The sequence below is a fragment of the Manis pentadactyla genome, chromosome 1 (assembly GCF_030020395.1).
Source record: "Manis pentadactyla isolate mManPen7 chromosome 1, mManPen7.hap1, whole genome shotgun sequence".
NCBI lineage: Eukaryota > Metazoa > Chordata > Mammalia > Pholidota > Manidae > Manis > Manis pentadactyla.
The window spans coordinates 63967924-64112102 of NC_080019.1; the positions used below are offsets into that span (position 1 = coordinate 63967924).

The 144179-nt window shown below is 43.5% G+C and overlaps 4 protein-coding genes and 1 long non-coding RNA gene across 7 annotated transcripts; 2 read left to right on the forward strand and 3 right to left on the reverse strand.

Moving 5' to 3' along the window:
• The first annotated feature begins 5360 nt into the window (after positions 1-5360).
• Positions 5361-36889, forward strand: LTF (lactotransferrin). The gene is made up of 17 exons (XM_036883321.2): positions 5361-5542; positions 10093-10256; positions 12416-12524; positions 12856-13038; positions 13388-13535; positions 14460-14515; positions 23887-24065; positions 24527-24701; positions 25577-25731; positions 26816-26906; positions 27715-27762; positions 28751-28906; positions 30608-30749; positions 32664-32731; positions 34531-34715; positions 35865-36054; positions 36667-36889. The coding sequence occupies exons 1-17, from the start codon at positions 5500-5502 to the stop codon at positions 36699-36701; spliced, it is 2127 nt and encodes a 708-aa protein (XP_036739216.2). The 5' UTR covers positions 5361-5499; the 3' UTR covers positions 36702-36889.
• Positions 36890-47875: 10986 nt separating this feature from the next.
• On the reverse strand, positions 47876-49832 carry CCRL2 (C-C motif chemokine receptor like 2). Of its 3 annotated transcripts, XM_036883312.2 has the most exons (3): positions 49540-49816; positions 48808-48982; positions 47876-48162 (listed from the first exon to the last, which is right to left on the reverse strand). In XM_036883312.2, exons 2-3 carry the CDS (start codon positions 48968-48970, stop codon positions 47924-47926), a joined length of 402 nt encoding a protein of 133 aa, XP_036739207.2. In that variant the 5' UTR covers positions 48971-48982; positions 49540-49816; the 3' UTR covers positions 47876-47923. The 3 variants fall into 3 exon arrangements, with proteins under 3 accessions (XP_036739207.2, XP_036739205.2, XP_036739206.2); XM_036883310.2 differs by having other exon boundaries at positions 47876-48982; positions 49540-49832; XM_036883311.2 differs by lacking the exon at positions 49540-49816 and adding an exon at positions 49407-49515 and having other exon boundaries at positions 47876-48982.
• A 97-nt stretch (positions 49833-49929) lies between these two features.
• Positions 49930-70496, forward strand: LOC130682843 (uncharacterized). The gene is made up of 4 exons (XR_008996216.1): positions 49930-50005; positions 61614-61894; positions 63807-63864; positions 69907-70496. It is a non-coding gene; the product is annotated as an uncharacterized LOC130682843 (long non-coding RNA).
• A 4988-nt stretch (positions 70497-75484) lies between these two features.
• CCR5 (C-C motif chemokine receptor 5) lies at positions 75485-82353 on the reverse strand. Its single transcript, XM_036883309.2, has 2 exons — positions 80099-82353; positions 75485-78514 (listed from the first exon to the last, which is right to left on the reverse strand). The coding sequence occupies exon 2, from the start codon at positions 78501-78503 to the stop codon at positions 77448-77450; it is 1056 nt and encodes a 351-aa protein (XP_036739204.1). The 5' UTR covers positions 78504-78514; positions 80099-82353; the 3' UTR covers positions 75485-77447.
• Positions 82354-85918: 3565 nt separating this feature from the next.
• On the reverse strand, positions 85919-94384 carry CCR2 (C-C motif chemokine receptor 2). The gene is made up of 2 exons (XM_036883307.2): positions 94072-94384; positions 85919-90086 (listed from the first exon to the last, which is right to left on the reverse strand). The coding sequence occupies exon 2, from the start codon at positions 90073-90075 to the stop codon at positions 88972-88974; it is 1104 nt and encodes a 367-aa protein (XP_036739202.2). The 5' UTR covers positions 90076-90086; positions 94072-94384; the 3' UTR covers positions 85919-88971.
• Between the last annotated feature and the right edge of the window lie 49795 nt (positions 94385-144179).

The following is a 144179-nucleotide window of genomic DNA, read 5'->3' on the forward strand; positions in this document are numbered from 1 at the left end:
TCAACCAGGCAGCCCCAGAGTTCCTGCTTCCCCTTATGTCCCTGTACCTGGCTGAGCCTGACTGGAGGAGACGCATGAGTACCTGCAAATCTGGACAATAGCTTGCCTGTACTGAGCACTGTGAAAGCACCTCAAACATCAGGTTTCAACTCCACCCACTTCACGAGGTGAGTATTATCTGTGTCCCTTTTGTACACATGCAGAAACTGAGGCTTAGGCAGGTTGACAGACTGTCTCAGGTCCACACGCTGTGTAGGGTGGAGCAGGTTCAGACCCAGGTATCCAATCCCACCTCGTGTGCTTCTAACCACATCTCCTCCATGCCCTCCACCCTGCTAGGCTGTCTGGTGAAGAAATGCATGGGGGTGGGTGGGTGAGTCAGGGAAGTCTGCCTGGAGGAGCAGCCAGGGGGCCGGGCACTCCTGGCCTGGGCGAGCTGTGGAGGAGGGCACCAGCTTTGTCCAGGGAAACAGGAAGGAGGAGGCTCCTCACTCCTCCAAATGCCATCTCCAACCCCTTCTCAGTGAAGGCCTTCCTGACTTTCCCTGCAGGGTGCAGGCAGCAGACCTGGAGGCCTCCGGCCAGCTGGGCTGCAGATGCTGAAGGCTATGGAGCAGATTCTCTCCCCATCAAAATGCAGCCCTGGGGAAGCCCTAGGGGCCCCAGGCTCAGGTGCTTCCTGCCAAGGGGTTTCTCTGGCAGGTGCCTCATTCCTTCTGGGAAGAAATTTGCATGGCTGGGCCTGGGCCTGCTGCCACCACCCTCCAGGCTGCCTTTGGCCAGCATCTTCCAGGAAGACTTCCTGGGCCTGGCCTGCTGTCCGGATGTGGCACTTAGGTGCTCACGGAGTTGGGATGTTTGCCAGGGACAGGGAGTGCTCTCCTGGCCAGGAGAATTGGAATCTCACCACTGAGGAAACCTGGGATGTTTACACTGTCCCTTGGACTACCAGGCAGAGTGGTGCCCTGGCCAGCAGCCGGTCTGCAGGGCACCCAGCCCTGGGAGGCAGTCTGGCCCTGGGAGGGGAGGGTCCAGAGGGAAGAGGTCCTGGTTGTCAGGAGGGGTAGGTGAGGAGGAGGTGGAGGAGGAAGAGGGCTGTTCAAGGAGATAGAAGCTCTTTGTCTCTGTGGGTTCTTTGTGAATTGGGCAACATTTGGCAATAAGACATATTAGTTAATAAGGCCACAGTTTTCCTGCCTGCCACCCTTCAGGTAGCTTCCTCCTGATGGCAGCCCCTACCACCCAGGGACATGCCCCCAAATGCTCAGGATCTTTGGTTCTGTACGGGGGGGTGGGCAGCTCAGGGCCAAACATTAAGGCCTTGATCCAGAGACCATGGCCATCACCCTGGCCGAGAGGCAGGGACCTCTCTGTGCATCTCTTCCTCATTATCATCTTCTGCTCTAGAACTCTGTCACTGACCAGCTAGCTGGGCGACTGGGTGAGTTTCTTTGCTCGAGTCTCCTCTGAAAAGCAGGTCTCATGAGGTACTTCATGGCGCTCCTGTGAGGACAAAAAGCCAGGGCTGTTGTGTGGAAGGGGCTGCACAGTGCCTGGCCCACAGAAGGGGTTCGATACTTGGGGTTTTCCTGCCTTCTGAGGCTAAGAGCAGTGAAAATCTGGGGCCTCACCTCTGATTCTGGGCCCTGTGAAAGAGAGCCCCACTTGTGGGGCTCCTGGGAGAATCAGGACCTGCAGTTCTGTCTCTATCTTACTCACTGTGTGACCACAGGCAGCACTCAGTTTATCTGTTTTTAAAGTGGGAACAGTGACTTTCTTAACTCACAGAACTGTCAGAGTCACATGAGATAAGGTCATGGCAGCTCTATTTGGAGTTAAAAGTGTCCTCCAAGTGCTATGGATTATTATCTTCTCTCTCTCTCCTAAGATGGCACACCCCCTCCCTGTACGCCCCATGGGAACCTGGGCGCTGTGTGCCTCCAGACATAGGCAGTGGTGTGCTGTGAACTGGCTCTCTGGGAGGGAAAAATGCCTTGACATGTAGCCTTTGCTAATTTCCATGGTGTGAGTACTCTCACCAGCCTGATTTCCAGCTATACCAGCCCTAAATATTTAACAAGTGGCTCTCTACCAAGCCAGTAACTTCATTCCATTGGCAGGGGCTTGAAACAAGGCCCAGGTCCCTGGCCAGGCAGCCGACAGCCCCAGTGTGAGTGGATGCCGTGGGACCTCCTTTCCTCCTTTATTCCATCCAAGCTGGCTCTGCCCAGACCTCGTACTTCTTCCCCAATGCTCCTCTTGGGTTCTGAAACTAGAGGGTTCCATAGAGGACAGGGTATGGGGCTGTCTACCCATCTGTAGGGAAGGTTAGCTGAGGCCGGTCCTTGAGGTGGCCAAGTGTCACTGCGTGAATTTCTGGGGTGGAGAGGGAGTAGGTTGTGGGGGAAGAGTTGGCCCCCCTCTCCTGCCTGTTAAACACCAGCTCCTGCCATACATGACAGTTTGTATCCCCGCTACCTCCTTAGGACTGATATTCATGTCATGCCATGGTCCCAGCATTTGGAAACCAGCATCCTACTTCCCTGCAGGCTCCTCAAGATCTGGCCCAGCTTCTGGTGTGTTGGAGATGCCATAGAGAACAATGTTGAATTAATAGGGACATTACCGACCCCATGCACACAGCCTGTGCGGTGGCCTGGCACAGCCTGCCCTGGCCCTCAGTGTCTTCCAGACATGACACAAAATCCTGCGCCCACCTCCTGCCCCTCCTCTTCACTCATTCATTCAACCAACATTGATCAGAGCCCATCACATGTAGTGGGCTAGTTAGCCAAGGGATTTGGGGGTGCCTCGGAAGCTCCTTGCTTGGTGGGTTTGGTGGATAGTGGTGGGAAATATGAGAGAAGATGCGAGGCTGGATGGAGTGGCAGAGTCCCATTTTAGAGGTGTTGAATCTAGGTGCCTACCCAACCTGTAACAGGAGCTGTCTGGGCAGATACACCCCTGCGTGGAGCTCTGGATAGAGGAAGTGACTCTGCTGATCCTTCTTCCAATAAGAGTTCCAGTCCAGGAAGCTCAGGTGAACTTTTGTTGTCCCCATGCTCAGGTAATTGATCACTGAGTCCATGTGCTCCCAAGCCTTTCCTGGGCTGTCTCCTCTACCTGAATACCCTGCCTGTGGAAACCCACCTTTCCTTCAGGTACTCAGGTCAAATGCTCTTCCTCGAAGCGTTCTGGAAACTTCATCCCTGGTGCTGGTCAGCCATTCCTTCTCTGGCCCCCAGCTCTCCCTTTGTCTATGCTTTCTTGCTTTTTCCCTCTCAGGTGGCCTGTGCGATAGAAGCGCATGCCCGTGTCTGTTTCTGCCTCTTCCCACAACGTGCCATGGGCTCCTGAGGGCAAGGACAGATCCCTCTTCTCTGTGTCCATCAGGGCATTTACCAGTTCTGGCATGAATGGATGGATGAATCAATGAAAGAATGGTGATAATAAATCAGTTGAACTTCATTTGTCTTCTGGGTATCACCCCCCCCCCCCCCCACTCACCCACCCACCTTATATCAGCTTCCTCTGCAGAGGGCTTTGGAGGGCTGCTCTGCGTGTGTCTAGCTGAGCACATCCCTGGCCTGGGGCTAGAACATTCCCAGCAGACAGCACAAGTGTGCCCTGTTACCTACCCAAGTCCTGCCTCCAGGGCATCCCTTAAGTTCAGCCTCTTGGTTGTGGCCGCTGTGTCTCTGTGTTCCTGCCGTCCTGTGACAGGTATAAGAGGGTCTAGAGGTCTCTGGCCTCTCAAGCTATTGTTTTGCTAATCTGCACTCAGAAATAGAGACGTGTTTTGACATTTCTTAATTCCTTTATAAACATAGAAAGGTAAAGCTGGGTTGCTAATTTAGGTACAAAGATGCTTCAGCGCTCCTGAATTAGTCAATTTTGTATTTCTTCACAATTTTTGAAATAGCTTATTGCAGTTGTTGATGGAAGCAACTTTTAACATTGCAACACTGTTACCAAACAATGAGAGACCCTGGATCTGTCACTCCAAAACACAGCTGGTGATTCTGGCTCTGAACCCCAGGCCCCACTCTTGTTCCCAGCAAGCTGAATCCCTGATCAGATCCCACTCTTGTGTCTTGGCAGGATCCATGCCCAGGGTACAGGGGTCCCACAGTCTCCTTGAGGGCTTCAAAGACGGGGCTGGGTTTGTTTCTCTCCAGCTGAGTGTCTTCTGCACGCCCACCCTCAACTGTGCCACCTCCCTAGGTGTTGCTCAACTGCTCCAGAAAATGCTTTTTGTACCAAGCAGTCTAAGGAAAGAGTCAGACCCAGCCTCTCAGGACAAGTAGATTTCAGGATAACATATTGGCCCCACTGACCAATTGAGAGGGGGTGCGTTCAGGTGGCCTGTGGTGTACCTTCTTCACTTAGTATGTCTGGAAGCTGAGTCCACACCAGCACATACAGAGTGGCCTGTGCTTTCAGAGGTCTCCTGTGTGTCCCATTGCATGCATGGGCCACACTCTATGTGACCCCCGGAGATGGATGTTTAGTGTGCTTCCAATCAGTCAATGACATGTGGCACTGCCCTGGAGATCCCTGTGTGTGAGCCACTGTGCGTGATGCGAATGCATTTACAGGAGGTATTCTCCCAAGCAGAAGTCTAGCTTTAGAATTTAAAAACAGCTTCCTGAAAAAAGTTAGCATATGTAATGAGGAGAAAGTAAGACAGTTATGAAAATGAGTTTCCCATCACCCACCTCATACTGCCACAAAACAAAACAAGTGATGGGACATCCTTCTTACTGGCAAATGGGGGGACAGGGAGACAGCCACTGGGCGCACTATATCTGAGATCTCTGCATCTGTTTCCTGGGAGCTGTGCTGTGGTCTCAGCAGGGCTGGGTGGGACCCCACTGGAGCCTGGCTCAGACTCTGGGCAGCCTCTGTTAACCCTGCCAGCTGTCCCAGGCTGCTGCCGCAGGTGAAGGCGGGTGGGTCCTCCTCAGAAAGCTGGCTGGCTGCTGCGCAGAGGTGGGGGGACCCACCTGCCCTAACTGGCTCCCAGGCACTTCAGACACTATCTGCTAAAGGAAAGGTCAGTCTTACAGTCAAGGTGATCACGAATATTCACTTAGGACCTCTGCTCTGTCCCACCCTCTGGGAGGCACTGAGAACAGGAGGACAGAACTCAGAGGCCACGACTCCCCAGAGGCCCTCAGACTAGTAGAGAGAAGGAACATCCCAAGAACCACGTAGCTCCAGGGCAGACCTGAGAGGTAGAGTTTCTCTGTCACGCGGCCAGGCCCTGCCCAGGCTCCGTGCCTTCTCCCCGCCCTGCCCCTGTCCCCTCCCCCCAGGGTTCTTCGGCCTCAAGGAACTGGTGGGGGGTGGGGGTGCAGGGTAAGGAGGAGGAAGGGCAGGGAGCCCCTGTTGGGCCACAGGAAGGGGTAAATCCTGTGAGGTCACGGTGCCCTGGATAAAAGGGTGCAGAGGAGAGTGGCAGAGCATTCGTTCACCAGTCTCCTGAGGACTCCAGACATGAAGCTCCTCTTTTCCGCCCTGCTGTCTCTCGGGACTCTTGGTGAGTGCCGGTGCTTGGGGGCGCGCCCCCTCTGGTGGGCGTCCGGGTCTCTGCGCCCTGCCTGTGGGCGCCCGATGCCCGCGCAGGCTGCCCGCACCAGCTCCTACTTCCCCCTCCAGCCGGGAAGTCTGGCCGCGGGGGGCAGCCCACACACCCGCCTGGGGAAGGGCGGGAGCGGGGCTCCCCTGAGCCGGCTGGGGCGAGCCTAAAGCCGCCCAGAGCAGAGCTTCCCAAAGGGCTTTCCGGGACCCTGCCCCGTTTTGTCCTACCAGAACCTTGGGTATTCATAGTACTGTCAAACGCTATTTGAGGGGAGGAAACTCTGTGACTCAGAGAGGGTGAGTGACTTGCTCAGGAAACACAGGAGACTGGAGTTCAGAACCCAGCTCCTGCAAGGACTCTAGCTTGGGCAAGGCAGAGCCTTTCTGAGCCTTAGTTTCCTCATTTAAAAAGTGGTCGAACCATCTTCCCACACAGGTGGAGGAGGAGGCAGGGTGCCACCTGCTCAGTGGTAGGCAACGAGCGCACACACGTCCACTGCAGAGAGGCAGGTCTAGTGGCACAGATCCTCCTGACGCGACCCCTCTGTCAGACGGTGTGAGAGGGAAATGAATGATCTCTGGCTTTAAATGCGCCCAAACTACAAGGAGCTAAGTAGAGGGGACTAAACAATTGTTTATCTGGAGCCAAGCAGCTGAAATAATTTCTGGCGTGTTCAGAGGGCTCATGCCAGTGATGGACATTAGTGATGTGAACGCCCGAGGGCAGTTCTGGCTGCAATGAAGGGAGGCTCGGAGGCCGCAGCAGAAAGGGCTGATAGCACCAACCCTAGGCTCTGTGAGGGGGTCAGAGGGAAAGGCTAGAAGCATGTGCACCCCCCACGCCCCGCCTGCCGCCTCCTCCTGTCTTAGGGCTGGTCCTCCGGGCTCGTCAGTCCCTGGGTGCAGGGCTGCAGTGAGCGCATGCCCTCAGACCCAGGGGGAGCAATACCACCCCTGCCTTCTGGTTCCTTCTCCAAATTCCTTCCCTTGGGTGCTGGTCATCCCTCTCTTCTCTAATGCAGGATTGTGCCTGGCCAGGACCAACTGCTCAGGACCAGCTTCCCTTCTGCTCCCTGATAGTTGACCTGCTGGGTTCACAATACAGGGTTGGGGTCACCTAGGTTGGGGTGCAGATATGTAGCAAGCCTTGCTTTGCTGGAAGTGCTCACGGGCTGCGGTCCAGGATTCTGGATGATTTGCACCAGTGGGTTCCGTTTTCATGAGACTCTTTGGCTGTCTTGGTCCCCACAGAAGTCAGCAGTTTAAACCCTGCAGGCAATGGGATGGGGGCAAGTATTCTCAAGTGTCACTCAGACCCCACTCTACTGTGAGGAAGGAGTGGCAGCTGTCCTTAGGGGATTCCTGCCCAGCTCCCCATAGGCATCCAGGCAGGCAGAGGTGGGGCGGTGGGGTGGGGAGGAGAGTGTGCGTGTGTGTGTGTGTGTGTGTGTGTGTGTGTGTGTGAAGACAGCTCCACCCAGCCCCTGTGCTTGAAACCAGGGCACTGCATGCCTGCACAGAAGGAATCTGAGGACAGGTACTTTCAGGAAGAGTCCATACAGACCCAGGGGGGCAGCATCTGAGTGACTGCCATTGTTAAAGTGCTGGCTGGGGGTGTAGGCAGGGCCAAACCCAGTGCTTCAGGGAGCACTTGATCCTGAGGGGCTGGTGAGGGCTGTGGAAGGGCATGGAGGACTGGTGTGTTCTGCGCCTGGCCTCTGGTGCTTGGGGGCTGGCACTGTGGATCTCAGAAAGCCCCTCAGGGGCTCCTGGGCTCCACCCTTCCAAGGGGAGGAAATGAGCTCTGCCCGGTTCCCCATTCCTGTCACTGTTCATGCTCTCCCCTCACGTGAAGTACACTCTCCTGTTCTATTTTGCTCTCTCCCTTCACCTGCAGGTCCCTTCCACTACCAAGATAATTACTGTCACCAGCTCCCTGTTGCTGCCCCTTCTTAGTTTTCTGTGCTTTTCTCCTCGGTTCCAAGGTTTCAGTCCATGCTGTTCCCTACCCAAGGCAGGGCTCTGATCCCTGCTGTCACCCATGAGTCACTGCTTCACTCTGTCTGGAATAAAAGCTTCTTGGATGAGCACCAGGGGCTTTCATGATCTAACCCCAGACCCTTCACCAGCCCCATCTCCACGGCAGCCCTTCTCTAACCTAGCCAGCCTAAAGCTAGCCTTGTGGTAAGAGTGGGGGTTTTGTGTCTGATTGCCTAGGTCCCTATCCTAGGCACAATATTTATTAGCTGTGGGACCTTAGGCAAGCCATATAACTAGTAGAAATCACACTTCCCTCAACTAGAAAATGAGGATATTGGCAGAACTCACAATAAAAAGGGGCTGAGGGTCAATGGAGAGAGAGCATGTGAAGTGCCCTGGCATAGAATGTGCCTGCAACGTTAGCCATGCACAGCGTCTGTTCTTTCCCCCTCCTGGAATGTCACCTCCCCTAATTACTGACCGAGATCATGGGGACCTCACTCCTGGTTTGATATTTGCTCTCTTCTAGAGGATTCATCATGCTTAGCTTCCTTTTCTTTGTTTTTCTGCCTCTCCAGATGAGAGGTGACATCTGGTTCTTCTGCTGACATGTTCCTCTGCATGACCCACAATGCTGTGTATACAGAGGGCATCTTGTAAATGCCACTGTGTCACAGATGGCTGAATCTGATTGGTTTAATTCCACTGCAGGACAGTTTTATGAGAGCTTCTGAGGATAGATTACATTTACTAGGATTTCTCTGGAATGATGGCTGGTGGAGGAATGTGTGGCAGCGTGCCCCTGTAAACCCCTGCTGACTCAGCCTGGGAGCCCATACCCTCCCAGTGCACCCTAAATACCTTGGTGGGTCTGACTGCGCAGAGGATGGTTCATGAATAGGAGGTGGCAGAGGGCTGAGTATTCTACCCCAAAGCACATCCAAAGGTGAAGGGGGCTTTTGCAACCAAGTGCTTTTTGTTTTTTATAACAGCTTTACTGAAGTATATTTCACATATTATACATTTCACCAATTTCAAGTGTACAATTCAATTATTTTTAGTAATTTTACCAATTGGTGCATTGTCAATTTTAGTACATTTTCACCCTCTCAATAAGATTTATTTATATAATTTTAGAATCTGCCTGTCAATTTCTGCAAAAGAAAAAAAAAAGGCCTGCTGGAATTTTGATAGGAATTGCGTTGATTCTCTATATCAATTTAAAGAGAATTACTATCTTAATAATATTGAGTCTTATAAAACATGAACATAAATTTACATTTATTTAGATCTTCTTTAATTTCACTTAGTAAAATTTTGTAATTTTCAGTGTACAAATCTTGCAGTTTTTGTTAAATATTGCTAAGTATTTAAATATTTTTGATGTTATTGTAAATAGAATTATATTCTTAATTTCATTTTTCAGATCACCCAATGCTTGTATCTGAAAATATAATTGCTTTTTATATATTGATCTTGTATCCTGTGACTTCATTATTAGAACTAATGTTCTAATAGTTCTTACATTTGCCTTATAGTTCTAATAGCATCTTGTGGACTCCTTAGGATTTTCTACATCAAGGATCAGGTCATCTGCAAATAAAGATAGTTTTATTTCTTCCCTTTCAGTCTGGATGGCTTTTATTTTTCTTGCCTTATTGCTGTGGCTAGGACTTCCAGTACTATGTTGAATAGAAGAAGTGAGAGTGGATACCCTTGAATTATTCCTGATCTTAGGGTGAAAGCATTAAGTTTTTCACTATTTTAATATGATGTTCATTGTAAGTTTTTCATAGATGCCCTTTATCAGGCAACCATGTGGTTTTTAAGAGCTATGAGCAACTGTGGTACAGTCGTCTTCCTAATTGCATAGATTCCAACAACAAAGGCAAGCTTGTCAGGAAAACCAGTTTTTCCAATGCAGAAGTGAATGGAGGTAACTCAGGAACACTGACCCACTTGGTGTACAACTTACCACAGCTACTGATAAGGAGTCAGCTTACTTCCTTAATTCCTTTGGCATCTTCTGGGGAGATGCTTTTAGACACAAGAGTCTAGAGGGACCTGGGTTTTAGGCTGGGCTTTGTCACTCCTGAGCAGCCAGTCACTCAGCCTCCTTAAGAGTCAGTTTTCACATCAGTAAAACAGTAAAACAGGAGCAATAATCCCCTTCCTGCCTGCCTCCCAGGTTCAGGTGGGACAAAGCAGGTGGAAGAACTCCATAAACTGATACAAGGGATCATCTTCAGTTTTTCTGGGGTAGAAAATATTTCATTCATAGAAAGGAAAAGAATCTAGGGGTTCTGATTTCTCCTCTAATTTATTGAGAATCACAGGTCTCTGGCAAGCACAAAGTGCTCCTTAGGCCAGCAGGACACCTCCACTTGAGGACAGTGGCCTGACTTATTTACAGAATGGAGGGGGGAGGGGAGGCATGGAGAGATGGAGGAATTGGAAAACTGACAGAGGATAAGGTTGTCTCTCCCATGGGCAGTGCTTGAGCCTTACTCTTTGACCTCTTTCTCCCAGGACTATGTCTAGCTGCCCCTAGGAGAAGCGTTCGTTGGTGTACCATATCACAACCAGAGGCATCAAAATGCTCCAAATTCCAACAGAGTATGAAAAAAGTGCATGGCCCCTCTGTCTCTTGTGTTAAGAAAACCTCCTACATTGAATGTATCCAGGCTATTGCGGTAAGTCAGCACCATATGTTGGGTGAGATCAGATTAAATGGAAGGGAAAAGAATGGAGTAAAATACACAATGTGCTTTCCCCTAATACCTCTGCTTTTCTTTCTGGGCAGAGGAAAGTTGGCTCCTGTACAGCGGGAGCTGACCTCTCTCAAGGGACACAACACTATTTTGAAAGCAGAAATTAACATTCTAAAGTGGGGAGAGCATGTGAAAAAAACTGGGATCCCAACCTAAATTGACAATATTTGGCAAAAATGACACAGATGAAGTCATACTGGATAAATACGTAACACTGGAAAAAGTCAAGGTTGCTCTGAAAGGCAAACCTCTAAACCCTGAGAGAAATAAGCTTAGCTGGGCAGAGTCACCATGTCACATTGGTAGGGGAGGGCCTGCCCAGACACTGAGCATTGGACAGACATTTGTCCAGGACGTTTTCAGAGAAAGAAAGAAAGGGAATCATGAAATGTGGGGGACTTCAGATTCTTTTTTCTTTTCTTTTGAGATATAAGATCTACTGAAATAATTTTTACTCACGCAGTAAATATGTTCTGTGCTCCTGCTGTGTGCCACAGTTGTGTGTCCTAGCATGGCGTGGGGGGTTTATGTTTCCAACAATATCTTTGGTTCTTGGAATAGCACTTCAGGAAAAGAAACTAGTTTGAGCATATTTTAAGCTATTATGTTACAACAGTGGCCTGTGGACAAATGATGTCAACATTCTTTGCTGGTTTTAAGTGAAGATTCCTAGACCCTATTTTGACCTATTCAACCAGAACACCTGTGATGAGGTCACAAAAATCTGCCTTTTTAGTAAGAGCCCCATGTGAAATCAATTCTACATGCCATACAGCAAAATAAAGTCAAGATAGATTAAATGGTTAAAAATAAAACATGTATTATTGAAAAATGAGGTGACAGCTTAATAAGGAGAATTGTAGAGGAAAGAGAAATATCATAGCTTTCAAGCAATTAATTAAATTGTGAAGTAAACTGATTTTAAAATACAAAAAATTTACTTCAAATTAAAGAAATAATTTATAAAGTATCAGCATGAATCTTCACCAGGTGTGACAAGTGATTACTATTTATACTCTATAAATAATTAATTCAAATTAGTAAGAAATGTAGGATCATATGAGAAAAATGATATGAACAGGGTGTTAGTAAGAGGAAATTCACAACTAATAAAAACACTAAAGAAACATTTCCCTTAATAGAGAAATACAAATCTAAGCAATTTGTTAGCACTTGCATTTTTAAAATAGTAGCACTTAATAAAGTGCTATCTTTAGCAACAAAAGCCTGTCTTGCTGGTGATTGTATAGCATAACTTATCTTCACAGTCCATTCTACATGACATTATGAATCTTCTGGAAAGCAGAATGGCAACAGCAGCCAGGACCATCATGAAGCCAGAACACGCTCATTGTCTGGGTGATTTGACCCTCAAAGGTCTATCCTAAGGCAATAGGTAGGTCATCAGAAGGAAAAAAGCTATGAGGACAAAGCTGTCCCTGAAAACACAGTAAAAAAGAAAAATGTGGAACATTTGGGGGAATTATTTAATAAATTATGGAACAACATTATAATAAAATATTATGAAGTCAATAAAATCAATAAAGGCCCTACAGAAGTAAGAGAATGCATGCAGTTTTAGATGAACAAAACAGTCCACAAAATATTATCTACCAAATTTAAAATAAAAGAAATATGTAGGCGTATGAGAAGTAACATGCTGAAGAGGATGACCATGGTTTATTATGATAATTTTAAGATACTGTAGTAGTTATGTTTGCTATTTAATAAAAAAGAAATTTAAAGAAATATGGAGCAAAAACAGGAGAGAAACATTTAGAACAAGCAACTTCAAATAGAAATAACAGTGAAGCACAGGGTCAGTGGAGCGATATAGGCAGGTAGGCAAAAAAAGAGGCAATGAGCCAACCTCAGGAGTTAGAGCAGTTGGGCTGGTGCCCATTGCCCCAAAAAAGGGACCCTCGGCTCATGCAACCTCTCGCAGGACATGAGTGGACATGATTGAAAGCAGACTCTTTGGAAGATCCTGCCAGTCATGGAGCCTTCTGGCATCCAGAAATCCACTTGCCTGGATTAGGGCTGGTTTTCTCCTGAAGCCAATCTGGCCTCTTCGCTTTCAGGCAAACAAGGCAGATGCTGTGACCCTTGATGGTGGTTGGGTGTTTGAAGCAGGCCTGGCCCCCTACAACCTTCGACCTGTGGTGGCAGAGGTCTACGGGACTGAAGCAGGTGAGTTCTCCCTGGAGACCCAGACGCTGGGGTGGTCCTGCCCTTGGCCGTGGGCTCTGTGGAGGGAGAATGGATGAGAAGCAGAGGTGGGGGCTCAGACAGCACCACACTTGCAGGGAATGGAGTCCTTGGGCTCTTTGGGTCAGATACTGACGTGCTGGGGAGGACACGTGTGTGCTCTCTGGGGAAAGAGAACAGGCTCTGGGCCGTTCTGCCCTGGATGACTCTGCAGGATACAGCTCCCCTTCCCACCAGGAGCTTGGGCAGGCTGGGCTGTTTTTCTCCCTCTTGTTCAGGCTAAGAACTTTAAATTCTCTCTGCTCCTTTACAGAGCCACAAAGCCACTATTATGCCGTGGCCATAGCGAAGAAAAGCACCAAGTTTCAGCTGAACCAACTGCAAGGCGTGAAGTCCTGCCACACTGGCCTCGGCAGGTCCGCCGGGTGGAACGTCCCTATTGGGATACTTCGTCCATTCTTGAACTGGACAGGGCCACCTGAGCCCCTTGAGAATGGTAAGATGGCTGGGGGATGGTGGGTGACCTCTGGCAGGAGTCTCTACTCCAGTTTCATACACAGCCCACCTGGGGATCCCCTAGGTGAATGTGCGTGATGAATCCAAGGTGGGGGTGAGGTTAACTGGCTGGAAACATGCCCTGGGGCTGCTGCATCAGCAGCCCTTGGGAGGCACAGCTGGGTCTGCTCCCAGCCAAGGTGTGCCTCTCTAAGCTCCTGACCTGCACAAAGGCTGCCTTGCCGGGGTGGAGGACATGGCTCTCTGCTCATGGCGAGTGTGCACTGGGAGGTGTAGCTGGACATGGCTGGGTGGGCTCACACTGTGCTTCGTTTCTCTGTGTTCAACAGCTGTGGCCAAATTCTTCTCTGCCAGCTGTGTTCCCTGCGCTGATGGAAACCAGTTCCCCAGCCTGTGTGAGCTGTGTAAGGGCACAGGAGCAAGTAAATGTGCCTGCTCCTCCCAGGAACCTTACTTTGGCTATTCAGGTGCCTTCAAGTGAGTGAGACTGTCTTCATCTCCCCAGTAGCCTGAGTGTCACTGTCCTCAGACCAGGAGGCCTTTTCTCTGGCCCCCCAGTAGAACTCAGTCTGCTAGTAGGGACCATAGAGGAGGTTCTGTTCTCTTGCTGCTGTGCAGACAGAGGAACTGAGTCCAAGAGTTGCCTGGCATGATCCCTCCAAGGCCCGGGGCCCCACACGTGTCCCTATACCTCTGTACCAGCCTGATGAGCAGTCACCTTAACAGTGGCCTATTCTGTCTCCCAGAGAACCCAGAATTTGGTTTTGTCCCTGTGTTGTCCTCTTGTTGACTTCCGCCCTCCTCCTGACCACAGAGGGTCTGAAGGAGGCTTGTCATGAGATGGCCATTCCCAGGCTCTAGGCTGGCAGGGCAGCCAGAGTGTCCAGGCTGGTGGTCTGCCCACTGGGCCTCTCCATGTGCAGGGATACAGTGAGAGCTTCCTGACCTGCCTCTGCACTTGACGCCCCCAAGCTGAGGCTGGCACCACTCCTCTGCCGCCATCTGGGCCCAGGCATTCTGCAGAGGTGGGCTCACCACCTGTCTACCAGCCAGGGCACTTTGCCTACTGAGTCCTGAGAGAGAAAAACCCACATGGCCAAGGATATTAAGCCTTTATGCTCTGGTGTAGAGGCTTCAAAACTCTCTTTTACAAAGAAAAACATAGTTTTGCCCTTTCAGCTCTTAAAGCGGAAGGCTGGGGGTGTCTGGCCAGCCCCGGAGCCCTTGCTCTTCGGCATCTACCTGGAGGAGGCCCTGCCACCTTCCGAGTGGAGGTGCCACAAAGCCTCAGAGCCCTGTGCAGACAGCCGCCCACAGGAGACACACCACGGGGCCCTGTTCCACCGGACACCAGGAGGAAGCCGGGAGGGCCGTTCTGTCCTGACCTTTCCTATTGCACAGGTGCCTGGAAGAGGGCGCTGGAGACGTGGCTTTTGTCAGGAACAGCACAGTGTTTGGTAAGAGGGGGGAGAAGAGCCATGGACTCTGCTTCCTTTTATTTTATCATAATTCCGAGTATTGAGCTTATTGGGTTCCTCACTTCTTGGTACAATATTACGAGCTTGTCTAAAAGGCACAGCTCTTATTTTAGATTATTTCATAGTTTAAATGGTCAGTTTTCTTTAAACCTCCCATGACCACTGCCTTTCTCTTCTCCTTAATAGGTGCCCATGCCAAGGCACTTGACGCTTGTCCTCCCAGATGTATGAGGTCTTGCAAAATGTATAGTGTGCTGGTTTGTGCTTCTGGGTTCCTTGTCATTGGAAACTGCTGTTGACAAGGTTTTCCACTCAGCACCTGTTTTTTAGACATTTCTCTGTGGTGGTGTATTTCTAGTTCACTGGTTCTATCTAACTAGTTCACTAGTTCTAGCTGAGGGATGCCCCACAGAATGTGCCCACCAGATTTGATTTATCTGTCACCCTAGTGATGGACTAGGTCACCCTGTTCTTCCCTCTACCCACACGGCCCTTATGTGTGTCCTCTTGCTGTCCCTGAGGGACCACACATTGGAACACAGCGTATGCTTGGCTGAGCACATTCTACCCGGGGTCACTAGAGTCGCCACATGCAAGGCCACTAGAGACAGGGCCACTAACTGCATTCCACTCAGGATGACCAGAGATGGGCCTACCACACTCGCCCAGAACTATCAGGTTGTTCTTGGGAATTACACTCCCAGCACTCTGCAGTGTTCTCATTTCCCCACAACTTCAATCGGGGGTATTTTTGACTTTGATATTTTTTGTTCAAATAATGGCTGTAAAACAATAGATATCTCACTGCTGGTTTAATTTGCATTTTTCTGACATCTAGTGAGTTTGATCCTCTCAATATATTTGCTAGTAATTTGGGCTTTCCTTTCTTATTTTATAATCTATGACTATTTCTTAACTGAATTTCATGCCTCTTTCTTCATGACTTTGATCCAAAGATAAGAGTTTCTTCTATCTTAATGTCAAGGCATGGTTAGCTCTAAACTTTAGGAAGATCTTCTCTCAGTTAAAAAATCTGTCAATAGCATCCTTTGTTGAATAGAAGCCCAAACAAGATATTGATAGCGTCAGATTCATCAGTTTTGCCCTATTGGTTTGTGTTGTTGGAGTCTTTTACTTTTTATTTATTTGTTTTTAAATTGTTTTATTAAATTATTGATATACTCTTATGAAAGTTTCACATGAAAAAACAATGTGGTTACTATATTTGCCCATATTATCAAGTCCCCACCCATACTCCAATGCAGTCACTGTCCATCAGTGTAGCAAGATGCCACACATCCAGTTTGCCTTCTCTGTGCTACACTGTCTTCCCCGTGACCCCCCACACCATGTGTACTAAACATAATACCCCTCAATCTGCTTCTCTCTCCCTCCCGACCCGCCCTCCCACACCCCTCCTCTTTGGTAACCACTAGTCCCTTCTTGGAGTCTGTAAGTCTGCTGATATTTTGTTCCTTCAGTTTTGCTTCATTGTTACACTCCACAAATGAGGGAAATCATTTGGCACTTGTCTTTCTCCGCCTGGCTTATTACATTGAGCATAATATCCTCCAGCTCCATCCATGTTGTTGCAAATGGTAGGATTTGTTTCTTTCTTATGGCTGAATAGTATTCATTGTGTACATGTATCACATCTCCTTTATTCATTCATCTCCTGATGGACACTTAGGTTCCTTCCATATCTTGGCTATTGTAAATAGTGCTGTGATAAACATAGGGGTGCATATGTCTTTTTGATTCTGAGAACTTGTATTCTTTGGGTAAATTCCAAGGAGTGGGTTTCCCAGGTCAAATGGTATTTCTATTTTTAGTTTTTTGAGGAACCTCCATACTGCTTTCCACAATGGTTGAACTAGCTTACATTCCCACCAGCAGTGTAGGAGGGTTCCCCTTTCTCTGCATCCTCGTCAGCATTTGTTGTTCTTAGTCTTTTCAATGCTGGCCATCCTTACTGGTGTGATGTGATATCTCATTGTGGTTTTGATTTGCATTTCCCTGATGATTAGTGATGTGAAGCATCTTTTCATGTGTCTGTTGGCCATCTGAATTTCTTCTTTGGAGAAGTGTTTGTTCATATACTCCACCCATTTTTTAATCGGGTTATTTGCTTTTTGGATGTTGAGGCATGTGAGTTCTTTATATGTTTTGGATATGTTAACCCCTTGTCAGATATGTCATTTACAAATATATTCTCCCATACTGTAGCATGCCTTTTTGTTCTGTTGATGGTGTCCTTTGCCATACAGAAACTGTTTAGTTTGATGTAGTCCCATGAGTTCATTTTTGCTTTTGTTTCCCTTGCTCCAGGAAATGTGTTCAGGAAGAAGTTGTTCATGCTTACTTACATTCAGGAGAATTTTGCCTATGTTGTCTTCTAAGAGTTTTACGGTTTCATGACTTACATTCAGGTCTTTGGTCCATTTTGAGTTTACTTTTGTGTATGGGGTTAGACAATAATCCAGTTTCATTCTCTTGCATGTAGCTGTCCAGTTTTGCCAACATCAGCTGTTGAAGAGGCTGTCACTTCCCCATTGTATGTCTATGGCTCCTTTATCATATATTAATTGGCCATATATGCTTGGGTTTATATCTGGACTCTTTTCTGTTCCATTGGTCTATGGGTCTGTTCTTGTGCCAGAACCAAACTGTCTTGATTACTGTGGCTTTGTAGTAGAGCTTGAAGTTGGGGAGTATACTACCCCCAGCTTTATTCTTCATTCTCATGATTGCTTTGGCTATTCGGGGTCTTTTGTGGTTCCATATGAATTTTACAACTCTTCTCTCTAGTTCATTGAAGAATGCTGTTGGTATTTTGATAGGAATTGCATTGAATCTGTAAATTGCTTTAGGCAGAATGGCCATTTTGACAATATTAATTATTCCTGTCCATGAGCACGGGATGTGTTTCCATGTATTGGTATCATCTTTGATTTCTCTCATTAGTGTCTTGTAGTTTTCAGAGCATAGGTCTTTTACTTCCTTGACTAGGTTTATTCCTAGGTATTTTATTCTTTTTGATGATTCTGTGAATGGAATTTTTTCCTGATTTATCTTTCTTCTAGTTCCTTGTTAGTATATAGGAATGCCACAGATTTCTGCATATTAATTTTGTATCCTGCAACTTTGCTGAATTCAGATATTAGATCTAGTAGTTTTGGAGTGGATTCTTTAGAGTTTTTATGTACAATATCATGTCATCTGCAAACAGGGACAGTTTGACTTCTTCCTTGCCAATCTGGATGCCTTTTATTTCTTTGTGTTTTCTGATTGCTGTGGCTCGGACCTCCAGTACTATGTTGAATAGAAGTGGGGAGAGTGGGCATCCTTGTCTTGTTCTTGATCTTAAAGGAAAAGTTTTAAGCTTCTTGCTGTTAAGTATGATGTTGGCTGTGGGCCTTTATTATGTTGAGGTACTTGCCCTCTATACTCATATTGCTGAGAGTTTTTATCATGAATGTATGTTGAATTTTGTCAAATGGTTTTACAGCATCTGTGGAGATGATCATGTGGTTTTTATCCTTCTTTTTGTTGATGTGGTGGATGACGTTGATGTATTTTCGAATGTTGTACCATCCTTGCATCCCTGGAATAAATCCTACTTGATCATGATGGATGATCTTTTTGATGTATTTTTGAATTCGGTTTGCTAATATTTTGTTGAGTATTTTTACATCTATGCTCATCAGGGATATTGGTCTGTAATTTTCTTTTTTTGTGTTGTCTTTGCCTGGTTTTGGTATTACAGTGATGCTGGCCTCGTAGAATGAGTTTGGAAGGATTCCCTCTTCTTCTAATTTTTGGAAAACTTGAAGGAGGATGGGTATTAGGTCTTTACTAAATGATAAAATTAAGCGATGAAGCCATCTGGTCCAGGGGTTTTGTTCTTAGGTAGTTTTTTGGTTACCAGTTCAATTTCTGTGCTGGTAATTGGTCTGTTCAGATTTTCTATTTCTTTCTGGGTAAGCCTTGGAAAGTTATATTTTTCTAGAAAGTTGTCCATTTCTTCTAGGTTATTCAGTTTGTTAGCATATAATTTTTCATAGTATTCTCTAATAATTCTTTGTATTTCTGTGGTGTCCATAGTGATTTTTCCTTTCTCATTTCTGATTCTGTTTATGTGTGTACACTCTCTTTTTTTCTTGATAAGTCTGGCTAGGGGTTTATTTATTTGGTTTATTTTCTCGAAGAACCCACTCTTGCTTTCATTGATTATTTCTATTATTTTATTCTTCTTGATTTTTTAAATTTCTGCTCTAAGGTTTATTAAGTCCCCCCTTCTACTGACTTTGGGACTCATTTGTTCTTCCTTTTCTAGTTTTGTTAATTGTGAGTTTAGACTGTTCATATGGGATTGTTCTTCTTTCCTGAGGTAGGCCTGTATTGCAATATACTTTCCTCTTAGCACGGCCTTCACTACATCCCACAGATTTTGTGGTGTTGAATTATTGTTGTCATTTGTCTCCATATATTACTTGGTCTCTGTTTTTATTTGGTCATTGATCCATTGGTTATTTAGGAGCATGTTGTGAAGTCTCCATGTGCTTGTGGGATTTTTCATTTTCTTTGTGTAATGTATTTCCAGGTTCATACCTTTGTGGTCTGAGAAACTGATTGGTACAATTTCAATCTTTTTGAATTTACTGAGGCTCTTTTTTGGCCTAGTATATGATCTATTCTTGAAAATGTTCCATGTGCACTTGAGAAAAATGTATATTCTGCTGCTTTCAGGTATAGAGTTCTGTAGATGTCTGTTTGATCCTTCTGTTCTAATGTGTTCTTCAGTGCCTCTGTCTCCTTACTATTTTCTGTCTGGTTGATCTGTCATTTGGAGTGAGTGGAGTTTTGAAGTCTCCTAGAATGAATGTATTGCATTCTATTTCCCCTTTTAATTCTGTTAGTATTTATTTCACATATGTAGGTGCACCTGTGTTGGGCGCATTGATATTTTTAATGGTTATATCTTCTTGTTGGTTTGATCCCTTTATCATTATGCAATGTCCTTCTTTGTTTCTTGTGACTTTCTTTGTTTTGAAGTCTATTTTGTCTGTTACAAGTACTGCAACTCCTGCTTTTTTCTCCCTATTAGTTGCATGAAATATCTTTTTCCATCCCTTCACTTTTAGTCTCTGTATGTTTTTGCATTTAAAGAGAGTCTCTTGTAGGCAGCATATAGATGGGTCTTCTTTTTTTATCCATTCAGTGACTCTATGTCTTTTGATTGGTGCATTCAGCTCATTTACATTTAGGGTGATTATCGATAGGTATGTACTTATAGCCATGGCAGACTTTAGATTTGTGGTTACCAAAGGTTCAAGGTTAACTTCCTTACTATCTAGAGTCTAATTTAACTCACTTAATATGCTATTACAAACACAATCTAAAGGTTCTTTTTTTCTCCTCCTTTTTCTTCTTCCTCCATTCTTTATATATTAGGTATCATATTCTGTACTTTTTCTATCCCTTGACTGACTTTGGGGGTAGTTGATTTAATTTTGCATTTGCTTAGTAATTAACTGTTCTACTTTCTTGACTGTGCTTTTTTTTTAACCTCTGGTGACAGCTATTCAACCTTAGGAACACTTCCATCTATAGCAGTCCCTCCAAAATACACTGTATAGACATTTTGTGGGAGGTAAATTCTCTCAGGTTTTGCTTATCTGGAAATTGTTTAATCCCTCCTTCAAATTTAAATGATAATCTTGCCAGATAAAATATTCTTGGTTCAAGGCCCTTCTGCTTCATGGCATTAAATACATCATGCCACTCCCTTCTGGCCTGTAAGGTTTCTGCTGAGAAGTCTGATGATAGCCTGATGGGCTTTCCTTTGTATGTGATCTTATTTCTCTCTCTGGCTGCTTTAACAGTCTGTTCTTATCCTTGATCTTTGCCATTTTAATTATTATATGTCTTGGTGTTGTCTTCCTTGGATCCCTCATGTTGGTAGATCTGTGCACCTCCATGGCCTGAGAGACTATCTCCTTCCCCGGATTGGGAAAGTTTTCAGCAATTACCTCCTCAAAGAAATTTTTTATCCCTTTCTCTCTCTTCTTCTTCTGGTACCCCCATAATGTGAATATTGCTCCGTTTGGATTGGTCACACAGTTTTCTCAACATTCTTTCATTCTCAGAGATCCTTTTTTCTCTCTGTGCCTCAGCTCCTTTGTATTCCTCTTCTCTAATTTCTATTTCATTTATTGTCTCCTCCACCATATCTAATCTGCTTTTAATACCCTCCATTGTGCTCTTCAATGATTGGATCTCCAACTGGAATTCATTCCTGAGGTCTTGAATATTTTTGTGTACCTCCATGAGCATGTTAATGATTTTCATTTTGAAATCTCTTTCAGGAAGACTCATGAGGTCAATTTCATTTGAATCTTTGTCCGGTGTCGTATTCATAATTTTACTTTGGACCAGGTTCCTTTGGTGTTTCATATTTGTATATGGCGCCCTCTAATGCCTAGAAGCTCTAGTCACTGGAGCAATGTCAGGGTTCACAGGGGAGTGGGATTGGTGCCTGGGGGGAGGAAAGAGCTGTTTCCTGCTCCCCAGCTGCTATGCCTGTCTCCACTGCCAGAACCAGTGGGCCGAGCACACAGGTGTAAGCCTCTATGCTTTGCGTTTGTAGTTGCTGTAGATGGGGCTTCCCTCTGGCTGGCCTAATGCCAGGGTATGTTTTGCCGGTTTGCGAGCCAGGTGGGGCTGGCTGGGAGAAAGGCACAGTAGGCTGCATATCATGGAGGGGGTCTTTGGAGCTGTGTAGCCCACCAGGGAGCTGTAGTGCCTGAAGATTGAGAAAGTTCCCAACCTGCTGGGCAGAGTGTACCTGGACAATTTTGTCTACCTGTCCTTTCTCTTGAGCAGCAAGCTCTGTGCAATCCTTGCCCCTTTAGCAGCCCTCTTGCTGTTAGGAAGTCTCTCAGACTGCCCATCTTTCTTTTGTCCCAGTGCAGCTGGATGTGGATCGCTGCTTTCCATAAGCAGCTGGCATCTCAGTCTCTACAGGGATTCTGCCTGTCTTAGCTTTCCAACCCCCCTAATCATGAGAGTACCATGAACGCACCATGAGGTGTAGGTTTGTGCTCCCAGAGCAGATCTCCAGAGTTAGGTATTCAGCAGTTCCAGGCCTCCACTCCCACCCCGCTCTGTTTCTCTTCCTCCAGCCAGTGAGCTGGGGTGGGGGAAGGACTTGGTTCCCTCCGGGCCATGGCTTTGGTAAGTTACCCTGTTCCATGAGGTTTATTCTTTTCTCCAGGTGCATGCAGTTTGGCGCAGCCCTCTTTCCTGTTGCTCTTTCAGGATTCATTGTATTAATTATATTTTCATATTATACGTGGTTTTAGGAGGAAGCCTCTGTCTCACCTCTCATGATGCCATCTTTAATCCTCTCTTGAATCCTTATCTGGAGTCTTTTAAAGATGCTCTCTTCACCCCCAAATCATAAAGATTTCCTACAATAAGATTTAAAGACCACCCTCCCCAACACACATTTGTTTCCATGTATGCCACCTAGACAATTAGATACGGATTTGGTTCCCCACTTTCCCCCTTTACAGCGAGGCCATTTTCCTCACAATAGCAACTACATACAATTTTATCTTTTCCTGCTGATATGTGGAGTCACTGTTACATTAACTTTGTATAGATCCACGGATCAGTTTCTGAGCTATTTTGTTTCATTGGAGTATTTGTGTTTTTCTGCTTTTATTATCTAGCTTTTAGTGGAACTTACTATCTGGGAGGGAGAGGGGGAGAGAGAAAGAGAGTCTTCTCACAATATACTTAGCTGGTCGTTTTCAAAAATTTTTAACTGAAAGTTTAGAGTTATTTTTTGAATTTATAAAAACATCATTCTTTTATTTTAATTAGAATTGTTTGAATTTAAATTGACCCATGAAAAGACATATTCTTAATGTTAACTTGTCTAGTTACTGATCTTGATAAATCCCTCCCATTTGATCACACCTTTTTATATCCTTTAATAGGACTTAAATTTTTCTCTTTGTTGGTTTTCTGCCTTTCTTTGTGAGGTTAATTATTAGCTATTTAATGGTTAGTTGCTGTTATAGTATTTTGCATTCTATATTTTTTTCTGTTTGGTGACTGATAATGGGGATAACACTGAATTTTTTGTGGTGTTACCCTGCTGAACTCTGCTGTTAGTTTTATTCTTCCTTGGTTTTGTTGGCTTTTCTATGTAGATGATTACATCATCCTTAAATATTCAAGTTTGTCTTTTTCCTTCCAGTGTTTACATCTCTTTTATTTCTTTTGTAAGTTGTGTAATCCAGGCCGGGTGGTATTGTGTTGGCAGTGAGATAGCTGGTATTCTTGTCTTGTTCCTGACTTTGAAGTGAATGTTTATATTTTCTTATTTTAGTATGATTTTGCTGTAGCTATTTTGGTAAACGGTATTTACCAAGTTCAATAATTACCAAGTTCTTTATATTTCTGAAATTAAAAATAAATCACAAATAGATGTTGAACATACACTTTTCTGCACCTATTAAGGTTTGGATGACCTCATGGTTTTTCTCCTTTAATCTATTAATGTCATGGGTTACTTAAACTTTTTTGATGATCAGCCATCATTTTTTAGTGGAATAAATTGGACAGCCTTAATCCTGATCCATTATTTAAAAAAATACTCAGGTTGAGTTAGCATATTACTTAAGATTTTTGTACTTATGTTCATAGGTAAAATAGGCCTGTAATTCATCCTTCCTGTACTTCTTTCTCTGATTTTAAGATCAAGGTTGTACCAATCTCATGAAATGACTTGGGCAAATTACTGTCACTTTATATATTCTGAAGCAACTTCATGTTGCATAGATTAGCAGTTCCAAATTGGGCTGAACTCACTCATAAAAAGTCTTTTCCCTTCTTTTGATATACCCAGTGTTGGGAAGTGGCTCAATTGTATTTCCTACCTTAAAATTATTGTCATTTTAATTCTTTCTAGAGATGTGGGTAAGGCAGCACCCCTGGCTGGCCCCCCTGGGATTGTCTCTACTATGTTACCCTTTTCTGGTCCTGTGGTCATGGAAACAGATGGGGTCTGGTGCAGCCTCGTTGGCTTGCCAGGCAGCAGCTGTAGCAATCCCAAGGCAGCCTGTATGATCCAGTCAGGGGAACACTGGGCTGGCCCCCTGCACTTTGTGGGCACCGACTTTACCTTGCAGGTGTTCTGGAGCAATCCACTGCCTTTTGACTCCTAATTTTGTCAACCACTCCAGCTCAAATTCCATGGGGGAAGGGGAACTACAGCTCATGCTACTGCTTGGAGTAGGCTCACCTGGCCTCCCCTCCCCCTCTCGTCTTCCCCCCAGAGAACCTGCCAAACAAAGCTGACAGGGACCAGTATGAGCTGCTCTGCTTAGACAATACTCGGAAGCCAGTGGATGAATACGACACGTGCAACCTGGCCCGGGTTCCCTCTCATGCTGTTGTGGCCCGAAGTGTGAATGGCAAGGAGGACTTGATCTGGGGGCTTCTCCGCAAGGCACAGGTATCCCACCCACAGTCCCCTCCTGCTCGGATTTGGTAGTGGGGAGGGTCCTTCCTTCCCTAACTTCCTGCTACTCAACAAGTCCTCGATCCTGTCACTGCACAGGAGTTTACAAGTTCAGTGGGCTGCTTGCTGAGGTTGTACTCTGGGCAGTGGAAACATCAAAGCCCTCCCTAGCCCTACCCACTGAGTGTTTCAGGGGCTGGGGCAGAAGTGGGTTGGGGGACGAGGCAGTCTTCTCAGGACTCTAAGCGCTTGGACCCCAGCAACTTTCCGACGAAGCCACTGCTGTGCTGCAGTCACAGGGACGGCCAGCCCTTCTGCAGGAGGGCGCCAGCAAAGGCTTCCGCTCAGAGGCATCCCTGCGCTCCAGAGGCTCTTTCCATCATGGTTTTGATCGCTCGTTTGTTTCTTTCTTCCCTATATACCAGTGGCATCGTAATTCTATTTTCCGTAATTAGGAAAAATTCGGAAAAAACACGTCACCAGGGTTCCAGCTCTTCGGCTCCCCTTCCGGGCAAAAGGACCTGCTGTTCAAAGACTCTGCCCTTGGGTTTCTGAGGATCCCCTCGAAGATAGATTCTGGACTGTACCTGGGCTTCAACTACCTCACCGCCACCGCGGGCCTGAGGGAAAGTGAGTGAGGCCAGGCGGCCCCGAGGGCGGGCTGCGGCGGCGGTGGGCTGGAGGCGAGGCCGCCCTTCTGGGCGGGGCGCCCTGCCCGTCCTGGTCGCCGCCCGTGCCCTGGCTGCCGAGGTCCCCACTGTGGTAGGTTTGACGCAGTGCCCGTGACTTCTGCCAACCAAGTCAGGGCATGGTAACCTGTAGGAGCGTCTCCGAACAGTGTCAGCCCCTGATTCCTGCTGCCGTATGTCCCAGGCTGCCCAACCCTGACAGAAAAAGCAGTTTGTCTCCTATGAAGCAAGAAATATAAACCGGAACCAAGAGAGCCAGGGTTCCTCCCAGGACGAATCCAGAGGCCTGGCACGACACGCCCCGTGCCTGGACTTGGCTGGGGACACCGCAGTAGGCCCCTCTGCCGCGGCTCTGATTCCCCTGGGGGGCTTGGGATGGAGTCTGGGTGAACCGGCAGCCGCAGTGCAGCCAACGGGGCGGGGGGGAGGGGGCTCAGCGTCCCGAAGCCATTTCCCGGGGCTGCTGCCTCTGCGTCCTGGAGCTTTTATCCCGCGGGACGGAGACATTTGGCAGGCCGTTACCCTAAGGGTGGACAGGCAGAATGTGAGCCAGGGAAGTCTCCAGAGGATGGAAATGAGAGCCGGGCGTGGGGGTGGGGGGTCAGCCCGCCTGAAGGAGAGGTCGGGGGCTGGGGGAGGGGCAGATGCCCGCCTCTTACGCTGGGGAAGCGGCTCCGTGTGCGTCCCGGGGTAGCGGGGTCGGAGCCGCGAGGGCGCTCGGCGTGGAGCCCGGGCTCCGGGGCCTGGGGGAGGAAGCGGGACAGCCGGCCCGCCGAGCTCCGGGCCGCTGCCGACCCGCCGTGGTCCTCTGGGCAGCGGCGGAGGAGGTGGCGGCGCGGCGCGCTCGGGTCGTGTGGTGCGCGGTGGGCCCCGAGGAGCGGCGCAAGTGCGATCAGTGGAGCAGCGCGAGCAACGGGAAAGTGACCTGCGCCTCGGCCGCCACCGCGGACGACTGCATCGCCCTGGCGCTGGTAGGCGGCGCGGGGGGCGGGCGCGGGGGTGGGGCTGCTGGGCGGCGTCCCGGAGCTCGGGGGGCTGACCGGCCCCGCACCGCCGCGCGCGCTGCGAGAGGGCGCCCTAGTGTGGGCTTGCTGCTCCTCGGAATGTAGGAGCAACTCACGATTATTGCGGATCATTTGGGAGTTACAGAAAGGTAGCGTGTGAAAAATGAATAAATATTCGATTGTGATCTCACCCAGAGATACACCAGGATTAAAATTTTGATAATTTCTCACTCCAAAGTTTCTCCCTACATCTGTGTTTATGTCCCTAACAACTCTAGATCGTACTAGTATATAGGTTTTGAGTCCTTTTCACTGAGCAGTAATTCATGGCCATTTTCCCACGTGCATACATATTCTTTGAAAATACTTAAAACGATTTTAGGGTAGTGAACGTGGCTCAGTTTGCCATGACCCTATTCTGCTTTGTCCCCTTATTTCGTTGTTATCAATAACCCTGTGATGCACAGCGTTGAATAGAAATCTTCATCCAAATCTCCAGCTATTTTTAATATAGTTGCAAAAAAAATTTTTACTGGGCCAGAGAGGGAAATTTCCAATCTTGATGGACCAGTGTTCCAAGGATGGAATGTGGGCCCATTCATTCTGATGGTGAGCCAATTCTGTTATTTCCGTTCATTTGTTGAACAACTTTTGTGTGGCACTGAGTGTAGGGCTAATGAGCTGAGACCAGGTGAGGCCAGCTCACCTGTCTCTTAAGTGAGGGAGACTGGTGCTGGGGGGGGGGGATGCGGGGAAGGCATCCCCAGAGTGCTTGCCGTAGAGAAGGGATTTTGTTCAAAGTACAGAGGGTTAGTGCAGCCTGCGCCTGGTCTCTCCAAAAGAAACGACAGCATGGAAAGCAGGGGGAGCTGGTAGGGAATTAATAGCGCTCTTGCTGTGTCCTTCGGGTGCTCAGTTCAAACAACCCCTGTCTCCTGCTGCTGCTTCACTGGGACACCAGACATAAAGCCATTCTCTCAGGCATCTGTACAGGCGGGTGGGACAGGAAACAGCCTCACTGTGGTGCTAGCTACTTGCTTTGCTTTTGCAGAAAGGAGAAGCTGATGCCATGAGCTTGGACGGAGGATTAATCTATGTTGCGGGCAAATGTGGTTTGTTGCCTGTCCTGGCAGAGAACCAAAGTAAGTGTGGTTTATTTCCTCTGGCCCATGAAGGAGGGCATAAGGAGGAGTAACCCCACTCGGTAGGTCCAGGTGGAGACTTTAAGATGGACAGATGCATTCAAACAGCACAAACAAACACACATCAGGACAACCAGGGGAAAGAATAAATGAAAGGGCTGTTAGCCACACTACCGGTTGTGTTGAGAATTGACAGTGCACAGATTGGTTTCCTCTTCTTAATTTTAAAAGAGTTCAGTAATGTATAATATACACACAGAAAAGTACAACTAACTATACAGCTCAGTCACACATCACGAACTGGTACATCTCTGTGCATGAGTCTCCAGATCAAGACACAGCAAGTTTCACATCCCCTGTGTCCTCCTGTCAGTGGGGCAGTGACTCCTGGCTTCAGATGGCCCAGAGCAGTGCTGCCTGTTTTTTAACTTAATATAAAAGGAGTTGCACAGCATGTGCTTTTTCATGTTTCTTGTTCGGCTTAAATTTGTGCTTGTCATCCATATAAATGAGCGGTTGTAGGATGGTCAATCTGTATAGTGTTCCATTGTATGGCTCTACCACAACCATTTATCCATTCTACTGTGGATGGGCATTTGGGTAATTTCCAGTTGGTGACTATTGTGAATAGAGTTGCTTATGAACATCTATGTCCATGCCTTTTGGTGGACCTGTGTATGTATTTCTGCTTCACGGGACTGCTGGGACATCTCTTTGGATTTGATTCTGCATTGTTGAGATATAAAAGTTGATGATTTGTCAGTAAATCTGAGTGTTTAATAACATTTGCTTGTCTCTATTCCTTCAGAATCTCAGAAAGGTGACGATTCAGCTTGTGTGGATAGACCAATGGAAGGTGAGTTGGAATCTGTCACTTTCAGGGTCAAGGGTAAGTTCTTGTTACTGGAGGAGGGGGAGGTGTGGGAACTTTAAAAAAAAATTCACAGAAAGAAAATGCAGCCATAGAAGCCATAAGTTCTTTTGAAGATGCAAATAATTCATAGATGTGTAATTATAATTAATGTTTATATACTCACACCTGGCAGAGAGCTTTCAGAGTTCCTCATCATGTTCTGGGCCATGTGGAAGGAGGGGTGTTAAATTGCTATTTCATATGGGTGAAGAGACAGTGGCCCAGAGAGTCTCGTGAAGTGCCCTGGATCGCACTCCCATCCGTGGATTATACTGTGGCAGGTCCTGGTCTCTAACGCTAGATCCCATGCTCTGTGCACCATCTCCACCTTGTCTGCCAGAGCTGATGCTTCCTCAGCTTCAGAAGAGCTCTGCACTTGCTCACCCCAGAAGTCTGTCTGGTATACTCTATCAGGAAGAGGATGGCCACCACACTGACCCCCTCACAGTGAAGGGCTGGTTTGAACTCAGCACAGGGGTTCTCGGAGACACACCCCTACGTCCGCACAGCACTTAGTCTGGTGGCTGTCACTGCTCTGGCCTGATGCATATTGCATATCACACTTGATGATTTGTGTCCTGTTGGGCTCATGCTTGTTGTTCAGCGTTCACTGCTGTAGTACCCCATTTCTGAAAGTGAGTGGCTGGTATATAACTCAGGGACAGTGTGTGGCTGGTCAAGGACGGTGTCCAGAAATATCTTAAAGGATCAGCTCTTCTTACTATTTCACTTCATAGGCCAGACACAATCTTGCCTTTAACACAGAGCAGCAGCTTATGCTTTTTGGGTCTGCCTGACAATGTCCGGTTGTCTGAGGGGATCACTGCCTGATGATGCTTCCTGACTGGTGATGGCCTGGGTTGCAGAGGACTGCCTTACAGTCGGTATGCCAGGCCCCTGGAGGTTCAGACTTGCTTTTCTGTCATCCAAGGCTATCTTGCTGTGGCAGTTGTCAGGAAGTCAGATGCCGACATCACCTGGAATTCTCTGAGAGGCAGGAAGTCCTGCCACACTGCCCTGGGCAGGACTGCAGGCTGGAACATCCCCATGGGTCTGCTCTTCAACCAGACAGGCTCCTGCAAATTTGGTAAGGTATCTGGAGGGAGTCCGGGGGTGGGCCGTCCTGCAGGCACATGTGGCTGTGGGGCCTTAGGGAAGGGAGGGCGGGGATTTGTAGGCTGACTGGCCCACAGGCCTCTCTTGGTATTGGCACGCTGTTCCTGTGGCCACCCCTGCAGTCATGGATGCTCTGAGGGGTTCTCTGCACACCTCCCCTGCCCCATCCGCCCACGCCACGGCAAGACCCCGGAGTGGCAGCCTGTTTCTGTGAGCCCTAATAATGGATACAGGTTCTGAAAAGGACAAATGTTACTTTTAAAAATTTCTTGGAGCTCTGGCTCTCCATTCCTCACAGGCTCTGGCTTCCTAATTTGGGAAAAGGCGCCTGCCTGCCTCATAAAAGGTGACTTCTGGCACTAAACAGAACTGACTTCTTACTCCACACTGCAAAGGAAGCCAAATAAGACCTCAGGGGTTCTAGTTCAGTCTGCTGCTGGGGCCGTCTGTCCCTGCCACACCCCACGCTCACATTCCATGCATAAGCCATGCCCTCTCTGCTGTGGGCCTGGTGACATGGCAGTGTGTGGCATGTTCTCACCCTGGCTCACCTCTGGGGCAGGTGGCCCCTCGGGCGGGTCCTGCAGTATTTTGAATGCGTTTGCATCCTGGCTCCGGCAGGCTGTTGTGTGGCTCTGCTCCTTACCAGCAGTGGGCGCTGGCGTCCCTCTTTCCAGCCCCACAGCGGCCTCTGCGGCGCGGGGAAGCTGCTCCCCAGCACTTCTCAAGGTTGGCAGATGGTGTGGCAGGGCTGCATGAGTCTGATAACAGGCGCTACTTGCTCCTTGAGGCAGGACTTTCTTTGTTTACTCTCTCCTTAACCCATAATAATCCACTTTAACTCCTTAAGGTGCATTAAGTCACGTGGTAGGTTAATTCAGATTAGGTTCAACTGCAAGAAAAGAAAACCCCAAATAGTAGAAGCTTAAACAGGCAGAAGTTTATTTTTCTTTCATGTGAGTGAAATCCAAGGTTGATTGTCTAGTATGATGAGCACATGGTGTCAGAAACTCGAGCTTCAAACATCTGGCCACTCTGATATATTGTGTCCATTTTCAAGGTCACTTAATGGCCCCTGTCACAACTGGAGGCCCAGTCCCTGCCCTGCATTCCATATGCAGAATGAAGGAAGGGAGGGAGAGGGAGGGGCAAAAGGCATGTGCCCACTCTCTTCTAAGGATATTTCTAAGATGCTGGCCCCCTAAACTCTTGCTCATATTTCACTGGTGAGCCCCTGGCCACATGGCTGTATTAGCCACAGGGCATCAAAGAAGGCTAGTCTTTATTCTAAGGGGCCAGGTGCCCAGGTAAAAAGCAGAGTCTGTTACCAAGGAGCAGGGGAAATCAGACCCTGGGGTAGGCAACCAGCAGGTTGTGTGGCACACGACCACCACGTTAATCAGGTGAGCCCCAGCTTGAGGCCGTGGTGGTGGGCCCCATTGTCCGGCCAGACCCTCATCTCCAGCCCCACTTATATTTCCCATCAATGCCCACAGTCTGACGTGTTTCTGATTTTGGTGGGTTCTGCGTTGGTGCTAACACGTTACTGCTCATGCTGGTGACTGAGTTCTGTCATGGGCAATATACTGGATGGAAAGCAAGCCCCACACCTATTAGACTGCTTATCTTGATCTGGGTCGAAAGAGCTGACCCCCACGTGCCTTCTCTACAGATGAATACTTTAAGCAAAGCTGTGCCCCTGGGTCTGACCCGAAGTCCAGTCTCTGCGCACTGTGTATTGGCAACGAGGCGGGCGAGGACAAGTGCGCGCCCAACAGCGATGAGAGGTACTTCGGCTACACTGGGGCTTTCAGGTGAGTGTCTCCCGACCTCCAGCTTCCTGGCGCTGCGCTTCTCAGGGGCCGACAGGGCCTGTCACAGCAGAGCGGGGCTCAGCCTGGGGGTCTGCTGACGGGCAGCACTGGTGAAGGCCCCCCCCCCACCCAGGGAGCGCAGGCTGGTGCCAGGGCTGTGTGACCTCAGCTCTGCTGGGCTCCACCCATGGCCTGGGGCCAAAGTCAACCTCAGTGGGTCTTGATGGCTTTATCCCCAAAACCAAATGAGCAGAGTATGTGGTATCTTAAGTCCTTTGTACAGTTTTGTGGGGAAGAATTCCCTTTCCCATAGCCAGCACCCTCTCCTTCAATGCAGGTCAGCATTATGTCTTATGTTTCACTTTTCTCTTTGATTTTGGCCTTAGAAAAGTCAAAGAGAACAGTATTGCAGTTGTTCTTCACTAGTAAAATAAACAATAAATCAAAAAATAAGTTTTCAGAATTCATGGATTATAATCACTGAGTAACTGATAGCAATGATCCACGGTCCACATTTCACAACCCTATACATCTGGATGTTGCTTTTCAGTGTGAAAGGCAGAGACCTCTCCTCCCCCTTTACTCAATTCTCCAAGAATATATTTGACCAGGAGATGGCGTCATGTATCTGAGGATGACACTGGCCAAACTGAGGTCTTTGAATTTTTAAATATAAATTCAGTAGCCTTCTCTCGAGTGAAAGAATGATAGGAATGTAGCTTCTACTATACTCTGAGCGACCCATAAGTATTTGTGAATGTACAAAAATATGTTTAAGGACTTGCAAATGGAAAAGTTAGGCTGTGAGTCCACTCAGAAATAGTGAATAGACACATGGCTGATAACAAACCCAAAGGAATCACGTAGTTTTCTTCTTCAAGTCCAAGGTAAGGTATTGGTTCATGGAAGCCCCTGCACTTCAGTATGCCTACTTATACTGCAAGGAAATGCTTTGGCTTTTGTTCAAATTGAAAGCTGGAACCAGAAGTCCTATTTACTTCTCTAATTCTAACTCATACTCTTAGATGGCTGGTTCTTATTTTTTGACTATGAACTATTTCTTGCTGACATTCCACTACTGAAGAAGATCCAGCTTCTCAGACATTCCTGTGTCTCTTGTACCTACAGCTCCTTTTTAACCCTCCAGTTTGGGGTGTCATCCAGTGTAAATGCTTTGAGAGCTGGTTTCTTGAAAAGTTTTGAAGTTAAAAAAAATTATTTTAATTCACTGGATGGAACATTTTCCTTTTCATCTGTTGATTCAAGTTATTCAGTTCTGGGAAATTTTATTTTCATTATTTTTTTGATAATTTCCATCCCATTTTCTCTGATTTATCTTTAAACTTTATTTCTTAAATTATTACACTATCCTGGATTATCATTTCATTTAGTTATTTCTTTTTCTTTCTTAATTTGTTCTTCTTTATCTTCTAGTTTCTGACATATTTGCTCAGTTTTGTCTTCTAATCATTATATCACTTTAAAGGATTTTTTTATGGTTTTAACTTTTTACTTTCGAAGGATTCTTTTTGTAGTTTGACTATTCCTTTTTAGAGCTTCTTGTTCTTGTTTCATGAACACTGCTCTTTCTTTCATCTTTTTAATGATATTTTCAGTTTCTGAAAAAAGTTTTACTCTCTCTCCTATATTGTCTCTGTATCCTCAGAGTATAATTGCTTTGATCTCCATCTTTTCCGGTATTTCTTCAGATATCCAATGGGATTTTAGGAGGAGGGAAGGTCTATATGTTTGATCAGTCTACCATTTTAAGCCATAAGTTCCTGGAAATATTTACCTTTATCTTTTCTATGCTTACTTTCATGTATCAGTTTTTGGAATGTCTATTACAAATATTTATGAAACTCTAATAGTTTATCTTCTCTGGCAATGTGTTTATTTTCTGGAACATTTTAGGTGCCTGGCTGAGAGGGCTGGAGACGTTGCATTCGTGAAGGATGTCACTGTCTTGGAGAACACTGATGGTAGGTGGAGATGTTTCCCTTTCTGCCTTGGACAGCATCTTAGACATCACAACATAGCCTAATGTTCAGATTTGTAACTGGGAATCTATTAAACCTTCTTCAGAATTTGGATCAGGTTAATTCCAGAAATCCTTTATCTCAGTTTCCAACATGGTATGTCTATTGAAGTGACATTGATCTTGAAACTGAGACCTCTCTTTCTCTCCCTCCCTCTCTTTCTCTTTCACAAGTGCACACACACACACACACACACACACACACACACACACACACGCACACTTACACCAGCTATACTAAGTAACAAATGGTGCCCTGGCTTTGTCTGGTCAGCCACAGAAGCATACCTGCCTGTCCCAGCCTATGGGAAACTGAATGTGGATGATACTTAAAAATTGAACATTTGCAAATAACATTTCCCTTAAGAAAGGAAGTTGGAGCCTTCATTCAGCCCCATGTGAGCCCTCATTCTGGAAACTCCTCGGGAGCTAATGGGGACAAAGTCACAGGCAGATGCAGATGGTGGAAGATAATGTACCAGTCACTGTGTGAATAATCACTCTCTCTTTTGATCTGTAGGTGAGAATACTAATTCAACATTCCTAGGCATTTGTTACCTTCCGGATTGCACCCTCTCCTTAGTCCCCACTCAGCCTCCCCACACCCTCTCTTCAGCAGATACCTTGGCATTTTGTCCCCCGAGAATGTACAGCCTCAGCTTTGGGCTTCCCTCCTTCAAAGATACCAACAGCCATAGCTGCTCCTACTCTGCTCCTCCTGACCTCCTCATGTCTCTAGAGAGAGTGGCTGAGGCCTAACATATAAATTCAGAATGATCTCAATATCAAATAGACAAAACCAAGAGAATGGATGAAGTGTTCTTTTCAGAAGAGAGGGCAGGAGAGAAGCAGAGGCCTGACTAATGAGCCTCTACTTACACACCGACATGCATATGGTTATATTGCAAATTTATGAACCATTAATATAGTTGATCTGCAGGGATCAGATTGATGTCAAATTGAATTTTAAGCTTCTCTGGGATTTTACAACTGTATTTTATTGGAATTGACTACATATATTTGGTAAACTTATAGAAGTTCCTATCCTTTTTCTGGTTATACAAACAACATTAGAAGAAAGGAGAGAACAGTTTCTTCTTGAACATAAACCAGCTATTTTTTTTTTTGGAAACTCACTGGAAAACATGGCACAGGTATGGAGGGGGTTCCTTTTACAAAATTTAAAAAATACCTAACAGCATCACTGAGATATAACTCATGTTATAAAATCTATCCATTCAATGTGCACAATTAAGGGGTCTCCACACAGTCACAGAGAGTGTTGGGCAACCAGTACAGCAGTCCAGTTCTAGGGCACCACACGTAACCCCATAAAGAAATGCTGTACCTTGTCGCCCTCCTCCAGAGCTGGCCGCCATCAGTCCACGTTCTGTCTCTAGAGGTTTGCCTATCCTGGACATTTCATGTAATACATGGAACCATGTATTATGTGGCTTTCTGTGACTGACTTCTTTTACTTAGCATCATGTTTTCCAGGTTCATCCAGGTTGTAGAATGTATCAGTACTTCACCTTTTTTATTCCTGGATTCTATTCCATTGCTTGGATGCAGTACTAAGGTGTGATGTTTGAAGTTTGTGCAGCCTGTGCAGGACGAAGCTTCCTTCTCTCTCTTTCACCTCAGTGCAATCCCAGTGTGTGCATCTCAAGAGTCCCAGCCACCTAGGAAGAACCCTTTGACCAAGCCACGCAGCCACAGCTGACCCGGCTTCTCTCTCCCCAGGAAAGAACCCTGAAGTGTGGGCGAAGGATTTGAAGCTGGACGAATTTGAGCTGCTGTGCCTTGATGGCACCAGGAAGCCTGTGGCTGAGGCTGAGAGCTGCCACCTGGCCAAGGCCCCAAACCACGGTGTGGTCACTCGGCAAGACAAGACAAAATACCTGGAAGAGGTGCTGTTTGACCAGCAGGTACAGGCAGCAGGGCCTTCTGCCTTACCCACATGGGCCTGTTGCGGGGTTGGGGGCAGCCACAGAGCTTGGTGAATCGGCCCATCTCAAGTCTTTCTTTCGAATCCCTCTTCTTGAGGCTGGTGGTGACAGTATTTGCTTCACACTGTGGGTCTTCTCAGAGTCTCAGTGAGGCCGAAGAGGCTTCTGACACTGGGCTTTCTGGGACTGACCAAACTCCTCCCTGAGGCTCATGTCCTGAACTTATGCTCACTACCTGGCCCAGAGACAGTTACTCTCCTCGCCACTCCTTGTATTCTTTAGGCAAATGAGGGAGACGATTGGGCCTTGGTCCACAACACCCCAGTAGACAATGGTTAACTCTGGTGATGTTGCCCATAGACCAGGGCCCTGCATTTACAATCTCTAAAAAGAACAAATCCAGACGTTCAAGAGTTAAGACATTTATGTGGAGTGATTTGAGGGAAATCCTATCATTTCCTTAAAGTCTGTGATTTTTCTGTGACAGCATCTAGTTTTGTATTAAAACGTGAAGTGTCCAGGTATCCTTTAAAGACACCTAATAATGGACTTGACGCCTGGCATTTGTGGAGCCCTCACTGTGGCACACCCTCCGGTGCTGGTGACAGGTCTGCCACCACTGAGGTGTTTGTTCTCACCTCTGTGGGAGCCCTCGGACATCAAGGAGGATCTGTGGCCAGGGGAGGCTAAGGAGATGATGGAGGCAATGATTTGCTCAGTGGCAGAGATGATTTCCAATGCAGACTGCCTCTGTGGGAGAGCTGGCCTATTAGGCTATTATAGGTGATAAATTTTTGGAAGGAAATGCAGGAATCCTCAGCTGTCACCGGGTGACCATATGAAGAAAGGACAGGTGGTGGGAGGTGAGACCAGGCCTGGGCCCTACCCAAGGCAGGTCTGCTGTCTCGGGGGTGGGCAGCGGGAGGACATGGGGCAGGAGAAGACACAGCCAAGGCAGTGGGACGACCCCAGAGCTCAGCACCGTTTGTCCCATGGTTCTCTCTGGGGTTCTCTGTCTGGGGGGGGGGTCCCATGTTTCTGGGTGGAAGCAATGTCCGTGGCCTCCCTTAATCCATAAACTCTCCGATTTCCCTCAGCTACTCACTTGCTGTCTGCTCTTTTGCACAGGCTCAGTTTGGAAGAAATGGATCCAAGTGCCCGAGCAAATTTTGCTTGTTCCAGTCTGAAACCAAAAACCTTCTGTTCAATGACAACACTGAGTGTCTGGCCAAACTCCATGGCAAAACAACATATGAAAAATATTTGGGATCAGCCTATGTCTCGGCCATTGCTAACCTGAGAAAATGCTCAACCTCCCGTGAGTGGAACCTAGGCGTTGATGAGAAACCACCATGGGTGAAGGTCAAGGTTGGAGGGACAAACAGCATTCTAGGAACAAAGATGGCTATAAAAATATTAAGGCAATATAATATCTCTGTTCTTCAGGAGATCTCAGTTTCATGGATGAGATGAAAGAATTAGAGAAAAAATGAAGTAGACAATATGCTAAATCTTTATAACACTGATTGAGACAGTCATGGCATTTTTAGAAACTGATAATTCATTTTATTCAGTAAAATGAATTGTGTGTTCATATAAGTATGTATGAGAATGTATGCATGTATACCTGTAGGTATATGTTTGCACACCTACAAACACACACACACACATAAGTACATGTGCATGTACACCGGGGGCTGTGTCACTCAGGCCAGGGCAAGGAACACGCAGGCTGGTGAGGGCCAGAGCTGCTTTGTGCTCCCCGGGCCCCTGCAGCTGGTAGGAGGAGGGCCCAGGAGACTGAGTGTGGCAAGTACTGACGTGCGCAGAGAAGGACAGGGGAAAGGCTCCATTTATTATCCCCCTTGATTGACCTCCTGGTTAAAAAGGCAATCAGTTTCTGAATGTCCTGCTTTGTTGTGTCCCCCAGCGCTTCTGGAAGCCTGTGCCTTCCTGCAGAGGTGAAGCCCAAGAAGCCCAGAAGCTGGCCCAGCCTCCCCGGGGGAGCCTCAGCTGCTCCCCGCTCCCAGCCCCATCCCCAGGAGAGCTGGGGCTTCCCTTTCCTGGGGGGAAATGCTCTGTCAGTCTCCTGTCTCCACACTCCCTGCTGTCATCTTAGCAAGAAATAAAACGAGAAATGCTGTTGATTTTCATTCCTTAGGGTGTGTGGTTCATCCTTTCCAAAATTTCCTCCTGAAGTATGTGTCTGACCAATTATCTTCACAGCTGGACCTTTCCTACCCTTTTCCAGGTCAAACTATTGCTCTTTCCTGTAATTTTGGGTGTGACATCTGATGGTCTGGAATCTAAGGACAGGCCAAGCAGCTGTTTCCCCAAGGGGATCTGGTTGGTCATTCACACGGTGTCTCAGTGTGTGTTATGCACATGTGTGTCCATGTGTGTGCATGCGTGCATCTGTATGTATGTGTGTGTGCATGCACACATGCATGTGTGTGTGTGTGCATGTGTGGATGTTGCTAGTGTGGGGGAGGTAATAGGCAATAGGAATCAAAGATCTGTGGAAGAACTAGATATCAAGGTTTATGAGTGGTATTTTAAATAAATTACATCGGTTATAGTGAATGTACAAATACAGGCATCATAGGAAAAGGTGAAAGACTTCTCTCCCTTGGCCTTATTGACCCTTAACCTCACGTTAGCCTCTAGTCACTGGCTTTTTCCCCACTTTTCTCAGCCAAGCTCTTCAAAGTGTGGTCTAAGGGAACTGCCTGCACTCCAGCAAGCAGGGGTAGGCAGCTCTGCTGCTGCACGCGGAGGCCTCTGGAATCTGCCAGGAAAGGACATTATTTAGGGTCTCATAGTCTGAGGATGAAAACTCACATTTTTGCTGCTTTGAATGATAGCCCAGATACATAGTCCATCCTCACTAGCCCAGGAAGGTTATTCAGTGAGCAATGTTTGATTGTGTAGCCATATTAGCTATAATGCCAGCACCATAAAACATAATATTTGAACAATTGGGACTTACTTGTATAAAAAAGATCCTAAGGCAACATTAAAAGCCCACCAGTGAAATCCCCTTTTGTGGATGAAATTAAATTTCAAGATCTAACTTCACTGCATGCATTAGGTCATGCTAAGTTACATCAAAATCGTAGCGGCTTACACCATGAAGATCTGTGTCTATTTCAGACCCACATCTGTCTTGGGTCATAAATGGCTCTGCTGCTTATCTATTTTGAGCCCCAGGCTGAGCCAGCAGCCCCATCTGGGGCACGTTGGCCTTGAGACGGGGGTGGGGGGTGGGGGGGGAAGAAGAGATGGAAGTACCACACAACACCTAGAGCTTCTGCTTGGGGGAGGTCATACCATTTCCATCACTTCATCGCCCAAAGCAAGTCAGAGGCCATGACACCAGGGAGGCAGGCATGTGTATCCCACAGCGAGAGGCCCCATAGGAAGGGGCGCTGAGTATTGGGCATAGGGCACTCTGTTTCCCTCTCATTTCTGGGTCTGAGGCAGTACCAAAGCAGGTCTTTACTAGTATCTGAGCAAGAATGAAAAAAACGGGTGAACTTGTGTCTGACTTTTAGGGTGGCTGGAAAGTCCTTCTTAGAGTCTGCTTGTTAGGTCAGTATCTTGTGAGGCCAGGTCTGTTGAGAAAAGTAGGCCTTTTACCCTAATGGTGAGAGGTTGGAGCCAAAGAAATAGAGCTGATCTGCTCTATTAAATGAAAAGGGGAACTTATGGTTGACTATAGGTGGGGAGAGCTATGAAGATGGCAAAACACTTCGCTGTTGGAGAGGATGGAGAGGGTGAGTGGGCCCCAAGAATACAGCAACTCAGGTTCCAATGAAAAATGTAGTCATGGGACAGTTCCTACCCATGATGGCTTTATCACTGATGCCTAAAACATCAATGGCTAACCCATATTGGCTATCTTGCCCCTTTCTCTGGGAAATAAACAGCCAGGACAGGGTTTGTGTGCTGGGAAAGCATGAGGAGAGAGGCTAGCAGCCCCCAGGAATAAAAGGATGGTAAAAATCAGTAGCTGAGGGGGTGAAGATCAGTAGCTGGGATGTGGTGGTGAAAGGTGGCCAGAAGAGAGTGAGGCCCCCGGGAATCTGAGGGGCTTTTGAGGAAGACCTAGAGCCTTGTGCAATGCAGGAGATAGGCCTGAGGGATAGTACTTGAATTTTACAGGACAGTCTCACCCCAGAAAGCAGGGGATATGGAGACTCTTGGGTAGAGATGGAGGAAAAGAAGAAAAAGCACATTTCTTTAGCTTTAGCTTTGGCAGGACGACAGCCAGAGTTTTCTGGTCATCAGAAGGAACCAACTGTGTGGCTTTGTCTTAGCCAAGAGAAGCATCCCTCTGAAGGGCTGTGAGGTTCTGCATGTCTCATATCCTTGGGGAAAAAACAAACCTAAAATCTGTGTCCACAGTAACCTATCCAGACAGTCATATTCATGAATTCTTGCAAAAGCTGGAAATGTGCACTTAGAGTCCCAGCAGTACTGAAGTGCTTCTTTCTCCTCCTACTCAATGGCGATGCCCCGAAGTTCTGGCCCCCGAACTGCCACGTGACGTGGGGCCCCACATCCTTTAATCCCTAGGCTGAGTTGAGTGCAGGCTCTATTTGGTGTCCCCACTTTCACTTCCTCGAACCTCAAGTCCCTTACCATCTCCAAGGAAACTCGTGGCCTTGCATGCTGTATAGCCCCTGCTCTTTGCCTTTCTCTCCTGCTTTACCTTCAAGGCCTGCTAGGCCTGCAGTAAGTGGCAGGATCTTTGCCCTCCTCCCTGAAATCCCCTCCTCCCCTGATGTGGTCCTGGGGTAAGATTTCCCCTTATCCCATTTCTCATGGTGGGAGAATGACCTCCAACAGATTACGAAATGTAACCTGACCTTCTTGTTGTCAGATCTTTGTGTTCAGAAACGCAAAGGGAAACACTGCTTTCTTGACCTATGGTTCTGCTCTAGGTCTCTTGTATGAGATGTTCAATTTTCTAAGGCTTGGTTATGCTACTTTAGCTTTTAAGCACATAAAAACCACAAAAACAAATACCAAAATGCCCCTTAAATTTCTGTTTCCTTCTCACTGAATTGGGAGAGAATCTGAGAGTGTCATTTCCTAGTCATACCCCAATATTTCAAATTATTAGGTTAGGGATATATTTGTTCCTTCACCCTCTACCAACCAGAGAAAGGGGAAGAAGGAAGACAAGACAGGAGTGCGTGACCTGCAGGAGTGAGAACACCCTCGGCCCCAGACCTTGCCCCACGGGGACATGAACACGGAGGAGCAACATGCTCCACAGGGTCACAAAGTGACCTCACTCTCTTCTGGCCACCTTTCCAGCTACTGATCTTTACCACCCTTTTATTTCTGGGGTCTGCTAGCCTCTCTTCTCATGCTTTCCCAGCACACAAACCCTGTCCTGGCTGTTTATTTCCCAAAGAAAGGGGCAGGATAGCCAATATGGGTCAGCCATCAGTATGTGTGTTGAGTGCCACCCTTCTCCCCACCTTCCACCGCCAGCAATGGTGGTTTAGCACTGCTTTACCTGTAGGTAAGAAGAAAGCCCCAAATGGTATGTCAGGCATCTTTTCTTTTCTGAGCCTGACTTTTCCTCATCTTCCTGAAGTGGAATTAACCTTGTACATATGTGAAGAGTCTTCAAACAAGCTAAGAACCCAAGCACACATCAAGGAGAATAAATGTCCGTGTGCAGTGTGCCCGCCCACCGGACGGAGGGCCAGTGTGATGAGAGGGAAACACCGCCTTAGAAGAGGTGGCTGCGGGCATGTCACAGTGCCTGGTCACAGAACAGTCAGAGGGGCCCCGCCAGGACCTCTGTGCAACGCCGGGAGGTCACCCTTTCCCAGCGTAGTGCAGCCCTCTGCCTGGAGGTGCAGAAATTCTGAAGAAATTCTGTTGTAATGAGATACTCCATTTAAAAATTGCTAATTTTCCTGTCCATGCTTTTTCCTGTGAGTTGGAAATAGTGTGATGACTACTCAGTCTGGAAATGTCAACACGTACTGTATTCTTTTAGCATAATAATATTTCATTGCATAATAATCTAATGCTTTGTCATCTGATTTGATAACAAAATAATCCACAGTCTATATTAATAGTGTAACAACCAAAGTTCATTTTTCTCTTCTTACTCTGACATGAGGGATATGCATTAGTAATAAAACTAAATAAAAATGTGACATGCCTCTATAAAGGTAAACTCTCTACTCATGACACTTATAACACCAGATATGTGGATTTTCTATGCTAAGCAATTCTCTAATTCTCTGTGGGCACCAACCGGTGTCCCGCAAGTCAGTTCAGTTCTGACACTCAGCACGTGGAGATAGCATAGATGCCACAGTTAAGAGCTCAGCCCACAATGCTGCCCTTCTCCTTCAGACATCATCACAAGTAGTGGATTCCCAGGTCACCTTCTATCCAACTTGGCTACAAATTGGAGGTTCTCAAGACCCCCTCTTCAGGTTTGATCATTTGTTGCAATAGCTCCCAGAATGCCAGGAAACACTTTACTTACTGTTATTGATTTATATGAAGGTAATTATAAAGGATACAAATGAATAGCCAGGTGAAGAGGCACACAGGTTGAGGTCCAGAAGCATCCTGAGCACAGGAGCTTCTGTCCCCATGGAATTGGGGTGGGCCACCCTCCCAGCACATGGGTACATTCACTAACCAAGAAGCTCTCTGAATCCTATAGTGTAAGGATTTTGTGGAAGTTCCGTTATCTAGGCATGATAGACTAAATCATTGGCTAGACGATGACAGCTCAGTCCTCAGTCACTCTCCCATCCCTGCAGGTTAGGAAGTACAGCTGAAAAGTTCCAACCCTCTAATCACATGCTTGGGTCTCCTGGCAACCGGTTCCCAACCTGAGGCTATCTAGGGGACCATCTAGAATCACCTCATGAGCATAAACTCAGGTCTGGTTGAAAGGGGCTTATTATGAATAACAAGAGACACTCCTATCACCCCACCGCCCAGGGATAGAGACCACAGATATATTATTGTATCACAACATCGCAGTGCAGTACTTGAAATGCAATTGAATTATAACTGCCTGTGATTTGTAATGCAGGAGCAGCAGGGGGAAGTGAAGAGAGTGTCACATACCATCTGCATCACAGCTCATTGGCTCAGCCACTGTACTGCGAAAGCAGCCAGTGGCAATACATATATAAATAAATGTAGCTGTGTCCCAATAAAACTTAAGGACACTGAAATTTGAATGTCATGTAATTTTCATGGGTCATGAAATAATCTTTTGCTGGAAATATTTTTTCTCTAACTATTAAAAATTGTAGAAGTAATTCTTTGCTCATGGGCCACACAAAAATAGGTGGCAGCCTGGACTTGGCCCAAGGGCTGTAGTTTGACCACCGCTTTTCCAGTCTGCAGCTATTTGTGCTGCGGTAGGACCATCTCTGCCTCCACCCATCCACTCTTTGAGGGTGGGCTCTGCCTCCACCCATGTGCAGGACCAGCTCCTGGAGGTGCTCTAGAAGCAGGAGGACAGCCATCGCCTCGGGTGTTGTGACAGCCAGGAGCGACACCTCAGTGCTGGGGGTTGGTGGACCACAAACCTGCCAGGGCTCCGACGGCTCTGGCGCCTGGTGCGGTGGGACTGCAAGGTGCACCATCAGGTCTCTTTCCTGGCAGTGTGGGTTCGCTCTTGGGGGAGAAGCCGGCACTGTGTGGTGAGGTGAGCTGTCCGTCATATCACATCAGGGGAACAGCCTGTGCTCTAAAGTCATCAGGAAAATTGACAAAGCTGCCTACTTTTTTCCTCAGGGAGTTAGTTTTTACCCATAATGGGCAGTCAGAATCATTTCACTGGCCATTGTTTTCAGGAATAATTTGGGCCAGTCCTGAGTGGGAGAAGGCAGTGGCCTGGGCAGCAGGACATCCAGGACCAGTCTCACCTCTGCTGCTGTGTGGCTTGAGTAAGTCCCTTACCTTCTCTGGGCTTAGTTTTATTTGTGGGTGAAATGAGGCGCTTGGGCTTCTTCTCTTTCCATCTCCCCTACAGGTTGACTTTGACCCCAATCAAAGACTGGAAAGGGGGAAACTTAAAATTTGTACTTGTCAATCTTTTTTCTTTGTTTTCCTTCAGACTATCAAAGTCAGTTTTCCCTTTTAACTTTATCTCATGAAAAATTCTGTTTATGCAGTGTGGGTCAGCGAGGGTTCAATGAACATCCATGGACCCTACATCTGGATTTGACGATTGTTAATATTTTGACATGTTTTTCCTCCTCATTTCCTCTATTTGTATACATGGTGTGTGTGTGTGTGTGTGCACGCGCACGTGTATGCATGTGCATGTATGAGATTAAACAATTTGAATGTAAGTGGTGGTCACTATTACATTTCACCCCTGAATTCTTTAGCATGAATCCTCTAAGAATAAGGAAATTCTTCCACATAATCATAATTTCATTGTCACACTTGAAAATGATAATTCCATGTCATCTGATACCTTGTTCACATTCATATTTTCCCACTTCTCCCTAGAGTGTCTTTAAGCTTTTTTTTAAGGAAGTGCTCCCACTACTCATTGGCAGTCAACCCCTCCCTCTTCACTTCCCTCATAGGCATCAATGTCACCTCTTTGGGGGTGGAGGAGCGGCGACAAATAACAGCACCTGTGTTAGCAGCAGTCTCTCCCTTGGCCGCCTCCGCATCCATCACCGTGTCCCATCTCTTCTAGTTCATTCAGAGATGAACTAGACAGACTCTGCCCTGGAGTCCTTCAGAGATGAGAGAGCAGAGAAACAATGAGTATACACATGAATTGTCACCAGATGGAATTGGCACAGGCTTGGGGACAGGCTGTGTACTTTGCAAAGGACTGAGGGCCTGGTTGCACAGTGTAGCTGAGAAGGGTCCTGAGACATGGTGAGCAGGCTGTGTGCACCCCTAGATAGTATGCAGCAGGCACGCTGCAAAGACAGGCGCCTGAAGGAGCACGTGGGGAGCATGTGTGCAGGGACTCAGGTGGGGAGGGCTGTCCGCAGATTCACAGAGCACACTTGCTGAGCTGACCGTGTGGTCGAGGGCAGAAGAAAACATTTTTGGTGAAGTATAGTTGATGTACAATATTACAGTAGTTTCAGGAGTACAACACAGTGATCCAACAATTATGTACATAGCAAAATGCTTACCATAATGAGTGCAGTTCCCAAGTGCATAAAGTTATTACAATATCATTGACCATATTCCCAATGCTGTACTTTTCCTCCCTATAAGTTATTTATTTTATAATTGAAAGTTTGTACTTCTTTAACCCCTTCGCCTATTTTGCCCAAAACTCTCCTCTCATGGCAACCATCAGATTATTCTCCATGCTTATGCATCTATTTCTTTTATTTGTTTATTTTTTAGATTCTACATATAAGTGATATTACATGTATTTATCTTCCTCTGGCTTATTTCACTTGGCATAATGCCCTCTGGATCCATCTTATGGCTGAATAACATTCCATTGTGTATATGTACCACATTTTCTTTATCCATTCATCTATTGATGGACACTTAGGTTGCTTCCATATCTTGTCTATTGTAAGTAATGCTGCGATAAACATAGGGGTGCATATATCTTTTGAATTAGTGATTTGTTTTCTTTGGGTAAATTCCCAGAAGTAGAATTACTATGTTATACAGTACTTTTATTTTTAATTTTTTGAGGAAGCTCCATATTATTTTTAATAGTGATTACACCAGTTTACATTCCCACCAACAGTGGAGGAGGGTTTCCTTTTCTCCACAGCCTCACCAATGCTTGTTTTTTCTTGTCTTACTGATAATAGCTATTCTGACTGGTGTGAGGCGATATCTCACTGAGGTTTTGATTTGCATTTCCCTGATAATCAACCATGTGGAGCAATTTTTCATGTGTCTGTTGGCCATTTGTATTTCTTCTTAGGAAAAAATGTCTATTCAGTTCTTCTGCCCACTTTTTCATCAAATTCTTTGTTTTTTGTTGTAGGTGATGCAGGTGAGATGATCTAATCCCCCCTCCCCCACCACTCCCTGAACAAAGAAGCAGGGGTATGGTCACATATCCCCAGTTCCTTTTGTCAAATATATCAGTCACTTACCTGGAGTGGCTGCAGGAGGCCAGCATGGGAGGAAAAGGCCTATGTGAACTGAAATTCAAGCCTCCTCAGGGTGCAGTCAGGATCTGGGGAGGGAGCCAGGGGAAGTGCTGTGTGGCAGTGTCCTGCCAGCCAGTTACCACCTGCTCACTCAGCTGTCCTCACAGCCAGCAGCCTGGGGGGGAAGGCGCCTTATCCCCAGTCGTCTAAGGTGCAAGTAAGCTAGATGGCTTACGTTAGGACCCACAGGGAGAGACAGACACCACTTCCCACCCTTCCCACCCCCTCCCAGAGCAGGCTGGCAAGGGTCCCCAGGGAGGTGACTCATTCCCCTCCACAGATCTATAGGTCACATCAGAGGGAAAGATCAAGGGACTCAGAACCTGAAATGTGGGTCAAGATTTTCTTCTGTTAGATATGCCAGAGATGGTTCTTTGGAGAAGAACTTTGCTCTTCGCCGTGTCTATAAGTGGGTGGCTGAAGGGAGCAGCAATTGTAGGAACCTCCCTCCCCCAATCCCCAGGACTGCTGGGAAACTTCCAGAGCAGCAATACTGGGGAGCTCATTCCATAGACCAAACCCTAGAGGCAAGTATGGAAGTGCTGGGTGGCGGCAAGAGCATTGGGTTTGCTGTCAGCAAATGAAAAGTCCAGACTGACCCTTGGAAACGCTGTGATTTAAGTCTCAGTCTCCACACTTTTAAAATGAGACTGATACTCAAATTTCCTTTGAAGGACTCATGTGGCACAGATACGTCTGGGAAGGAACTGTGTGAAGGATAAAATCCTACTGAAATTCAGTCTGGGTGTGAGAGCCTGAGACCAGAAGAGGGTAAGCAGTTCTTAGGAGGTGGGTAACATGGGGGTAACACAGCATGTTTGAAAAAAAGAGAAGTAAGCTCAGCCATTGCTGAACTGAAATTCAAATTTAACTGGGCATCTTGTCTTTTTTTTTCAACTTCAAATTTTATTGCTTTTTCATTCACTGTATCCATCGTGTTTCCTTTTTTCAAATTTGTTTCATTAGTAGTACCACAAATATATAGAATTGAGATGGATAGGAAATTGCTCATGAGATTTCAGGCTTTCAAATGTCCCAGATCCAAATTACCTTGACCTTCCATCCACTCTTTGAGTGTGGGCTCTGCCTCCACCCATAAGACATTTCTTTTTGCATTAGCACATGATTTCCAGGCAAAAATAGAAACACTGTAGTTTTTCTTGACTGTGTAGCCACCTTCTCTTTGCCTTTTCACCGGTGGTTAGTTTTTCTAATGCAGTAGTTCATGGAAAAGTGCAGGAGCGTGTCCTGTTTTTTGGGTGGCCGTCTCCTTGTTCTGGTGCGGGAGGATGACCCCGTTCCGAGCGCACTACCTGTGAGTGCACCGTAGCTGGATCACTCAGCATGGCTTTAGGGCTTCAAGCGTCATTTCCCTCTCGGTCTACTGTAAGACTTCATAGATCCTTACCTCTCTGTACTCCATGTTTTCATTCTTAAAATTAGGATGGGATTTGTTCTTTGAGTTCATCACCGTGTCTGTAAACATCTGAAAAATCATGCTATTTTCTCTGAGATTTCTGCCGTACTTGCAGTAGGAGAAATGGATGGAGAGTCCAGACCTGCTTGTATAAATCTGTGAAGAGAATTTCTCTGTCCCTATTCCTTCTCTTCTTGAACGTCTTAGCCTTCTTTTCATATCTGCTGGGATACTTTCTTCTGTAGTCTTGCTCTTGATGGTCATGGTATTTTTGTTTGCCTTTTTAATGTCCTTCTGGATGGAGCCCTCTTAGTCAGTTTGTGCTGCCCTAACGAAATACCACAGACTGGGTGGCTTCAGCAGCAGACATTTATTTCTCATGGTTCTGGAGGCTGGGAAGTCCAAGGCCAGGGTGCCAGCATAGTCAGGCTCTGGTGCAGGCTCTCTCCCGGGCCTGCAGACGGCCGCCTTCTCGCTGTGTCCTCACAGGGTGGAGAGAGAGCGTGCAAGCTCTCTGGGGCACTAATCCCATGATGTCACCACCCTCATGACTTTACCTAACCCTCATTGCCTCCCAGATGCACCCACTTATACAGATGCCATCACACTGGGGGTTAGGGCTTCAACATATGAATTCAGGGGGATATGTTTCATCCATAGCGCCCACCAGGTACATGGGTGGGCCATCTGTGCTCCCTGCAGAGTCTCCCAGCCTGATACCATCTACCCCTCCTCCCTCCTCAGTGATGGAGGTGAGAGGCTGTAGTCCACAGGTGCCCCATATTTCATCTGTCAACTCTACTTGGGATATGTAACAGACACAGAGGCACGTGGTCTCCACATGCTAACTGTTGTGACATTTTGTAGTCACAGGCTGGTGAGACCTGAGATATGTGTTACACCAAAAAGGACAAAACATGCATTGGTTTGCCATTTCTAAACATACTCTTACATTTATGACTGTTAAATAGTAAAAGGAAGTACTAGAAACCTTGGGAGGCTCACAGCTTGCAGGCATCCAGGGACCTTGGGGATATGGCAAGTAACCAAGAAATTCCACGGACGATTCCACAGAGCAAGTGCTCTTCCTCTGTTTATCCACAGTCTCCAGCTAGCCAGTTCTTTTCATTACCTGCAGGAAAATATGCCTTAAAATTACTTCTATATGAATGGGTTGCTTCTAATCTGGAATGTGATCCAATTGGTTTTAAGAGCACATATTTATTTCATGTGTTTTCTTGTCCAATTTTTGGAAGTTGGGCATGCTGGACAAAGCATAGGCTCTGGGGACAATGGCACCTTTATGGCCCAGACCTGCCACTCTCTTGCTGTGTGATCTTAGACACATTTCTGAGCGTCAGCTTCCTCCCCAGAGAAATGAGACTAATTCCACCCACACCACAAATGAGAAGTGAGGTGTGAAGGAGCTCACGTTTATAAGAGCCTAGCACAGCACCCAAGGCAAATTCAATGCTCAGAAATGCTCGTTCACCAGCCCCTTTTCTTCCTGTATCCTATTTAATATGCAAATGTGTAAGAAAATTACACAAAACAACACAACAAGACAAAAGCCAATGTTTATTTATCCCAATTTTGAGAAGGCTAGTTTACATGTCCGTGGAACATTCCCCTTCCTCCCTGGGTGCCTCTTGTGCAGAGTCCTCAGGCTGAAGCGGAGCGTCATCACACAGATGGCGGAGGCGGCAGAGGTGTTTCCCAAATTCCTTGTCGAGAAATACACAGAGGAAAGGGTTGACGCAGCAGTGGGTGGCAGCGATGATTTTCAGCACATGAACACTTTTGTCCAGGTCGTAGTTGCTCTTGCAGTCATGCAGGGAGAAGTGTTCTTTGAAAGTAGACAGGAAAAGTGCGATATTGTAGGGTCCCCACATTAGAAGGAAGGCAACCATGATGGCGAAAACAAGCTTGAAAAGGTCACGCTGCTTCCCCCTGAGCCTGAGTGTTTTTCTCATCTGCACGTAGCAAAACACAAAAGCAAACAGTGGAAAAAGAAATCCCAAAATGTTCATCTTTAGGGTCAGAAAATACTTCCAGAATGTCTCGTCAGCTGGCAGAAAATGAGGTCTGCTAAAGAAGCACTGGTATGTCTGGCTTTCCACCTGAGGCTTGTAAAACATGCATTCTGGCAAAATGACCAGAATGACTGTCCCCCATGTCAGAACGCTTGTGACAGCGCCGCAGCGCACCTTCCCAGCCCAGGCAGAGCTTTTCACGTGGAGAAACACCACATACCTCTGCACAGTCAGAAGAGCGTTGAAAAACGCCTCACTATAGAGGCCTATGGAGTAGAGGGCAATGAGAATTTTGCAAAAAGGATTCTCAAGAATCCCCTCCTGGGAGACAGTGTAAGCCCAGAACAGCAGGGTCAGCAAGAAACACAAATTAGCAAATGCCAAGTTCAAGAAATAGATATTTTCCACATGTTTGAGTCCTTTATATTTTACCAGAATAAGTACAGCCAAAACATTACCCAGGAGGCCAGCGATGAACACTGTCGTGTAGAGCGGTGGCACCAGGTGGGCTGAGAGGGACCTGGTGTTGTACTGATCGCATTGAGCTGTTTTGTAATTGCTCATGTCGTCCACTATGAGGACGTCATACTCGTCCTCTGGTGCTGACGTGTAATTATCCATCTTCGGGCTGCCCTGTGGAGAAATGAAAGATGATTTTCCCTTCGTGAGAGATGAGAGGTCCTGGAGGAAGCCACAAGGAGGACGAGGGCCAGTCAGCCGTGCTTTCCCTTTTCTGGTGCTTAATTTTGGCCCCAGTCAGTCTATATCTCAGAGGCTGAAAATAAACATTTCTTTCACATGTCCCCGCTTCCTGAGAACACCATTATAACTGACTTACATTTAGCACTTAGGTGCTTAGTAGCAGGCTAATACCACAGGAAATAACAGAAAGCATTACACTTCTTCACAGAACTTACACTCTCTTGGTAGAAACAAAACTTGTTTCCTTGAAGGTGACTGTAACAAAACACACAATTAAAGGGAACCAAGTACCCTGATCTAGGTTCATGAAATTGGTGTCAGTCATGCTTTCTGTGTGTTTAAAAAGTTTGCTCACCCTCCGAAGCAGCTTCCTGGGCCAGGCTGGTGTCTAAGTTGTTCTCTCAAAGGATGGGAACAAATGTTTGCAAAAGTGAAACCATCCTCGGCATCAGCGTGGACATAACTGGTTAAGCACATAAATGACTTACCACTTGACTGAGTTCCTGGAGGGAAGGGCACGGCCTCCTGGCCTACCATCCAAGCTGCTGTGGGAATGGCCTGGGACAGCTGAAAAACCAGCTTCCTCGTGACAGATGGTCCTAACACCCTCAGGGGCAGAGAAGCCACTGGTTATCCCCTGGTACTTCCACCCACTGGTCACAGGTCTTGGGAATAACTAAAATGAAGCAACTTGAAAGCTCCCCCAGACCTCTAGGGAGTTTCTTAAGCCTCTGAGAGAAACCAGGAAGTTGTTTTGTCCTTCCGTCCCATCCCCCCGCCTTTGATTTCCCCGTGGCCTTCAGACAGCAGTCCTCCTGGCTGCCCTAGATAAGGGAACTGAGTTAGATCTGCTCCTCAGTGATACCACGGGAGCACTGGGAGGAGCTTCTGACGTGCAACACCCAAGGGGTAACAGCTGGCAGCAGAGGAGCAGAGCCTCACGTGGTAAACACGGTAACTACGACTCCAGATCAGGGGCCTGCCCCTCCCCACACTAGCAGAAGCCCCCTCCCTGAATTGACAGGGGCACTGAGGACTTGCAGTGAGAGACACAGGGAGCGGCTATGTTTGGGTTTTTATTGTCACTTTTGAGGGACACTGTGTGCTTTAGCTGAAGAATGGCGTCCCAAGAGGGATTTTGGGACAATGGAAGCCACAGAGGGATGTCAGTTGTGAAGCCACGGAGTAAGGTCGGAAGTGAGCATGGGGCTTCCATGTGGTGTGGGGAATGTTGATAATGAAAGCAGGGAATTATGCAAGCTGTCAGGAGTGGACCCTGCTCCAAGAAGGAAAACCCAGAAAGAAAAATTCCACAGTGGGTTCACAGAGCTGTCAAGTCTGGGCTGCAGAGAATGTGAGCACAACAAGTTCATACTCCGACAGAGGCTGGGGGCAGGGTGAGGTTTGCAGTCAGAGAGGAAACTGGGAGAAGAGTTCAGATTGAGTGGCTGTGTGTGTGTGTGTGTGTGTGTGTGTAGGGGGACGAGGACGATTTGCAAGAAGGATGAACTCAGGAGGGGACTTGAAATAAATGAAAATCTGTATGAACTTCTCCTGGATCAGCATTTTGCACCTGAGATGGACTTAATTTGGGGACCAGTCTTACACTTCGGTTTAGCATTCAGGTTACTGGTTAAATGACATCCCGTTAGCGCCAAAGATGTGTTGGAGGCAGCATTCAGTACAGAATGTGGACCTGTTAAAATAGAAATAGAAAAGAGGAAACTATTTAGAGAAAAGAAAAATAAACATAGAAAGGGCCCAGATGAATATGTGATTGAGCATTCAATTTAACTAAAAAATGATGTTCCTCCATATGGAGGGGTTGGTGCTGGTGGGAACCTGGTCTGTGACTGTTTCCCAGCAAGTTTCCCCCCGTCCTCCCCCCAGTATGGGCCCCTGTGTGTGAGTGAAGGCCATGGTGCCCTGGGAAGCCCTGCCCACTGGTGGTGGCCACAGCCCCAGGACGAGCAGTGGCCCTTCATCCTGTGGCTCCGCCTGCTGTGGCTGCGCCGTCTGGAGCCCCCCCAGGATCCCCCCAGCGAACCTTGAGTGAGTGAGTGAGGGCGGCTCATTGCCTGGTGCTCGCTGCTCAGTCCCAGGCAAGGGAATGGGAGTCAAGTCAAACTTGAAACCTGAAAAAAAACCTGGTGTGTACATACTACATATCACGTGGTTAAGGGGAGGGAAATAGCAGCATGTAGGACCTCATATATGACCCAGAATCATGTGAAATTTGAAGTTGCCCAAAGAACAACAGTTTTGTAAATTCAGGATCATACTAACTTCCTGTTACCAATATGGCCTTCACTTCAGTATTATTTTATTTTGGCTTGATTCCCAGCATTCTTCTTATCCACACTCAGGCCATGGGCTTTAATAAAAAATAGAAATATAAGTAACATATAACGTTGTGTAAGTTTAAGGTGTACAACATAATGATTCAATACATTCATATTTCAGTATAGTTGTCAGTGCAGTCTTGGCAAGCACCTCTGTCAGGTCACATGATTATCATTTTTTCTAGTGGTGAGAACGATTAAGATCTATTCTGTTAGCATATTTAATGTTTACAATACAGTTTTGCTGTGTAAAATCACTGCACTGTGTACTAGATCTCCAAGGCTATGGGATTCTTGAAACTTCTCAGTTGGTAGGAAGGAATGGTTTAGAGATTTAAAGTTAAGGCAAGAGGAAAGCTTGATTCACCATACTAATAGCTGGAGCCATAATAGGGTCATCACTGTGAAACTTCACCACGTTTCTGTGGCTTTGGCATGTGGCACATAAGCCTTTCTTCTGAGGGTCTGAGTTCCTTTCTATCACTATAATTCAACCCCAGTTTCAGTCTAGGAAACTATCACATGATGATTCACATTCCCTCATACATGTAGATGATTTATTCAATTCATTTATTCAGTAAGAATTTATAGGGTGCTTAGCATGTGCCCAGCACTGTTCTGGGTGCTGGGGACCTAGAACATCAATGAGCAAAACAGACAAACATCTCAGCCTTCAAGGAACTTACATTCTATAGACAAAACCAAAATAAGTAAGTAAATTGTAGAGTAGTAGGAGAGAAGTTCCATGACAAAAGCTGAGCAGAGAAGGGGAATGGGAAGGGCCAGAAAGTCAGCGCAAGCTTGGTAACAAGATGAGCACTTGAAGCAGCAAATGATTAGGTCCAATAATTCATGCTCGATATCTTATTTTTTCTTGTTACTAAGTTCTGCTATTAGGGAGTTTGAAAAACACATTGGGTGATGACTTTAGCAACAATTTTACAGAAGATGCACAACTGTTACCTTGGTCCTCAGTAAAAAAGCAAAGGTTACAATGTACCCGTTACTAATTTCCTGCCTGTCAGCCCCTGACCCACCCTTCTTTGCCTTGCTTCGTGATCCTAGAGATGAACCCTACAAACATTTCTCCTTTTACTTGGCGTGAAAGGCACCAGAAAGTCACAGGAGGAGGCAGGGGCTTCTTGTTCTGGTTCCGGGATTTTGTTGTTTGCTTTTGCTCCTCGGGCTGACCTGCTGGTGCTGTGTGGAGATACAGCAGTGCCCACCCTCTGTGAGCCTCACTGGAACCTCTGCGGGCATTTCATGCTCACCAGCTCCAAGCAGCAGCCCCTCAGTAAACTTCCTACCATCCAGTGGGTCACAGCCACACCCTCTTTGGCAGGGTCTGAGTTAATAAGTCTTTTTACCAGTTAGTCATTCTTTATAGTAAGTTCTTTGTTTGGATTGCTGGTGTGATTTCTGTTTTTTTGACTGAATGATGATTGATAGGTACAGCATGCAGTTTAGTTCAGTGATGGGATAGGAGAGTGCTTAGGATGGTCACTGCTAGCAGGACGGCATTATGTAGATATTAAGAAATGGGTATTCAAACTTTTAGAATTATAATAATTTAATCTATCCCTTAAAATGTCTTCTTTAAATGTCAGCACTCTCAGTTTATCTATCATCTATATCTATCATCTGTCTATCATCTATCTATCTATCTATCTATCTATCTATCTATCATCTATCTATGTGACTATCATCTATCATCTATCTATCATCTATCTATTTATCTATCTAGCTATCATCTATCTACATTTTGTTAGTAAATAGCACATTTCAGAAAATTAGGAAGAATAGAAAAAATAACCATGATAGTGCTATTCCCAAATAACAGCTATTATAATTTTTGACCAGCAGACTTGAATTAAAGATGGCAGAATGAGAGGTGAGACAGAGGCCTCCTCCTAAAACCACATATAATATGAAAATATAGTTAATAAAACTAATGCTGAAAGAGCAAAAGGAAGGATGCCTGCGCCAGACTGCATATACCTGGAGAAAAGAACAGACCTCATGGAACAGGGTAACATACCAAAGTCATGTTCTGGCAGGACCCGAGCCCTTCTCCCACCCCAGTTTACCAGCAGGAGGAAGAGAAATGGGGTGGGGAGGGAGTGGAGGCCTGGGACTGCTGAACACTTAGCCCTGGAGATCTGCTCTGGGAACACAAACCTGCATTACATGCTGCTCTGGTGTTTAGGGGGGTTGGAAAGCTAAGATAAGCAGAATACCTGGAGAGACTGACATTTCAGCTGCTTGTGGAAAACAGGGATCTATATCCGGCTGCTCTGGGACAAAAGAAAGGCAGACAGTCTGAGAGACTTCCTAACAGTGAGAGGGCTCCTAAGGGGCAAGGCTTGCACAAAGCTTACTGCTCAGGAGAAAGGACAGGTAGACAAAATTGTCTGGGTGCACTCTGCTCAGCAGGTTGGGAACTTTGATGATCTTCAGGCACTACAGCCTCTAGCTGGCTCTGCAGCTCCAAAGCCCCCCTCCGTGATACCAGTCTGCTGCGCCTTCCTCCCAGCCAGCCTGCATCGGGCTCTAAAACCAGCAAACCCTGCCCTGGTGTCAACTCAGCCAGAGGGGAGCCCCACCTACAGCAGCTACAAGAACAAAGCATGGGGACTTATATCTGTGTGCTCGGCCCACTGGTTCTGGCAGTGGAGACAGGCATAGCATCCGGGAAGCAGGGAACAGCTCTTTCCTCCCCCCAGGCACCAACACCACTCCCCTGTGACCCCTGACATTGCTTCAGGGACTGAACAGCTCCAGAGAGTAGAGATTCTGGGCACTAGAGGGCGCCACATACAAATATGAAACCTGGTCAAAGGAACCTGATTCAAAGCAAAATCATACATACACCAGAGAAAGAGTCAAATGAAATCAATCTCATGACTCTTCCTGGAAGAGATGTCAAAATAAAAATCATGAACATGCTCATGGAGGTACAGAAAAATATTCAACAACTCAGGAATGAATTTCAGTCAGAGAGCCAATCATTACGGAACACAGTATCAGAAATGCATCATACAATGGAAGGTTTTAAAAACAGATTAGATATGGTGGAGGAGATGATAAGTGAAGTAGAGAAGAGGAATACAAAGAAGCTGAGGCACAGAGAGAAAAAAGGGTCTCTAAGAGTGAAAGAATATTGAGAGAACTGTGGACAGAACAATATTCGTATCATGGGGTACCAGAAGAAGAAGAGAGAGAAAAAGAGATAGAAAGTGTCTCTGAGGAGGTAATTGCTGAAAACTTCCCCAATCTGGGGAAGAAGATAGTCTCTCAGGCCATGGAGGTGCTCAGATCTCCCAACACAAGGGACCCAAAGAAGATAACAACAAGACATATAGTAATTTAAATGGCAAAGATCAAGGATAAGGACAGACTATTAAAAGCAACCAGAGAGAGAAATAAGATCACATAGAAAGGAAAGCCCATCAGGCTATCATCAGACTTTTCAACAGAAATCTTACAGGCCAGAAGGGAGTGGTGTGATATATTTAATGCAATGAAGCAGAAGGGCCTCGAACCAATAATATTTTATCCGGCAAGATTATCATTTAAATTTGAAGGAGGGATTAAACAATTTCCAGATAAGCAAAAGTTGAGAGAATTTACCTCCCATAAACCATCTCTATAGTGTATTTTGGAGGGACTGCTATAGATGGAAGTGTTCCTAAGGTTTAATAGCTGTTGCCAGAGGTAATAAAACCACAGTAAAGAAAGTAGGACAATTAATTGCTAAACAAATGCAAAATTAAATCAACTACCCCCAAAGTCAGTCAAGGGATAGACAAAGAGTACAGAATATGATACCTAATATATAAAGAATGAAGGAGGAAGAAAAAGGAAGAGAAAAAAAGAATCTTTAGATTGTGTTTGTAATAGCATACTAAGTGAATTAAGTTAGACTCTTAGATAATAAGGAAGTTAACCTTGAACCTTTGGTAATCACGAATCTAAAGCCTGTAATGACAATAAGTACATACCTATCGATAATCACCCTAAATGTAAATGGTCTGAATGTACCAGTCAAAAGACATAGAGTCACTGAATGGATAAAAAGAATGAGACTCACCTATATGCTGCTTACAAGAGATTCACTTTAAACCCAAATACATACATAGACTAAAAGTGAAAGGATGAAAAAAGATATTTCATGCAACTAATATGGAGAAAAAAGCAGGAGTTGCAGTATTTGTATCAGACAAAATAGACCTCAAAACAAAGAAAATCACAAGAGACAAAGAATGACATTATATAATGATAAAGGGGTCAATCCAACAAGAAGATATAACCATTATAAATGTCTATGCACCCAACACAGGAGCACCTACATATGTGAAACAAATGCTAGCAGAATTAAACAAAGCAAGAGCTGGTTCTTCGAGAAAATAAACAAAATAGCTACACCCCTAGCCATACCTATCAAGAAAAAAAGAAAGCCTGCACACATCAACAAAATCAGAAATGAGAAAGGAAAAATCACAATGGACACCACAGAAATACAAAGAATTATGAGAATAATATGAAAAATTATAGGCTACAAACTGGATAACATAGCAGAAACAGACAACTTTCTAGAAAAATACAACCTTCCAAGGCTGACCCAGAAAGAAACAGAAAATTTGAATAGACCAATTACCAGCAAGGTAATTGAATTGGTAATCAAATAACTACCTAAGAACAAAATGCCTGAACCAGATGGCTTCACAACTGAATTTTATCAAACATTTAGTGAAGACTTAATACCCATCCTCCTTAAAGTTTTCCAAAAAGTAGAAGAGGGAATACTTCCAAATTCATTCTATGAGAACAGCATCACCCTCATACCAAAACAAGGCAAAGACACCACACACAAAACAATTACAGCCCAATATCCCTGATGAACATAGATGCAAAAATACTCAACAAAATATTAGCAAACCAAATTCAAAAACATATAGAAAAGATCATCCACCATGATCAAGTGGGATTTATTCCAGGGATGCAAGGATGGTACAATATTAGAAAATACATCAACATCATCCACCACATCAACAAAAAGAAGGACAAAAACCACATGATCATCTCCATAGAAGCCAAAAAACCATCTGACAAAATTCAACATCCATTCATGATAAAAACTCTCAACAAAATGAATATAGAGGGCAAGTACCTCAACATAATAAAGACCATATATGACAAACCCACAGCCAACATCGTACTTAACAGTGAGAAGCAGAAAGCTTTTCCTTTAAGATCGGTAACAAGACAAGGATGCCCACTCTCCCCACTTCTATTCAACATAGTACTGGAGGTCCTAGCCACAGCAATCAGACAACACAAAGAAATAAAGGCATCCAGAGTGGCAAGGAAGAAGTCAAACTGTCCTTGTTTGCCGATGACATGATATTGTGCATAAAAAACCCTAAAGAATCCACTCCAAAACTACTAGATCTAATATCTGAATTCAGCATAGTTGCAGGATACAAAATTAATACACAAAAATCTGTTGCATTCCTGTACACTAACAATGAACTAGCAGAAAGAGAAATCAGAAAAACAATTCCATTCACAATTGCATCAAAAAGAATAAAGTACCTAGGAATAAACCTAATTCTACCTAGGAAGAATTAATATTGTCAAAATGGCCATCCTGCCTAAAGCAATCTACAGATTCAATGCAATTCCTATCAAAATACCTACAGCTTTCTTCAGTGAACTAGAGCAAATCATTTTAAAATTCATATGGAACCACAAAAGACCCTGCCAAAGCAATCTTGAGAAGGAAGAATAAAGCAGGGGGACAGGGTGTAGGGGGAATCTTGCTTCCCAACTTTAAGTTCTACTACAAAGCCACAGTAATCAAGACAATTTGGTACTGGCACAAGGACAGACCCACAGACCAGTGGAACAGACTAGAGAGCCTAGATATAAACCCAAACATGTATGGTCAGTTAACATACGATAAAGGAGCTATGGACATACAATGGGGAAATGACAGCCTCTTCAACAACTGGTGTTGGCAAAACTGGACAGCTACATGTAAGAGAATGAAACTGGATTACTGTCTGACCCCATACATAAAAGTAAACTCAAAATGGATCAAAGACCTGAATGTAAATCATGAAATCATAAAACTCTTAGAAGACAACATAGGCAAAAATCTCCTGAATATAAACATGAGCAACTTCTTCCTGAATGCATCTCCTCAAGCAAGGGAAACAAAAGCAAAAATGAACACATGGGACTACATCAAACTAAAAAGCTTCTGTACAGCAAAGGACACCATCAACAGAACAAAAAGGCATGCTACAGTATGGGAGAATATATTTGTAAATGACATATCTGACAAGGGGTTAACATCCAAAATATATAAATAACTCACATGCCTCAACACCCAAAAAGCAAATAACCCTATTAAAAAATGGGCAGAGGATATGAAGAGACAGTTCTCCAAAGAAGAAATTCAGATGGCCAACAGACACATGAAAAGATGCTCCACATCACTAATCATCTGGAAAATGTAGATTAAAACAACAATGAGGTATGACCTCACACAAGTAAGGATGGCCAGCATTGAAAAGACTAAGAACAACAAATGCTGATGAGGATGCGGAGAAAGGGGAACCTCCTACACTGCTGGTGGGAATGTAAACTAGTTCAACCATTGTGGAAAGCAATATGGATGTTCCTCAAAATACTGAAAATAGAAATACAATTTGACCTGGGAATCCCACTCCTTGGAATTTACCCAAAGAATACAACTTCTCAGAATCAAAAAGACATATGCACCCCTATGTTTATTGCAGCACTTTTTACAATAGCCAAGATATGGAAGCAACCTAAGTGTCCATCAGTAGATGAATGGATAAAGAAGAGGTGGTACATATACACAATGAAATACTATTCAGCCATAACAAAGAAAGAAATCATACCATTTGCAACAACATGGATGATGGAGCTGGAGGATATTATGCTCAGTGAAATAAGCCAGGCAGAGAAAGACAAGTGCCAAATGATTTCTCTCATTTGTGGAGTATAACAACGAAGCAAAACTGAAGGAACAAAATATCAGCAGACTCAAAGACTCCAAGAAGGGACTAGTGGTTACCAAAGGGGAGGGGTGTGGGAGGGCAGGTGGGGAGGGAGGGAGAAGGGGAATGAGGGGTATTATGTTTAGTACACACAGTATGGGGGGTCACGGGGAAGAAAGTGTCGCACAGAGAAGGCAAACAATGACTCTGTGACATCTTGCTGCACTGATGTACAGTGCCTGCACTGGGGGTATGGGTGGGGACTTGATAATATGGGTAAATGTAGTAACCACATTGTTTTTTCATGGGAAACCTTCATAAAAGTGTATATCAGTAATACCTTAATAAAAACAATTTTTTTGACTAGCAGTGCTTCTTGACTGAAAATGTGCAAAAAGTACCTACAGAAAATGATAAATTTTCTGCTGGATCTGTTGTGTTGTGTTGAGTGGCAGATGGAGGCCCACACACCCACACGGTGTAACTTCAGGGCTCTGACCCTCCCATTGCACCTCCACATTTTCTCTCACATACTGGTGATACTTCCAAAATCTAGTCATATGGCTATTGAACCCTGAAATACAGATTTTTATGGACTTATGGGAAGAAAAATTGTTAAATGTATCCTAAAAAAGCTTATTCAACTTATTCTGCAGTGGCTTAAATGTTAAAAAAAAAAAAGTTTGGGGGGCTGGTTTGGGGAATTTGCTCAAGTAAGTTTGAAAAATAAGTGGACCAGAAAAAATAAGTAAATTTTTCTACCACAGAGCACTAAATATGCCAAAAAGCATGATCCTCTCCAGGAGGAGGAGAGGGTATGCTGTGTTTTCCAAACCATGTAATCATGGAACCCCATTTTTATTCTCATAAGATACTTACAGGCCAAGGACTCTGCAGAACATTTTGAGCAATGCTGCCTTAGCCATACAAATGTTACTGCTTTGTGTGGTGGCCATGAGAACTGGCCTCCTTATCTCTGTAGGGAGCATAACTGACTGAGGGTCCCGGCTGTTGCACCTGGAAATGCAGCCTTGCATTTAAGCCAAGGCCATGCCTACCACAGGCTGTATGACCCTATTAGGGACACTGTGACAGGCCATTCCTGGGAGATGGACTCTGAGGGGTGACTGTGGCTGATGGTCCACCCAGCCCCTCTCCTCCTCTCCTTCACCTTGGGTCAGACCTACATTGTGATCTGGTAGCTTCCTCGGTTTCTCCCGGCTCCCTTTGCAATCTGTCTCAGAGACGTTTCTCCTAATTCATTCCTTTTATGCCACCTGTCACCTTGGTGTTGGTATCTTGAAGGACTTGGGCCAGCAGAGCCTTGGAAGGGAAGCACCAAGCTCAAGACAGCCTTGAGTCCTTTGGGTACTGAAAAATGATGCATTTTGTAGCATCTTAATCCTTCTCTGATCTTCTTAACCCACCACCGACCTGTGGCATGCTGGGATCAGTCTGTCTGGAACACGCAAGACCACTCGACACCATCGTGCTCCTGTCCTGGTCCCTTCAGTCAGCTCCTGTTTCTCACTGCCATCCCCCTTTGTGCTTCTGCCCTCCCCTTACTTCCCGATGTCTCCTTTTCTCTCATGCTTTCTCTCTGTGCCCTCTGGAATCTAAATTCCACGATAGACAAACCTTCCGACATCTCTCACTTATTCCCAGGAATTCCTACCATCTCTTGTCCCTTGAGGAAACTCCTTCCCTCTCCCACACACCTCAGACTTGGGGGCCGGAAGGTTGCATCCCCGGCCCAGTGCCACCTGCTGACCATCACTCCCATACCTTGGTGCGGCAGAGACTGCTTGGGCTCCCGCTCGCTGACTGTCACCCTCTACTACACCTCATTGCTGCCACTCTGCCTGCTGGCCATCTCTTTTATTTAAGACTTCGGTGCATGGAAAAGGGGCTTCTATTCACCCCATGTTCCTCCATCATCCCAGTGACTTAATTGCCCATGCTGGCCCCCACCCAGTGCCCAGGTCTTCCAGCCCGTTAACTCAACTTCACTGGCCTTCCATTTCACTCCACTAACATCTATGCTCGTGGTCAGATCACAGGTCTGTTAGCACTGATCCACACTGAACTCATAATAAAGTCGCTCACTTCTCTGATTACAGTGTCTGCTGCTTTGATCTCTTTTACTCTATTTACTGTTTCTGTAACTGTTGTTCTCTTTTACCAAGCCCTCTGGTGTCTGCTTCTCAGCCCTCCTGTGGTTAGTCCTCCTTGTCCAGCTGAGATCCAATAGTCTATGACTTGGTCATTCTCTGGTCAGTACCCTGACCCCCCATTGAAGCCCCAGCCTTAGAACAGTCCATCAATCTACGTCCCCCCTCCAGTCTTTCTTTGAGTATGAGTTTCTGAGAATGACTTGCTAGAACAACCTAGCCATGAAGACAAGATTCATCACTAATTTACATCTCCAATCTCTGCTAGCTCCCAGAAAGTTTTCTAGTTTCTCTGGTAACTCTTCTGAGTACTCCAAATTGTCACATTCTCCTATTTCCCATTGGCTATTTGAAGCAATTTACAACTCTTTCAGTATCTTCAAACTCCCACTCCCACCACCCACATTCATGCTCAGGAGGTGACTCCATCTCCTGCTTGCCTCGGGACTCTCTCACCTTCCTGGTTTGCATTTTCAGATGATGTCCTTGTGGGCGTCTCCATTCTTTCCTCTTTCCATGGGCAGAGTTGTTCCTCTTATATAGGAGTCTGATGTCCTCTCCTGCACTCTGCATCTTGTCTGTCTTACCTCCATCAGTTGTTTCCACATTTTGTTTAGCTCCAACCTTTTTTTATCTATTGGATTCTTCAGAATTTTTAAATGCTCAGGTCTCTCCCTTAAATAAGGCTATAACCCCACCCTTAACCTCACACAGTGCTCTAACTACTTACTTTCCCTCGTAGGCAACCTTCATTAATTGTCCAAACTCACTGTTCCTTCCCTATTTGATCCCCTCCAGCCTGTTTGCTGCCCACTGAGAGTGGCCTCTCCAGGGTCACCAACAACATCCTGCAGTGAAATGTAATCAATTGCTCTGCTAAGCTGGGGCAGAGAATGCATCCTGTGCCCACGAACAGGACTTTCTATTCCCCAGCACCACAAACAACAGCACACACACTCCACTACATCTGGGGCTGCCCTTGCTGAAGCCGTGCTTAATGTTTTTGTAACTTTTACAGAATCTACAGAACATTAGGATGAGACTTTCCAGTAAAGATGGCAACGTGAAGCAGGATCATGGACCTTATACTTTATAAAATGAACAAAATACAGCTTCAACAAAAATTCTTAAAATTTTCTAGTAGCAACTGAGCAAGAAACGGGGTACAATCTTGTGCCAAAACTGTGCATTAGAGCTGTGCCTGCATCTAATCCTACTGCAGAGATTGAGGACAGAAGGAAAATCAATAATGCTGAGAATTATCCTAATATGCTCCAATTAGGAGACAAGTCTCAGAAGGTGGGTATGTGTCCTAAGGAAAAGAAAGAAAAACATCTGTGAGTCAAAGCACCCAGATTCCAGAAGGGTTTCTAGCACTGTTCATATTCTAAAAAAAGGGCTGACTTATGGGCAATAAGACAAATTCCACAAGAGTGGAATAGACCCTTGCATACACTGAATGGCTTCTGGTAATAATATTTGGTTACTCTTTCAGGATTTTGATTCCTTACAAAAGTGCTTAATCCAGTCATGATTTAATAAAGTCTTCGGGTTTCTAACCATGGTATGTAAGGCTTGCCAGCTGTCACTCATGGTGACCTATTTTCTTGTGTGTTTTGGTAGTCTCATGAATTCATATATATTGGGGGTTATCTTCTCTGGAGCAGTTTTTTTGTGGCCTGAAGTGGGACTGTTCCCTTCAGAGGGAGTTTTCCATTTGTCTCAGCCAGCAGCACAAGGGGCATTCATGGCCTGAGATGAATTTTCCTGGTTTAGTTTTGGGGTATCCCATTTTGAGGGGATTATAAAATTGAACTTCATTTTTGCATGAGGCACAGATTTTAGATTCTCAGAGGAGATTTTCCCCCTACCACTTCCATCCTAGGCGGAAACAGGTCACCTTCCTTACTGTCCTCTGCCTGCGAGCAAATGTATTCTATTCACCATTTCCCAGAAGCTACCTTTACCTCCACACCTCTCAGTCCCTGCTCCCACCTCGTGTGGCTTAAGGCCCTGTTGTCTGCCGCATGTTGGAGCTACACTTAGTGGCCTTTTTTTTTTTAAATAATTATTTTTTATTGAAGGGTAGTTGACGCACAGTATTACATTACATTAGTTTCAAGTGTACAACACAGTGGTAGAACATTTATATACATAATTCTAGGTTCCAGCTATCACCCTACCAAGCTGCTACAATATCTTGACTATATTCCTTATGCTATACATTACATCCCGGTTACTTATTTATTTTACCATTGGAAGTCTGTCCTTTTTTTTTTTTTTTTTTTTGTGAGGGCATCTCTCATATTTATTGATCAAATGGTTGTTAACGACAATAAAATTCTGTATAGGGGAGTCAATGCTCAATGCACAATCATTAATCCACCCCAAGACTAATTTTCGTCAGTCTCCAATCTTCTGAGGCATAACAAACAAGTTCTTACATGTAGAACAAATTCTTACATAATGAGTAAGTTACATAGTGAACAGTACAAGGGCAGTCATCACAGAAACTTTCGGTTTTGCTCATGCACTATGAACTCTAAACAGTCAGTTCAAATATGAATACTCATTTGGTTTTTATACTTGATTTATATGTGGATAGTGGCCTTTTTATGTGTGCAGCTTTTGATTTGTTTACATTGAACAGTGATCAAAATGTTAAACATTCCTTGAGTAGTGTTTCAATGAATATTTGTTGAAAAATGTCATTCATTTATTCATTTCACAGGTGTTAAGTGTTTGCTGTCTTGTAAGTCTGCCTTTTGCCCTCCTGTGTCCACCTTCCACTCTCTTGCACCCTGGTTTTTGCCCAGGGAGGCTTATCCTGCTAATAGCAGACTCCTCTGCTGACCGAGTCTCAGCTGGGTTCGGCCAACCCAGCTCATGGGGAGTTCCAAGCAGGAGACTGGAGAGTGAGGTCAAGGGGTTTAGTTCCCTGGCTCTTTCCTGGTGGGATCTCAGGGGTCTCCTTCCTCTCCTTCCTGGTGGGGCCGAGGTGTCCCTTGGCCTTCAGGCAGCTCCTGTCAGCATCCCCACGCTGCCCTTTGTCCCTGCTCCTAGCTGTGGGGATGGTGCCTGCCGTCACTGCCCCGGGTACTGTACCATGTACTGTGGTCTCCCTATACGCTGCCTAAATAGTTGTAAAGAATCCTCTCACCAAACTTTCCTCAGCTTCCCAACTTGAGTGTGCCATTTGTTTTCTGTCAAGACCCCGCAGGACACATCTCCCAAGCACCAGGACCTTTGCCAGACTCCAGGAGAAAATGGTGAGTGAAATAGACCCGTCCAAAGCCCTCACGGCGCTGTTCTAGAGGAGATGGTCGGGCGCTTGACTGGCTGTGATCCCGGCAGTCATGCGCTGTGCTGGGGGAGCGCACGGGGCCGTGGGAACGGTCGGCAAGGCACCTGGCCCCGGGGACAGCGACCGGGGCAGGTGTGACCTGAGCAGGAAGCCTGAATGAGAGCTAGCAGGTAAGGGGCACGCGGACCTCTTCTCCTTCTGCCTCCTCTTCTTAGTGCTTCTTTTTCAGGGCCTTGAGGGACCATATACTCGTATCTCAGAGATGGGGTGAGGGGAGGGAAAGTAATGGAACTCAAGGTGGAGGCAGCCTATTATTTATTTGGCATCTCTGACTCAGTTTCTGTGGGAGAGAAAGTTGAAACCAAGAACGAGCCTCTTTTAGGATGCATTTCTGGGAGTCCGGGGCCCTCAGCGGGAACGCGGCACGCCGAAGTCTTGTTGGGACGGCTTCCAGGAGACACTTCGGCAGGGGAGTGAGCTAGGCGGGAGCTGCGGGGGGAGAAGCTGCCCAGCGTGGCTGCGGCTGCGGCCTCCGCGGCTCCTGTGAGGAGCTCTGGGGCTGGAGGCCCTGCAGCGCTGCCCCACTGGGGGGACCGGGGTGGGAACCTCTGTGATCCCACAGCAGCCAGTCACTAGCTTTAGCCATGGGCAGGCAGGCCCCACACGAGGGACGCAGTGGCCCCCTCCCTGGAAGCTGGGAGGGCGGGTGCATTAAACCCAGAGAGGACGTCGGGGCAGAGCTCCACGGTGCCCACTGAACAAGCTGAGGGCTCCGGGTTTCCTGCAAATTTCATTTACCCTGAATAACAAGAAACGGAAACCGAAATTTCCAAAACCACCATGTTGTAAGACCACGAAACCAATATATGTGCTCATGCACACTGCCTACTCACGCCGTGAAGAGGGGAGGCAAAGAGGAAGTGGAGCCCTCCCAGCCCCATCCTCCAGCTTTCCCTTTTCCTCTTTCTCCGCCCCCATCTAACTGGCCGGGTGCCCACTTCTGCAGGGTCAGGCAAGTTGGACAGTGCTGCGCTGATATTAACCGTATCTTACACAGATAATAAGTCTTCTTATGAACACAGGTGAAAGGTAATAAACTAAGGAGACTCCTCACCTTAAAAATATTCCCTTAAACAAAGTTAAATTATGACAGGTTTTAACTGAGGAAAGGGTTTGCCCCGCTCTTTAGCCTGGACGGTTGCTCTGGGCTCCTCCTATGAGCCCCATATGTTGGAGACCGAAGGCCCTGCTCTCTCCCTGCCCAGCACATCCCAGGCACAGTCCCGGAGGTCCCTCCCAGGCCCTGCAGGCTCCGGTCTTGCAGCAGAGTCCTCGGCCCCCTCCCCTTCCTGTTCTAAAGGATTCAGCCACAGCCTCTGGAAAGGGGCATTGGAAAGGGCCCCTCCCTTTTCCGGCAAACCAGGACCGTCAAGCCATAAAGGCTGGTCCTGTCCACTCAGGAAAGCCCCAAACTTGGGAACAAATATCGGGCTTTCCTAGGGGGAAGAGGAAACATGGTTCTGGGTTCCTTTGCCATGAGTTTGCTGAGGAAGAAACAAGGCAGGAGCTAGTACGTTATCTTGCTTTCTGATTGCAGGGTCAGTGGGTGTTTATTCCGCTCTTATCTTGCTTGGGGCTTCCAGAGCGTTTAGCATCACTGACACTTCCCTTCCTCCCAGAGCTCTCTTCCTGCAGTTGGCTATGCCTTTCCTGGCACACCTTCCCTGTTCCTTTTGGGACTCCTTTGCTGCCTGTGTCCCTCCAGGCTCTGTCTTGAGCCTTTTGTCCACCTCCATGGTGTTCATTACCTGTGACCCCGCATGGAGATCTCCACCCACTTGCTCTGCTGGGTTCAAGGGCAACACATCCAGCTTCTCCCCACACTGCCTTCTGGATCCCCCAGAATTTCCAATTCAAGCTGTCCTGAAGCCTGACCCCATCATCCCACACCCTGAATGCTTCCCATTCCACTGGGCTGGGCCAAGTCTTACCCCCACTACTCACTCACCCCCTAGTGAGTCCTGATGAATTGTCCCCACGTAGCTCCCAATTATTAACTTTTCTCCACTCAGAGCCTTTTACCTCTGCAAAGGCCTCTGCTGTGTCCTGGAAGGGGACTGCCAAGACCTCCGCCTAGGGTCTCTGCTGTCTTCTCGCCTTCTTCCAGGGCATTCTCCATATGCCATTGCCAGATGTCCAAAGTATTCGTCTGCTCTGTTTCAGACCTGTGTCCACCCCACTGGCACCATTCTCCTTAGCGTGGTGTGCAAGGCCCATCCTCATTTGCCCTCTCTTCATCAGCCTCCAGTCTGTCTCTTTCCACTCACTTCTCCCCTTCCACTCTTGTGACACCTCTTACTGTTCCCTGAAGTTGCCTCCTCCCCATGTCCCCATGTGTTTTCATACACCATTTCCACTGAAAGTCCTCCAGTCATCCCACAAATATATGCTTTTCCTTGTAACTCTCCTTGCATGAAAGGAACCTAACCCCACCACCCTGCCCCATGCACACAAAGTGGATCACTGAGAAAGGTACCTAGAATTGCTGTGTTCTAAGGATACCTTGCCAAGTGGGGAACAGGAATGCACACTCAGTAGGCCTTGTGCTATGGAGGACGCCTGAGAACATGGCATTCTGGCCTTGGTGGGACTCACTATGGGCATGTCCTGTACCAACAGCTGCGCTAGTGGCATGAATGGGTGGATGAAGATAGAATGCCTATGGAGCCAGTCCCCTGTGGCCATGCAGAGAACCCAGAATGTCCCATATGTCCACAGTAAACTGCAGCAGTCTGTGAGGGGCCTGAGCCAGCCCACCACAGCCCTCAGAATCCCCCTCTTGGGGCATAAAGCATGGCAGAAGCCTCAGAGTAGGGCTGCTAACTGTGGCCTGGGTAAGTGTTTGTGGTGGGGATTGTCCTGTGTACTGCAGTATGTTGGGTAGATAGAATCCCCATCTCTTTCCAAGCCAAGACAAAAAATGTCTCCAGACCTTGACCGATGGCCCCTGGAAGAAAATTGTCCTCTGGTTGAGATCTGCTGACCTAGAAGAATCAACCATGGACAGGGGGAAAATGAAGAGTGAATCCTATACATTTCGAATTTGTTTGAAAAATCACAGGGTTGGATTGAACTTGTTGGGAAGAAGAAGTGGAGCCTTGGGTTCTAAAACTGGTGTGTGAGGAAAAGTATGTTTGACTATCAGATAGTTTCATTTGTGCTTTTGGGTGTTGGACCTGATATAACCATGAGATATCAGAAGGCTGTTCCCTGGCTCTCAAGCTTTGGCTGAGCTGTCAGCGCCTCCAGGGAGCCAGGTCTGACAGCCCAGCCCTGGGCAAGGGAGCCCTTGACAGTGCTGGGCGCATGCCTCATCCACACCCTGTCTCTAGTCTCTTACATCATTCCTTCAATGCAGGAGCTCAGGTCATGTTGTAACCATAGCGCTAGTGCACAGGCTGCTCAAAAAATGTTGGATAAATACGTGAATAATGTAAAATGGAAATGCCCTGAATGAGTGACACTAGACAAACATCTGAGGTGGAAATGGCTGGTGTCTTAGTTAGCTGGTGCTTCTGCAACCAAATAACGCAGACTGGAGGAATTAAGCAGTAGACATTTATTCCTCGCTTCTGAAGGCTGGGAATTCCCAGATCAAGGTGCAAGCATATCTGGGGTATGGTGAGGACCCCTTCCTGGTCTTTAGCTTTCTTCTCACTGTGTCTTCACATGAAAAGAGCAGAGAGAAAAAGCAAGCTCTCCCATATCTTCTTATAAGGTCACTAATCCCATTCGTGAGGCCTCCACCCTCAAGACCTAATCACCTCCCAGGTGCCATCACCTTGGGGGTTAAGGTTTCAACATATGGATGTTGGACCGTGTGAGGTAAATGGGAGTTTTCAACCAGAATTCTTGCATGGCCTTGTTAGTGATATGCATATAAGAGCCTGTTTTCACATCAATGTCTTGTTTACCATGGCAGAGCCACCAGTCAAGGGTGAGGGGTGGAGAGTAGCAGCCATTCTCTCCTCCCCTCTGTTTCTGGTATGTAATTGGTCAGGTGCCCGCCAGCCACCAGGGACCCTTCCACGGAGTTCCTCCCACAACCGATGGGGGAAGCAGAGTGCCCCTGGACTGGAGATGGAGAGCTGGGGAGTGGAGCCGAGTGAAAGGGGGCAGAGCTCTCTGTCTGGAGAGACAGTGGGGCAGCCAGGGTCAGAGCGAGGGAGAGTGACTGAGCCATAACAAATAAGTCTTTAATCCCAAACCCATCCTTTCCCTTGTCTTCTTTTGGTCTTCTAGGATTTATAGGAAACTTGTCCCAGGTGGGGAAACCCCTTCCTCCCAGAGGAACAGGGGTCACAAATACTCAGTCAGGTAAACAAATGCATGCACATCTATGTGTGAAAACCTGCCCACTCAACTGGGAAAAGAACGGGACTGCAGAAAAGTATGAAGTGGAGAAATACATCTTGCTGAGTATTGGGAGACACGGGGACTGTCTGCGTTAGTGAGGGTGCTTAGGTGCAAGCAGTGGACCTGCTCAGCTTTACTTCGCAATGGAGTGGGTGCTGGGAGGTGCTTGGATTGTGTAGCATGTGCCATTTGGGAAGACATGACATCTCTTCCAGGCAGTCAAGAGTCCTTTCTCCAGGGCACTGCCTCTGCTGTGGAGGCAGTCATGGTTATGGCTTCTGGGATCAAGAGTCTGACTGGCTCACCCTGGGTGGCACAGACTTGGGCTTCACGGTGGGCAGGCGGCCTCTCTTATTCTTGACCATTGTGATGTCCCTTGAAAGATCATCAGAGGCTGACAAGGACTCTCGGACCCATGTGACAGTCCTTAAACCACCGATTAATTTTCCTATCACACATCCCCTATGTTGAGCAATGGACAGACTGGCCCCACCCATGGAGGGATCTCACCAAGGAATGAAATGTAGTCGTGACACCTGGGGATGTAGTATTTAACTGAAAATACAGAAATAGAGCCAGACGTTGGTGGTGGGAGGGACTGAACATATTATAAAGATGACATTTTAAGTTAGTAGGAAAATTGATAAATGGTTTGGGGATGGCTGTGTACCACTGGGGAAAAAGCCTCGGATTCCCGCTTCATACTATGCTCCAAGATAGATTCCAGAGAGAATGAGACAAATGATAAAACATGAAATCATAAAAACTTTAAAAGAAAAAATGGGAGACTTTTGCAATCTCAGAGTGCAAAGGCTTTTCTAAACATGCCACAAAAAACAGACATCAAAGAAAAAGTAAGTTCACTTGCAAAAAAGTACAAACTTTCTGCATGCAAACAATATTAGCTAAAATTCACTGAGTGGTTTCATGTGATCATTATTACATGTCACATATTGTCACATGCCAGTCAATACAGTAATTCATTTACTCCTTGAAACAATCTGTAAGGTTGGGCAAAGTAAGGCACAGATGGGCAAAGTGAGACAAAGAAAGTTTAAGTAACTTGTCCGAGATTATAAAATGAAAAAACAAACTACAATGTGTGCTATTATAATCCTAGTATTTGTGTAAACCCAGGAGATAAGGATATAGATGGGAATTTGCTTATATATGCAGGAAATATCTCCAGAATGATAAGGAACTGGAAACTCAATTGTCTCCAGATAGGAATCTGGGTAGCTAGAGACAGGGGTGGGAAGGAGGCTTTCCACTTGTTCCCTTTGGTCCCTACAAACTGAAAGCAAGAGGGGAGACAGGGAAATTGCAAACCAGCCCCAAGAACTCTGAGTCTGGTGTCCTGTCCTGCAGTGCCACCCCCCCACCCCGCAAGGGCAGAGATGCCAGGACAGTAAGCAAAAGTCTGTTCTGTTCAGTGTAATCTACTTAAGGAGGCTTGTGGACAGACTGCAACTCTGGGGGGAAAAGTCCCTGGGCAAAATACCTCTAAAGCCAAAGTTAGTTGAAGGGAGAAATAAAGTTAAGAAACCCTTTTATTTCTTACAAGCAGTGGTCCTGTCTCTCTCTTCACCAGGCTGCAGCAGAAGAGAGCTCCACCCAACCTCTCCAGTCCAGATAAACCCTCACATGCCCTTGTAATTACCTACTGATATGAAGATGGACTAATTCTCTTCACCACTTGGAAGCACCTATTGATATGCAGATGTACTAAAGCCAGGCGAGAGATTCTGGAAATATTGCAGTTTTACCCACACAAACTTTATGACACAATGGTCATGGTAAAGCACAGCCCCCTCTCTCTTCTCTTTGTCTCTGTCTCACTCATCCTTGCGATGACCACACCTTGACTGTGCCTTGGTCTCTTTCCCTTCTGCACACTTGTCCATCTGTCCTTCTCCTATGCTCTCCCTTGGGGGCTTCAGCCGCGCAGGGCCTGCTGCAAGACCCCTCCCTGAGCCTTGTGCTTGGGTTGGGGGAGCTCCTTCCCCTCATTCTCATTGCACTTGCCAACACCAGCGGGACTCTGTTTATCTGCCTGCCTTTCTCTCCACACAGTGAGTCTCATGAGGACAGGGCCTCTCTTTCATGGCAGAGTTTGGTGTCTGGCACATAGTAGGCCCTGCATAAATGTTTGCTGAAGGAATGAAGGAGGGAATGAATAAAGGGATGTTGGGCTGCCGCTTGTTAGTGCGTGACTGCGCTGCATGCAGGGGCCCCTCACAGTCCCCCTCCTGGGTCTCTGCGTGGCTCCAAAGCACAGGGCCTCTGGCGGGCCCAGGTCACCCACCCCTCCGCTGTAGCGGCCCCGGGCCCCCTGGCAGGACAGTGGGCATGGGCTGTATGCATTGCCCCCTTCCACAGACACACCTCAGGGAAGGGGTCCCAGATGCAGGATGAGGGGAGTGGTAAGAAACCCGTGTCCTTTCTGCCTAAGCCATGTCTGCCCATGGGACTTTGCCAGACCTTCTTCAACAAGAAGAACAAGATCTTCTTGTTGTACTTACCTAGTTCTTAATAAATTAATTCCTACTTTGTTTCTTCTTGGGTGTTAGCTTCTGTTGGAATCCCAGAGGGAGTGGTGGGGAGTTGGCATGCCGCCTCCATCTCCCTGTCTGCTTTGAGCTGTGGAGTCTTATCCAACCACTATATTATCAGGTTAATTCACCCAAATGGTTTTCAAGAGCTATTACAAGGTCAGATGGATTGACCACAACACCATAAAGTTGGGAGGCTTTTTCCAACTATTACTCTAAAATCCATGGTGTTTGATTTCGTACCCCAAGAGTGCCCTCGGGCCTGTGATGCTTCTATCCCACTGCAGAAGATGAGCTGTGTTGCCCACCACATTGAAGGGCATTCTTTGATGTGTGTAATTCTGATCTACAGAGGACATAGCCGTTATTAAGAAAATAGCTAATAGTGACAAGACCTTCTAGGTGCCAGGTACTGCATTAAGCCTTTAACATGCAGTTTCTCATTGAATCTTCTGAACAAACCTACGAGGTAGGTAATATTATTAGCCAGATACAGGTGAGGAAGCTCAGGCTTAGAAACACCTTAAAGGACTTGCCTAGGAATCCCTGATGCCAGAGTCCAAGGTATTCAGATATTTAATGAATATCTATTGTATGCCAGACTTGCACTGTCCATTAATATAGCCATTGCCATATTAAAATTAAATTAATGAAAACTAAATAAAATTAAAAACCTTGCTGCCCAGTCATATTGGCCACTTTCCCCACTAGTCTGGTCATCACTGTACTGAATGGTGCAGATACAGTGCATTCCTATCATTACAGAGAATTCTACTGGGCAGTCCTGATCTAGACACTGTGTCCCAGCGTAACTTCTTCAAATAGTAATAGTATCTCAAAGGACAGGAAAGGAATCTGAGACCCAGAGACTTTAAGTCACTTCTTCAGGCTTCCACAACCTCAAGGCTGGAACTCAGGTCAGTCTGACTTTTAAATCACCACTCCCCAGGCTCCACTGTCTACCCTGCAAGAAGGAGTGAGCTAACCAATCAACAGAGAGCTGATTTGATGGTACGTTAGAGAATCATCATAATTCTGTGGGATTTTTGAAGACTTGTTAGCTAGTGGAAATAAACATAAGTAGAGTGATTTTAGAGTAAATGTGGGCCATTGCTGTTTACAACTAATTTTGTAGCTTTCTCTGCAGAATTATCATTGCCTTATCCAGGGCTGACGTGGACTTCAAGAATTTTCTAGTTCTTCAGGGATAATGCCTCACTGGATGTCGTTAAAGGGACGGCCTACTGGAGCGGCAAGGAAACGGTGGGCGGTGGGGTTCTTTTGCCAACATAAGCAAAATCTGTATTTGCTTGTTCTGCGTGAGAGATTTGTTCTCTCCTGAATTTGAAGCCACCAGTTTGGCATGGGCATTTTCGCTTGGAGTGAATGGCCCCAAACAATCTCAGACCAGAAAGGAAGCCAAGCACTTGGAATACAGTTATCTTATACTGCCAATTAGATCAATATTCATGCGCTTTAAAGCCAGCTTGGGAGAAGACAGAGTTAATGTTCTGTTATGAAAATCAAGTTGCACATCCACACTCTCTCTAGCCTGTGTGCCCCCTACTTCCAGGCCAGGCAGGGTCTTCCGTGGACACCCACCTTCATTCATATGCTCAGATTGATGGACTTTAAGCTATGTTTTTCAAACTTGGCTACACTCGGATATCACAGGGAGTCTAAAAGTTAAAGCCACAGGTCATATGGCAGATCTTTCAAATGAGAATCGCTGGTGTCAGTACTTGTAAAACTCCCCAGGTAACTCCAATGTGTAGCTGAGATTAAGCCAGTGCTGTGAGCATGGTCCCCACGAATTCCAGGCTAAAATCTCCCTAATTAATGTGAGTGCCGATTGTCAAAGGGGTTAGAACCGCTCTCATCTGCCCTTCTCCATGGCTTATTGCTGGCTGCCCGTGTGTGAGGTGGGGACATACCACTGTGTGCAATTGGAAACATGCCTAGCACTCTGGCCCAACCCAGACCTATTAAATCAGAGTGCCCCGGGGCTGGGTGTGGACTCTGTGTCCGGCTGGCTGATCCGCAACATTTCTGTTTTGAATTATGTAATGCTATGAGAGTGATCAAAATGAGGTGATAACAGTAATGAGAAAGGAGAGTGTTGATAGAGGAGAAACCCACCTAAATTCCAATCATGTTTGCTTCAAACACTTGCAAACTACAATTGTTGGTGCATATACATGAGAGTAATGTGTGTATATGTATATGTGTGGCATTTTATGGATTACAAAAAATGTTTTGTCACAAAACATTTTCTAAACTTGTTGCAAGGTCCTAACTAAGTTCAGCGATCTGCAGAGATTAGCCCTGGGCAGCTAGGACCTTCATTTCACTGCAGGCATCAAGCTGAGTCCCATATTGATGCTTCTCTTATTCTTCAGCAATAACAAGAGTGAGTTGTGCATCATCTGCCCTGAGCAGATGTAGAAAACCTTCTTGTCCACGATGAGAATGGTGCTAGCAGAGATAAGCAATTAACAGCGGAATGTAAAAACACCCTAGTCTACATTCTCTGTGGTCAAGGCTGGCTGCAGGACGCCCCTGTTGGTTTGCGAAAATGGCCACAAGGGGGCAGCACAGGCCAAGGTTCTCAATGGCTTTGAAGGCATTTCCACTGAATCCAGTTTGAAAAAGACGTTTTAAGTGTATACGTTAAAAAACGAGTTACCACTTTAAGAAGCAAAAACAAGTTCTTGAAACATGACAGGATCACAATGACACGAACTTATAATCAAATTAAAGTAGTAATAATATGGAGGCAAATGTAAGTTAGACTTGTAAAAATGCTTATGGAAAATTGGTATGATTTTGACACACATAAAGTCTAAAATATTAAAGTTTGACTACGTTTTGGAAAAATACAGGCGACACTTTTACAGTGAATTTTACTTAAAAGCAGAGGAGCTGTGGAACTGCTTTCCTGGTTTTGCCTCCTCTGTCCGGCCGCACGTCTGAGGGGTATGGGGACGCTCCGCACACTGTGAGCAGGCGGCTGTGGTAACAACCTGAGGAAAGGCAGGTAGAAAGTCCGCAACCTGTTTGTTCTACGGCTCAGATCGCCACTGCGGCTTCTAGGGCAGCTGGTGGTGAGTCTTTTGCCTCCATGAGAAGGGTTGACCCTTGAAAGCTGATGTTCAGGTTTGGGGGTCTGTTCTTCCCTCAGAAAATAAATGGCCTGTGAATGGCAGTCGTAAAGCTGGAAATGCCGATGCACTGTAATTTAGGCAGAGCTGTTGAAACTAAGAACCCTTGGAATACAAGTGTAAGAGAGTCGCCATTTATGCATTTGCACATCATTCGCCCGGCTCAGGACATTCACCTTCACTCTGCCTTTATCCATGTCACTCTCTCCTTGGCGGGGGAGGGTCCCTTCACCCGGGGGACGGAAGGTGGAGTCAGAACCTGGACGTCGCAGTGGGTTCAGACTTGTTTGTCAGTCTGAAGCGTGGTGCCCAGGAGGTGTTGCCTGCGAAGCACAGGGCACAGTGGGTCCAGGCAAATGAGACGGTAAGGAACGGGTGCTCTGGGTGGGGCGGGGGCGGTGGGGACGCGCCCCGGAAAGACTGCAGATACTCTGGGCAGCTTATTCTCCATGTTAACGTTGGGTTTGGTTATTAAGATGCACAGAGGATAAACTGAAACTATGGACACCTTCCCACCTCTCCACGGACCTGCCTTCATCCTGTGGGATAGGTCTCCCTTCTGCCTGACCCTTCCCTCCACTCTCAACCCAGCCTTCTTTGGTGCACGCCTCCTGTTGGCCAAAGAGGTAGAAGGCGGTCCTTCAAGTACCGCGAGGGAGAAGCTGTCCTAAGGGCCAGTCCTGCTGTGCTCATTCCCTGCTCAGCTCTTGGACTTCCAAGTCGATAGAACAGTGACCGGCTGTGGAAGGTGAGAGCACAGTGGGCTGAACACCAGCCTGTCTCAAACTGTGAATGTGACACCGGCAGGTCTCTACTTGGAGCACCCGACCTCACCGAGGATAAGAGACTCATGCACATCGTGGTTATCAACGGCAATTAAGCCAAGTGATGGGAGGGATGTTAAATGGAAGAAAAGCAAGTTTTATAGCAACCAGCCTCACCCTCATGCAACATGTGTCTGCGACTCAGAATTGCAGATAAATGACCAGCCCATAATGTTTTTTATGCCTCTTCTTCATTTTCAAACACAGAGAACTGGCATATGCTTAGAGACACAACAATTTTTTCTTTCTTTCTTTCTTTCTTCCTTCCTCCTTTCCCTCCCTCCCTCCCTTCTTTCCTTCCTTCCTTCCTTTCTCTCTCTCTTTCTCTCTTTCTTTCTTTTTTAAAAAAGGTCAATTCTCTTGCTTGAGTAGTAGAATTAAATCAGAAATTTAAAGCTTGCAGCATCCGTGGTTAAAAAGCTCCATTCTTGAAGGTAGCATCTATAAATACAAATTATTCTGGCAACTTAAGCCAGGGAAGGGGTCAACTTTTAAAAACATTTAAAAAGAAATACAGTTCTGTGTGTGTGTGTGTGCGTCTATGAAATTTTCTACTACTTACAAAATGTTCTCACAATTTATGTATTATTGTCTAAATATGCACTTGCCTGAAAGAAAAAGAAAACAATTGATTGTTTTAAAGGGTGGTTTTTATTAGGTACATGTTTTCTTTCAAGCAATTTCTAACTTTCTATATACATAAGAATGTCATATATATATGTGTATATATCTCTATATATAGACATACACACACACACATGCACACACATACACACACACACACACACACACAAAATACCAGAAGGTCTTAGACTTGACCCAGAGGCTAGTGTCATATGCTATGTAAGTACTCTCAGCAACCTCAGGAGCAAAAGAAAAGGCACTTGCAGTCATTTTGGGGTGACAGCCTCCCTCAAGTTTCCTATTTCAGAGCTTGAGAAAAGTCGATAGCACCTCTTATTTTTCTGCCACCTGAGTCTCTTGAGTGACCCTCACTCCTTTATGTTTTGTTACCTAATCTTTATACAATGATCTTAGCTACCCCAAAGTTCAAAGCAATCCCAGGCATGTGCAAGACAACGAAAGGAGCCACAGAACGTAGCTCTCTCTCTGAAGTGACCAAACCCCAGCGTCTGGGGGTGTGATCTGTCTGGAGAAGACCCTGAAGGCCCCCCTGCTAACCTGAAACATGAGGTTGCTGAACTGCTTACTTTTTGTGGTTTTTAAAGCTTCTGTTCCCAAATGAATGTGGCCCTCCTCTTCTCTGCCTATTGATGGACAAATCTGGAAAAGGACCCTTGAACGGTGCTGTGCTTGGGCGGGCAGAACCAGGTTGCCGCAGCCTCCCTCACTTCAGGGCCTCTTTGCTCAATGTTTGTGCAGCTCTGGATTTTTATTACTCAGTCCTCACCAGGATCTCACAGCTGACTTAAACGTGTTCCTCCTGGAGATGCCTTGGTACTTGAGCTGGGGCAGGGACTGCTCTGAGGGCAGGAGGGCGGGAGCACAGCCCAGCTTGTGTCTACACAAGGCTGTGTTCAAGCTCACAACACTGGACCCTTCCTCTTCCACCGACCTCTCCTGTTCTTGACCTCCACTTTCCCCTCCCTTCATGCTCAAAGTCTCTTGGGGGCATCTCCAGTCTGCACACTGGAAGTGTAGGGGTTCTTCTGACTCCCTTCCACAGACCCTCCTTCTAACTGCTGTGAAAACACACCCCCTCTCCCGGCCCCAGTGCCTCACCCAAATGGGGCCTCCCGGACCTGCCTGCATGCAGTCAGTTTCCTTGCCCCAAACTCCTGCTGTCCGGGTCATCCTCAGGCCACGGGAGGAGCCTCAGCAACAGTGGCCAGGGCGCTCCCTGCTCTGCTCTCTGACTTTCATGGGTGCTGCTTTCCACGCTGGCCAGGACCCAGCCTGCCCCTTCCTCTGCAGGGGCTTCCCCAGCCAGCTGCATGTCTTCCTACAGCCAAACACTGCCCGGGCGGTGCCTGCAGCCTGGAGCTCAGCTCGACTCCTGCTCCACCGGCAGATGATCCCCTGCAGATACCCTCTCGTTGAGGAAGCTTTCCAGCTCTCACCAGGCCACAGGGTTCCCACCTAGTCCTGAACATCTGTGGAGCTGATTCTCCACACCCGGGAGGGGAAATCATGCGTGGAAGATGTCATTTCTCAGCTGATCACATTCATGTCTTTTCTCCCCACAGCAAGACAAGGACCTACTTTAAGCACATTTGCAACCTGCATGTTGCCTTGCACAGGTAAGAAACTATACAATATATTTCTTGATTAATTCTGTTATTCCCATGCAGGTAGCCAAATTCAAGAATCAGGGGACTTTTTAAAATAATAAACTTTTGCAATAAGGGGAGAATTTGCCAATAAACTGATGTATGTGGCAGGGAGCAGAGAAGGTGTCTATTTCATCAAGATATATTGCTTTGGCTGTCTGGAATGGATGGGCTTAAAAAACAGCTAATGTACTTAAAAGATGTGCCAAACAGGTGGATGCATCTTAGTCCCTTTATGACAGTAACTTCCTTCCTTTAAAAAACCACTGCCACCCCCAGGCTGTGTACAAAAACCTAGTCCATGTCACAAGCCAACAGAGATTTCTTGTTCCCCAGAGGATCGAGTATAACCTGAGCTTCGCTCGGGACCCTCTCCCTGGAAGAATAGACAGCGCTTGCAAAAGTGTCTGGTGATGTGCTTTCGGAAAAACCTCAAGAGGTAGTTTCTGAACTTCTCCCCGACGAAGGCGTAGATGATGGGGTTGATGCAGCAGTGCATCATGCCGAGGGTCTCCGTCACCTGCATGGCTTGGTCCAGCCTATTGGAGCTACTGCAATTGTTCAGGCCAAAGAATTCCTGGAAGGTGCTCAGGAGAAGGACGATGTTGTAGGGAGCCCAGAAAAGAAAGTAAACAATCATGATCACAAAAATGAGCCTCACGGCCTTGTGCCTTTTCTTCTCATTTCGACACCGAAGCAGGGTTTTGAGGATTCCCGAGTAGCAGATGATCATGACCAGCAGCGGCAGGACCAGGCCCAAGATGGTCATCTTCAGTGTCTGGAAATTCTTCCAGAAATGATACTGACTGGGTGGAAAATGAGGGCTGCACGTATGGTGAGAGCCCTCTTTTTGGGATCTGGTGAAGATGATTCCTGGGAGAGAGGCAAACACAGCCACCACCCAGGTGACCACACTTGTCACCACCCCAAATGGGACCGTCCTGGCTTTTAAAGCAAACACAGCATGGACGATAGCCAGGTACCTGTCCATTGTCAGGAGGATGATGAAGAAGATTCCAGAGAAGAAGCCTATAAAATAGAACCCCGTCAAAAGCTGACACATTGTATTTCCAAAGTCCCATTGCTCTGCGGCATAGTGAGCCCAGAACGGGACGGTGATGAGGAAGAGCAGGTCAGAGGCGGCCAGATTGAGCAGGTAGATGTCAGTCATGCTCTTCAGCTTTTTGCAGTTTATCAGGATGAGGACGACCAGCACATTGCCCACAAAACCAGAGACGAACACCAGTGAGTAGAGCGGAGGCAGGAGCCTGGCCGCGATCTGTCTCACGTCAGCTTTCTGGCAGGGCTCTGATGTGCCATAATCAATGTCGTATAATGGACTTGACGTTTGATAATCCATTTTGCTGGACCCTGTGAATAAAGAAAAAGAACTCTTTTATAAAGTCTTAGAATGTACTAAGTGGTCTGCCATGGATGCAACCTGTCTTATTCATTAATAGGTTTTGAAAATTGATACACGGATTTCTACATTTAACTGAGGTCCTCTTTTTTGACCCAACAATGAACTTTTGTAGTGAAGGGAAGGTTTGCTGCTAGCTTTTCTGCTCAGTTGGGAAAATTCACAAAAGTATCATCTCCCCAAAGAAAATCTGGTGTTCAATAGCCACATGGAGTAAATGAAGCTTTGGTAACAATTCCAGGAAACAGAGCCAAGCACCATTCAGTGCTATCTCACAATCTATGCTGAAGCTGCCATTCCCAGGAGTCAGCTTACACAGAACATGGCCACAACATAGTGCTAGTACTAATGAACTGTTCCCAAGGGCAGTCTGTGTGCCAACTGCTGTTCTAAGCTTCACCTCCATTCATTCCATTAATCCTCAAGGTGATCCCACCAGGCAGGTCATGTTATTGTCCCCATTTTGCAGAAAAGGACCTTGAAGCACAGAGAGGATGAGTAACTTGCTCAAAGATGCACAGCTAGGGAGCAACTGATTTTGAACACTGGCAGCCTCCACTCTTATCCACCATGTCACCCTGTCTTTCTCTCCTTGGCGAGAGAGCTAAAAAGAGCAGGCCATCAGCTTGGTGCCGTGGTGTGATCAGAATGGAGTGGGCTCATGCCCAAGAGTCCTTAAGGTCACAGGAACCAGCAGCCAGTTGTAGAATCCAGACTGCCGTTCTCACATTTTCTCTAGTTCCTGAATTTCTCTGACTAAGAACTTCCACACATACACAAGAAATGGCCAAGTGGAAAATGTCTCATCCACCACCATACATTCTGGGTTTGCTCAGTTCCTTCACAGCCCATTGGCTTGGCCAGTCTATTTACATTCCACTGCTTAACTGAGAATTTTCTCCAGTGAATCCTTGTGAGTCTCAAATTGCCTATATCTCAGATAAGGTGGCTGGGAGAAGCATACAGAAAATTTCACCTTTAAATTCTGAGCCAGAAAAACAGTCATACACTAAATGTGCTGAGGAACTGATATATTAAAGGAAAACTTTATTTGATATTTTAAATTTGATACAAATTTGGACAATATTTAGGCTTTCCTCTTTCATGGGAGAAAAAAAAACCCTAAAAATAAGACTCAGACACAACTTCTGGTTGGCACATATTCAGAGGGCATCCCACTGGGGAGGTTGATTAGTTCTCCTTCCCAGAAGATAATCTCTGCCAAGATTTTGGCCAAGAATCATCTTTCTGAGAAATCTTTCTTTTGAAGGTGAGGGTTTAAAAAAAAAATTATTATAATAATATTGTTCCCTTTAAAATCTTTCATTCACAATCATGGTTTGTATCTTTGATGTTATCACAGTCTGAAACTCATTCTAAATTTTAAATCTTCCCTTATCTTAAAGATTATATTTTAAGATAGTTCTGCGAGCACCTGGCATTTGTCTACTCTCTGCCTGGGTTTCCTGTAAAGGCTCCTACTCATCACAGAAGCGGGGGTGACTGACAGGCGAGGCGGCTACGAGGCGACTTACCGGGAGAGTTTCTTGTCAGGGGAACGGATGTCTCGGCTTCTCTGACCAGCTGAGCTGTGCGAATCAAACTATAGACAGCATAAAAGTAGGAAATGCACAGTTTCTTTTGAAAGGGGGGGGGCGGAGTTTTAATGAATAAGTATATTGCAGGGGAAAAAAGTCAGAGAACAGTTCTTTTTTTAAATTGAACTTCAAAGAGGCTGGAGAATAGATCTCTGGTCTGAAAGGTTATTCACGGGTTTCCCTGGTTACTTGATTTTCTGCTCGCCCCCAACTACACGGAGTCTGTTACAAAACAGAAAGAGTTGAAAGATATTAGAACATTCACATCCACCTAGTCAAAACTCCTCATTTTACTGAAAACAAAACCAAACTGCTGTTCCAGAGGCAAATGACTTGTACAAGACCACAGGGCTTACCCATGGTGAGGTTAAAAGGCGAGAGATTTGGATTCTCTTACTGTTTGCCCTCAAGAAAAGCCACCTGAAACCCGGTTTAGACTGAAGGGGGAGTACGTCACTGCAAACTCATGCTCCCCTTTATCCACACTCCTCCGTCCCCCTTGCCTACCACAGCCCACACACATATGCTCACACCCAATATGATTTTTCTTTGTAAACTAAAACAATGGGCTGTCTTAAGGGTTTTCACTATAGATTCACCTGCGAGCTAAACCCGTTGCCCACTTTTCCCCGGATTGTGTATCCAGTGGGGCACGTCATTATGATCTTCCACACTACCTATTCCCTCTTATGCAGCCTCCGAGCCCAGCAGGCATTTATGAGTGTGTGCACCATGCCAAATACATAGGAGGAAGAGACCCTCACTCCAAGGGTGCAGACTATCTGGAGCCATGAGAAATTTTAAACAGAAAATGGGCAACAAATGACAGGAGAATGGGGTCAAGTTCAGGATTATATGATAATATAATATACTGTCACTTCAAGTTTTCTTGATGTTGGTTATTGGTCTAAAAACCTGTCACTAACAGCACAGCTGAGAGCACGGTGCAGAGACGCAGCCAGCCACAAGAGCGCCCCCTGGGGGCCCCTGTTTCCTCCGATGGAGACAGAGTAAGAAGTGCTGGCTTGTGACCTAAGGGAAGGCAAAGGCTAAGCAAGTGGCCTCTGCAGCCCGACTGCTGAGCTGGAAGCCTGGGCCTACGCTTAGCTTTCTCATGTGTGCAATGGGCTGAATAACCATAGTTGCTCCATGGTTTTGTTGGCAGGGTTCCATGAGGCATCCACATCCAAAATTTGGCACAGAATATACACTCAGTAAACAGCAGACTCTTAGTTCCTCATTCAGAGATCTTTCTTAGGGAGAGTTTACTTGATGGAACTCTAAGTTGGCTCCCTGGGGTCCTTGTCTAAAGCAGATGAGTGTTGGCAAACTGGAAGCTTCAAGGGTGAAGCTAATAGCTGGTGCTTAGAGAGTAGGAAGAAAGGACTGCCAAGGAAAGCCAGATAAGCCCAGAAATAGGCTAGCTATCAAGAACCACCCCTCACTGGGTGTATGTTTGTGTTGCAACAGAGCCCGATAACTGGTGGTTATAACCAGGAGAGTGAATCATGAAAAAAATATTCAAGTCTATCCTGTCTGTGCAATCTAAGAGGCAATGAATGACTAAACTGGATTCTGCTGACAGGCTGCTGGGTTCAAACCCCAGCTTCATCATTTACTACTTGACTGTGAACAAGTTTCTGAAACTCTCCAGGCCTTCATTTTCTTATCTTAAAATGGGGGCAAAAACCGCAAAACACAAACTATTTGATAGGGCTGTAGCCAAGATCAAATGATATAACAAGTGTAGAGTCTTTCACAGATACTTGCCCACTGTGGGTTATTTAAGCCATTGAAATATGCTTTATATTTCACAAAAATATGGGTTCACAAAATTGGAAGCAAATACATCAATGAAAAATTTCACAGAATACAGGAGTAACTTAAATGCAGTTCTGGTTCTTTGAAGAGCAACCTCGTGTTCACTAGTAATACACTTGTGTAGAAAACTCTCAGCTGCTTCTGAACAAATGTTACATTTCTGCGTGTGGCAATGGTTGGTTCTTGTTTCTTACTTTCACCACGCAGAGCTGGGGCTCTGCCCTGTGCCCTGTGTGTCCACCATCAGGGTGGCTGAGGATGTGGCAGCACTCTCACCCTCAGAGGGCAGCGTGGAGCGGTGGAGCAGGCGCCGAGTCACTCAGATCCTGCTGCTGACTCGCTGTGTGCTCCTGGCAAGATATTTCCCCTCTCTCTAAGTTTCCATTTCCTCATCTGTCAAGTGATGTGCTAGACCTTTGGGTCCCAAAGGCAGCACTCTCGTCTTAAAGGACTCCATGGTCAAGTTGGTGTAGAAAATACATATCAGATGGGAAGCAGGGTGAGGATTTCCAGGCTGAAACAAGGAAGCACAGCTTAGTAGGGTGTGTCACTCCCTTTCAGATTTTGGGGTCCAGAAGTGAGTACAGGTTACCTCCTGGGAGGGGGGTTCATCCCAGGGAAGTGGGGGCCCATGGCAGCTTCTTCAGCATTTAATCAATGACACATTGTTCTGGATACAGCAACAGGCAGCAAACTAGCAGCTGGTCGCTGTGGCTGAGGTCCCTGGCTCCTGTTTCTCCTTCCTCCGGCCCTCCCAGCTCGTAGGGCCCTCATTCTCGCATGTGTGCCAGTCAGACCCCTGCAAGAAATGATCTTTTTGACACTGGACTCCATGCCCATATTGGAGGGTGTCTTGTGCCAGCCCTGGTTTTGGGCAGATGGCCACGTGTTGAATAGCTGCTCCATGTCCAGTCACTGCTCCCATGTCCCAAGGGTGGAGCTCCCCTTGCCCGCGCCATCTCTGGACTGTGTGTTCACAGCGTCATCCACAGGATAGGGAGAATGGCGGTTCTTCTCCCTGGGCTCAAAGGGCCAACTGCACAATGAGCACAGCTGAACCCCACCGTGCAGCTGCTCACATGAACGTGGCTTGAATTGACTCTAGGTTAATGTTAGTCACCAGTGTGATGGGCTGTAAAGATAGCAAATGAATCTTTTTTTCTTTTTAAATTTAAGTGTCATTGCTATACAATCGTATGTTGGTTTCAAATACACAAAAAGTGGTTCAACAGTTACCCATATTATCAAATCCTCACCCCTTCCAGTGCGGCCACTATCTATCAATGTAATAAGATGTTACAGAATCATTAACTGTATTGGCTGTGCTGTACTACTGTCCCTGTGACCAGCCTATATTGTGATTGTGAATTATTGTGCCCCTTAATTCCCTTCCCCCTCCCCACCATCCTCCCCAAGTCTTTAAAATAAATATCCAATTGTAAAACTGACATGAGCTCATTGTATGAAGTTAGGAAAAGCAGAAAAAGAGCAAGTAGGAAAAAAATTAGACATATACTCACGATCTCAAAACAATCCCTCTTAACATGTGATGTGTCTTAATCCAGACCTTTTGTCATGCATACTTTTTGATTGTTTCCACACATATACCATTTCTATATGCTGCTTTTCATTTTTATTTTTGCTAACAATTACAGTATAGGCATTTCCTCATAGTATTAAAAATTCTTTGTATGTATAGTTCTTTAATTGCTATTTTCATTGAGGTATGACAGCAGCAAAGCACACCAATCATAGGTGTGCAGCCTGAAGTTTTGGTAGGCATACACCCATGTAGCCACCACCCAGGTGGAGATGCTGTGGAATAGCCTACCACCCCAGAAGGTGCCTCATGCCCCTCCAGAGGTGAGGGCAGCTCTGACCTCTGTCTTCATGGATTAGATGTGCCTCTTCTTTAACCTCGTATAAATGGAAACACAGATGCTATCCTCTCTTGTGTCTGGCTTCTTTTGTTCAACATAAGGTCCCCACTGCAGCTGATGTGCCTCTGTCATTAGACAGCTGGACTTTTCTGGCTCTTTGCTAAAATGGACGGCACGTCATCAGCGTTACTGTCCCCTGTGCTCCAGCATTCCTATCAAGCAGGAAGCTTCCAGTGTCCAAAGCTGCCAGAGAATCCTCATGGTCCTCAAAGAGACAGGAAGAACCCTTCCCCCCACCAGTGTCACATTTTGTCATCTGCACGCTTCAGCAATGATACTCGGGCTCCCACGAGGCCCAGAACCCCTTCACATTCTGCACCAGGTACTGCATCAATGACCAGCAAGGCTGGGAGGTCACCGTGTTGCTCTCTGCACTCCCACTATCCCTGTCCTCTAGACCCTTCTGGGGCCACCCCCTCTTCTAAGCCCATGCACTGTGCGGCTGCCACACCATGTGCCAATCATCAAACCAAGTAGATATATGCAGACTGTCCACCTCATTACTTCATTAGCTATGTCCAGACATCGTGGAATCTCCTATCTCAACTGGGATGCGTGCTCTGTGTATTTCAGGTGTCTCTTTCACATACTCAAATCGGTGCCCAGACTGGGGCTAGCACAACCCTATGTGCAGTAACAGAAGTCTAATGTACAGATTTAGGTACGGAAATCCTCAGTAGGTCAGATGGTACCTGCAGCTCTATATTAAGGTCTGTGCATAACAGGATATCAAGTAGGACTTTTCCTGACACCTCAGAACTGACAGTTATGGCCTGAGGCTGAAGGCAGGAGGTGTCAAGCACCCCACAGTTCTAAAGAAAACCACTGACACTGCGGTGACACACCTGTCCCCAGGCCTAGTGGTGGTCACAGAAGCAGCCCTGTGCCTCTAGTCACCATGTCAACCCCTCCTACCTTTCCTCCATTTAAGGAGATGGAAAGTTGTAGAGGAGGGTGGCATCGATGGGGAGAAGGGAGGGGGCTCCTCTCCTCAGCGCCAAGGGAAGGGGCTTGTACCTCCCTCCTGGGTGGGGCAGCACTGGGCAGCTGAGCAGATGGGAAGGGCCTGCAGAGAGGCAGCCGTGGAGACAGGCCGTGTCATAGGGGAGCGAGGGCGGCCCGGGGATGTGAGGGTGCCCTGGTCATCACCAGCACGGTGCTGCAGTAAGACATCTGCAGAGACGCCTGCCTTCAGGCCCTCGCAACCCCGTGGCCAGCCCTCCCCGCGCTCCTGGGCTTCCTCGTGGAGGCCAGCTCACCAGCCCGGACGCCTCTTCTCTCATGGCAAGTTCCCCTTGGTGGCTCTTGGTAGCCTTTGCTGCCGGCTAATCTCACCAGAGTCCATCTCAGTTTGTTCAGGGAAATGTTAATAATGAGAAAAAGCAAAAGTGAAAAAATGGCTTACTCACAGGGCAACTCTGAAAAGTGCTCAGCCCCAGGGCTTTGAGAGTCACAGATGGAGGAGGAGGGCATGGGGCAAAGCACATCAAGTCCCCAACTCCACCGGAAGTCTTAAGACACCACCCCTTGGAATAACCATCTTTCCTGACATCTGCTTAGCTCAGACAGTCCACACAAATGTCCTCTGCTGAATAAAGGAGACTTGAGGTTTCCAGTTCCAGAAATGGAGGTGGATGGTGACTTTAAGTGTCAGTTTCTTTGATGGCAATAACATTGTACTGTGGCTATTACGACTATGATATAGGGCTCTAATTCAGGCACTCATCTCTCCTCTAGGCTCTCAAAAAATTTTCACAGGTATCTTTATTTCTGTACTCTGCAAAATACCTTGTGATTTACAAATACACCATGCTCTGCCTTGTCTCACCATCAGCGGTCTCTGGACCTGAAGGTCTAAGGGCTTGGGAAGTCACACATCTGTCTTTATATATCTGACCCAGCCTGGCACTCAGGTATGTTTGTCACATTTGAATTCCATAATGGAAAAGCAAATGGAGGCATTTCCAAATTTTATTTATGAAGTCGCTACATACCATAAGTATCAGTCAGCTTTTGTGCTTCTTAGCAAACAATCCCCACAACTCAGTAGCTTGAAGCAGCAAATGTGGACCTCTTGTTTCTGGGATGTGCAGCAGCCGTGCGGCCGGGGCCCTGGCTCTGTTCCCCGTGTCGTGCAGCTCACCGGTGCGGTGTGGCCTGGGATGGGCCTTCCTGAGGCTGAGCAGGACCACCTTTCCAGAGGCTCGGCCCAACCACTTTAATGCTCTGTGTGGATGGGGCAGCTGTCAGTTCTGCTCACTTACTATTGGCTGAGCCACCTGTGGATGGGGTGGGGGCTGACACCTGTAGGGCACACTGTAAGTCACACTGCTAGGAAAGGCATGTTTTATGACACAGGGGAAGGAGAGAAAAGTTGTGAACAATAAGACAATCTATCACATCGCATATAACAAAACAGGCAGGTTTTTTTTTAAATTATGGTAAGAATAGTTAACATGAGATCTACCCTTTTAACAGATTTAAAAAAATTTTTAAGTGTATAGTACAGTATTGTATTTATAGGCACAATTTGAAAAGTAGATATTTAGAACTTATTCACCTTGTATAACTGGAATTATGTGCATGTTGATAAATGGATAAAGAAAATGTGGTACATACATACAACAGAATATTAGCCAAACCTTAAAAAGAAGGAAATCCTGTCCGATGCGGCCACAGAGAAGAACACTGAGGACATTATGCTGAGTGAAATAAAACAGCCACAGAAGGAAAAATACTTCATGATTGCACTTATACAAGTCATCTAAAATAGTCAAGCTCATGGAATAAAGTAATAGAATGGTGGTTGCCAGAGGCTGGGGGATGGATGAAAAGGGGAGGTGTTAAAAAGACAGATTTTTATGCAACAATATATTTAGAGCACTGATGCATTTTTCAAGTCATGCATTAGCATCATTGGGATAATACAAATATCTGAAGGTGAAGCTCTGCCTCCCTGCCCCCACCCCCTTCTCTAGTCATAAAGCGAGAGCATAAAACCATAGTCACTTCCGGCTCCTGAGTTGCCAGGTTTCAGAAGCCCTGTGCTTCTTGCTTGCGTCAGATCAGAAATGCACTGGGCGACATGTTTGTACATTCTTAACTTGTCTCAACCGAGACAAAAGTCTTTGCTTAAGTGAGCCAACTCCCCTCCTTAACAAGGAGGATTTGAAAGCTTTGATCAGGAGTCAGCTTGATTTCAGAGTTCCCACTGGCCACACAGGACAGTTTGACGCAGTGAGGACATCTCCAAAGCCCTGGAGCCTTCACAGATGATTGAACCCGTGTAGTCATAGACTTTATGATGCAAAGAAAGATTTTTGGCAGCAAGTCTGAGAGACTAAAGACACAGCCAAGATAACAGTTGTGGAGTGTGTGATGTGATCCAGAGGGCACCATATAGATGCTACATCTCCAGAAGCCCAGAGATCACAGACCTCCAAACCCTGATCAGTAGCTACTTATGTTGAACTGGCAATCTCCTGAACATACTACATGTGCTGACATTTTAAGTTCAAATCCAGAATTGTCTCTCCGACTAATACAGTACTTTCAGGCTTGGACACATTGACTCTTAATGTGATACCCTTCCACATTTACAAATTGCAATTTTCAGCTTTAATTTTATTTTAACTTTATTCATTCATTTTTAAACATCTGAGCTCTCTGCCTGTGTCTAAAAAGGAGGCACTGCAAGGTAAGTTGGGCAACACTTTTTTCCCACTCATCTAGAGCTTTCCTCAACCAGGCCTGTCCTGCCTGGTAATTCAGACCGTGAGAGTCACAGGCCAGTGTATGAGTGTCATGCCTCCAGGCCCCTCCTCTGCCTCCAGAACACACCCCATGTCCCCACCAGCTGTTTTCCCTCTCCTGGGCCCATGGGGGGTTCTGACTGCAGCTTCCTTCACTGTCTCCCCAAGTCTACTCTCCTGGACCCGCACAAACTGTTTCTTGGAGCAGGGCAAGCCTACAGGGAGAGCGGTGTGGGCACAGGAGACAGGGGCAGCAGGAGGGCAGGGAAAGGCCACAGGAAGCGAGCGGGCCAGAGCCTCCCTGGGGCCAGCAGCTGTGATGAGGTCTTCCCCGCTTCTCCTCTGGGCTGGCTTGGGAAATACCCCTGCAGCACCCCCACACCCTCCTGTGCCCCTGCTGCAGCCCCACTCCTGATGGAGGCACTTGTTATTCCCCCCCACTTCTCATAATGCCTAACTCCAACCCTCCCTGTTCCCTGGAAGGGTCAAACAAGGGCTTTTATTTTTTCCTCTTATTATAGATTATGCATTATGGATTTCATTTAAAAATTTTAATAAGCATTTACATTGGGGAAATGTGGCCTAAGAAGCATGTGAACAATGGAGCATGATATTTAATAGAGTTCAGATGCAGGGTGCATGGTCGTCACAGATAAGCCACAATAAAGAAAAAATGTTTTGTATGCACTGATGCAAAAGTGGATCATCAAACCCAACCAAAGCTCTTAGAAGGCTACGACAGCTCGCAAGCTCTCCCTAACCTGGCAGAGCCTTCAAAGTTACACGTGGATGGCAGCTGGGGCTAAGGGCCAGTACGTTGTCTGGATGAATGAGCGAAGCCCTCACTTCCATCCTCATCCAGGCTCCACCACACTCACACCTCCCTCCTCCTCGCACTGGCCTGGCTGCACTCCCCCTCCTTCTGTGCTCTGTGCAGGTCTCATTCCCCTCACTCCCCACCTCCAGCCAGGCTTTTGACTGGAGACTGATAGAGTCAGAGAGCTAAGAAGTGGTGCAGACTGGGAAAAAAGGAAAGCACAAGGCGTGACCTCTTCCAGGAACTGAGATGAGCTTGTTGGAGAGTCACGTCTCTGCCCACAGTAGTCATGGAACTTCCCCTGAGCACATGTTGGCTGTGCAAGGAGTGACACAAGTCTGTCTTGGTACAACAACCCTGGAGCTCCTGGACGCTTGCTTTAGAGATTCACAGGCCTCTGTCCTTCAACAAACCCTTGAGGTTTATTACCATCTACAGATTGCTATCTCCCTTTAAATTAACCAGCAAACTGCTACTGATTTACAGACCAACCGAGACTTCCTGCTCCCCAGTGGAAGGGGTGTACGTTGAGCTCACTCGATCTGCCGGCTCCCCGTAGAAAACTGGGCACTGCTTACAGAGGTGTTTGGCGATGTGCTTTCGGAAAAACACGGAGAGGTACCGTCTGAACTTCTCCCCGACGAAGGCATAGATGATGGGGTTGATGCAGCAGTGCGTCATGCCGAGGGTCTCCGTCACCTGCATGGCTTGGTCCAGCTGACTGCTGCTCTTACAGTTACTCACGTTAAAGAATTCCTGGAAGGTGCTCAGGAGAAGGACGATGTTGTAGGGAGCCCAGAAAAGAAAGTAAACAATCATGATCACGAAAATGAGCCTCACAGCCTTGTGCTTCTTCTTCTCATTTCGACACCGAAGCAGGGTTTTGAGGATTCCCGAGTAGCAGATGATCATGACCAGCAGCGGCAGGACCAGGCCCAAGACGGTCCGCATGATTGTGTGGAAATTCTTCCATCCTACTGGAAAAGAAGGTCCACAGGAGCTGAGGGAATCTTCATTTTGGGATCTGGCAAAGATGATTCCTGGGAGAGAGGCAAACACAGCCACCACCCAGGTGACCCCACTTGTCATCATCCCAAAGGTGACCGTCCTGGCTTTTAAAGCAAACACAGCATGGACGATAGCCAGGTACCTATCAATGGTCAAGAGGATGACAAAGAAGAATCCTCCAAAGTAACCAATGTGATACAGCCCTGTGAATAATTTACACATCGCGTCCCCCAGGCCCCACCCGTTCGCAGCATGATGAGCCCACACCGGGAAAGTAAGAAGGAAAAGCAGGTCAGAGGCGGCCAGATTGAGCAGGTAGATGTCAGTCATGCTCTTCAGCTTTTTGCAGTTTATCAGGATGAGGACGACCAGCAGGTTGCCCACAAAACCAGAGACGAACACCAGCGAGTACAGCGGAGGCAGGAGCCTGGCCGCGATCTGTCTCACGTCGGCCTTTTCGCAGGGTGCGCTGTAATCATAGTCATAGGTGGTGGGCTCTTCGTTGTTCTCCTGGATATTTGTTGTAAACAGAGAATGAGATGTGGACAGTACGCTGTGGCTGAAGGAAACATTCATCTTCCTTCGTCCTGTAAACAGAGAATAAATAACATACAACATATCTGCTGCAATCCCTGGTCTTAAAAGTATCCTTGCTCCACCCCAGCGGCGCCCCAGCCTTTGTGTGTGCTTCGCAGCCATCTCCCTGAGGGCACACGTGCCGGCTCATCACTTCCCTTTATGCCTAGTAGCAGATGCCCCACCAGCCACTTCCGCACACCCTTGGCCTCCCCAGAGAGCCCGGCTCTCGCTGTAAGGCTAACAGTGCTGGACACGCGTTCTCTCTACTTCCTCCGCAGATGGCACACAAGCCTGGGACCCGTTCCTGGATGGGAATATGTAAGGGGGCTCTGCTATGGGCTTCGGGGCATGCTCTTCTCTGATAAGAAGTACAAAAGAAACCCTGGCCCACCCCTTTCTGCTTTTGTAGCTTGCCTTGTGAGGCTTGCTGCTGGGGACTGTGAATGAAAGACTCAGAGAACCGGAGCAAAACTAAGCAGAGTCTCAACATCACCTAAGCCCACCATTGAACTGCCTGCTTTCCGACTCTTTGTTATTTGACAAGAATATATATAAGCCATTATGAGTTGCATTTTCTGATACTTCAGCCAAAAGCGTTCTGATCCCTCTCTCAACTTTCTGCCTCCAGTATCCTGCCAAGACCTCTCTGGCCAAGGTCGCAGTGACAACCAATTTTAAATGCCCTAGCTTCATTTCTGTGTGATCTTCATTGAACATTTGATCCTTCTGCTCTTTCAAAACTCCTTTGGTTCCAAGAGGTCAGCCAGCTCCTATTTCACAACTTCTTGTTGATTTTCCTCCTTGGTGCCTCCACTGCCTGCCCACATGCAAGAGTCCCCAGGCACTGTCCTTGCCTCCTGCTCTTTACCTTTTGTCTCTTTATTCTCACTCCAAAGTTCTTCCTGAATCATGCCACCTAATCTCAGAGTTCTAAGTGTCCTGCAGGCTAATTTTTCTCAAAGCTCTTTCCAGTTCCACCTTTCAACTCCTACACCTCAGAAGTTGAATTTTCCATTGCCTAACTGCTTATCTCCCCCTGGGTTTATTCATTTAACTAATAATTACTGAGCACCTCCTGTGGCCATACTCAGTTTTAGGTCCTGGAGATACAGCAGTGAGCAAAGTGGGTGTCATACACAAAGCTCAAATCCAACCCACCCCAAGCTGAACACCCCCCCGGAGATGTACTTCATCTTGTGGGTACCTAACCTTGGCTATTGTCATTTATGCCGTAGCCTAGGAAGCAGGGCTTGACATTACTGGGGGGCCCTCTTCTTCAGAATATTTGGAGCCAGGCCTTTGGAGCCAAACAGACCTAGATTTAAATCCTGTCTTCAATTTACAAGTTGTGTAATTTGGGGCTAATTACTTCTTCAACTATCTGTTTCTATGTATACAAAACTACACTGAGTTCCTGTGAAAATGCATGAGGCAAGGACTTAGGGCAGCACCTGCTGCAGAGAGGTGCTGTGCACTGTTAATGTCGTGTTATGTGAATTCTACTTTATAAACGCCTCTCAGATGCATCCCCTCTGCACCCCTTTCAACTGCCATTTTCTTGCCCTGTATGTTTCTCACTTCTGGTTTTGTTGTGGTCTTTCCTTTGCTCATGGCTTATGCCTAACCAAGCTCCTGTCCAATCTGTCTTCTCTAAAACTGAAATTGGATCATGCACTTCTCAGCTTAAAACCTCCAGGAGCTCCTTGATTGATTTGTATGCATTGGGGCCTCATAGGTAATGCTAGCCTACTCATTATGCCTTTTCTAGGCTCACTTCTTCTCAGCCTCATCTCTGATCACTCCTCAGATCCCAGAGGCCATGCTCTGACAGGGCCATCGTCTTTCCTTTGCTCCCCACACTCACCATTTCCTTCAAGCCTCGGTGGGTTTGCATATGCTTGCCCCTCTGCCTGAGATGACTGGTGGGCTCCTATTCATCCTGCAGTACTTCCTGCTCAAATTCCCCTTTTCTGTGAAGCCTTATCTGCCTCTTCTATCTAATCACTCTTATCATCTCATCACACTGTGCATGCTTCTGAGAAAGTACTTATCACATTATCTTCTACACATTGTGTGCTCCATGAGGTCAAGGACTAGATTATGTTTCTATCTCCAGCTCTTATGATAGCACCTGGTTAAACAAGCACCAATGCTTGCTGAAAGAATGTATGAAATTCTTTATAAAATAAGCATGACACTTAACATCATTAAGCTTGATTCTTAGGAATATTAATTTATTCCTGGTCATGACTGTGAAATTGCTTTTATCTTATTCTTATTCTTCAATTTCTCTCATGATGGATACATTTCAAAGATCTTACATTTCCCCGAGTCTGAGCCAGATTCTTGAAATCTGCAGCAACTAAATAAAACCTCCAATTAAACTTGGAAAAAAAATTGTATCCACCTGAAGAATTACAAGTATGATCATTAGTTGAGTACCTCTTAAGCTCCAGGTGCTATGCTAAATATTTTGTGTACATTGATCAATTTAATCCTTATAACAATTTTTTGACATAAGTACTTATACTTTTTACAAGAGAAGAAATTCAGTCATGGCTGGATTAAATGACTTTTCCAAACTCACAAAACAATGGTTGAGCTAGAATTTGAACCCTGGACTATTCAATTTTAAACACTCTTAGGGGCTCCCATCTCCAGGCTCTGAGAGAAGAGAAGGATGGGGAACAACAGTTAACAGATTTTCCAGGTATTCTCTCATGCCTTGAGCAGAAATTCTTTGGCATTTGGCCTTAAAATCCACACGCTCACCTACACAAGCATGCCCCACCTATGCATGCACACACATACACACGCACGCACACGCATGTGCGTGCACACACACACACACACACACACATTTATGCCAAAAAATAAGTTCCATGAAAGCAGAGATCTTCATTTTGCCATGAGGCATCTTGGTTCCCCAGAACCCAACCTGGCACATAGAGGCTACTACATAACTAGCAGTTGAATAATTGAATAATAGAGCACCAGGAGGCTGCAAGCTGCTGAGAATAAAAATGTTCCACTGGACCAGACTCCCAGGCAATACAGTGGGAAACCTTATACACACTGATGTACTGGGGATCCTTGCACACAGCCACTTAACTGCAGAAGCCTTTGGGGCTGTCCTGTGATTAAAAACAGACCTAATCTCATCTGTATGGGAAAGTGTGGACTGGATCGGTGGTTCTCGATGCAGGGCTTCAGTATCACACAGGGGGTTTCTTAATCAGAAATGTACAGCCCAGACCCTCATTCTGGCAATTCAGATTGGGGGGTGGGAGAGGGCATGCAGGGAGAACTGCCCTGGCCACTGCACCTTGTGTCTTCTAAGCTTTGTTGTTTACCTGCACTGGCCTCTCAAATGCCAGCCACCTCCTTTTTTTATTCATTTTTCCCAGTCACTCCAGCTTGCCTAACTCCTACCACAGCAGACAGTTGCCATGGTGGCTGAAATGCACCTGTCCACCTGCTGCTTTCATGAGTCAGGGCACATCCTTCAGAAGAGATGAAAAGATGCTTCTCAGAAAAATAAATTCCTCAAGTCCGCCTCTGTGGACCTCTTGAGGCAAGAGACATGTGTTGGTTCAAAGCCATATATCATATATATGGACCAGAGGGAGAGAAAAATTAAAGACAGAAACTTCCAGCTCCTCAAAGCCCTTGGGGGCTGGGAGGGGAAGACAAGTAACAGTCAAGAAGCCTGATTCTCCTGAGTTGCTTGATCTCCCCTTTTATTGCACTCTCTCCTATTACCTGAGCCCTGAGGGGTGCCCCCATCCTGTTCTGCACGTCCTCACTGTTGTCAAGGTCTCTCCAACATTCCTGGTGTAGACACCACCCTCCACCCCTTTCTGGCATCTTGATCACCCCCCAGGGGCCTGGGCTCTGCAGACCCTCAGTGTGCTCCTAGCCCCTGCAGTCCCAGGGTTGAGATGCTCTGAGCCTATGATTCATTAAGTAAAGGAAAAAGCACCCACAACTCACCGTCAAATGGGTTCTTCCAAGTGGCACTGGTGTGTCACGCTTCTCAGTAACTGAACCAAACGGATCTGGAGGTAGAGACTTGGTGGGCAGAAGTAGGAAATAAAGTTTCCTGCAGAAAGAGAAGGCGGAGATACAAGGGCAAGTAATGGTAAAGATATGAAAAAAAAAAAAAAAGAATGATGCAGTTCTTCTTTTCCAGCCAGGAACGTTGTACACTAGGTTGAGGTCTCCAGGGTAGGATACATTTTGAAATCTTTTGCTTATGCAACCCTGCATCTGTCAAGCACACCCTGCACATCTGCTCCTGTGAAGACTGGGCTTCTCTATGTGCGAGTCTCTGTATCTTGCAATCTACTCTCTGTGCCAGTGATAATTTGCATGAAATGAGCACAACAGAACTTCATTTTCCAGATGAGAAATGCTACTGGGGGATGTTGGTGATGGTGGAGGAAATATAAGGAGGTTTTATGTGATCATGTGCACTGCTTTAGTGGCATCATGGATTTGGGATCTGGTTAGAAATTTTATTTAGAGTATTTAATGAAAAGATGAATGCTGGATGGTGACTTGTGTCAGAGATGTCCTTAGCAAGAACTTCAGTTATTATGGGTCCCATTCCTCAGAAAGAAGTTTTCCTAAAAGAAAGCACCATTGAGATTCTAGGAAGATGGTGGAGTAGGAAGACCAGGAATCTATCTCCCACCTAGACAACAATTGCACTGGCAGAATCTGTTTGATGTAACTATTTTGGAACTCTGGAGTCTATTGAAGACCTGCAACTTTCAGGGGAAGGCTTGGATGTTCAAATGTAGCTAACTTTGGTCATTTTCAGCTCTTAGCACAGTAGCAACTACCCATTCCCCTTTCTGTCCCCCTCCAACCTTGGCAGGAAGCTTTGTACCTGTTTCTGGAGCAATTTGCACATAGCTTGCAGGAGCTAAGATGGGTGAAAATTGGACCCTTACCTCCAAATATCAGGAATCTTGCTCTTATCCCTGATTATTACTTCTGATTTCAGAAGTACGAAGAGGTGGGCAGCCATTGCTGTTGCATTTCCCCACTGTTGCAAGTCCTGCCCCTTTGGTTAAAGTTACTTTCAGGGGATTTAAAGAACCAGTACCCCTTATTTTTCTCCCCAGACTTTAAAGACTAGGACCTTCAAAAGCAAATTGAATTTCTGCAGAAAATAAGAAAGTGACTGTACATACCCAGGGACAGGTACAGACACAAGTTCAGAAGAGACTGGAGAAAACCTTACATTCACACTTCAGGCTGATCCTTGGAATAAAAACAAGAAAAAACAAAAGACAAAAATAATAAAAAACAGCAAACCCTGGAGAAGGTGGAGAATCTGATTTCCAGAGTTGCCACATTATTAGAGTCAAATGTCCAGTTTTCAACAACAAAAAATATCACAAGGCATACCAGGAAATAGGAAAATATAGCCCATTCAAAGGAAAAGTTGAATCAACAAAAACTGTTCCTGAGAAAGATCTGATAGCAGGTATACTAGACAAAGACATTAAAGCATATGTCTCAAAGATAGTCAAAGAACAAAGGAACATAGAAAAAGTCAAGAAAACCATGTATGTCCAAATTATAGAAAACCTAAAAAGAAGCCAAAAAGAAATTCTGGAGCTGAAAAATACAATAATAGAAATGAAAAATTCTTTAGAGGGATTCAAAAGCAGATTTTTACAGAAGAAAAAAGAATCAACAAATTTGAAGGTAGGCCCATGGGAATTATTGAGTCTGAGGAACAAAAAAAAGGATTGAAGAAAAATGAACAGAGTTGGGGGACCTGTGGGAGTCCCAGGAGAAAATATTTAAAGAAATAATGGCCAAAATCTTCCCCAATTTGAAGAAAAACATGAATATAAGCATCTAAGAAGTTCAGTGGATTCCTGGTAAGTTGAATTCAGAGGCCCACACCGTGGCACATTATAGTCAAACTTTCAAAGGCCACAAGAGATAAGTGACTCATCAAATACAAGTGATCCTTGGTAAGATTAGCAGCAGATTTCTCATCAGAATTTCTGGTGCCAGGAGGCAGTGGGCCCTCATATTCAAAGTGCAAAAAGAAAAATTTGTCAACCAAGATTCCTGTATCTGGCAAAACTGTCTTTAAGAATGAGGGAGAAATTAAGATATTCCCAGATAAACAAAAGCTGAAGGAGTTCATTACCATTAGAACTGACCTACAAAAAATGCTCAGAGTCCTATAGGTGAAATGGAAGAACACTAGACAGTAACTCAAAACTGTATGAAGAAATAAAGGTAAATATATGGTCAATTATGAAAACTCATATTATCGTAACAATGTTTTGTGACGCTACTTTTTGTTTTCTATGTGATTTAAGAGAGTAATATGTTTGAAAAGTTATTAGTCTGAGAGCTAGTATTATGGATCTTTGACTCATAACTCCATGTTTTGTTTTCTACATAATTTAGAAGAATAATTCATATAAATGAGTTATTTGTTTTGGGGGACACAAAGTACAATATGCAATACTGGGCATCAACAACCAAAAGGGGTGGGGATGAGGCTGTGAAAGAGCAGAGTTTCTGTATCCTAATGAAACTAAGCTTGTATAAATTTAAATTAGAATATTATAAATTTGGGGTGTTAAATGTGATTCTCACAATAACAACAAAGAAAATAGCTACATAAAACACACAAAAGGATATAAAATAATTTTAAACTTTCACTACTAAAATTAACTAAACACAAAAGTAGACAGTAATTCCAGATACGAGGGACAACAAAGCTGTAAGGCATGTATAGAACAAATGGCAAAATGACAGAATTAAGTCTCTCTTTACCAGCAATTACTTTCAATGTAAATGGATTTAACTCTCCAATCAAAAGACAGAGAAGGGTAGAATGGATTTAAAAAATGATCTAACAATGTGCTGTAAAAGAGAGACCCACTTTAGATCCAAAGATACAAATATATTGAAAGTAAAAGGATGGAGAAAGTTATGTCATGCAAATAGTAACAAAAAGAGAGCAGCATGGCTATACTACTACCAGACAAAACAGACTCTAAACAAAAAAAGATTATATGAGACAAAGAAGAACATTACATATTAATAAAAGGTCCAATGCAGCAAGAAGATATAACAATTATAAACATGTGCACCTAATGACAGAGCATCAAAATGTATGAAGCAAAACCTGGCAGAACTGAAGACAAACAACAGTTGGGGACTTCAATACATCATTTTCAATAATAGGTAGAACAACCAGATAGAAGATAAGCAGGAAACATAGGACTTGAACCACACAATAAGCCAACTAGATCTGCTAGACTTGTGGAGACACCCAAGACCAACAGCATACACATTCTTCTCAAGTGCCTGATAGGCCATATTAAAAATAGAGAACTCCTAAAACTCAATGATGAAAAGACAATTTGATTAAAAAAAAGACTTGAATAGACATTTCTCCACGGAAGATAGACAAAAGACCAATAAGCACATGAAAGGATGCTCAACACCATTGATTCACTGAGCATTAAGGAAATGCATCAAAACTACAAAGAGATACTATTTCACACTCATCAGGATGGCTACAATCCAAAAAACAGAAAAAGAGAAAATAACAAGTATTGGTAAGGATGCGAAGGAATTGGAATACATGTGCACCATTGGTGGGAATTTAAAATGGCGCAGCTACTGTGGAAAACAGTATGGAGGGTCCCCAAAAGATTAAAGGAGAATTACTTTGTGATCGAGCCATTCCACTTCTGCTTACATACCCAAAAGAATTGAAAGCAGTGTCATGAAGAGATATTCATGCATCCATGTTCATAGCAGCATTACTCACAGTAGGTCAAGCATGGAAGGAATCTAAGTGTCTATGACAGATGAACAGATAAGCAAAATGCAGTGTATATACATATGATGGAATATTATTCAACTTTAAAAAAGAAGAAAATTCTGATATGTGCTATAACATGGATGAACCTTGAGGACATTATGCTAAATGAAATAAGCCAATCACAAGAAGACAAATGCTATATTTCACTTACATGAAATATTTAGAGTGGTCAGGATCAGAGACAGGAGAATGGTGGTTGACAGGTGCTGGGATGAGGAGTAAATGGAGAATTATTGTTCAATAGGTATGGAGTTTCAGTTTTACAAGATCAAAGAGTTATGGAGATGGATTGTAGTAATGGTTGCACTGCATTACAAATATGTTTAACCCCACTGAACCGTACCCTTAAAAATGATTAAGATGGTAACTTTTTGGTTATGTAAACATAATATATGTTATGTTTATTTCACCACAATAAAAAAAGAAATCACTGTCAACATCACAAGTTTTTCAATGTAGGCACTACACTTAGGAATATTTCTAAGTTCCCACAGACAACACTGGGTCATCTGAGTTGGCTCCTGGAACTTTCTAGAATTCAGCAGACCTTGGGAGCAGGATCTCATGCTGTGGCCCTGGCAAATTTTTAAGCTTTGGTATTCTCAACTGAAAAATAGGGATAATAAAGCCTCAGGTCTGTGAGGTTTAAATGAATCTAAAACAGCTAGAGCAGTGCCTGGTATGCAGTCAACACTCCACAGATAGTTGCTAATGACAACAGCCACAATAAAACACTCAGTGCAGTCCAGGTGTCTTTCCTAGGCTTCAATTTGTTGTAACCACGTATCCTGCACAAGACCTGGTTTTTGTGCTAAGCAAGAAGGTTCTCAGGTTTTTCCCTGAAGAGAGCTTCTTGCTTGATCAGAAACAGTAGAAGTTCACCATTTGTCCCCTAATGTGATCTCCAGCAGGGATTGGAAGGGTCTTTTTGAGATTTCAGTAGCAAAATAGGTCATTCTTACCCCACTGATGCAGTGTCTACTCCCATATATGGAGGTTTCTGACTCGAGCATCTTGCTGCTAGTTCCTTCGAGGCACTCTGGGATGGGGAGTGTGAAGACCCAGGAATTTTGTTCTTGCTGATTAAGACTACTCCAAATTTTTATCTTCCCACTAGACATCAGTGTCTCCAGCCCTGTAATTTTATAAGCAGAGGAAGGAGCAGAGGCAGTAGTGATAGAGCGAGGATTTGAATCTTGGCTTATTTCCAGCACAGGGAACAGATGGCACAGTCAATTGAGATTTTGAAGAGACTGTATAAGGATAATAGTATGCACAGAAGGGGAGGAAGGGTTGAGAGAACTAGCAGGGGCAATGAGGTGGCAGCGACAATGGGAGCTGTTACGCCTATGCTTGAAGGCTTGAAAGAATTTACAGTAGCACTTGAGCCCTGCTGGAGCTGAGAAGTGAAGGCTGAAGGATGCAGCTAGTGGTAGAACTTCAGCAATGCAGGAGGAGAGCAGGAGCTGAACGCACCCTCATCTCCTGCCAGAGCTTCCCAGTGACTGTAGTGGGAAGAGGGGCAGCAGGGAGCTCAGGTGAAGTAGCCTACAGACTTCAGCTTCCTGGGGTTCAGAGTGGATTTGGGGGAGAATGACTAACAGCTACAGAGCCATCAACCAAGCGATATTTTCTTGTCAATTTATTCTTAACTGGTCCATGAATATAGTCAGAAAATTGGGACCCTAGGTAGGTATACCTTAAAGTTATTTATGGGCATGGAGAAAGTTAAGAAAGATGCTTTTCCATGAGTCTGAGAACCTCTTATCTACCTGCTGGCACTAGGTTCATGGTTTCCGAAATTCTCCATCTGGAAAAGGACTATGGCCTCTTGAGCAGACAAACTTGGGGTGTCACCCACCTCCTGTTCTAACAGGACTGCTCACCAAGCCAGATCACATAGGAGGCATGGCTGTGGTCACCTCAAGGTGACCTGGGGCAGGGATGAGGAGACACTCAACTCTTCCATAAGCCAATGAAATAAAATTATTCACAGTCCCTAAATGAAGATGGAAGGGCCAGACAGACACTGGCCGTAAGTCTGAGATTCTTATTTATTCATACCGTAAAGGTCAGCATCTGAATTAGTGTTTAGGCCATTGAAGCTGAAAGTTAAGTTGTTCTAAGAGCCTCTTTCCCTCCAAGGATGGCAATACTCAGCCAAATGAAACATGAGAAAAAGCATGGATGGGGAGAATTACTGCTTGGGCGAGAAGACAGGAAAGTTTATCAATAGCCAGAGGGTGCTTTGACGATGCCCCTTGTAACCTCCTTATCTGTGATGGATTTGTTTGGTTAACAGTTTTCAAAGATAAATTCTTGCCTTTTATCAACACAGATGCTTTAGGTTGGTTGTGGTTTCTATGGTTTGCATGCTTCCTGTGCCCTACTAAAATAGTTCAGTGAGCTCTAGGATTTTACATTCTTCAGTTTTGGTTAGACACAATGATTTGGACTAATATGATAGCCATAGAAAAAGCACAGTTACATGTTCCTACATGTTCTGGTCATGCCTTCATGATAAAAATAATATAAACTATTTCCACTATTTGGGTCCCAAATGAAAAAGTAACATAATAGGACACAGAGTCTCAGCAAGAAAGCCTAGAAACTGCAAATGATTTTTGGAAAGGAAAAGTGTCAAGTGACAGGTCAAACATGAATTTCTCCCTGATCTTCCAAGTTCTCCACCATTTCCAAGTGAACCAAGAACAGACAAGAAAATGTGATGAAATATAGAAATAAAAATGTCATTAAAACGGTAATTTAAGTGTTTATTTTAATTTAGAGTATAAAGGTAGCAGATTAGATGTTTTCATACTTTCAGACCAAATAAATCTGGGGGAAATGGAGGTAAATTCAGGGTCTTTAATACATTCATTTGCTGGAAAGCCATCTCAGTAACTTAAAGGGTTGTCATTTGAACACTGTAGTAGGGAGATGATCTTGTGCTTTTTGACAGTCCAGATGTTTTAAGCTACTCTAATATTAGACTCAGATCTTGGCCTTAAGGCCTCAGAGGTGGCCTGCTCTGGGGAGGAATTCTTGGCCGGGAATGGGTCAGGACAGAGTACCTGAAAGGTGTTTCTAGATACCCCAGGACATGACAACGGTGGGGTAGGGGCTGGTTCTGGCAGACAAGAAGCCAGACTTCGCTCTCACCAGCATCACCTGCCCGCAGCCCCAGGCAGGGTGAGTAGAAGGGGAATGGGGTGGTGGCCTGTAGGATGAGGCTTCATACGGGGCACAGAGACCATAACTGCTCCTCTTCCACCTCTGACATCATCTGCTATTTGAGTGTGGCTTCTGAGGTGTCCCAGGGATGGGCACGATGCTGTAGCCAACTGCAGAAGCCCAAATAGTGCTCTTTGTAGGTGGCATGAGAAGAAACCCACACAGCTGGGTGGAGCAGAGATTCTGATTGGAGGACATGACTGAGGGGTCACACAGGTGGGCCATGGGTGATGGAAGATAGTGAGAGAGATCCTGACCATGTGTGGCTAGTTGGAGGTGTGCCCAATTGCTGTGGACTTTGCAGGGACCATAAATACTTGGTGGGTGGGGAAAGGACAAGTTTGGGGAGGACAACTCACTTGTAATGCATCTCATGTGCATACATATATAATATAATGATATATATGTATATATAAAATACATACATACGTATCTTACCTATATATATATATAGGTAATGCATGCTAAAGCAAAAATTGATTCTTTGAAAAGAGCAAAAAAGGTGACAAACCTCTAACTAAACTAAGAAAAAAAGACAAATAAAAGATAAAATCAGATGAAATGGGTATATTACTACTGACTTTACAGAAATAAAAATAACTTTAAGAGAATACTACAGTGTCTACCAAAAAATTAAATAACCTCAATGAAATACACAAATTTCTAGAAACACATAAATTACCAAAAACTGACTCAGACAGAAATAGAAAATCTGAAAAGATCTATAAAAAATAAAGAGATTGAATCAGAAATCAAAAACTTCCCAACAGAAAAATGAACCAGGTGACTCCACTGGTGACTTCCACCAAACTTAAAGAAAAATTAATATTAATCCTTCCCATATTTTTTCCTAAAAATAAAAGGAGGGAATGTTTCCTAACTCATTTTATGGAACCAGCAAAACTAGACAAAGACATGAATATGGGATATTGCAAAACTCTCAACAAAATACTAGCAAACTGAATCCAACAGCACATTTGAAGGATTATACTCCATGGTTCTATGGGATTTATTCCAAAGAGGGCAAGAGTGGTTCATTAGAAGAAAATCAACCTATGTAATACACAACTTTAACAGAATGAAGAAAAATAATCATTTCAGTTGACACAGAAAAATCATTTGATTTTTAAAAAAAATTTTTTAATTTAAATTAAAAAAATTTTTTAATTAAAAAAATTTTAATTCAATTCTCTTTCATAACAAAAGCACTTCTTCAACATGCTAACGGCAATTTGTGAAACCCCACAGCTAGTATCAGACTCAATGGTAAAAGTCTAAATGTTTCCCTTTAAGATCAGGAACAACACAAGGAGACACACTTTCACCTGCTCTTCAGCATGTAATGGAAGTTCTAGCCAGAGCAAACAGGTAAGAAAAAGAAATAAAAGTTATCCAGATCAGAAAGGGTTAAGTTACACTATCTCTCTTCACAGGTGACATGATCCTATATGTACAAAATCCCAAACAATCCACAAAATCCTACTAGAATTAATCAGCAAATTTGCAGAAAACAAAAATCAAGGAATGAAAATCAATTGTATTTTTTCTATACACCAGCATGAACAACTTGAAAAAGGAAATGAAGAAGACAACATTATTTATCAAAATTCCAATGACCTTTTGCAGAAATAGAAAAGCTGATTCTTAAATTTATGGAACTGTAAGAGACCCTGAACAGCCAAAACAATCTTAAAAACAACAGCGACAACAAAAAGAACAACTTTGGAGGACTTGACCTTCCTGATATCAAAACTTACTACTAACCTATAGTAATTAAAACAGCATGGTACTAGCATAAGGATAGACATATAGATAAGTGGAATAAAATTGAGAGCCCAGAAATAAATTCCTACATCAATTGCCAATTGACTTTCAATAAAGGTGAAAGACCACTGGATAGAGATGGAATATTCTCTTCAACAAATGATGCTGGGACAACTGGATATCTACACACAAAAGTATGATGTTGGACTCCTTCCTCATATCTTATATAAAATTAACTCAAAATGCGTAAATGATATAAATATAAAAGCTAAAACAATAAAAATTTTAGAAGATAATATAGTGTAAATCTTTATGACCTTTCATTGGAATGAGTTCTACAAAAAATAGAAGCAAAAAAAGTAGATTGGGCATCATCAAAATTAAAAACCGTTGTTCATCAAAGGCATTAGCAATAAAGTGAAAAGACAACCTATAGGATAAAAGAAAATATTTGTAAATCATGTATTTGCTAAGGTTCTAGTATCCATGAAATATAAGGAATGTTGAGATGCAGTATCTCAATAACAAAAAAACAAACAACCCAATTTAAAACTGGGCAAAGCATTTCAAGACACATTTCTCCAAAGAAAGCATATAAATGACCAAGAAACACATGAAAATCTACTCAACATGATCAGTCAATAGGGAAATGCAAATCTAAACTACAATGAGATACCACTTCATATCTAGTAGGCTGGTTGTCATTTTTTAAACAAGGAAATGACAAGTGAGGGGAGGATGTAAAGAAACTGCAACTCTGTTACATTGCTGGTGGAAATGTACAATGGTGAATCAAATTTGGAAAGCATTTTGACAGTTCCTAAGAAAACTGAACATAGAATTATCATATGACCATGTAATTCCAGTCCTAGATATACACCCTCTAAAATAAAAAACAGATAATCAAATACGGGTACATGAATGTTCATAGCAGCACTATTCATAATAACCAAAAGATGGAAACAACCAAAATCTGCATCAACAGATGAGTGGATAAACAAATTGTGGTCTATACGTAAAACCATACAAAAAAAAAGTGGTACTGACACGTGCTGCAGTGTATCCTGCGAAGTGAAGGAACTCAGCCATAAGAAATTACATACAGAGGGGATCGGAAGATGGCGGCGTGAGTAGAGCAGCGTAAATCTCCTCCCAAAACGACATATATCTATGAAAATATAACAAAGACAACTCCTCCTAGAATAAACACCAGAGGACACAGGACAATATCCAGACCACATCCGCACTTGAGAGAACCCAGCGACTCGTGAAGGGGGAGAAGAGGGCCACAAACAAACAAGAAGGGAAGTTCTTCCAGCCGTCACTCATCCCAGCTCTGCAAACTATTCCTATCACCATGAAAAGGCAAAGCTACAGGCAGAAAAAGATCACAGAGACAACACCAAAGAAGGAGACAGACCTAACCAGTCTTCCTGACAAAGAATTCAAAATAAGAATCATAAACATGCTGACAGAGATGCAGAGAAATACGCAAGAGAAATGGGATGAAGTCCGGAGGGAGATCACAGATGCCAGAAAGGAGATCACAGAAATGAAACAAACTCTGGAAGGGTTTATAAGCAGAATGGATAGGATGCAAGAGGCCATTGATGGAATTGAAACCAGAGAACAGGAACGCATAGAAGCTGACATAGAGAGAGAGAAAAGGATCTCCAGGAATGAAACAATATTAACAGAACTGTGTGACCAATCCAAAAGGAACAATATCCGTATTATAGGGGTTCCAGGAGAAGAAGACAGAGGAAAAGAGATGAAATGTGTCTTAGAAGAAATAATTGCTGAAAACTTCCCCAAACTGGGGGAGGAAATAATCGAACAGACCACGGAAATACACAGAACCCCCAACAGAAAGGATCCAAGGAGGACTACGCCAAGACACATAATAATTAAAATGGCAAAGATCAAGGACAAGGAAAGAGTTTTAAAGGCACCTAGAGAGAAAAAGGTCACCTATAAAGGAAAACCCATCAGGCTAACATCAGACTTCTCGACAGAAACCCTACAGGCCAGAAGAGAATGGCATGATATATTTAATACAATGAAACAGAAGGGCCTTGAAACAAGGATACTGTATCCAGCACGACTATCATTCAAATATGATGGTGGGATTAAACAATTCCCAGACAAACAAAAGCTGAGGGAATTCGCTTCCCACAAACCACCTCTACAGAACATCTTACAGGGACTGCTCTAGATGGGAGCACTCCTAGAAAGAGCACAGCACAAAACACCCAACATATGAAGAATGGAGGAGGAGGAATAAGAAGGGAGAGAAGAAAAGAATCTCCAGACAGTGTATATAACAGCTCAATAAGCGAGCTAAGTTAGGCAGTAAGATACTAAAGAGGCTAACCTTGAACCTTTGGTAACCATGAATTTAAAGCCTGCAATGGCAATAAGTACATATCTTTCAATAGTCACCCTAAATGTTAATGGACTGAATGCACCAATCAAAAGACACAGAGTAATAGAATGGATAAAAAAGCAAGACCCATCTATATGCTGCTTACAAGAAACTCACCTCAAACCCAAAGACATGTACAGACTAAAAGTCAAGGGATGGAAAAACATATTTCAAGCAAACAACAGTGAGAAGAAAGCAGGGGTTGCAGTACTAATATCAGACAAAATAGACTTCAAAACAAAGAAAGTAACAAGAGATAAAGAAGGACACTACATAATGATAAAGGGCTCAGTCCAACAAGAGGATATAACCATTCTAAATATATATACACCCAACACAGGAGCACCAGCAAATGTGAAACAAATACTAACAGAACTAAAGGGGGAAATAGATTGCAATGCATTCATTCTAGGAGACTTCAACACGCCACTCACCCCAAAGGATAGATCCACCGGGCAGAAAATAAGTAAGGACACGGAAGCACTGAACAACACAGTAGAGCAGATGGACCTAACAGACATCTATAGAACTCTACATCCAAAAGCAACAGGATATACATTCTTCTCAACTGCACATGGAACATTCTCCAGAATAGACCACATACTAGGCCACAAAAAGAGCCTCAGAAAATTCCAAAAGATTGAAATCCTACCAACCAACTTTTCAGACCACAAAGGCATAAAACTAGAAATAAACTGTACAAAGAAAGGAAAGAGGCTCACAAACACATGGAGGCTTAACAACACGCTCCTAAATAATCAATGGATCAATGACCAAATCAAAATGGAGATCCAGCAATATATGGAAACAAATGACAACAATAACACTAAGCCCCAACTTCTGTGGGACACAGCAAAAGCAGTCTTAAGAGGAAAGTATATAGCAAACCAAGCATATTTAAAAAAGGAAGAACAATCCCAAATGAATGGTCTAATGTCACAAATATAAAAATTGGAAAAAGAAGAACAAATGAGGCCTAAGGCCAGCAGAAGGAGGGACATAATAAAGATCAGAGAAGAAATAAATAAAATTGAGAAGAATAAAACAATAGCAAAAATCAATGAAACCAAGAGCTGGTTCTTCGAGAAAATAAACAAAATAGATAAGCCTCTAGCCAGACTTATTAAGAAGAAAAGAGAGTCAACACAAAACAACAGTATCAGAAACGAGAAAGGAAAAATCACGACGGACCCCACAGAAATACAAAGAATTATTAGAGAATACTATGAAAACCTATATGCTAACAAGCTAGGAAACCTAGGAGAAATGGACAACTTCCTAGAAAAATACAACTTTCCAAGACTGATCCAGAAAGAAACAGAAAATCTAAACAGACCAATTACCATCAATGAAATTGAAGCAGTAATAAAAAAAACTACCAAAGAACAAAACCCCGGGCCAGATGGATTTACCTCGGAATTTTATCAGACATACAGGGAAGACATAATACCCATTCTCTTTAAAGTTTTCCAAAAAATAGAGGAGGAGGGGATACTCCCAAAATCATTCTATGAAGCTAACATCACCCTAATACCAAAAAGGGGCAAAGACCCCACCAAAAAAGAAAACTACAGACCAATATCCCTGATGAACGAAGATGCAAAAATATTCAACAAAATATTAGCAAACCGAATTCAAAAATACATCAAAAGGATCAGACACCATGACCAAGTGGGATTCATCCCAGGGATGCAAGGATGGTACAACATTCGAAAGTCCATCAACATCATCCACCACATCAACAAAAAGAAAGACAAAAACCACATGATCATCCCCATATATTCTGAAAAAGCATTTGACAAAGTTCAACATCCATTCATGATAAAAACTCTCAGCAAAATGGGAATAGATGGCAAGTACCTCAACATAATAAAGGCTATCTATGATAAGCCCACAGCCAACATTATATTGAAGAGCGAGAAGCTGAAAGCTTTTCCTCTGAGATCGGGAACTAGACAGGGATGCCCACTCTCCCCACTGTTATTTAACATAGTACTGGAGGTCCTAGCCACGGCAATCAGACAAAACAAAAAAAATACAAGGAATCCAGATTGGTAAAGAAGAAATTAAATTGTCACTATTTGCAGATGACATGATACTGTACATAAAAAACCCTAAAGACTCCACCCCAAAACTACTAGAACTGATATCGGAATACAGCAAAGTTGCAGGATACAAAATCAATACACAGAAATCTGTGGCTTTCCTATACACTAACAATGAACCAACAGAAAGAGAAATCAGGAAAACAACTCCATTCACAGTTGCAAAAACAACAAAAAAAATACCTAGGAATAAACCTAACCAAAGAAGTGAAAGACTTATACTCTGAAAACTACAAGTCACTCTTAAGAGAAATTAAAGGGGAAACTAACAGATGGAAACTCATCCCATGCTCGTGGCTAGGAAGAATGAATATAGTCAAAATGGCCATCCTGCCCAAAGCAATATACAGATTTGATGCAATCCCTATGAAACTACCAGCAACATTCTTCAATGAACTGGAACAAATAATTCAAAAATTCATATGGAAGCACCAAAGACCCTGAATAGCCAAAGCAATCCTGAGAAAGAAGAATAAAGTAGGGGGGATCTCACTCCCCAACTTCAAGCTCTACTATAAAGCCATAGTAATCAAGACAATTTGGTACTGGCACAAGAGCAGAGCCACAGACCAATGGAACAGACTAGAGAATCCAGATATTAACCCAGACATATATGGTCAATTAATATTTGATAAAGGATCCATGGACATACAATGGCAAAATGACAGTCTCTTCAACAGATGGTGCTGGCAAAACTGGACAGCTACATGTAGGAGAATGAAACTGGACCATTGTCTAACCCCATATACAAAAGTAAACTCAAAATGGATCAAAGACCTGAATGTAAGTCATGAAACCATTAAACTCTTGGAAGAAAACATAGGCAAAAACCTCTTAGACATAACATGAGTGACCTCTTCTTGAACATATCTCCCCAGGCAAGGAAAGAAACAGCAAAAATGAGTAAGTGGGACTATATTAAGCTGAAAAGCTTCTGTACAGCAAAAGACACCATCAATAGAACAAAAAGGAACCCTACAGTATGGGAGAATATATTTGAAAATGACACATCCGATAAAGGCTTGACGTCCAGAATATATAAAGAGCTCACACGCCTCAACAAACAAAAAACAAATAACCCAATTAAAAAATGGCAGGGGAAATGAACAGACAGTTCTCCAAAAAAGAAATATAGATGGCCAACAGACACATGAAAAGATGCTCCACATCGCTAATTATCAGAGAAATGCAAATTAAAACTACAATGAGGTATCACCTCACACCAGTAAGGATGGCTGCCATCCAAAAGACAAACAACAACAAATGTTGGCGAGGCTGTGGAGAAAGGGGAACCCTCCTACTCTGCTGGTGGGAATGTAAGTTAGTTCAACCATCATGGAAAGCAGTATGGAGATACATCAAAATGCTCAAAACAGACTTACCATTTGACCCAGGAATTGCACTCCTAGGAATTTACCCTAAGAATGCAGCAATCAAGTATGAGAAAGATCAGTGCACCCCTATGTTTATCGCAGCACTATTTACAATAGCCAAGAATTGGAAGCAACTTAAATGTCCATCGACAAATGAATGGATAAAGAAGATGTGGTGCATATACACAATGGAATACTACTCAGCCATAAGAAAAGGGCAAATCCTACCATTTGCAGCAACATGGATGGAACTGGAGGGTATTATGCTCAGTGAAACAAGCCAAGCGGAGAAAGAGAAATACCAAATGATTTCACTTATCTGCAGAACATAAGAACAAAGGAAAAGCTAAAGGAATAAAACAGCAGCAGAATCACAGACTCAAGAATGGACTAACAGGTACCAAAGGGAAAGGGACTGGGGAGGATGGGTGGGTAGGGAGGGATAAGGGGGGGAGAAGTAGGGGGGTATTAAGATTAGCATGCATGGGGGGGTGAGAAAAGGGAGGGCTGTACAACACAGAGAAGGCAAGTAGTGATTCTACAACATTTTGCTATGCTGATGGACAGTGACTGTAAAGGGGTTTATAGGGGGGACCTGATATAGGGGAGAGCCTAGTAAACATCATATTCATCGTGTAAGTGTAGATTAATGATACCAAAAAAAAAAAAAAGTCAGTTCCTATGTGGTAGCCTCCAATGAGTTCTACACAAGGGTAGAAAGTACATATAAAAGTGTAGGCAAAGGGCCTGTTTGTGTTTATACAGAGCATCAAAGCCTAATTGGGCTACCCCGAAAATGAACTAAGATATGATATGAAAAAGAACTTCCAACATCAGCACTCTCTGAAAGACTCATGCCAGAAGATGATCATCAAAAAACCCCAACAAAGATCCATGCACTGCTACAGCTGTAGATGCACTCATCCCACCAGTTCCTGGACTTGCCATGGGAATGAAGAAGGAGATATCTAAGCTGGCCTGTGCATACAGTAAAACAACAAATTTGACTGGATCTATACTGTTGGAACTCAATCAAGAATTAGGAGAAGTGCAAATTGTAGTGCTCCAAAATCTTACAACTACAGACTATTTACTGTTAAAAGAACATATGGGATGTGAACAGTCCCCAGGAATGGGTTGTTTTAATTTGTCTGATTGCTCTCAGACTGTTCAAGCTCAGTTGGACAATATCCACCATATCATAGATAAGTTTTCATAAATGCCTAAGGTGCCTAACTGGTTTTCTTGGTTTCACTGGAGATGGCTGGTAATTACAGGTATGCTTTGGTTATGTAACTATACTCCTATTATGTTAATGTGTGTGCACAATTTAATTAGTAGTTTAAAACCTATACATGCTGAAGTTACTCTACAAGAAGATATGTCGAAGAAATAATCAATCTTCCCATGTTTTCTTCCGCCTGCTACTTCTATAGCTTTTCTTCTTCCTTCCTAATTACAACCCTTAAATAGAATTCGTGCCTCATATCAAATTTACCAAGTATCATAATTCTTCCAAGTGGTAAAGATACCTCCAGACAAATGTTGGGCATAGAAGCCACAGGGCATAAGTATGCAAATAAGTAAAAAGCTAACCTTTTCAAACAATAAGGCTTCTCTCTCACTTACCAACTTTACATTTCCCTGTATGGCCCCGGAAGATGACTGGTTAGCCAGAGATGGGTAAGATTCCTCAAGGGAGGAACAACCTAAGACAGGCACAGTCGCAGGGGGGCCATCAGGTGAGAAATTGGGGATCAACAGAGGTGAGGCTTAGAACCTCACTCCCCCCTGTTCTGAGAGAAATCTTCTGCATACGTGGATGTTTTATTGCCCTTGTCTAGCTTGGATTAACACATAGTCTACAGGCACACACCTGATCATCTACATTTGCTCTCTTACAACACTAAACTATGTTTTCTACCTTTATCTTGTATCTACCTACCACTTCAGCATTTTATTAAAAATAATAATAATAAAGAGAGAAATGTGATATCCACATATAAATCAAGTATAAAAATCAAATGAGTATTCATATTTGAACCGACTGTTTATAGTTCATAATGCATGAGCAAAACCAAAAGTTTCTGTGATGACTGCCCTTGTACTGTTCACTATGTAACTTATTCATTATGTAAGAATTTGTTCTCCATGTAAGAACTTGTTTGTTATGCCTCAGAAGATTGGAGACTGACGAAAATTAGGCTTGGGGTGGATTAATGATTGTGCATTGAGCATTGACTCCCCTATACAGAATTTTATTGTTGTTAACAACCATTTGATCAATAAATATAAGAGATGCCCTCACAAAAAAAAAAAAAGTACACACTTCCAATTGTAAAATAAATAAGTAACCGGGATGTAATGTATAGCATAAGGAATATAGTCAAAATATTGTAACAACTTGGTATGGTGATAGCTGGTACCTAGAATTATCATGTATATAAATGTTGAATCACTGTGTTGTACACCTGAAAGTAATGTAATGTAATACTGTGTGTCAATTACCCTTCATTAAAAAGTTATCTACAAAAAGAAAAAAAAAAAAGAAATTACATACAGTGTGACTCTTATGGAATATCCAGAACAGATCAATTATTGACAGAAAGAAAATTGGTAGTAGCTGGAGCTAGGGCTGGGGAGAATGGAGAAAAACAGTTTAATTAGTTTGGGGTTTTATTTTGGGGTGATGGAAATATTTTAAAAGTAGATAGAGGTAGTGGTTGCATGATATTGTGAATGTACATCTCTCCTATTGTCCCCCAATTTGTAGGATTGTTTTTTTATTCTTTGTATGTCATTGTAGTCATATCATATATGTATACTTTTGTATCTTTCAGTTTTTTCACTAAGAAAGCCAAAATTTTTTCCATGCCATAAAATCTTCATAAACATAATTTTAATGGCTGCATCTGACTAAATGATAAAATTGTCCATGTGTTTATTTATTCATTAAAAAAATAAATACTCAGTATCAATACCATTTTATATTCAGTGTCCATAAAACATACCCGGACTTGGCCCTTGAAAAATTTATGTTCAAATGTGATAGGGAACAATAAAAAAAATGTGATAGGGAAATGTTAAGCATATAAAATCACCAACAAATATATAGCTACAAATTTTAATAAGTGTGTGGACTAAAAAGGACAGGGTCCTGTGAAATCTGATTTATATTGGAGAGTCAAGGTAGACTTCTTTGAAAAGTAATATTTTAAATGGTATCTAAAATATGAGAAGCAAATAAAAGTTGACTAGGCAAGATTTAATAATGATGATAGTGATGATTGCGGTGACATTGACAATGATGATTAATGATGGAGTCATTTATTAAATGCTATTAAGCATTGTTTTACTGCTTGACATACAGTGGCCACGTTTAATCCTTGTAACAACTCTATAAGCTCAATACTGTCCTTATACCCAATTGTTGAAAGAGAAACTGAGGCACTAAGAGATGAAGAATCTCTCCCTAAGTCAACTCAGCACAGAGACTCAAGCCCAGGCAGTCGGCTCTACATCTTAACCACTGCATAAAGAAATCCAGACAGGGGGAGCCATATAGGTGAAGGCCAGGGAGTAGAAAAGAGCTAGTTAACAAATTTATGTGTTAATTTATTTATTATTTTCATTTTTAAATGGACTATTTAAATATATGGAAATCTTAAAAAAATGATGGAGTAGCTGTGTACTTACTGCCTAATGTTAACAAATCTTTCTTGCCACATTGACTCTATTTTTAAAAAGTAAAAGTATAAAGTATAAAGCTACGACTGAAATTACCTTGTGTACTTTCCCCTAATCCCATCTGTCTTCCTCTCTCTTTCCCTTCACAGCACAAACTCTATTGTGAATTAGGTGTTTATCATTCTCATGCATGATTTATTTATGTTCACTACATATTTTTTAATGTATTTTAAAATAAAAAATGATATATTGCTTATATTATCTACAACTTATTTTATGATTTTAATATTTTTCTCACTAGTATAATTGCCTTTTTTGGCAAATTGCTAAAAGTGGGAATACTAGATCAAAGAATATGTTCACTTTAAATATGCATAATGGAGAAGTCCAGTAATCAGACATGGCTGGAATGGAACTAGTTCAAAAGGGTTCCATCTGGTGAAATGAAACACCAATTACTTCATGAATATTGCTTTGCATAAATAAACCACAATTTAAAAAATCTTTTCCTGCTGATGGATATATTAATTGATTCCAGTTTTACACTATTTCAACAATGCAACAATGAACCCTCTTTAGATATTTAGCAGAATTTCTCTAGGAATGGAATTATCAGGACATCTCAGTACCAGGTGTGCCAGACTTGAGTTAATTCGCCAGTGTGATGGGTCGTGGTATTTCAGTGTGGTTTTAATGTGCATTTTCCTGGTTACTAATGAAGTTTCTTGGAGATATTTATAAATTCTGGATATTAAGCTTTAAAAAAATATCAGGGGCAAGTATATTCTCACTGTTTGTAGTTTAACTTTATTCATGGTGTCTTTCGATGAACAGTAATTTTTATGTAATTATTTTATTTTATGTGATCTATCAAAACATTTCTTGAGTAGTGTTTTTCTATCTTGTTTAAAGAATCCTTTCTATTGCAATTTCATAAAGATGTTCTTTTAAAAGTATTATGCTTTTCCTTTTCACATTTAGATCTATGATTCATCTGGAATTTATTTTGGTGTATAGTGTGAGGTAAGGATCTAAGTTTTTCCCTATATGCTAATCAATTAGCTATGTCATTACCATATAGTCCATTTTTTCCCCTGATATTTACGTTTTGTTGAGATGTAATTCACAAACCATACAATCCACCCATATAAACTATACCATTCAAATTTTTGGGGCTATCATCACCAGAGGCTGATTTTAAAATATTTCCATCACCAAAGAGCTCAGTACCCATTATCAGGTTACTCTCCACCATTTCTCCCACTCCCTGTCCTCCTGTGAAGCCCAGGACTTGGCAAACACTGATCTACTTTCTGTCACTAGATTTTTTTCTCTTGGACATTTCATACAAATGGAATCATACAGTATGCGGTCTTTTGTGACTGACTTCTTCACTTAGAATAGTGTTTTCAAGCTTCATCCATTTTTAGCACATACCAGTACTTCATTCCTTCAAATAATATTGTATAGATATGCCACATTTTATTTGCTCATTAGCTGATGGATATTTGGATTGTTTCCGCTTGGGAGCTGTTATGAATAAAGCTGATATGAGCATTTGTGTATCAGCTTTTGTGGGGACATATGTATTCATTTCTCTTGGATATATACATAAGAGTTGGATTGCTAGCTCACATAGTAACTCTATGTTTAACTTTTTGAGGAATTGCCATACTGTTTTTCAAAGCTGCTCCTGTACATTTTATGTTCCCACCAGCAATGTATGAGGGTCTCAATTCCTGCACATCCTTGCCAGCAATAGTTGTTATCTATGTTTTTTATTATAACCATCTGGGTAAGTGAGAATAGGTTTTGATTTGCATTTCCCTGATAGATAATGATGTTGAACATCTTTTCATGTACCTATTGGCCATTTTTGTATTTCCCTGGAGAAATGTTTATTCATATCCATGGCCCAGTTTTTAGTTGGATAATTTATCTCTTTGGTGTTGAGCTGTAGGTGTTCTTTATGTATTCTGGATACAAGTTTCTTCTTAGATATATTATGTGCTAGTATTTTCTCCCATCCTGTGGGTTGTCTTTTCACTTCCTTGGTAGTATCATTTTTAGGACAAAAGTTTTTAATTTTGAAATTCCAAATAATCTATTTTTTTCTCTTGGTGCTTTTGGTGTCATATCTAAGAAACCACTGCCTCCCTCAAGGTCATGAAGATTTTCCCTTATGTTTTCTTTTGAGTTTTACAGTTTTAGCTCTTACATTTAGCTCTATGATTCATTTTGAGTTGACTTTTTGTATGAAATGAGATAGGCATTCACACTCATTCTTTTTTTCGATGGGGAAGTTATAAACAGAACATTGCTGGTACAGCTACAGGTGCAGAGTGTCTGTAGAGTCAGGGGACCGATAGCCTGGTGGCCCCAAGGATGGGGTTCACATTCGTTCTTTTGCATGTGGCTGTCCAGTTGTCCCAGCATCATTTGTTTTAAAGATCATTCTTTCCCCACTGAATGGTCTTGGCACTCTGCTGAAAACCAACTGACCATAAATAAAAGATTTTTCTTCTAGACTCTCAATTTCATTCCATACATTTATATGTTTATTCTTATACCAGTAACACATTGTCTGGATTACTGTAGCTTTTAAATACATTTTGAAATCACCAAGCATGAGTCTTCCAACTTTGTTCATTCTTCCTTTCGAGATTGCTTTGACTGTTCTGGGATCTTTGTATTTCCATATCAGTTTTATGATCAGTGTGTCAGTTTCTGCAAAAACATCAGCCAGAATTTAATAGGAATTAAGTTGAATCTGTAGATCAATTTGGGGATTATTGCCTTCTTAGTAATATTGAGGTTTATTACTACTTCTTTTATTTCTGTCCCACCCCATCTCTTGCACAAAGCTTCTATTCTCAAGGTCACTTGATGGTAGAAAATGGCCCTAGCCATCACGCCCACATTCAGACAGCAGAACAAAGCAAATGAGGAAGAAATAATGGTAACTCATCCCTTTGCTTTTGAAGATAATTTTCAGAAGTTCCACACAACGCTTCTGTTCTCTTCTCATTGGCTAGACTTAGTGATACCGAATAGCAACGGAAGGCATGAAAAGTCATCTCTTGCCTGGCTGTGATTGCCTTGCCTAGGATTTTGTTACTAAGAAAGATGGTATTACTAAGAAAGGAGAGCATTAGAAAATGACCAATAATCTCCATTAGAGTCAAACATTTGAATGTATTTCTATACCCTCCCTGCATCCTTCTGTCAAGAGTGGTAGAACCTCACCGTAGCCTCTGACTTTAAGCTATAAGCCTTGGCTGTGCATATTCCCACTTGTCTTTATTACCAATTTCTTCACAAATTGTGGGGTTTTGACTTGTAGTCTAATTTTGAATGAAAGAATATTTGGTCTTCCTCCTTCTTTTATGCTTGTGTTTCCCTGTCCAGCTATTTTGTGGCTGCCTTCATTTAGTCCCTCAGGCCAGAACCAGGCTTTGTGTGGTGGTTCAAAGCACTTACTCTGAGCGGACATTGGAGATGTGAGAGCATGTGGCCTGGTTCAGTGCCTGAGTGCCAGGTGATGCCCAGACCCTCCTGCGTCCCTAGGCCTGCTGCTGTGCATAAGCCATAGCCCTGGGAGAGAGTGGGCGACACCAGCCAGCCTTCTTTCCAGAGTTGTAGAGTCTTCGTTTTTAAGACTCAGCCTGAATCCAAACCCCTTCTCAAGCACTTTTAATACCTATTAGTAATTAGAAGCCACACTCATGGCTGTTATCACCCACTCCTGGGATTGGACCCCACAGGCTGTGGTTTAGCTCCACTTACCACACTAGTTTTCTGCTCCACTTCTAGTTTCCAGAGATGATGCTTGTTTTAGAGCCTGGATTTGCCACTGCCATATCTTCACAGCAGAAAGGACACAACCAAAAAGTGAAATCACTAAGCTATCTGGATGAAAAACCCATGTTTTCGAGGCCAATGCACCCAGAGCATGATCAGTCAGGGAGAGTATGATGTGGAGGTTTGTGGGATTGGACGGGACCACACCGTATAATGTCTTGCTAAGGATAATGTTAAATATAATGTAAAAGAGTAAAGGTTTTTGATCAGGGGCATGTAGAAAGGAAGCAAGAAGCTACATTTCCCAGAATCCCTTTCCTTTTATAGATTTGATGTGACTTCCCTGGTGTCCATGGTTAGAGGTCATCCATGAGAACATGACTGTGCTTTGGAAGGCAGAGGAGAGGAAGGCCGTTACCCTCAGAAGTTGTGGCAGATGGATTCAAGGGCTTTTCAGAAGACTTCTCTCCCAGTTCTTGCTTCACTGTCAAGAGAACCAGGAATTTTACTGTTTATGAAGTATTATCGCAGGGTCTCATTTTATCAGTGGGGCTCTATGGGATGTGGGACCAGCTGGTGGCTTTTATATTATATTTTACTATCTTTTCCCCTTTAACTAAGGCAATAAAATTAATTAATTGGCTTATATTTAGCTGGTTTTAAAGTCAGATGGATGAGGATTACAATATGTAATGAGTAACTCTTGGTAATTTTCCATAAATTGTCCTTTATTTTTGTTAATGACTTTGTACTGACCTGCCTTATTTACTTTTTCAGCACATTTCAGGGAAATTAATGGTTCACTTCAAATACATACAAAAATGACAGGAAACAAGGTATATACATTCATTCATCAAATGCTGGCTTGAGTACCTGAAGTATTTGGTGTACTGTGCTAATAAAATACAAAGATGCACAAGGCATGATAGGTGTCTGTCCTTAGGATGACAGTGTGGCAAGCTGGAGAAATTTTAATACAAAGAAGCATGAGACAATGGTCACAGACATAGACCTCTGTGCTTTGGAGAGCTCAGAGGAGGGAGGTTTTCATGAAAGAAAGAGGAAAGGCCAATTGAAATGAGCTCTGAAGAATTTAAATCTGGGTAGATAGTGAGGGAGGGTGTTTCAGGTAGAGGAAATGGCATGAACAAAGGTATGGAGAGAGAAAGAGCGATAGCATGGTAGGTGGTGAATCATGTCACTGGAGATAAGGCAAAAGTGTTCGGTTGATTCATAAACATCACGGAAGACTTTGAATGGTAAGTTCAAGAGTTTTAGGCAATGTGGAGGAACAAAAGATTTTTAATCCCAAACCTTCCTTAAATGATTCGGTGCTTGTCAAGGTAAATCTGATGGGGTGGGCAGTGTGGATTTACGCCAAAGAAACCTCCTGGGTCAATAGGCTAGGAGGCCATTATAAGGACCTCCTGGTATGAGGTAACTGGAGAGAAGGCAATGGAAGGGAAAGGAGGGATGGGTGCAGATGAGAAGCCAAGAGGGAAAGGGATGGGATCATGTGCAGGTTATTGATTAAGAGTGACAGTGAAGACATTAGATGCAGAAGTTTGGTTCTTACTCATTTGCCACATCAGCTTGACCGGTTTTCAAATTAGGATATCTAGAGCCTGGCTGCTCTAAGTGTGGGCCACAGACTGGCAGCACCGGAAACACTGGGGAGCTTGTCAGAAATGCAAATTCATGGGCCCCACTCCAACCTACAGAATCAGAAGCTCTTGGGGAAGGGTCATCTATGTTTAAACTAGCCTTTCAGGCAAATCCGATGAACACTAATGTTTGAAAACCACTGGTCTAGAGAAAAGAGGTTTTTTGTAGTAGACAGGGTACCAGATATGCAGTCGAGGACCTTGAAAATGGGTCTTATCCTTCCCTTACCAGCCATCCTCCCCAGTCCCTTTCCCTTGGTAACTGTTAGTCCATTCTTGGGTTCTGTGAGTCTGCTGCTGTTTTGTTCCTTCAGTTTTTCTTTGTTCTTATACTCCACAGATGAGTGAAATAACTTGATACTTGTCTTTCTCCACCTGGCTTATTTCACTGAGCTGCCTCCCCATGATCTGAATGACCAAGTACAATCCATGCAGCCTCCTTGGGCAGGCAGGCTCTGCAGAAAGACAGCCTCCATCCTGCTCCCATTTCTTCCAGGCCCACCTGGTGACCCCAGACAGGTAGCTTTGTCTCTCTGAGACTGAGCTTCTTCTTGACAGGGTCATATGTAAGGCCTCAGAAAATGGGAGATCAGTATTATTATTTCCTTGTCTGTGCAACCACACAAAGACCTAGCATTCTGTGTATGTAGGAATGCTCTGGAAGTTTGCCTAGTTGACACCACTTAATCCAGAAGTGATAAGTAATAAGTTTTGTCTAGAAGGGCCTTGGGGCAACCATGCTGACTTTCAAGGTGATAGACTCAGGGGCACGTTGGACTCTGTCCTCTCTAGACCTGCCATCCCATAGACTGGTTACCTTCCTTGAACATCTTTGAGGTTTAAAATAAGATATCAGCCCCCAACTTTCTCCTCTCACAGAGGTGGTAAGAGGACTACCCCACCAAAAATTATGCAGGTTAAACGCTCTCTTGTAAATTGTGAAGTATACAATGATTAATTATTACTCATTCTATTATAATGAATAAAAGGAATATTCTTGGATCAGCAGTCCTCAAACCTTAGTGCATCTGAATTCCCCAGTGAGCCTGTTGAGACTGGCGCCCATCTCCAGAGCTCCTGATCCTGCAGGTCTGAGATGGGGCTGAGAATGAGCATTTCTATTTTTTTTATTTTGGTATCATTAATGTACAATTACATGAGCAACATTATGGTTACTACACTCCCCCCATTATCAAGTCCCCACCACATACCCCACTATAGTCACTGTCCATCAGCATAGTAAGATGCTATAGAATCACTACTTGTCTTCTTTGTGTTTTACAGACCTCCTCGTGCCCCTCCCAACCCTACATAATGTATGCTGATTATAATGCACCTTTTCCCCCCTTATCCCTTCCTAGCCATCCTCCCTAGTCCCTTTCCCTTTGGTAACTGTTAGTCCATTCTTGGGTTCTGTGATTCTGCTGCTGTTTTGTTCCTTCAGTTTTTGCTTTGTTCTTATACTCCACAGATGAGTGAAATCATTTGGTATTTGTCTTTCTCTGCTTGGCTTATTTCACTGAGCATAATACCCTCTAGCTCCATCCATGTTGTTGCAAATGGTAGGATTTGTTTTCTTCTTATGGCTGAATAATATCCCATTGTGTATATGTACCACATCATTATCCATTCATCTACTGATGGACACTTAGGTTGCTTCCATTTCTTGGCTATTGTAAATAGTGCTGTGATAAACATAGGGGTGCATCTGTCTTTTTCAAACTGGGCTCCTGCATTCTTGGGGTAAATTCCTAGGAGTGGAATTCCTGGGTTAAATGGTATTTATATTTTCAGTTTTTTTGAGGAACCTCCATACTGCTTTCCATGATGGTTGAACTAATTTACATTCCTGCCAGCAGTGTAGGAGGGTTCCCCTTTCTCCGCATCCTTGCCAGCATTTGTTGTTGTTTGTCTTTTGGGTGGTGGTGATCCTGAATGTGCATTTCTTGTAATTTCCCTGCTGCTGCTGATCAGGACCCTCGCTCAGAACCATGGACTTTGATATAAAGCTGGTGCTGAGGAAAGCTCAAGGTGAAGATGCCAATTCAGTGCGATGAATACATCATATTGATATGGGGGTCCAGGTAGAGCAGTACAGGACAGATGTCAGAAAATGAGTTTCTAATCTGTCTCTGATTATCTCTGTGACCCTCAGAAAGCTTCACAGGCCTCTTAGCCTCAGTTTTTCCCTCTGGAATGGAAGGGATGGGCATTTGTAAGAAGAGCCTTTTCAGGTCTAATGCATCTTTAAGAAAGAAACTGCCCAACTCTTCAGTTCAGGTCACTTGAATGCGCAACTGTAATGATGCAGAGACTTGTTTTTCTCAGAGATGTTTCCCATTGACTATTTTCCCCCACTTTTTTAGATGGAGTAGTCAGGGAAGAGGGGGAAGCTTCTGAACTTTCTCTGTAAGAAAATTCAATTTCCATTCCTCTTTTTTTGTAGCTAGAATTTTGCCTTCCTCTTTTTGTTTCTTGTGTTTGTGCCCTGCCTTCTCTGAAACGTTTCAGTTCCCTCTCATGTATTTTTAGACCAACTTACCATCTTTCAACAGATGTGGCAAGGTTACTTTTGTGAAGTTCTTTAGGGACCAGGACCCCAAAAGGAGATGCCTTCCGGAATGCAGATGGAGTGGACACCAGATTCCTTCCTATTCTTTTAAGGCTTCTCATTTTAGGTTTTGGTTTTTACAATTTAGCTTGTGATCAAGGCTGGAGTCCTGTTAGGAAGTCATTCATAGGAGTAAAGGCAAATGCATTTTGTTCAGTCAACTTTGATTAAAATTAAGATGTTTTGCCTCTCTAAGTATCTTGATTCATTTCTCATTCTTCTGTGACATATTAAACACCTGTGGAAAACTAGAAGTATATGCAGCATCAATACATCAACACAATACTCACCTGATACTTCTCACCTCCTCTCTTTCCTTTTTATTTTATTTTATATTCTAATTTTAATTTTTAAAAAAACTTAATGAAGTATTATTGACATGTAATATTACATCAGTTTCAGGAATACATCATAGTGATTTGGAAATTATATACATTACAAAATGCTTACCACAGTAAAAATAGTTACCATCTGTCAGCCTACAAAGTTATTACAATATTATTGACTATATTCCCTATATTGCACTTTCATCCCTGTGACTTATTCATTTATAATTGGAAGTTTGTACCTCTTTATCTTCTTCACCTATTTTGCCCATCCTCCTATCCCTCTCCCCTCTAGCAACCACTAGTTTGTTCTCTATGAATCTATTTCTGTTTGTTTAGTTGTTTAGTTTTTTTAGATTATGCATATAAGTGAAATTATATGTTATTGTCTTGCTCTATCTGACTTATTTCACTTAGCATAATACTCCCTAGGTTTATCCAAGTTGTCACAAATGACAAGATTTCATTGTTACCTTACGGCTAAGTAACACTTCATTGTATATAAGTACCACATCTTCTGTATCCATTCACCTGTCGATGGATGTTTAGATTGCTTCTGTACCTTGGCTATTGTAAATAATGCTGCAATAATAGGGATGCATATACTTTTGAATTAATGTTTCTGTTTTCTTTGAGTAAATATCCAGAAGTGGAATTACTGGGTTATATGGTATTTCTAAGTCTTTGAGGAATATACATACAGCTTTCCATAGTGGCTGTCATGTGCCTGTTGGCCTTCTGTATATCTTCTTTGGAAAAGTCTATTCAGGTCCTCTGCCTACTTTTTAATTGTATTATTTGTTGTTTTTACTTTGGTGTTGAATTGTATGAGTTCTTTCTAGATTTTGGTTATCAACTCCTTATCAGATATATCATTGGCAAATATCTTCTCCCATTCAGGTTGTCTCTTTGTTTCATTGATGGTTTTCTTTACTGTGCAAAACTTTTTTAGTTTGATGTTGTTCCAATTGTTTATTTTTCTTTTGTTTCTCTTTCTTGAGGGAACAGATCCCAAAAAATATTGCTAAGGCCAATATCTAAGAGTTTACTGCTTATGTTTTCTTTTCAGAGTTTTATGGTTTCAGGCCTTACATTTAGGTCTTTAATCCATTAGAGTTTGTTTTTGTGTGTGGTGTAAGAGAGTGATCCAGTTTCATTCTTTTGCATGTAGCTGTCCAGTTTTCCCAACACCACTTATTGAATAGACTGTCATTGCCCCCATTAAATGTTTTTGTCCCCTTTGTTGTTGATTTACTGACCACACAAACGTGGGTTTATTTCTGTGCTTTCTCTTCTGTTCTATTGATCTATGTGTCTATTTTTGTGCCAGCACCATTTGTTTTGATTAGCATAGCTTTGTAGTATAGTTTGAAATCCAGAATTGTGATACTTCTAGCTTTGTTCTTCTTTCTCAAGATTGCTTTTGGGTATAACAGGATATTCAGGGTCTTCTGTTTTTCCAAACAAATTTTAGGATTATTTGTTCTAGTTCTGTGAAAGATGCTATTAGTAGTTTGATGGGATTGCATTGACTCTGTAGATTGTTTTTGGTATTAATAACAATATTAATTCCACCAATCCAGAGAACAGTGTACCTTTTCATTTATTTGTGTCATCTGCAATTTCTTTCATCAATGTTTTATAGTTTTCAAAGTAAAAGTTTGTCATTCCTTTCTCATTTCTCAGCATTATTGCTAATTAGTTAATAAAGTAGTCTCTTTCTTAGAAACTTCTGGAGTTCTTTAACTCTGAGAATAGATTTTAAAAGTCTTTCAGACCATGAAAAACTGAAAGTTTTTCCTCAAATATTAAGGGAAGATAGGGATGTATGATTTCACATTTCTATTCAAAATAGCATGGAAGCCATAGCCAGAGAATTAAGCAAGAAAAATAAAAGTGATCAAAACTTGAAAGAAAGAAGTAAAATTATCTCTATTCACAGATGACATGATATTAGATATAGAAAACCCTAAGGATTCCACAAAAAAAATCAGTTAGAACTGATAAATGAATTCAGCAAAATTGCAGTATACAATATCAATACACAAAAATCAGTTGCACTTCTATACACTAACAATGAACAAACCAAATATGAAATTAAATAAATTTTAAGTTTCATTGACAGTAGCATCAAAAAGAATAAAATACTTAGAAATAAACTTAACCAAGGAGGTAAAAGACTTGTATACAACAAAACTGTAAAACATTGCTGAAAGAAATTAAAGAAGACAAAAATAAATAGAAAGACATTCTGTGTTCATGGATTGGAAGACTTAATATTGTTGAAATTTCAGTATTAACTAAAGCAACCTACAGATTTAATCCAATCCTAATCAAAATCCCAACATTTTTTTGCACATATGGAAAAATCCATCTTAAAATTAATATGGAATCTCTGGAATATGAAAGAACCAAACATTTTGGAAGAAAACAACATTGGAGGTCTCAAATTTCCTGATTTCAAATGTATACAAAGCTACAATAATCAAAACAGTGGTTCTGGTAAAAAGACAGACATGGAGATCAATGGAATAGAATAGAGAGCCCAGAAATAAACCCTCACATATGTGGTCAAATGATTTTTGACAAAGGTACCAACATCATGAAATAGGGAAAAGACAGTATTTTCAACATGGTGTTGGGAATACTGAAAATCCATGTGTGAAAGAGTGAAGTTGAACCCTTATCTTGCACCATATATAAAAATTAACTAAAGTAGATCAAAGATCTCAATGTAAGAGCTACAGCTATAAAATTCTTAGAAGAAAAGTAAGGGAAAAACTTCATAACATTGGATTTGGCAGTGACTTTTTGGGACAGACATCAAAGGCAAAGGCAACAAAAGGAAAAATAGACAAATTGGACCCATGAAATTAAAAACTTTTGTTCATCAGAGGATGCTATTGATAGAATGAAAAGGCAATCCATTGAATGGGGAAAAAATAAGAATTGTCTATCTGATAAGAGATTAATATCCAAAATATAGAGAGAATTCCTACAACTCAACAATAAAAACCAAACAACCTGATTCAAAAATGGGCAAAGGGCTTGAATAAACATTTCTTCAAAGAACAAAATGGCCACAGCACATGAAAAGATCATCATTGATTCCACATCATTGATCACTGAGCAAATGTAAATCAAAACCACAGTGAGATACCTCTCCACACCATTAGGATGGTATTATAAAAAAAACAGAAAATAATAAGTATTTTGATGAAGATTTGGAGAAACTGGAACTCTTGTGCATTTGCTGGTGGAAATGTAAAATGCTATAGCCACTGTGGAGGACAGTATTGTAGTTCCTCAAAAAACTAAACATAGAATTATGATAGATCCAGCAATTTTACTTTTAAGTATATACTCAGGAGAGTTGAAAGCAGGACTCATCTCAAACAAATGTTTGTACACCTATATTCACAGCAGCATTTTTCACAACAGCCAAAGGTAGAAGCAACTCAAGTATTCATCAACAGATGAATGGAGAAGCAAAATGTGGTATGTACATACAACAGAGTATTTTTCAGTCTTGAAAAGGAAATTCTGACACAAGCTACAACATGAATGAACCTTGAAGATGTTATGCTAACTGAAATAAGCCAGTCACAAAAGGACAAATATTATAGGACTGTTTATATGGGATTCCTCAAACGGTCAAATTCATAGAGCCAGAAAGTAGATCAGTGGTTGCCCGGGGCTGAGGGGAGGAGAGAATGGGGAATGTCCGATGGGTCTGGAGTTTCAGTTGAGGGCGTAAAAAAAGTTCTGAAGATTGGAGATCGGTGATAGTTTCACAACAGTGTGATTGTCCTTAACACTGACCACCTATACATTTAAAAATGGTGAAAATGGTAAATTTTATGCTATGTATATTTTAACGTAATAATTTTTTTTAAAGTCTCTCAGACTAAATTTTACCACATGGTGGACTTGCAGATCTGGAAGTGATCTTCCTGGTTGTGCAGTGTGATCTACCCATGTTACAGCTGAAGAGATCGAGGCCCTGAGAAACAGCATGACTTGATGGAGACTGCATAGCCAGTAGTGGCAAGCCAAGTCATGGCAGTTCTCTGACACTGCTCTAAACTCCCATGTGGCTTCTCCAACTAGTCTTCTTGCACTTGCCCCCAGCCCCATCCTGCAAAACCTCCTGATTGCTAATTTGAGACTGAAGTTCAGATCTGTGTTCCCCTGATTAAAATCTTCCATGCCACCTCTTGTGCCCCATTTTGTTCGTTGTGTGGCACAGCAGACCTTCTGAGGTCAGGCCCTCTGCCTCACCACCCCTTCCTCCTGCCTCTACCCACCGTGAGATCCAGCCACACCAAACTCATTCTAGTTCCCCAAAGGGTGCCTCCTGCAGGCGTGCCTTTCTTCCTCTGATCTACCTGCAAAGCACCATGTCGGGCATCCTCTCCTCTAGGCAACCTCCTGGAAGCCCCGGCCAGGCCGAGCCCCACTCTACGTGACACTGTCAGCACGATACTGGGTGAGCATCTCCTGCCTCCATTGCCATGGCCTGGCACCTTGCATTGCCGGGCCATGAGTATCCAGAAGTCAGGGGCCATGTCTCTGGTCTGGTCAACAGCAGATCTCAGTCATCATTAGCTCCAGTCAAGGAATTTTACAGAAGTACAGATGCTCAGGCCTCTCTCTGGACTGGCTAAATCAGATTCTAGTGGCAAAGTGCTTTGCACCTTTTAAGAACAGTGAATGACTAACTTCCGGGATTGGTAGGTTTATATAGGAAAATACTGGCAGATAAGCCAGAAAATAAAGAAGGTTGGAGCTATGGGAGGACCTGGTTCATAGGAGACACACAATGACATATGGGTTTTAAGGTTAGTCTGGTGCAGTATGAATATGAATTGGAAGGACAAGAGATTGTGGGTAGGGGGTTTGAGAGAGCATCTGAAGTGTTGTTTCCTAGTTGTATTTCTAGTGCCTAATCTGGTGCTTGGTACACAGTTAGTGGATGAATTAGTGAGTGAATGAGTGAACTAAAGTAATGGTTAGTAGGAATAGAGAAGAAAACTGTCCTGGATGTAATATTGACTGCAGACTGTGAGCTCAAGTGTTAGTGCAAAATTTTTTTCAGCATATGTTAGAATTTTTACTTTTTTTTTTTAACACCTGAGACTGTGCTTATTACACTCTGGCTCAATGCGCTGATAGGAACAGAACACGCATGTGTACACACACACACACACACACACACACACACACACACATGCCCGCACGCATACACACACATAACCTCAAATGAAAATAGTGGCTGTAGCTGAGCTCAGCAGATTTCTACCCCACTTCCCCTGCTTCTGAGTCAACTGCAGGGAAGAAGGAGTCATGTCTTTTCCTGGACACACATACGTTTTTCTGGGTCAGGGAGGAGTTAGTTTCAAGATTGAGGGTATGAAAACCAGTGCTTCTCAATCTTTAATGTGCACACAAATCCTCTGAAGATCTTGTTAAAGATGTTGACTCTGTTTTAGCAGGTCTGGGGAGGGCCTGTGATTTGAATTTTTAACAAACTCTTGGGTGATGCTGACGTTGCTGGTCCATTGTTTGAGTATCAGGGTTCTGCGGAGCTTTCCGACTGGTGTTCTCAGTGAAGAAAGGGATCCTAGGCAGGCCAAGAGGTTGAGTGCTCTGCTGTAAGTAGCATCATCTTGTTTACTCTAAAAAGCTGAATAAGTATCATTTTCTATGATAGCACCACATGAAAAAGGTTGAGAAACCCTACACAAAAGCACTACACTCCAGTTCGGTTGGTATGAGAGTCAAGGAACTTGGTAAAACCACAAAGGTCCATGCCCTATCCTTTTTCAAAAACCCGGGGCCTCTAGATGGTTTCGATATACACCAGAGGTTGAGAGCCACTGCCCATAGGCAACTTTAGGTGCCCCACATAATGTGCTCTAGGCTGCTGGAAAATAGCAAATTGACGGATCCACTGGCCAGAAACAGAGGATCATTTTTCCCCCACCTTTAAGGTGTAACTGACAAATAATTTAGGGAGGCTTATTTTTGTTCATTCATTCACTTACACATTTAGTTACTCAACACACATGTATTGAGTGCTTATTATATGTTAGGCATGTTTATGCATACAGGGAGCATGGTTGTACAGAGAAAAGTCAGACATGGATTCTGCCCTCAAGAAGTACGCAGTATAGTGGGGAAGACAGATACTAAAGAGCTCATTGGAATACTGTTATCAGTACCTGGAGCTCATACTCTGGAAGAAATAAAGTAAAACATACATTTACAGAATTTACCAAACTATCAGGAAACAACTATTAATGGTCAGTTGCTAAGATTACAATGATAAATTGGACAAAGTCCTGTCCCCCAGACACTCCTGGGCTAGTGGCAAAAAAGAATCTGAAAATGTTTTATTGTGTTGGGGTTCCTTGGGGTCCTGGCGGTAACTCAGAGAAGACAAGGATTCTTGCAATTGATGCCTGCCTAATGGATCACCAAAGTAATAGGATGGGTTCTCATTCAAAGAAGCTAGTTCTTACACCTATTTTTAGTGCCTAGTTGATAATATTTTCTCCAGCTCCAACCCAGTTACAGCCCATGCATGATCATAATCCACATTGTGCAGGAAACTGGAGGAGGGTCGGTTTTAATGTTCAGTTAATAGAGTTTCACCTTCTTTTGACATGCCATGGCCTGTGACACAAGCAATGTTGTCTCCAACCACTCCAGCTCCAAGGCTTGAGATTTCAAATCCATATAGATCCTAACTCCTAAATTACTTGTACTTTACACACCAGAGAAGGGAGATATGCATCTTGCCTGTCATCATTAGAAGCCTGAAACTTGCTTCAAGTAGACATGAGTCACTTCCCTGGACTCCCTCTGCTTTGATGCTAAGGTCCATAACTGTACGCCAAAATCAGGATTATAAGAAAAGTTCTGCTGGTAGACTCTTGGTGTCTTCAGCTGCAGTCACTCTTGTTATATACTGACTAGAGCCCAGGAGTATGGTTATGCACCTGAAATAGAATGGGTTTAAATCTCAGCCTTTGAATTGTTTTACTAAATATAATCAAACGAAAAGAGGAAGTTACCATTTTCAACCTCAGGAATGAGGAACCAATGTATATTACACATTCAATAAAATGTTACCACCAAATATATTGGAATATTTATTTTAAAAAAAGAACAAAACTGTTGTATTTGTGAGTACCAAGGACACTGTTTCACACACTCTTTTCACATCTATTTTCCTTTGGCCTTATCTGTACAAAACCCTCAAGAATTTCCTTCCTTTTCTCCCATATAAAAATCCCTTTTTTTTTCTCTAAAATAATTCATGAACTTACTCAATGTTATGTCTATGTAGGGATAGGCCAGCTAGTGCCGAGGGCTGAGGGAAGAGCTGTGAGGAGAGGAATTAAAGCCACCTGTCTTCAGGAAGGGGCTTTAGGGTGACAGAGGCAGGATATTGACAGACCTGGGAAGGCGGCCAGAATGCTGGGCTGATTGCATTGCAGAATAGTGAGGTCCCAATTTATGCATGGGGCTAGATTGTGTTTTGTTTATGTTCATGAAGGATATTAATCTGCTGATTTCTTATACTGTCTTTGTATGATTTTGGTCTCAGGAGAGTGCTAGTCTCATAGATTAGTTTCAGTTTTATAGAAGGGTTTGTTAGGAACTAGTATTATTTCTTTAAATGTCAAGTAGAATTGAAGCAATCTGGGTCTAGAGTTTTCTTTATGAGACTGTTTTACACTTCAACTTCAATTTCTTTAAGAGCTATAGGACTTTTGAGTTTATTTCTTTTTGGGTGACGTTTGCTTGTTTGTGTCTTTCAAGTAATTTGTTTCATCTGTTGTTTAATTTATTAGTATGAAATTGTTCATGACATTCCCTTCATATCCGTGGGCTCTGCAGTGATATGGCCTCTCTCATCCTTGATATTGGTGTTTTGTGTGTTCTTTGTTGATCAGTCTGGCTAGAGTTTTATCAGTTTTACTGATCTCAAAGAACTAGCTTATCATTGGTTTTCCTCTACATTTTTGTTTTCTATTGCATTGGCTTATGCTCTTATCTTTGTTATTTTCTTTCTTCTGTTTACTTTGGGTTTAGTTTGTCCAACTTTACTGATTTCTTAAGGTACAGGCTGAGGTCATTGGTTGAGACCATTTTTCTAGGCTAATAGAGGAGTTTAATGCTATCAGTTTCCCTCTGAGCATTACTTGAGCTGCATCCTACAAATAGATTGTAATGTAAAGCAAAAACTAAACAAAAGCAAAAATACATTATCTTTGAAAATACTTAAGAAGATCAAAAAGAAAAACTGTTTTTCATGTACTCTACTCACAGCACTTTTGAAAGAAAACCGTGTTTCCTCTTCCCGCAGAATACTTCTGACACCAAACGTGCGAGAGAGAGCTTTCCCCACACTAACTCTCCGATGCTCTCTGAATACCAGCTGGGTGTTTTATCATTCAGTTCCGACACTAACTACCTGGAGTTAGCACAGACCCAACAAGTTAAGGGCTCAGTTCCATGAGACTGCATAAGACTGCCTCCCACTTCAGACACCAATTACAATTCCACACCTCATACTTCTGACTTAGCAGCTATAAATCAGGGGTTCTTACAACCCCCTTCTTGAGTTTGATAATTTGCTAAAACAGGTCACAAAACTTTGGAAAACAAAAACAGATTACTGGTTAATTATAAAAGGATGCAACTCAGAGACAGCCAGATGGAAGAGATGAATAGGGAAAGGTATGGGGGGAGGGGTGTGGAGCTGTCACGCCTTCTCTGGGCAGCCACCCTCACAGTACCTCAGTGTGTTCACTGATCTGGAAAACCTCTGAGCCCCTTTGGTTAGGATTTTTATGGAGGCTTCATTATGTAGACACAATTGATTGAATGACTAATAGCTGGATTCAGTCTCCACTCCCTCTCCCCTCTCTAGAGGTAGGAGGAGGGAAGGAGAGAGGAGAAGGTATTTGGAGGGGTGGGACAGAAAGTCCAATCTACTAGTCCAGGGAACCACAGCTGATTCCCTGGCAACCATCACCCCATCCTTAGTGGCTATCAAAAGTCACCTTATTAACATTAGCTGAGGTGTGGTTGAAAGGAGTTTGTTAGGAATAACAAAAGATGCTTTATTGTTTCTGTGTAATTTCAGGAACTAGGGACAAAAAACAAATATTACAACAAAAGATACTTCTTTCACTCTTATTTAGAGAATTATAAGGATTTTAGGAGCTTTGGCCTTGAACTTGAAGGAAGACCATATAATATTATTATTATGTTATGTCACAATATCACAGAGGACAAGTGGAGATGGACAGTGTTTTGGTGAACACAGCACAGTCGTTCGTGATCTTTGAGAACCGTCAGGGCGTTACTAGAGGTGGAGATAAAGCTCAGCCTCTGCTCATCAACAGGCCACCTGTGGCTCCTTTTTCTAGTTTGCCCGAAGGTGCTCTGTAGCTGCTTTAACAATTTTCCTGCACTGTTGGAACAGATCACTGTTTTTTGTTTTGTTTTGTTTTGTTTTGTTTTAGTTTGGCTCAAGATTAAGTGGTTTTCTTGCCTTGAGGAGTCACGTGGGACAAAATAATAACTTTTTGTTGAGGTGCTCTCAGCATAAGGCTGGATAATAATCTCTGGTTGTCTGCTAAATGCTAATATTTTCTTCTGATGTGTTGCCTAACTTTTAACTTAGTTTATTGTGCCTAATTGTCTTCCTTTATTGCTGTGATTTTGTATTTTACTTGGTAACCATTTCCTATCCCAAAGGAATGAAAATGTTCTTCTGTATTTTCTTCTAGTACTTGTAGAGACTTATTTTATATATTTATATATTTTGGTTCTCTGAAATTTATTTTTTATATAAGATATGAAGAGTTTAACTTAATTTCTTTACAGTGTGTAATCAATTTCCCCAACACCATTTGTCAAATATCCACTTTTTCTGAACTGATTTGAAATGCCACCTTTATTATATACTATATCCCTATGAGTTTGTTTTGCTTATCTATCCATTTCATTTGTGTGCCTACTTCTGCACCAGTATCACCCATTTTAATTGCTATTGCTTCATACTGTGTTTTACTCTGTGGAAGGATGAAACTTTATTCTTTTGTTTCAAACATTGTTTGGTGTCTCACGTTTTATTTTCCATGTAAATTTGGAATTCGACCAGTTTAAAAAATACGATTAAATTACATTGAATTTATATCTTAACTTGAAAAGAATAAGCATCTTTACAATGGAAGTTTCTCTGCCCAGAAACATGGTAGGACTCTACATTTCTTTAAGTCCTATTTTATATCCTTTATATATTAATAATTTCAGATATATTATACATTCTGAAATTTTGCAACTACTTTGTGAGGTAAGTGATACTATTCCCATTTTAAAGATGATGAACTTCAGTCTTAATAGTTTATGTAATTTCCTGAGGCCAAATATTACCTGAAGCAAGGTCTGGCAGGTACCAATATCCTTTCCATTATAGCCCATTATCAGTCATTTATTCTTCATATGAAAAATATTAATCAGGTAGTTTCCTGAATATTCGTTTTGATCTGGGGAGAAAGAAAAGAATGTGACCACATTAGAGACTTTAGGAGAAAGGTGGGTGTATAACTGATAGGGTAAAATAAGCATTTATTATTTATGCTGCCCAGTAAGAAGCACTCTTCCTATTTTCAGAATAACCCAGATGAGGAGAGGCAGCTTTGCTTCCCACTTGGGAAAATGTCCTCTTTTTTATTTTCTGACATCTTTGTGAATGAACATGTGATCAAGGCTTGATCATACGCTGCCAACTGGACATTTTCACGTGGAGGCGCTTGAGTAGGCAAATAGCCACACGGAGCATGGAGGGTGTTTACACTTGGCTAGACACTTACTTATATTCTACACATTCTGTGTAAGCTGTTCTCGAGGGATGAGGAGAGTGAGAATATAGGCAACTGACTGCCCCAAACCAGCCAGTCCCAACATGGAGGAGAAATTGACCCAACTTCACCCCAAAATCCATTAACATAGTAAAAACCATGCCCCTCTGTCATTAGTGTAGTAAAAATCACAGCTCCCTGAGCCCTACAGTTCCAGTGGGGACCAGATAGAGTCAAAACTCCCTCTGCTCAGTGTGAGGGTGGAGCAAGACCAAACTCTGAAAATATCCCCTCTGTCCGCTTTGATACCTAATCCCACTTAGGGAATTTCAGCTCCTTTTATATAAAAAGGGCCTCCTACTGTCCCTTGGTGCAATCCCTCTGGGTCTGCCCCACACCCCAACTCTCCGTGTGTGCCTTTTTCTATAAACGTGTTTTCCAAATAAACCCTTAAAGCTCAGCTGCTTTTGCATCTGTTCTTGAATTCATTCTCACATAGATATCAAGGACCCGTCTCCAGCAACAGAGGGAGCGGCAGGTGGACAGGTGTGGTGAGACTGAGCAACCAGACTGAGTGGCAGGGCCTTCAGCAATAGCAGATGAGGAACAGTCCTGTCACCAGGGTAATGGATGTGCCTTGACTTATGCCCAAGCCTAGAGCTTCAGTCTTCTCATCAGTTATGGTAGCTACTGACAGCCTTCCAATAAGATCCTTTGTCCCTATAAATTACAGTTGTTACTGTTGCCTATAACTAAGAACCTTGACTACTGTAGACATTTGTATCTGGAGGGGCACAGGCCACAGACCCTGAGGGAAATAGGGAGATTGGGATTGATTCTCTAGCCTGGTTGGGGCTAAAGCTGGTGAAAATCCAGCTGGTATTAAGGTATGGGCATTTAAAACAGCTATCATCTGTGGTCACCTCTAATAAAATGTTGCTCTGTTGTCTGGAATTTACTTAAAAACACTTCAGTTTTAACATATAATGTGGTGGTGCGGGACATGGGGAAGGCAGGATAACACAGAGAAGGCAAGTAGTGATTCTATAGCATCTTACTATGCTGATGGACAGTGACTGTAATGGGGTATGGGGTGGGGGGACTTGATAATGGGGGGAGTCTATTAACCATAATGTTGCTCGTGTAATTGTATATTAATCATAGCAAAAAAGAAAACCAACAGCCTTGTATTGTTTTAATTTGGGGCAGACTGAACTAGTCCTGGCAGTCAGATTTCGGTTGCGGCATGAGCAGAAGAAAGATGCCTTGCCTCTTATAGAATGACATCATGGGTTCGTCCTGTAGGATGTTCTGCATCTAACGACGATCCCTAGACCTGCACACAGTATTACAGACATGGCCAAAGCAGAAGGAGATTTTTTTACTTCATTTGCTCAGAATTCCGATTTCTATTTGTGTTGGTTTCTATTACTGTAACTCCTTTCTGTGGGGACCTACTCTTTTTCCATTTAAACATGTGCTTTGCAGCTGATGAAAACTACTGGACTTTTTATGAGCATACATTGATACAAGGTTAGATCTCTCTCATCCTATCTTGTGTATGTATGATGATTAAGAGCTCATTAATTTATGCTTTATTATAATTAGATATTGGAGGAGAAAAACAACACAGTATTTTAATTGCTTTCTTTGTTGTTTTTGTGCAATTCTTATTCATAATTCTTGTTCAAAATATACATAAGCATAAATTTACAATTGTATTCATAGAATAGGAAATAATTAATTTCATGTTTTTGTCACACCCTGTAACATTTTTTCTGTTGCTATATTGTCTTTAGAATAACAGCCTTTCCTTTTAAATTCTCCCTTTTCTAAAGCTACATAATATGGTTGATATATATCAAGTTACTAAACATTATCGTTATTGTTGTACATTTTTCTTTAGGTTTTTGCTGTTATAAGTAGCCACGCAATGAGCTTCTTTTTGCATTTGGCATTTTGTTTTTTTATATTATTGTTTGCAGGATAAATCCCCAGGAATGGAGTTACTGTGTCAAAGAGAAAAAATAGTTTATGGTTGTCGAAACTTGCCCAATTACTTTCCAACAATAAGACACCAATTTATAAAATATGAGTAGGTCATGTTCACTACAAACTTCCAAACATTAACTATTATTGTCATTTGACATCTTTGAGAAGTTAATTTTTATGCATCTAAAAACAGACTTTGTATTTATTCCTCTTGTATTTTATCCTCTTAGTTTTAATTATTTATTTCAGGCTGTCAAGAAGTTTTTGAAATCTGATTTTGCTATTTAATTCATTAGCTGTCATTCCCAACTTTGTGTCAGTTGCCATTCTAATAAGGCACAGCTTTAGTGTCTTCATTCAAGTAACTAATAAATCACTGACTAGACAATAGTTCAATACGATGCATTTTAGCTTACCCTTAAGGATCTTTGAGGGTAGCATTAAGCCATTAATCAACTATTCTTAGATACCAGTGTTGAACCAGTCTTCAATTCTCCTGTAATTAAGCTATCCCACAGGTCTTTATTTAATCAACTCAATTCAGTTAAGTTTATTTCCCATTATTTGAGCTCCAAATGCCAAGATATGTACTAGATAACAGACAGTCTACCAAATATCTAGTTGTCAGTGAGGTTTATCAGGTGTTCCTGGATTTACCAATTGAGTAGCCGTGTTAAAAAGGGAAATGGTTGGTATGGCATGAACTATTGAGTGGATTTATGTTGTCCTATGGTGGAGGAGCTGGCTGTTCTGCCAAAGGAGTGGGTGGCCCCAGGCCAAGGGATTAAGCAACAACAAAACTAGAGGTGGGCAAGTAGGATGGAACTGAGAGATGTTGCTCAAGCATACATGAGAGGTGCTAAACCAGAAGTTCATAAGCATAGTGGAACAATTTCAGGGAAATTTAGGTCAGAGGTTGGGAGTGGAAATGAAAGAGTGATAGTCAAGAACTTCATGAACTCTGGACATTGAGTTTACCAGAGGAGTATTTGGTTCCTGCATCTCCCACCTCCTTCCCACCCTACCGTCCATCCCTATCACGTCTGGCCAGGCTCACCTTACCACCTGTCTCTTGGCAGGTCCCTCATGATTAATGTCTTTTAATTAATTAACTAAAAATTAATTAATTAACTAGCACTTAATTATTCTGCCCTGCATTTGTGAAGGTTCAATACCAACCTCACTGAAGTAAATACTCAAGAATCTCTCCTTTTGCATTACTGAAGCAAAAGTATTTACCCAGTTCCATTTTTTTTGTCTCCTCTCTTACTCTCCAAATATTGACAAAAATTTTCCAGTCGTCCTTGCAAATTCCTCCTTGACCTATTAGGTGATTTATCTGAGTCTGGAGAACAAACCTCTTTTGGAAAAAAATGGATGCTCTCAATATAACTTCATGTATCTTGGGCTTCAATTTCTTCTATTAAAAAGTTCATTTCTTCCATAATAAAGGTGACAGTATTCATTTTAGAAAAATTGACATTATATATATTTACATATATATAAGAGGGGAAAAATCACTATAGTTCTACCATCAAAAGTCTACCCTGGAAAGATTTAACTGTATTTCCTTTCAGCATTTTTCTCTTCATTAATTACCAAACTCCCACAATTACCTGGATGTATTACAAGTTCTTAGAATTGCTGTGGTAAACAAAACAGACATGACTTATAGTCTAGTGGTGGGAAAAGGACATAATTCTAAACAAACAGGAACTTCCTGGAAGATGGAGTAAAAGTACTTTGCCCTGTTCTTCCCACTAAGTTGGACTAACCACCCTGCCTCACAGCCATCATCATACATAAAATGAAAAAGAAAACTGAAAGGTGAAGAAAGGAAGGCAGACCAGCTCGAGATCTTGAGATCCCAGGGAAAACATGGTGGTGCGTTCACTGGATTTTCTTTGTGTCTCATGTAGCTAAGACTGAGTGCTGGAGGAGCTAGAAACTTAGAAATAACAACAGGTACAGGCAAAAAATAACTCCAAGAAAAGTCTGCTTTCACCAAAAGAACATAAAGGCAGAAAACTTTTAGACATTAAGTGCTTTACCCCCAACCAAGCACCGTGAAAGAACTGCGGCCCAACCCCACCCATGCTATCAAAGGCCAGTGGGGAGCACAGACTTTTACTTTCAAGAGGCTGTAATAGGGCTGCCCAAACCTCTCCCCTTTCTGTCACAGCAGTTTGGTGTCAGAGAAGGCCAGATAGGGGGTAGCAACTTTTATCCCCACCAGGTTACAATGAGGTTCACCGCTTTCTCTTTGCTGTTTGTCAGTAAAATCCAAGGGAGAAGCCTGGACTTCAACTCCCACCAGTATTAACAAAGCATCCCTCCTACTCCCCACTGGGGTGGTGTCAGAGAAAAGCCAGGGGGAAGGGGAACCTTTACCACCATCCATAAGTACAAGGAGGAGTGGTAATGTGGTGTTTGTGGGGGCTGAATGGAGGAATAATAACAAGGCATTCCCACCCCTCCCACCCAGAATGGTATTAACAGAAACCTAGTGGGGACTCCCACTTCCACCCAGTTGTAGCAGGTGTCCCTCCTCCCTCTCGGGTGTCAATGGAGACCAAGTGGATAATCCGGGCTTCTATCACTACCTGGCAGTAACAAGGCAGCACCACCCTTTTCCCTACCAGAGCAGTGTCAAAGGAAGCCAGAGGGTTAAAGCAGAGGGTTTAAATAAGATCCATCTCACATCCACGTCATCCGAGTCCTGGAAGGAGAGGAGACAGAGGGTGAGGCTGACAAAGTACTGAAAGAAATAATGGATGACAGCTTAAAACACTTGGCAAAAAACTAGTTTGAAACTACAGATTCAAGAAGCTGAGAAAATTCCAACAAGCTAAACCCAAAGAAATCCCCAAGTTCATTATCAAGCTTGTGAAAGCTAAGGACAAAGAAAATAATCTTGAAAGCAGTTTTGAAATACACTTCCTATAGGGGACAAACAATTAGAATGACAGTGAAATGTTTCACCAGGAATCATAAAGTTTAGTGGCACAATATGTTCAAGTGCTGAAAAAAAGAACTGTCAACCTAGAACCCTGTATCCAGTGGAAATATCCTTCAGGAGGGAAGGGAAGGGAAGATTAAGACATTATCAGATGAGAGAGATGAGAAAGAATTTGTCACCAGCAGAACACCATAAGAGAATGGCTAAAGGAAATTCCCTAAACAAGAAGGAAATGATAAAATCAGAAATCTTAGAACATCAGGAAGAGGGAAAGAATACTGGAAAGAATAAAAATATGGGTAAAAACAATACATATGCCTTCTGATCTTGCTTCCTAAATGATATTTGATGCCTGAAGCAGAAATTGTAATGCTATTTGATGTGGTTTGAAATATGTGTAGGGAAAATATTTAAGACAATTATAAATGGGGGAGGATAAAGAAAAAGGAAGTAAGGTTTCTACACATCATTGCAACTGGTGAAATGTCAATACCAGTAAACTATGATGTTATCTGTATGTCATGTAATACGTAGAATAACCAGTGAAAAACTGCACAAAGAGATACACTCAGAAACACTATGGTTTATCAAACTGGAATTTTAAAAAACTTTTCAAATATCTCACAAAAAGGCAGGAAAAGAGAATAGAGAAATGAAAAACAGAAAAAATTGGAAAATAAAAATAAGTGGCAGACTTAAGTTCTACCATATCAATAATTACATTAAATGTAAATGGTCTAAAGACACCAATTAAAACACAAAAATAAGCAAGGTGGATTAAAAAACATGACCCAACTATATGCTATCTACACGATCTCACTTCCAGTATAACAATACATGTAGATTGAAAGTAAAAGGATGGAACATTATATATAATGCAAACATCAATCAAAAGAAGTAATAGTGGCTATCTAATATCAGACAAAGTAGAGTTCAGAACAAAGAAATGAACAGGAACAAAGAAAGACATTAACAGGGACAGAGAGGGACAGACAGAACATTATAAATAGGGTCACTCTCTATTTATAAGGGACCACTAAATAAAAAGGCCAATCTATCAAGAATGCATAGAGATCCTAAATGTGTGTGCAGTAAACATCAGAACTGAAAAGTAAGTGAAGCAAAGACTAAAAAAACTGAACGGGGAAATAGATAAATCCACAGTTATGTTGGAGACCTCAACAGTCTTCTCTCAAAAATTGATAGAACAAATAGACAGAAAATCAGCAAGGTTATAGAACTTCATAATATCATCCACTAACAAGATCTAAAGGACATGTAAAGAATACTCCACCAACTATAGAATATGGTTTTTTATGCACCCACAGGGCACATATGAAGGTAGCCTATGACCTAAGCCATAAAACAAACCTCAAAAAATTTAACAGTTGAAATAATACAGAGTGTGTTCTCAGACCAGTGTGGGCTCAAAATAGAAATTAATAATAGAAAGATAGCAGGAAAATCAACAAATATTTGGAAACTAAGCAATATACTTCTCAATAGTGCATGCATCAAAAAGGATGTCTGAAGGGAAATTAAAAAATACTTTAAATTAAATGAAAAAGTGCAACAATATCATCTAAGCTTCCACTGCAAAAGCTGGAAAAAGAAGAGCTAAATAAACCCAAGGCAAGAAGAAAAAAGAAAGTAATAAAAATAAGAGCAAAAATCAGTGAAACTGAAAAGAGAAAAACAATAAAGAAAATCACTGAAACAAAAGCTAGTTCTTCTAAAATATCAATAACATTGACAATCTCTAATAAGAATAACAAAGAGAAGAAGTAGTACAGACAATTCAATAACATAAATTTCATAACTTAGATGAAATGGACCAATTCCTTCAAAAGCACAAACTACCACAGCTCACCCAATATGAAATAGAAAATTTGAATATCCCTATAACTATTAAGGAAATAATTTTTAAAATCCCCCAAAAAGAGATTTCTAGGTCCATATAGTTCTTGAAATTATAAAATTTTATCAATGGAGATTAGCAGTTGTCAGGGATAAGGACTATAGTTAAGGGTGAATGTGAAGAAGAGGGTGTGGCTCTAAAAGAGCACCCTAGGGATCCTTGTGCAAATAGAACTGCTCTGTATCTTTACTGTATCAATGTCAATACCCTGGTTGTGATATTTTTATCAAGATGTTACCGTGAAGGAAACTGGGTAAAGGGTACATAATATCTTTCTGTATTATTTCTTATAACTAAGTACATGTGAATCAACAATTATCTGAAAAAATTAAAATGTAATTGAAAACACACAAATAAATGGGTAATGGGAATATGTGTTTAGGGATATGAAAATAAAGAAACATGCTTTATTAGAATATCAATTGATACAAAACTGGGAGTTAGTAGCTGATGATTTAAAACACAAGATAAGAATTCAAAAACACGTAGCAGCGTGGAATAATGGACCAAAACTAATGTGATAAAATACAATGGATTTTAATGTAAAGCTCTATTTTTTATACACAAACACTGTCTGTTCAAAAATTTAAGCAATGAAATATCTGTCCTTAACCTTGATAATTTAGGTCTTTTTAGGTATCAGTAATGGTGTAAATTGGTAGTAAATAGTGTACATCTAGAAAAGATAAAAGTCTTTTTCCCATTCCCTTTCTCTTCTAACCCCACCTCTCAGCATATGCAGAAGATGAAGTTCTGAACAATAAAGGTAATAAAAGAGTCAGTTCTTATAATGTATTAAGCTAAAAACATTGACAAGAATATTGGTCGTACTCCTTTGTCTGTTAAGGAACAGGGTGAGAAAATTTATTCATTGTCACCATTTATTTCTGTTTTTTTAAATTTTGTTATCATTAATATACAATTATATGAGCAACATTGTGGTTACTAGATTCCCCCTATTATCAGGTCCCAACCACATACCCTATTATAGTCACTGTCCATCAGTGTAGTAAGATGCTATACAGTTACTACTTGTCTTCTCTGTGCTATACTGCTTTTCCTGGGCACCCTCCTACATTATGTGTGCTAATTGTAATGCCCTCTTTTCCCCCCTTGTCCTTCCTTTCCCATCCATCCTCCTCAGTCCCTTTCCCTTTGGTAACTGTTAGTCCATTCTTGGGTTCTGTGAGTCTGCTGCTGTTTTGTTCCTTCAGTTTTTGCTTTGTTCTTATACTCAACAGATGAGTGAAATCATCTGGTACTTGCCTTTCTCCACCTGGCTACTTTCTTTTTTTTTTTTGTATTTATTTATTTATTTATATTTTTTGAGAGCATCTCTCATATTTATTGATCAAATGGTTATTAACAACAATAAAATTCTGTATAGGGGAGTCAATGCTCAATGCACAATCATCAATCCACCCCAAGCCTAATTTTCATCCGTCTCCAATCTTCTGAAGCATAATGAACAAGTTCTTACATGGAGAACAAATTCTTACATAGTGAATAAGTTACATGGTGAACAGTGCAAGGGCAGTCATCACAGAAACTTTCGGTTTTGCTCACGCATTATGAACTATAAACAGTTCAAATATGAATACTCATTTGATTTTTATACTTGATTTAAATGTGGATACCACATTTCTCTCTTTATTATTATTATTTTTAATAAAATGCTGAAGTGGTAGGTAGATGCAAGATAAAGGTAGAAAACATAGTTTAGTGTTGTAAGAGAGCAAATGTAGATGATCAGGTGTGTGCCTGTAGACTATGTGTTAATCCAAGCTAGACAAGGGCAATAAAACATCCACGTATGCAGAAGATTTCTCTCAGAACACGGGGGGTGAGGTTCTAAGCCTCACCTCTGTTGATCCCCAGTTTCTCTCCTTATGGCCCCCCTGTGACTGTGCCTGTCTTAGGTTGTTCCTCCCCTGAGGAATCTTACCCGTCTCTGGCTAACCAGTCATCTTCCGGAGCCATACAGGGAAATGTAAAGTTGGTAAGTGAGAGAGAAGCCTTATTGTTTGAAAAGGTTAGCTTTTTACTTCTTTGCATATTAATGCCCTGTGGCTTCTATGCCCAGCATTTGTCTTGAGGTATCTTTACCACTTGTAAGAATTATGATACTCAGTAAATTTGATATGAGGCACGAATTCTATTTAAGGGTTGTAATTAGGAAGGAAGAAGAAAAGCTATAGAAGTAGCAGGCGGAAGAAAACATGGGAAGATTGATTATTTCTTCGACATATCTTCTTGTAGAGTAACTTCAGCATGTATAGGTTTTAAACTACTAATTAAATTGTGCACACACATTAACATAATAGGAGTATAGTTACATAACCAAAGCATACCTGTAATTACCAGCCATCTCCAGTGAAACCAAGAAAACCAGTTAGGCACCTTAGGCATTTATGAAAACTTATCTATGATATGGTGGATATTGTCCAACTGAGCTTGAACAGTCTGAGAGCAATCAGACAAATTAAAACAACCCATTCCTGGGGACTGTTCACATCCCATATGTTCTTTTAACAGTAAATAGTCTGTAGTTGTAAGATTTTGGAGCACTACAATTTGCACTTCTCCTAATTCTTGATTGAGTTCCAACAGTATAGATCCAGTCAAATTTGTTGTTTTACTGTATGCACAGGCCAGCTTAGATATCTCCTTCTTCATTCCCATGGCAAGTCCAGGAACTGGTGGGATGAGTGCATCTACACCTGTAGCAGTGCGTGGATCTTTGTTGGGGTTTTTTGATGATCATCTTCTGGCATGAGTCTTCCAGAGAGTGCTGATGTTGGAAGTTCTTTTTCATATCGTATCTTAGTTCATTTTCGGGGTAGCCCAATTAGGCTTTGATCCTCTGTATAAACACAAACAGACCCTTTGCCTACACTTTTATATGCCCGTTATGCCCTTGTGTAGAACTCATTGGAGGTCTCCACACAGGAACTGTTTTTTTTTTTTTGGTATCACTAATCTACACTTACATGATGAATATTATGTTTACTAGGCTCTCCCCTATACCAGGTCCCCCCTAAAACCCCTTTACAGTCACTGTCCATCAGCATAGCAAAATGTTGTAGTATCACTACTGCCTTCTCTGTGTTGTACAGCCCTCCTGTTTCTCCGACCCCCCCATGTATGCTAATTTTAATACCCCCATTCTTCTTCCGCCCCCTTATCCCTCCCTAGCCACCCATCCTCCCCAGTCCCTTTCCCTTTGGTACCTGTTAGTCCATTCTTCAGTTCTGTGATTCTGCTGCTGTTTTGTTCTTTCAGTTTTTCCTTTGTACTTATATTCCACAGATGAGTGAAATCATTTGGTATTTCTCCTTCTCCGCTTGGCTTGTTTCACTGAGCATAATACCCTCCAGCTCCATCCATGTTGCTGCAAATGGTAGGATTTGCCCTTTTCTTATGGCTGAGTAGTATTCCATTGTGTATATGTACCACATCTTCTTTATCCATTCATCTATCGATGGACATTTAAGTTGCTTCCAATTCTAGGCTATTGTAAATAGTGCTGCAATAAACATAGGGGTGCACTGGTCTTTCTCAAACTTGATTGCTGCATTCTTAGGGTAAATTCCTAGGAGTGCAATTCCTGGGTCAAATGGTAAGTCTGTTTTGAGCATTTTGATGTACCTCCATACTGCTTTCCACAATGGTTGAACTAATTTACATTCCCACCAGCAGTGTAGGAGGGTTCCCCTTTCTCCACAGCCTCGCCAACATTTGTTGTTGTTTGTCTTTTGGATGGCAGCCATCCTTACTGGTGTGAGGTGATACCTCATTGTAGTTTTAATTTGAATTTCTCTGATAATTAGCGATGTGGAGCATCCTTTCATGTGTCTGTTGGCCATCTGTATTTCTGTTTTGGAGAACTGTCTGTTCAGTTCCTCTGCCCATTTTTTAATTGGGTTATTTGTTTTTTGTTTGTTGAGGCATGTGAGCTCTTTATATATTCTGGATGTCAAGCCTTTATCGGATGTGTCATTTTCAAATATATTCTCCCATACTGTAGGGTTCCTTTTTGTTCTATTGATGGTGTCTTTTGCTGTACAGAAGCTTTTCAGCTTAATATAGTCCCACTTTTTCATTTTTGCTGTTGTTTTCCTTGCCCGGGGAGATATGTTCAAGAAGAGGTCACTCACGTTTATGTCTAAGAGGTTTCTGCCTATGTTTTCTTCCAAGAGTTTAATGGTTTCATGACTTAAATTCAGGTCTTTGATCCATTTTGAGTTTACTTTTATATATGAGGTTAGACAATGGTCCAGTTTCACTCTCCTACATGTAGCTGTCCAGTTTTGCCAGCACCATCTGTTGAAGAGACTGTCATTTCGCCATTGTATATCCATGGCTCCTTTATCAAATATTAATTGACCATATAAGTCTGGGTTAATGTCTGGATTGTCTAGTCTGTTCTACTGGTCTGTGGCTCTGTTCTTGTGCCAGTACCAAATTGTCTTGATTACTGTGGCTTTATAGTAGAGCTTGAAGTTGGGGAGTGAGATCCCCCCTACTTTATTCTTCTTTCTCAGGATTGCTTTGGCTATTTGGGGTCTTTGGTGTTTCCATATGAATTTTTGAATTATTTGTTCTAGTTCATTGAAGAATGTTGCTGGAAGTTTCATAGGGATTGCATCAAATCTGTATATTGCTTTGGGCAGGATGGCCATTTTGACGATACTAATTCTTCCTAGTGACGAGCATGGGATGAGTTTCCATCTGTTAGTGTCCCCTTTAATTTCTCTTAAGAGTGACTTGTATTTATCAGAGTATAAGTCTTTCACTTCTTTGGTTAGGTTTATTCCTAGGTATTTTATTTTTTTTTGATGCAATTGTGAATGGAGTTGTTTTCCTGATTTCTCTTTCTGTTGGTACATTGTTAGTGTATAGGAAAGCCACAGATTTCTGGGTGTTGATTTTGTATCCTGCAACTTTGCTGTATTCCGATATCAGTTCTAGTAGTTTTGGGGTGGAGTCTTTAGGGTTTTTTATGTACAGTATCATGTCATCTGCAAATAGTGACAGTTTAACTTCTTCTTTACCAATCTGGATTCCTTGTATTTTTTTGTTTTGTCTGATTGCCGTGGCTAGGACCTCCAATACTATGTTAAATAACAGTGGAGAGAGTGGGCATCCCTGTCTAGTTTCCGATCTCAGAGGAAAAGCTTTCAGCTTCTCGTTGTTCAATATAATGTTGGCTGTGGGTTTATCATAGATGGCCTTTATTATGTTGAGGTACTTGCCCTCTATTCCCATTTTGCTGAGAGTTTTTATCATGAATGGATGTTGAACTTTGTCAAATGCTTTTTCAGCATCTATGGAGATGATCATGTGGTTTTTGTCTTTCTTTTTTTTGATGTGGTGGATGATGCTGATGGACTTTCGAATGTTGTACCATCCTTGCATCCCTGGGATGAATCCCACTTGGTCATGGTGTATGATCCTTTTGATGTATTTTTGAATTCGGTTTG

Bases quoted from the DNA above. Each gene is read 5' to 3' on its own strand.
- LTF (XM_036883321.2), top strand. From the start codon at position 5,500: ATGAAGCTCCTCTTTTCCGCCCTGCTGTCTCTCGGGACTCTTG. The intron at 24,066-24,526 runs GTATCCCACCCA...TTCCGTAATTAG, and splicing joins GGCTTCTCCGCAAGGCACAG to GAAAAATTCGGAAAAAACAC. The intron at 27,763-28,750 runs GTGAGTTGGAAT...CTGTCATCCAAG, and splicing joins TGTGGATAGACCAATGGAAG to GCTATCTTGCTGTGGCAGTT.
- CCRL2 (XM_036883310.2), bottom strand. From the start codon at position 48,970: ATGGATAATTACACGTCAGCACCAGAGGACGAGTATGACGTCCTCATA.
- CCR5 (XM_036883309.2), bottom strand. From the start codon at position 78,503: ATGGATTATCAAACGTCAAGTCCATTATACGACATTGATTATGGCACA.
- CCR2 (XM_036883307.2), bottom strand. From the start codon at position 90,075: ATGAATGTTTCCTTCAGCCACAGCGTACTGTCCACATCTCATTCTCTG.